Genomic DNA, 140623 nt, shown 5'->3' on the forward strand with positions numbered 1-140623 from the left:
ATGATGTTTGGACTATGTTCATATTGATCTTACTCGTAGGATATATATATTGTGTGGAATTATGAGGTTTGACATAAGGTTCGGAATTATGGGACCTTGTGATGATGGGTTGATTGAGTAAATTGATAGTAGTCGATAACTTGGAATGTCCTAAATGCAAAAGAAACTTTGCTGAATTTTTTTAAAAAAAAAATCACCCTCAAATAAAAAGGATATGTTGTGATCTTTTAACATTGATTGAGTCGTACAGTTGGATTGTTACATAATGTGTTAGGCATAAATAATCATGGTTAATCTTATGAAAACTTGAATAGAAGTTGATAATAGAAGATGAAACGGTTTTAGTAGTTGAATGAGAAAGAGTTCCAATGGAAACCAAAAGGGATAAGTGAATAACGTATAAATACATGTCTGTCTTTTTTAATTGTTGGATATTTGTGTTGCTATACTTATTGTGATATTCATGTTTTAATAATATGTATTTTGTTTCAGGACCATCGCATGCACGACAGGAGTAGATCCTAGCATAAGTTCACTTTTTGTAATATAATTATAGGGAGTTTATCCTTATATTTTGTAACATTACAACTTTTATAAAACATAATTTGTAAAATTGATGTTTAAACTTGAATAGATAATCTTAACTCTGAAATTCATATAAGTATGTTCATGTATGCATGTTTATCTTATTTATTCCTCTAAAAAAATATTTGTTGTTCAATGTGTGTTATAAATATTATGGTTGTGATGACGATGATGTTTGTGGGATTGAGACCCAAGACAATTAAGTCGTGATTGAGTTATGAGATGCGAAATATTAGAAGTGTAAACAGATTATATGTCGATGACTTAGGACCTCTCGGTATAGGAGAGACTCTACTGAAATCAGGGACCTAATTATTAAATGCCAGAAATTCAAGGGTCAAATTAAAAATAGTCATTTTAGATAAAAACGGTGTCGTTTTCAGCACATTGTTTATCATCTCCTCATCCTGAAGACCGATTCAACAGGGAAAAAAATAGCACCAAAATCAAACCACGTCTCCTGTCTCATGCCCACGATCTCGTTTTCCAATTCCATTAACAGTCCTGCAAGAACAGGACTGTTGACAGCTTCATTTACAGAAAAAATAGCACCAAACCCGGACCACGTCTGTTGCACACGATCTTGTTTTCTACATCGATTAACAGTCCTGCTCTGTTAAAGACTTCACTCTCTCTGGCCTTATAAAAAGGCTAGAGAGAGAGAGAGAGAGAGAGAGAAGACAGAGAAGAAGAGAAAAGCAGAGGAGTGATACAAAAACGATCCCTACTATCGTCCTTTCATCTCAAAACCAGAGGAGACAGAACGCAATCAAAAAGAGAAACAAAGGGGAGACAAAAAGGAGAAAAAGAAGAAGAACATAGAGACAGAGAAAATCGGTGACCACAACAAGTGAAGATAAGAAGAAACAGAAGCAGAGGGGAACATGCCTTCACTGTAGAATAAAAAATAAAATATTTTTTTAAATAAAAAAAACTTTAAAAATCAATCGTTATCACACTCTTAATTAAACACTCTCTAAATAGGCTCTCATGTAATGTTAAGGACACATAAAGGGATAATTAAGCAAATTAGGAGTGATCATTTTCGGTTCGGTTTTTATCAAAAAAAGTAATCAAACCGGTTTTTAAAAAAAAATCAAAACCGGTTCAAACCAACTAGTTTTGGTTTGGTTAATTTAGAACAAAAACCGATTTTTTTGGTTTGGATCGTTTTTCGGTTTGGCTCGGTTTTTTTCGGGTTTGGCTTGATTTTTCCAATATTGCACAATTTTTTCTGGTTTTTTTTGTTTGGGTTCGGTTTTTTCAGTTTCAGGCTTATAAAACCAAAACTGAACCAGTTAGTTTTTTAAAAATTCTAATCGGTTTAATCAATTTTTTTTCACGATTCAGTTTTTTTGGTTATTTTTTTTCCGGTTTCCTTGATTTAATGGATTTTTTGGTTTTTTTGTTCAGCAAATCATTGACATACAAGGACATAATTAACTTTGTCAAAAAGAGATTCAATTAAACATTATGTAAGAATATAGGGACTAACAAAGTCATAAGCATGAGAAAGAATAGTCATATAAGAACAAATGCAATAAAAACACGATGATCTCTCCTAAGTTGTGAAAAGCTCATTTCTTTACATATACCAAACTAATATAAAAGCAATATTAAAACTCCTCTTTAAAACCATATGATTTCATAGTTATAAAATCTGGGTAGACTTGAAACCCAATTGATCTGGCCTGAACAAGTTCAAGTTAAAGAAAAAAAAATTGATTGACTAAGTCAAAAATTTGAGTTGATTAGGGTCTAATCCAATAGAAACTTGGTCTTTAATTTGTTGATTTTTTTGAAAAACAAAATTGATCAAAACTCGAAATAAAAAATTGATCGAACCTTATATGGGACCCACTAGAAAAAATAAGAAAAAAAAACTAATTTTTATAATTAAATTTTGGGTATAATTAAATTATACCCGTCCTCAATTACAATCATAACCAAACCAATAAAACAAACACAATAAATAAGGTTACATAATAAAGAAGATGTCCAATAGACTGAGCCCAACCCATATGATAAATCACCACATTGTCTCAAGTAAGAAGGTGTCCATCTTGCAATTATTCATGCCTCCCAGTACAGTTTGAGGCCTTAGGGAATCCAAACTCGAAAATATGAAAAAAAAGGTTAAGTCATAACCAAGTTTGAAACCTACACAACACCATTTGAAAAAGAAAACTCCTATAACCATCTCTATGCAGAAATTTAAACCTGTTGATGATACCCAACTCTTTTGAACTTACTACTGCACCCTCCCAAGTGATTTTATATAATAGAATGTACTTAAATAAAGAAATGAGAGCTTTTAGTGCTGCATTACCATCTTATTCAGGGCTTGAACACAAGACCTAACATATGTGAAGGAATATAAATGAAATGGGAAATGATTCATTCCATGAAAACACTCGAAGTCGCGAATCTTAAGAGAGAGAAAAAAAAAACATATAAAGCACATTGGGAATTTAATCATTTTTTTTATCAGAAATTAAAAGTAGAAGAAAAAAAACCTACTAGATTCTCTTCTATACGCCATCCTTTATTGTTATTGACAAACCATAATTTATGATTACAAAAACTTTAATCCAACTATAGAAATATGATAATAGAATTGAAACTGCTGATGTTTTGATTAAAATAGTGTTTTGGAATGAATTTTAACCTTGTTTTTTGTTTAAAATTTTAATTTTTTTATTCAAAGTAATTTTTAATGTTTTAAAATCGTTTTGATGTGGTGATGTCAAAAATAATTTTTTAAAATAAAAAAAATATTTTGATATTTTTCAAACAAAATACACTTTGAAAAATAACTATTACTATACCCCTAAATACTCCCTGAATAAACTCTCATTTAATGTTAAGGACAAATGAAGGGATAATTAAGCATATCAATAACGTGCAAGGACATAATTAACTTTTTGAAAACGAGATTCAATTAAAAGTTCTGTAAAAATATAAGGGACTAACAGAGTTATAAGCATGAGAAAGAATAGTCATATAAAAACAAATTCAATAAAAACACGATGATCTCGCCTAAGTTGTTGAAAAGCTTATTTCTTTCCATTTACCAAACTAATATAAAAGCAATATTAAAACTCCTCTTTAAAACCATATAAATTATAGTTGTAAAATCGAAATTATAGTTGTATGGAACTCACAAAAAAAACTAGAAAAAACAAGAAAATTTAGTTTTTATAGTTAAGTTTGATGTATAATTAAATTGTACCCAACTTCAATCACAACCATAACCACAACCATTTAAACAAACACCATAAATAAGATTACATAATAAAGAGAATATCCAATAGGCTGAGCGCAGCCCATTACAATAAAATACCACATTGTCTCACAAAGAAGGTCTCAATCACAATCATAACCAAACCACTAAAACAAACACAATAAATAAGATTACATAATAAAGAGGATGTCCAATAGACTGAGCCCAGCCCATATGAAAAACACCACATTGTCTCAAGAAAGAAGGTGTCCATCTTGCAATTATTCATGCCTCTCAGGAGGCCTTAGGGAATCCAAACTCGAAAAATATAAAATAAGGGTTTTAGAAGTTCAAAAATGTTTACCCCTGTTACACATGTCTTGCCGAGTTAGGCCATTTGGGATGCGATCTAGTGGTCAGAGGTGACGAACTAGCTGGTGCCTGAGCAGTGGCAGGTGTCTCCATGGGGTTGTTTCTGTGAACATTTATTGTTCATAGAACAGTTAAATATTGATAGTTATGACAGATGAATAAGAAGAAAAGGAGAATACTAGGATTTTATTAAAAAAATATTGAAAATTTATCTTAATTTTAAAACTTTAACTACTGTGTAAGGCTTAAAAACTAATTTTTATATTGAGTCATAACCAAGTTTTGAAACCTACACAACACCATAGTAAAAAAGAAAACTATAATAAGCATCTCTATGCAGAAATTTAAACCTGTTATGAGACCCAGCTCTTTTGAACTTTCTACTGCATCCCTCAAATGATTTTTATATGATAGAATGTACTTAAATAAAGAAATGAGAGCTTTTAGTGCTGCATTACCATATCTCCGGCGTTCCCAAGCACATTTCCACTTCTGCGCCCCACGGGGCGCACACCTCATGTTCCTCTTTTAAGGCATTAAACTTTCTGTCGCGCTCCAGCAATTCCTGTGCATGTTCGCTTTCAAGGCATTAAACTTTCTGTCGCGCTCCAGCAATTCCTGTGCATGTTTCGCTTTCAAGCATTGAATCTCCTGTGCATGTTCCTCTTTTAAGGCACTCATCTTTTCCCCACCTGAGGCAATCAACTGCAGCCAAAAGTGTGTTGACGAAGTTAATGGATATTATATGAGACAAGATGTAATTAGCCTTCTTTTGAGGAGTGTGTACTAATCATCTACATCTGCTTTCAAAGAGATCATGTACGCAAGTTTTCGAGTTAAAGTTTATATTTGTAAGCATGAGAGTCATAAAATTTTCTCATCAATAAGTATACTGATATAATTTACTATGAAAAGGTTCCCAGATTTAAACCAAATTAATGGAATCGTAACAGCATTTCACGGTGCGGGCACAAGAGACATATATATATATATATATACTCGTCCTAAGTTTTGTGAAAGATCAGTTTATAGTGTATGAAGAGAGAATCCCACCTTCTGTAGTTCAAGTATAGAATCAGTGTGACTCTTTTGCCCGATCAGCACTTCGATATATTTTTCTCTAGTTTCCTTCAGGTCCATTGTCACCTGAGATGCTTGTCCTTCAAGTTGGAAATAGCCTTTCTCAAGATTTTTCATCCTTGCCTTGAATTTTTTCTTCTTTTCCTGCAAATTAGATAGGAAAAGAAATGAATATGAGTTATGTATGAGGGAAATAGAAATAAAGAAAATCACCACAATGGAGTGCTAGAGAGGGGTAATATTTGGCTGGCTACTTACTATCATTTTCGCAAGGCGATCTTTGTTGATATCCTGTGTGCTTTTCCTACGCTGAGGACCTGCAGAGCCTGCGTGTATGAACATGTACGCATGAGCTGCTTTGGGGGCAGGCATGCATGAATACTACTACAGTTGACTTTTTTCCTTCCTTTTCAATTGTATTCCTGATTAAATCACCAACTAAGGTTATCTGTATAAATTGTTTTCCTATAAAAATGGTCCACTAACCTTGTTTTTAGTATCTGTTTTATTAAAAAAAATCAAACGGGCTTCCTGATCCCTTTTTCATCCGGACTTGGATCGATGTGTTATCTAATTGAATCAAGTGGATTAGGCAATTAATCAAGGACTTTGTTAGCTAGGGTTTGAAGATCCAGTCAAAAGGCAACAAATGGGTTTCGCATGAAACGCAGGCATAATAAAAGAACTTAGCTTGAGCTGAAACAGTGAGAGAAATCAAAGATTATTCAACAGATCGGATGCTTAAGACATTTCCTTATCATATATCCATCCATCTAACTAGATCTAACCATGCATCTATGTATTTAGCCAAAAAAAACATGAGAACATATATCATTCAATTCCAAGAGATTTTAAATAGGTGGTCTCAAAATCATGAAAGATTAAATGGTTTCTAAAATGAAAACTACTAAATATAACCACAATTATTTGACTTACCGGCGACAATTGGATCTTGAACATCCTGAACCGAACTGGAATCCCCCCTCACCAAATTCCTTGTCATCTTCGAACCTCCTGAAGACATACAATTTCAGTGTTTTTTTTTCTTTTTTTGGAGAGGGAGGGAGAGGCTACAGCTGATAAATAATCCCTTTTGGGCAAGGCCATGAAACAGCTAATCAAGGGATCAATCGACATCTAAAGTAAATCGTTCAATATCGAAAGATTCAACAAATTAGTGCTTTATGAAGTAGCTGTACTCTTACCCAAGGTTGTCAAAAACCTTTTTTTGACACGACAGATTCAACAAATTAGTGCTTTATGAAGTAGCTGTACTCTTGCGCAAGGTTGTCAAAAACTTTTTAAACTAGACACGAAAGATTCAATTTTAAACTCGACTCTTTTAAACTTAAAATTATAAAATTAAAATTAAAAATTTTTAACTAAAAATCATAAAATCAAAAGTAAAATATTTTAACTAAAATCCTAAGTAAAATATTTTAAACAATACAAAATATCCAAACATATTAAAATACATAATTCAAATAAAAGTAAAATAAACAATACAAATATCCAAACATCTTAAAATACATAATTCAAATAAAATTATAAATAGTTTATACATAATCCAATGGAGGCCATGTTTTGCCCACTTGCAAAGCTAAATTGTATTCCAAATAACATTACCTATACAGCAATGATCGATGGATACTGCAAGTTGGGAGACATGGATGGTGCAGAATCTCTGTTGCGAGAAATGGAGAGGAAATAGGTTGTTCCAAATGTCATCACATATTCTTCTATAATAAATGGCTATACAAAGAAAGGAATGCTTGATGTAGCTGTTCGTATTATGAAAAAGATGATGGACCAAAATATCATGCCAAATGCTTATATATATGCAACATTAATAGATGGCCATTTTAAGGTTGGTAAACAAGATGCTGTTGTTGATCTCCATTTTAAGGCATTCCAAACATGTGCATCAATTACCCTAAAGTTTGCAGTTTTTGGATTTACATAATACCTGCAATCCTGAAAATTGGAATGCTTCGTTGGATCGTTGTCTATGTAGATTGCAGAATTACAGAATCTGCAACACCAAAGCAAGCAAGATCAAACAGAGCATAGGTGAACATTAAAAGAAATCTGGCTTTGCTTGTAATTAAAATCGCCAGTCAAAGTGCCAAGCTCCATTTCCTTCCCTTTGAATGGGATTTTCTTATCAAATCTTTTTTTCTTTTTAATGGATTCCAACGTCATTAGCTGCTTCTTTGAAGTGAAAAAATGACTAGGGGAAAAATGCAGAAATCTACCATTCACTTCAGCCCATTTGCACTTATGGTGATTATGATTTCCTCCGTTAGCTTTTGTCCTTTTTCCATCAGTAAAGTTGCCTATACAAGTCCTCAAACTGTTTAATTTGCTGTAATTGATTACCAATCCTTTAATGTCTGAAAATTGGTCTAATTATGTTATTTTAGCCTAGAAAATAGAATTGGCTGATGGTAAATAGCCTGACAGTGCAGGTACAAGTTAGCATAAATGCTTATCCAAAGCTCAGTAAACCATTGTTAGAATACCCAGAAGCAAACCACTAATTTTTAGAATACCCAGAAGTTAAACAGTGAATTTCACAGCATACCCATATCAATTTTTTTTTATTTCTAATCACCACTATTAGAAAGAAAAAAACAAAGCTTGGGATTGGGAATCAATTCTTACCTTCGTCTCGCCAAGAACGCTCCGGATCAGGGGGGATGATTTCTTGATTTGCTGGGGAAAGGGAAAAGAGGAAGGGAGTCAGGGAGACTGGGAGCAGGGAGAGTGTGAGACAGAGAGGGGATGATTTCTTGATTTCTTGAAGTCACTGGTAAGGTGAGGGTGGTCGCCTGGTCGGGTGGGAATTGGAAAAGAAAAGAGATTGTGAATTTGTGAGAAGGGATAAAGTCAAAATTTTTGCATTTCTAATTTTGCATTCGGTCGGTGACATTTTGGTCAAGAGCTCGTTTGGCTACGAGGTAAAGGTTGCGTTTCACAAACGTATTGTCTCAGTGTTTGGTTAAATAAAAAAAGTTATTTACTATGTATGGGTCTCTCAATTTATTGTATTCTACCCCGCAAGAAAATAAAAAGCAGCAAATTGCTGCTTTTTGCATGGTAGCTACTGTTCAGAGAACAGTGGAGCATGCCTCCACTGTTCGCTGAACATGGTTTTTTTTTTTTAACCAATTTAGTTAATTGATTTCACTCGTACAATTCATGTGAACAACAATTTTTTTTTTTTTTTTTTTTTAAATTAGTTTAAGGTGAATTAAATTTACTCGTAGTGTAATCTTAATTTTATTCTTGATAATATTTTATCTAATTTTGTAGTTCTTGTCGAATGAATTTTGTATGTAATGGAATTGTAAATAGTTTTTTGTTAAAGTAATTTTTTTAAGTGTGATTTTATTTCATGATTTAATAGCAATAGTTAAATCCATAAAATTTAAATTAAAAAACCATCAATATTAATATATATTTTTTTTAAAATTATTTATAACCTCAATTTCAAAAGTATTCTTAACCAAACACATTAAAACTACTTTTTCTTCAACCTCAATTTCAACCACAGTTTTAACCAAACATTCTATTTTTTCAAACCAACCTTAACTAAAAGTACTTTTTATAAAACAACTTTTTTCAAACCACAATCACAACAGCTACCGCAAAACCAAACACACTCTAAGTCGTGAAAACGTAACGTTTTTGCGAGTTTTTACGGTTTTATGCGATTTTAAACTGGTTTTATGTGATTTTAATGCTTTTCGATTTTTGTCTTTGTTTTTACACATTTTATGGGTTTTAACTTGTAAAATCTACCCCTATATAGTTTAATAATTCCTAATATTAATTATCCCTATACTTCTTATAATCCCCCCCCCCCGCGACTCGTACATGCTTCACTATATCTCACAAAAAAACACTTAAAGATCCAAATTAAAACAAGTTTGTCATTTCATGGTTAGAAGCTCCATGGAAAGCTTTTGAAAACTTGAAGGGTAATATTTGAAAATTATGAATTTAAGGATAAAAGTTGAATGTTGATTTTGTAAGGACAAAATTGAATTTTACCACTCGAAGAGGAAAACATTTAGAGAAGTGTGCTAAATATAACATGATGTATGCTTTGCACATGATAAATTATTTATTAGTAAATTTAAGTGTACGTTCTCGATCCATTAATTATAACATGCTTATGAACTAACATAGATATCGTTAAAATAACTTGGGAATTCAGAAGGAAAAAAAAAAAACTATTACATTATCAAAAACCTCAAAAATTAAAAACAATATATATTAAATAACTCAAGGCCATTTTGCCACCAAATTAACACAGCTGTCATCCACACTTTCTACCAATCTTAAAACAAATTATAAGTATAAATATAATATATATTTTTAATTGAAAACATAAACATGTCTACAATAGGACTTAAAAAGTCTCCTTCAAACACCTCTCTTCTTGTTCCTGTAATAAAAGGTCCTTTTCTTATATTATTTTATGTTCAATTAGAACACTATCTATAGCCACATGTTCCCTGGCCGCATCCGCATCAAATTAATTTTACAGCCGGTTGGCCAAGATTTTGGCTTAGAGGCCTAAATGGAAAACGGATGCTCGAACTAAAGCTGAGCTCACTGGCCATCTCTAAGATGGATGACTTAACTCATGGGACGTATAAAAAATGATAATATTTTTTTTTTTTATGTAATCAGTCTCGAACCATAAAATATATATTGATCAGTTAGGGTTTCTAGTGACTATAATACTAGGTGACGACTCTTTAAACAAGACATTTCCCTACCAAAGAACAAGATACTAGAAATCTGTTCTTTTCACATAAATTAATCTTAAGGTCGTTGCGATGTTGGGTGCGACAGAATGGCCACTCTACTAGGAAAGTTTAGGACTAAGCTTTGCTTTTTATCTTATTATTGCTATCTTGTTTGTTGTGCTCATTGGTTTGTTTATTTTATTTTTACTGTTTTAGCATGCATTCTTGTTTATATTGTCATGCATCACGTTAAAGAGCACACACCTTAAAATCTAGAATAGGTGGGGAAGTAACAGTACCCCAATGGCTTTAGCTTAGATAAGATTCGTAAAACCATCAAACTCTTGTTTGATTGTTTACTTGGAAGTGGTTGATATGCCAAACTGATATTACTCAGGGCTTCTATCTTCACACTACTTGTAAGCCTCATATCGACCTTTCAAGGACGATCACTAAGCATACGAGAGACCCTTTGAGACTAGATAGTAACCTACTCCTTGCACTTAACGACTAAAATCTACCTATTAAGTTGTTATCCCATGAAGGGTGAGCCCGCATTGAATCTGTATTTTCCTTGTTGATAATATCATCATTTATGCATGCTTGCATAATTTTCATAAACCAGGTGTAAATATAGTTCCCCATTGAAACCCATCTATAACAATCATTTGAGAAAAAGACAAATGAAAAACGAAGAAAGAGCCAAGTTGGAAGCCCAACACCAAAAAAAGGTGGACAAATTTAGAGAAGAAGTCGCAAGGCTTACTAGTCTACTCGAACAAGCCTTGGGAGACAAATCCGGAAAAGCAACACATATAGCTTAGCCTGAACCTATGCCCGTAAATCCCTTCAATCCACAGAATCTGGGGGTAAATGGGTTGTCATCTGATTTTCAACAAGCCATGCATTTCCAACCAGCATACCCCATGAGAATGTCATTTACCATTGATTCTACAAAGAAGGAATCTCAAAATGGCAAGATGGTAAAAGAAGATGGTTTGAACAATTGGTTGCCCTAGAGCAAATGAGGAGGCCATTTGAGGGAATTCGCCTATATGATCCTATAAAGGTTGTTGAGATATGTTTGGTGCCCAACATGGTCATTCCTAAAAAATTTAGAGTGCCAAAATTTATCAAATATATGGGAACTTAATGCCCTATAACTCATCCTAAAGCATACTGCAACAAAATGGTTGAGGTGGTTGATGATGAGAAAATGTTGATTCACTTCTTTCAAGAAAGGTTAAGTGACGCTGCTCTCACTTGGTATATATGGTTGGACAATACCAAGGTGAAAACGTGGAAAGATTTGGCTGATGCCTTTATTAGACAATAAAAATTCAATATAGACGTGGGCTTTAATAGGTCGAGCTTACAAGCTATGAAGAAGGATAACAAGAAGTCTATAAGAGAGTACACCCAAAGGTGGCGTGAGGCAGTTGCACGGGTTAATCCTCCTTTATTAGAAAAAGAGATGATTAGTTTATTTTCCAACACCTTTAAGGCCTCGTACTTTGAGTATCTAGCTAGAAGCTCTGCATAATATTTTACTGACCTGGTTGTTATAGCTGAGAGGATTGAATAAGCCATTGAGTTAGGTAAGATTGCTGACTCGGCTGAGAAGAATGGTTTCACCAGAAAAGGGAAGGACACTGAAGGTGATTGCCAAGACACCTACCCTTTCTATAGCTAATTCCTTCACACTGATTCCTAGAAATCAATTATCTTGGAGATAAAGCTATTGTGTCATTAGGCTAAGACTGGTTTATGCCTGACCTCAAATGCCTGTTGAAAAGATGCCTCTATCAAGGAGATCAATGATTGAAAGATTTCAGAAATTCCAATCAATGATTGCTAAGTGTTTAGCCCCTTTATGTATTACCTTGCTAGTAATCATAGCTCAAGATGTTGGCATAAGATCTTTGTTGTTGAACCTCTTTTCCAAAGTTTCAATAAAATAATGAGTTTGTCCTTCAATTGTGTTTATGACTAAGCATTATTCATATTTCTGAGAGTCTCTTTATAAGAACTCACAAATACACCTTTGCAGCCTTGCATGATCTCATAGACTCAATTCATTTCTTTTATCAAAATCTTTTCCGCTAGAATGAATTTTGAAAAATTAAACTTGCTTTTGGTTTCAAAAATAATTTGATGCTTATCTAAAAACAACATGAACCAAACAACTCTTTTATCGAGGTGAACAAATTCTAAACTAGAGAATATGAATGAAAAAATGAACCGTCACCCTCACACCATAACTCTTGAGCCAAGTGTTTTAAATGTATGAATAATGATACGTAGTGAATTCATTATTCATGGACTCATGAAATGCATCTTTTTGCAAAATCCAAACCATCACACCGAATAAAATAAAAGTTTATTAATCTTAACTGTCTGCGCTTGAAATGAGAAAAGCCCATCTTTATTATCCCTTTCATGTTTTAAAATGAATATATCCTTTGTGGTCTCTTTTTTAGCCTGAAGAAATTTTCTTTCATGAAAAATCCCGAATAGGACCACACCCTATACTGGGGGCAAGTGAAAATTTCAATGATAAAAAATGATGAAAAAGCCTGAGATAGCCAAAAAGTCAAAAGAGCCCAAGAAATTCAAATGCTAGAGGGCATGCCCAAATCACAAGAAAAAAAGTAATAGCCAAAACAAAGTGAGTATGCCCTAGCCAAAACAAAGAAAAAAGGCAAATAAAAGAAGAGCGGCAAAAGAAAAGATGAAAAACAAAGAGTCGAACTGCTGATAGTGATCATTAGTCTTTGAAACCTTGAAATACTCTTTGAGCCTTATGAATCCATTTTTTTCATAGCCAAGAACCACAACCTACGTTATATGTCTATAGAAGTACTTTCTAATCAAGCAAGCGACTAGAAACAATAAACGGTGCTCTTAAAATGCAAACAGTACTGTTTTTCATAGGAGTCATGACATCGAGAATAAACTATTCATTATTATTCATGCTGATAAAATGAGTGTTCAAAAAGAGACAAAAGTTTTCTCAAACAAAACCTCGAGCTTTTTCTTGAGCCCTCCATTTTGAAACCCGCAAAAGTAGGTCACCTCATGATGTACCTTCACCAATAACAATATCGCAAACACAAGAATAAATCATCTTCTTTCCAAGAAAATAACTAAGAAGTTGCAAGATTTCAAAAGTAAATTATTTTAAAATCACATCAAAACAATTTTTGTTTTCAAAATGCAAGATCAAGATTTCAAGATTTAATCTAGACAAAGATTCTTTCATAAAAAAAAAACAGAGAGAGAAGGGTTACTCAAAACCATCAATTTATGAGTCCCTGTTGGAGTTCACTTAGGGGGCAATGACCTTTACAAGGGGGCAACATTGTGTTTAGAGTAGGATCTGATCTCTTCGGGTAATAAAAGAGGAAATGAATATTTCCTGCAACGAGACAAGGGGGCCTTCTTGCTTACAAAAGGTAGTTTGGTCTTTTCAACAAGTGACACCGAATGTTATTGCTAGTGAGACAAGGAATTAATGAATGATCTTCTCAAATTGATCAACATGACAGAGAATTTCCAATGAGTAAATGGTTCACGATGAGCACCGTAAAGGCTGAGCTGGGTAAAATTGAAAATATTTTGGAAAAGACCTACAAAAGCCAACTCGAGTAGGCTAGAAGCCAAGCAATGAAAATTACTCAAATCAGAGATAACAAAACTCACAAATCAAGCAACAAAGAAGATTAAGAAGAAATGGGGACTTATATTTATAAAGTAAGTATACAAGCATATTAATCATGATGTATTACTTTAATCTTTGGCAGATTAATGTCTTACCATCATCTCCTTCAAGTGCGCCTTCGAGCCATTGACCATTCAAGGTAGTGCGTTTCCTAACCCTACCTCTTTTTGAGTGCATATTCGAGCCCTCGACCATTCAAGGTAGTGTGTTTCCTAACCCTATCTCGTTTCGAGTGCACCTTCAAGCCCTCATCTTTAAGGTAGTGTATTTCCTAACCCTACCTCTTTCGAGTGCGCCTTCAAGCCCTCGACCATTCAAGGTAGTGTGTTTCCTAACCCTACCTCATTTTGAGTGCACCTTCGAGCCCTTGACCATTCAAGGTAGTGCGCTTCCTAACCCTACCTCCTTTTGAGTGCACCTTCAAGCCCTCACCTCCTTTGACTGCGCCTTCGAGCCCCCGACCATCCTTTTGAATGCACATTCGAGCCCTCATTTCCTTTTGAGTGCATCTTCGAGCCCTCATTTCCTTTCGAGTACTCCTTAGAGCCCTTGACTATTAAAGGTAGTGTGTTTCCTAACCCTACCTCCTTTTGAGTGTGCATTCGAGCCCTCGATCATCCTTTTGAATGCACCTTCGAGCCTTTGACCATTCAAGGTAGTGCGTTTCCTAACCCTACCTCTTTTTTAATGCGCCTTTGAGCCCTCACCGTCTTTCGAGTGCGCCTTCAAGCCTTCACCTCCTTCGAGTGAGCCTTCGAACCCTCAACCATTAAAGGTAGTGCGTTTCCTAACCCTACCTCCTTTTGAATGCGCCTTCGAGCCCTCACCACCTTTCAAGTACACCTTCGAGCCCTCGTCCCTAAGGTCATTTTTCAATCTACTGTTTTCGAAGTTTTCAGGACTCTTAGAAAACCAAAAGTTCTTTTGTGTCTACTTTTCTTTATAAATTTACTATGCAAAGCCAAAACAAAATTTTTCCAATGTCTTTGCATCATAAATATTATAAAAAGGAGGCAATTGTTATAACCCAATTTTCAACTCCTTCTATTTTATTAAAAAAACAACAAAAAAATGTAAAATGAAAAAAAAAAGTAAAAAAAATTAGAGATGGAGGAGGCAACCCTGGGTTAATGAGGGGAGTGTCAATAGCTGTATTTTTAGGAGGTAGTCAAGTTTTGGGGATAGTCCCCAAAGCTTTAGCACAAGGGGATATTATTGGAAAAATAATTGGAGAGGAATTACAGGTCCCCACAATGTCTGATCAACTGAATGCAATGTTTAACCATGCTGATGCCTTCATTGCCTTACCAGGTGGTCTGGGTATATTGGAAGAGATCTTTCATATTTCCTCTTGGGCCCAACTACATATTCACCATAAACCCATAGGTTTGTTAAATGTTAATGGTTTTTATAATAAGTTGTTGTCTTTTCTTAATCATGATGTGGAACAGGAATTTCTAACATCTTCAGCACAACAAATTATAATCTTTGCTGCTATTGCTGAACAATTGATTAACCAACTACAATCTTTCATCCCTGTAATTAATCCCTCCATGAGTCGCATAAATTGGTCAATTAAGGAAAGTTGTAAAGAGATTAGATTGGATTTGAGCTTGCGTTTGTAAATATTTGTGTCTTTTGGTTTTATTATTGTGTTTTGTTGTTTCTTATATTTGTTTAAATGTGTTTCAAATTTGTCAGTGTTCGCTATTTCAGGTGATGTCTTCTATACTCTATCTTTCTACCTTAAGACATTGAGGAAAATGTCTCATTTTGGTTGGGGGGAAAGGGTAGTAGTTGATATATTTAAAAAAAAACTGTGTTTTCTATTTCATAAACTATTTGTAAAATTGTTGTTACTAGGATGGCAAAGTAAAAGGAGTTCTTTTGTTAAAGTGACTCTTGAGATGCATCTTAGTAAACATTATTAACAAGGTCTATCAGAATACTTCTTGAAATATTCAGGTTTACAAACTCTCGTATTGTTATCACTTGATTATGCTCATATGCTCATTTAACAAGTATTTTAAATCTTCATTTTCACACACACATACTTTAATATATGATTGTGGGTTGCACATTGGATTATTACATTATTTATGTTCTTTTGTTAAAGGTAACAACTAAGGGAAAGTGATAGTATATAATATGATTTTCAAAAAGAAAAAAAAAAGAAAAAAAACAATGATAATAAAAACATAGATAAGTTTGGTTTCGTAGCCTCCCTAACCTAAGCCATTAAGCCCGAAGGGGTGTTTTAACACCTAATACCCTAAAGTCAACTGACTTGGGAGCCATTGGTCCAAAGCTTGTTACATGGGTTGAGGAGAAAAGCTTAAGGGAATCAAACATTGCAATATCTACGTATCAGTATCTGCAACCCGAGTTACTAAGCTCGTAGGGGTGTCTAAACACCTAATGCCCTAAGACCAACTGGTCTGGGAGTCTTTAGCCGAAAACTCATTACATGGGTTAAAGATGCATTGTGTTGGATGTGTATATAAATTAAAAAAAATGAAAATAAATAAATAAATAATAATCTCAATTCAAGAAAGTTAACCTTAGCATTAGAACATAATATTGTTTTCTTCCAACAAAAGCCCCATCATCTATGTTTTCATACATTGAGCACATAAAAAGAAGGTTTATTAATATCTTGTTTAAGATATATGAAGCAGGAATATAAATTTAATGAGAGTTTGTTTATCTGGATAGATTAATGGAAGTTGAATGATGAATGCCTTGCTTTGTGAAACTTGCAAATTGTTTTTCTATTTTAACGCTTTGATTACTAGGGACTAGTAATAATCTGGTTGGGGGGTGTGATTAGTACTTAAAAGTGCATTTTTATCAAGGTTTTATATCATCATTTTGCACTTGAAGTATCAATAACTCCTTAACTAAAACATGTTTTATAATAACAAGTCTAATACTATAAAATGCCTTAATATATGGTAAATGTTCATCTTAAATGTAAGCCTATCACATAAATCAAAGGATTGATTGATGAGTTCAAGTATGGAAATTGAAAGGATAAAGAGAGGGCCAAACTTAGAAAAGAGATGTTGGTGTAGTCCAAACTGGAACACTATTCGGTAATTGGGTCATATCTCAAATTTTAGATGTCAAAATGATCTCAAATTTTTACACAGATTTAGTAAGACATAGGCCTACAACTTTCATGTGGACACTAAGATCTAAGAAGGCCGTTTGTAAGTCCAAATTATAGCAACAACGGATAAGTCCGAATATGTCCTACAACCTTAATATATGGTAAATGTTCATCTTAAATGTAAGCCTATCACATAAATCAAAGGATTGATTGATGAGTTCAAGTATGGAAATTGAAAGGATAAAGAGAGGGCCAAACTTAGAAAAGAGATGTTGGTGCAGTCCAAACTGGAACACTATTCGGTAATTGGGTCATATCTCAAGTTTTAGATGTCAAAATGATCTCAAAGTTTTACACAGATTTAGTAAGACATAGGCCTACAACTTTCATGTGGACACTAAGATCTAAGAAGGCCGTTTGTAAGTCCAAATTATAGCAACAACGGATAAGTCTGAATATGTCCTACAACCCAAACACTATTCAGTGTTTGGCTCATATCTGGAGTTCTAAAAGTCTAAATGACCTCTATTTTTTTTTTTCTGAAAAGCTGAGACAATTTCCTACAACTTTCATGTTTTCAAGTGGTCGCATTTCTGATGCTAGCAATTTCGTTTTATTCAGACAAGAAGATAAGAATTTTCACCAAGTCAAAAGTTTGTCACCCACTCAACAATTAGTCATCAAATCAATAATTCCGAATTTTGGCCTATAAAAGGAGCATTTTCCATGCATTTAGGGGCTTTATTGTGCAGATCAAGATCATGCTCTTTATTTCTCTCTTTATATTTTTTTGTAATTCTTAAGTTTTGCTTTCATTAATATCTTGTTTATGCTTTTCATTTCCTTTCCTTATCTTAGTTAACTTGTATCTTATTTATGTTCTTGTTTTGTTTATTTATGTTTATCTTCTTCATTATGTTTAGCTAAGTTTATTATGTCAAGGTGAAAAGGTTACACTAATGGTGTAAGAATAAATATAGTGTAAACTCAACATGGACCTTAATGTTTAATATTAACATGTCTTATCTTTTTATCTTACTAATTCTTAATATCTTGCTTGTTAAATGGTTAATCTAGATTTATGTTGTATAACACTTGGTACAACAAATGATTGACACTCTCATAGCTCAACCGTATGGTATTACCTGCACCTGTGCTATGAAAGGAACTTGATTTGTTGTTAACATAAGTTAGCATCATGAATTCCTGATAATATTTAAAAGTTTGGTGTTACGTAAATAAGATAATTAATATGATCATATTAACAATTTATAATGAGCTATTAATGACAAATCATCCTATTAGAACCTCCTTCTTGTGTGATTTTCAAATTGAGTAATAAGAGTTTATACTATACTTATTTGAAATACCATTAGTGGATCCTCTAACCTTGACATTTGTTTTTATCATTGTTTAATCCTTATAGTAATCTTCCATCTCAAAGTTCTCATTAATTTCTTCCTCTTCTTTTTTTTTAATACTACTACTACTACTATTATTATTATTTACATTCTTGTTATATTTTATGTACGTTAAGTATGCTCTGTGTTTGATCAAGGATCCTGATATTATTAGTCTTGCCTTGTTCATTCGCATTAGAAATCTGTTTATATTATATAATATATCTCTTTAATCTTTTCATAAACTCAGTACATAGGCTGGAAACCTGTGACCCGATCTTTTAGATCATTCTCAGGTATAACAACGCCACGTACTGAGTATTATTATTGTTGTTGTTGTTGTTGTTGTTGTTGTTGTCTTATTATTTATAATTTATACAATTAACCTCTCTATGGTTCGACCCTGGTCTTGTTGAGTTATTTATTACTTCGACACTCCTGCACTTGGGAGAAGACATCAATCTTTTGGTCGTGTCACAGGACGTTTAAGGGGTGATAATATCTTCTCTTTTACGTAACCAGTCTCATACCATAGAATCTCTGTTGATCAATTAGGGTTCCTAATGACCATAATACTAGGTGGTGACTCCTTAAATAAGACATTTTCCACCAAAGAACAAGATGCAAGAAATCTGTTCTTTTCACATAAATTAATCTTAAGGCCGCCGCGATGTCGGGTGTGACACCCGTTGTTGTCTTAGAAAAACAAAAATAGGAAAAACTTACAACCTCTACACTTCTCATCTATCAGCTCCACCAGCCATGACAATCCCTCCGACAAACACCTTTAAACCATCACACTGCAGTCACTCCCCCAATGACAACAACAATTAAAACTCATATTCACCTCCTTTCATCCAGCCACACCAACAACAGTAAAAAAGTTTCAATCAACAACTCCATCCACTCATAACCCTCTTTACCGATAGATCTTCTTCCAATCGAGAATCAAAATCAACAACCATCCCTAACCAAAACCAACCCACCATCATCAGAAATCATAGCCTTATCTTTCCTTTTCAATACCAACAATAGCTCAAATTGATGGAAACAAATCAATAAGAAGATTTATTCAGAAAAAACTAAACAGATCTTAAAAAAAGAAACAAATCAAACTGCGTGTATTGATTTTCTCTTTTGTAGGTGACAATGACTCTCATTGCCAACACAAGAAGAAACGAGAGAAGAAGTAGTCTCAGATCCCTACTTTTTTTGTCTTCACCAACGACGATGCGTGTATACACACACCACCATTATTCCTTTGCTTCCCAAAGTTTTACAACATTGTTTTCCTGGTCACAACAGTCTCCCCAATTAATTCTCAGTCCTTGGAAGGTCGATTTATAACCTCAAATCTTTTTTGTTGACAAATTGCTAAAATTGTGGATTTTTTGGACCAAATGCTTATTATTTTGTATAATATTTGTATTATTTGGAAATTATTTAATTTGAATTCTTATGTGTTTTTTATTTGATAATTTGTGTTGGATTGTGCGTTTATTTTTGGGATTGTGATTTCTAATTGAACTTTAATTTTTTATTCATGAATTATGTTTGGGTTTGGTGTTTGCTTGCTATTGAGTTGAGTTTTATTAGTAAATAATTTGTTTATAAATTAATATCTTGTTTAATTTAAAACACATTATTGCATTTTGCCAAATGTGGCTTTAGTCAATTTTACAAATGTTTAAAAGATGATTTTGCAATTGATTTTGAATTCTCTACTTTTTTTCTACCCTTGCATATTTAATATTTGAAATTGTGACCTACACGCGAGATGTTTTTTTGGTATTAAACGAATCAGTTCCCTTTCATAAAAAAAAAACAACAAAAAAATTTCTTTGAAAAAAAAACAATTTTATTTTAATTTGCAAATGGCCAAGGGCTAAGCTTTAACCTGATAAGATAAAGACCTCCTTACGGAAAAAGGCTTTTCTTAAACCTTAGTTAGACCAACAAATAGAAAACACAATAATACCTTAGTTTATATTATACAAACAAACAATACAAATTACATTAAGTAAGGTGCACTAGGGGTGATACTTCATCCTTATACATAATCAATCCCCTTATCCAAATTCTAAGACGGTTAAGATTCTTAATAAATAAAATACTAGGTGGCGACTCCATCTCTTTTTTACTGATAAGAAACAAGAATTCCTTATTCTTCCCCCATCACCACAAAGATCCCGACCCAGGAGGACAATCGTCATGACGTCGCACATGCGTGACAATTCCTCTTTCTTTTGGGGCAACGCATGTTAGTGTTGGGTGGCCGAGTTAGTCATTGGTGATTTGTTTTTCTCATTTTCTCTCTCATTCCCCTAAAATGACAGCTTGGTTCTCTTTGTTATTGATATTTCAAATTTCATGATTATTTTTTTAATTTTTATTCTTGATCCTTTTATAAAAGTTTTATTTGTTTTTAATTTTTTTCATCAACTCCAATTTGAGATATATTGTTTTTTTTCGAGTAGGTCCTTGTACTTTTGATTTTTTTTTCTGAGCTCTTTTGTAAAAATTTTATTGGTTTTTAATTTTTTCCTTCAATCCAAATTTATGGTATTATATTTTTCAATTTGATCCATATTGTTTTGATTTCTAATTTTTTTTCTTAGCTCTTTTGTAAAAAAAAAATTTATTTTTAATTTCATTATTCAATCCAAATTTATGGTATATTTTTTTTTATCAATTTGGTCCTCATTCTTTTTTCTTTTTTGTTAAAGTGATTTTTCCTTTTAATTTCACCCTTCAATAAAAAATTATTTTATTTTTTTTTGTTGATTTTGATCCCCATTCTTTTGATTTTTTTGGTCATTTTGCTAAATTGATTTTTTTTTTCAATTTCATCACTCAATCCAATATAAAATTTATTTTGTATTTCAATTTTGATCATCATTCTTTTAATTACTATTTTATTAATTCTTTTGTATAATTAAAATTATTTTTTAGGAATTGGGCTTCATGTGTCTTTTAGATAAGTTACTTTGAGTCTAATGACTTGGGTCACGAGTTTAAAAAGTTAATACGAGTTAATTTTTTTTTTTAATGTGCTTTATAATTCTTTTTATTTTTTATATTGGGTTATTCTAATCTCATGATTAGGGGTCTGAGTTTGGCGGAATATCTCGGGTTGGCTCGGCCTTGATTACTGGAATTACAGGTTTGTCATACTAGGTTTTTTTATGTCTTTTTTACCCCATTTTGTTCTTTCATGTTTAATGGGTTGTGAATTGAAATGCATCATTTGTTGTCTTTTTAAAAAAAAAGTTTCACCAGGTTATCCTGATCATTTTTAAAAAAGTTTAATTCATCTACTGTAATTTCTTAATTTTTTATCTAATTAAAATAAAGCTAACTTATTCAACACAATTAGATTTATGACTTGAACTATAAATTTTTTGTTTTTAAAAACATGTTTGCTTTTTCTAAACATTATTTTTTATATATAAAAAATAGCTCGACCTCTTAACGAAACACGAACAACAAGCCTAGTAAAACATATTCAATGTATACCTAAAATTTTTAAAAGGATTTGTCTTAACTCAAAAAAGTCAAAGGGTTAAAGGTTAAGTTTTGACTGAGTTAGGTATAGTTTAATCAAGTTATCAAATCAACTTAAATTTATGATTAAGTTATCATGTTTTTTATTTTTATTATTTTTTACTTAAATTGGGTCAAATTTCAAGATATTTTTTAAGTTATCAGGCTAGCATTATGGTTTAAAAAGAGAGAGTCTTGCTAGATAGTGTTTGATATTGTGACAATTGTTATTTTTTAAATTTTTTTTATTATTATTAAAATAATATTAATTCTTAATTCTTAAAATTTTTTAATATCATAGCATTAAAATAATATAAAGCATTAAAAAAATTATTTTAAATCAAATTTAAAAAATTAACGGACACACCGCAAAAACAATCATGCCTTCAGCAGCCGCTAGCCGCTACAAACATCCGACGGTTAACGAAAGTTATTACAAAACATGGGATTCTAAGACGAGCGATCTCTCCTCCACTCCAGAACCCCTTACTCTTACTGCCACTGCTCCTCCTCCTTCCTGCTGCTTCTTTTCTTCTTTCCTCCTCCTCCTCCTCCTCTCTCTTTCTCTGATTTTTTTTTTTTAAGACAGAGCTTTTCTGTCTCTGTCAGATCGGGTTTCTCGGTTTCGGGTCGGCCGCGATCTGTTCTTTCCTTAAGGTCCGTTTCTATTTCGGGAATTTTGAATTTTCAGAGCTCCGTCCTTCTCTTTTCTTGAACTTTGAAGTAGCCCCCCTTTTTTTTCTCTGGAGACAAACAAAGTTTTGAAAAAAAGTCTTAAAAAAATCGAATCTTTCTCTCAAAATATCACTTTTTTTTTCTTCTTCGCGAAAATCACTATCAATCAATCAAGGGTTGGGCTCTTTTGTTTTTTTCCTTTCAATTTTAATATCTTGGTGTCTCAGCTTTTTGTTGTTGGTTTTTTTAGGGCTAATTGGGTTTTGAAGATAGACAATGGCCACCGAAACCAAACTTGGGCAACGTATCCTTCCTTCCTTACTCTCAAGTCTTTCCTTTTTTCTTTTTTTTTCTTGGATTTTTTCTTGATATGTTTGATTAATTATTTATGTTATTTCAAGTGTATAAAGTAACATAGCTGAGAATGTCTTGACAGGATTGGAGTCGAGCCCTGTTGTTGCTAAGCCAGTTGACAACAATGTGGTATGCTACATTTTACCTACCTTAATTCTTTCTTCTTCTTTTTTTGTTAAAACCGGGTTGGTTCGAGTTTACTTTGAGCGGAAAAAAATGGTATAATGGGATGAAAAAGCTTTGGCTTTAAAGGGTTGTTTTTGTTTTTGTTTTTTGTGAATGGTACCTGTCAGGGTTCTGGAATAGATGGACTCCCATCAGATTCGACTCCCACCATTTCGGCTTCTGGGAATGGTGTTTCTGACACCAAAGTTAATGGCAGTGCGGTATCTATCACCAAAAGGGAGGCTGATCAAGAGCCAAATGCTGCTAGTGGTTATAGTTATCAATACCCAGGTTAGATATTGAGATAATTTTTTGTTTTTCGCATTTATGTTGGAAGTTGGGAAAGATGTTCGTTCAATACAAATTTATAATTCCCATTGCAAATATACTATGCTAACACAGGTTCAGCCATGTGAAGTATTGTACTTGGACTCTTTTAGGCATTCAATAGAACTCATTTTTAATGGATTTTTTTTTCTCTATTGTTGATATAGTACTTCATTTCCATAGGGTCAGGATGTGTTGAACAGCACGGTGCAGTTATGTGAAAAAGGGAAATTTCTTCACCTTAGGATGTAGTCAATCATTAGAACATCAAAATACCTTTTGTGTTGTCATATTCGGGATGCTATTTGAAGTCATTGATAAAAAAAAAATCTTCACTGAACTTGCTTTCTTCCAGGAAAATAAGTTTTTCACATTTGAGGAGTAGCATTTGGTACAACTAGAGATCAGTCCTCAGTTTCCATTCTGGGTTGGGTAGCTGGGACAGCAACAGACTTCTGCTTAGCTTAGACTACGATTTAGTGTAGTAGTACTTACAAAGTACTAATTTAATGGGATCAGCTAAGGTTTGGTCAATGAGTATGAACATTTCAGGATTTTTGAGCATAGGTTTGGTCAATGAGTATGAACAGATCAGGATTTTTGAGCATTTGGTGATGGTGAACATGCTACTTCTGCTTAGTCAAAAGTTTTAGTGGATGAGATTCTATTGTTAAGGTGGTAGCAGGTAGCTACTGGGTCGCCTGATCAGTCCTCAGTTTCCTTTCTGAGTTTGGTAGCTGGGACAGCAACAGATTTTTGCTTAGCTTAGACTATGATTTAGTGTAGTAGTACTTATAAAGTACTAATTTAATGGGATCAGGTTAGGTGTGCTCGATGAGCATGAACAGGTCAGGATTTTTGAGCATCTAGTGGCGGTGAACATGCTACTTTTGCTTAATTGAAAGTCTTAGTGGCCAGATCACATTAGTGGTGGATGAGATTCTATTGTTAAGGTGGTAGCAGATTGCTACTGGGTCGCCTGATTGAGACCTGGTCTATGCAGATTTAATGTCAAAAAGTACACTCAACAAGGTCATTGCTGTGGCCAGGATAATAGCTGGGTAAGAAACTGAGATAGCTCCAGGCTTCTTTTGCCTTGTGTGATAGACATCATGGAAGCATCCCCATGCTGGTGCATTGCCTGAAAATAACACTATGGAAAATTCTTATAATCATTTAGTTTCTTCGTTAACAATTGAAGCTGTCTAGTAAAATTTCATTTAGTTTATCCACCTTGCAGTGTGATTTCCAATTTGAATTCATAATTGAGCATTAATATGTTATTGGTACACTTAATTTCAGAAGGATAACTCTGTTTTGCAGGCTACAGTGGGTCCTCCACGCAATTGGATGATCAAGTTTATTACCAAGTAGATGGTTCCCAGACAGTAAGTTCCTTGGAACATTTACATGGAAGCACAAAGGGACTTGCCTTGTAATGGTTTTGCATCCATTCATTTTGAAATTTTAAATCTGCTTGTAAAAACTTTGAGCGTTGTCTGTAGTTCTTCAATATCCATTTCTGCTGCTGCTGCTACATATATTTTACCACAAATTTCTTCACTGTTATTACCTTGTGATGAAGTATTACTTCTTATACTCTGGTTCCCTCTTTAGGGTATGCAATCGGATAATGGTTCAATGGTTTATTATTGGCCTAGCTATCCATATGCTTCAGGAACGGTAGTAGGTGTTGATGGGCAAAGTGTTGCTCAACAGCCATATTTTTCTTCCTCGGGATATCTACAGCATCCTGTGTCCTATGGGTTAGAAGCCATGCCTTGTTATTCATGGGATTCAGCATATGTCAGTGATGTCTCGAATGGAAATGCTGTTTTTGAAAACGGAAAAGGTGACTCAGGTTCCACTGCGTTTGCCCAGTCAAATGGCTTCAACTCTACTAAATCTAATGGCAACATTGGCAGCAAAATTTCCAAGCCTATGTACACACAACTTGTCAGACCTATGACCAAGGTATATACCCTCTTGGAGCATGTTTAATTTTTCCAGAATTTCAGAGCATGTTTAAATTTTCTGGATTCAACTTCAGCATTTTTTTTCTCATTTTTATCGGATCAGTGATTTTGTTGAACGAAAATCGCTTGTGGAGTTTTTATAAGTGCATTTGTTTTATAATTCTTTCCATCTCAAAGCTTAATGGGAGTGTCATATGTTCAATTATTTTTGCTAGATGCTCTTAGTATTCTTTTAACTTCTTTTTTCATTTTATCATAAAAGCTGTTTCAAGAATAATTGAACTTTGTATGTTATACAATGTGTGAATGGATTCTCCTTGGAAGTGTTTTGCTGATGTGAACAATCAAATTACAGGTTTCTCCATCGGGTTCAGATTTTTCAGCAGGCCTTTTTAAGGGATACCAACCCATGGGAAAGTTTCCTCCATTTACTTGCCAAAAACCAGGTCCATTCCCACACAATGGTCCATTGAACTACAGGCAAAATGGAAGAATGTGGACTGGGAATTACAGAAACAAATCAAGAGACAGATTCGATAAAAATTATGATTTTGAAAACCAAACTGAATTAACTCGTGGTCCTAGGGCATCCAACAAAAATGCTCCATTGGATTCGTTGGTCAACAAAAATGCTTCATTGGACTCCTCAGTAAAGGACGAGTTGGGAATTGCAATGCGTAAAGAGCAATATAACTTACCAGATTTTGAAACTGAGCATGCTAATGCCAAGTTTTTTGTTATCAAATCTTATAGTGAAGATGACATTCACAAGAGCATTAAATATGATGTATGGGCAAGTACCCCAAATGGCAATAAGAAGCTAGATGCTGCATTCCACAATGCAGAAGAGGTTTCAAGTGAGACTGGGTCCAAATGTCCAATTTTCCTCTTTTTTTCAGTAAGTTGGAAACAAACTTTTTTTCTTTTTGTGAAATGTTTCTGCAATTTCTCATAATGCTCCTATATACAACTAAAGTTTAAAGGACCAAGTCCTCATTTATTTGTTTGGTTTTCCCATCCTTGATTTATCATAATGTCAGGTAAATGGAAGTGGACAGTTTGTTGGCTTTGCTGAGATGGTTGGTCAGGTTGACTTTAACAAAGACATGGATTTTTGGCAAATTGACAAATGGAACGGTTTCTTCCCTGTGAAGTGGCATGTAATAAAAGACATTCCTAATGGTCAGCTGCGGCATATTGTGCTTGAAAATAATGATGGGCATTCTGTAACTTTCAGCCGGGACACTCAAGAGGTTTCTCCTATTCTTTCATTTAAGTGCATATGGCATCTCTCTGCGGAACTTGGTTTGGTCCTTTAATGAAGTTTACTAAACTCGTCTTTTCACAATGTCTTGTTTTGGAAAGTTTTGATATGGCACTTGAATATACCAAATCATGGTTGTATGCCCTCTATTTGATATATAGGGTGGGAAGAAGAAAATAATGCAGTGACAGCAAAGAGCAGAACTATGGCTATACTTGAATAAAATTTAATCGGGAACAAGAGGATGAAGTTTAGGGCTTGGAGGAAAAAAATTAAAAGTCTACATAGATTATCAGAAAACAGAAGTCTTGTAAAAGTCCTACTTTAGACCAGCTAAAAGCCTTAATCTCAATCCTTGTAGGAGAAGAAATCCTTAATTAAAAGTCATCTGATAAACACATGAAATGGCTCAAGGACTCCTAGTTTTTTTATTTCTTCTATTTTTAAAAAGAGAATTTAAAACCAACAGGGAAACTGAAAAAGAATAGCTGCTTCATCCCTATTGTTGGCGGTTGGCTTGTTTGTTGGGTGGATTTAGTGTTTTGCTCATATAAAGGGTAACGATCAAGAGAAAGAGCAGATGCAAAAGACATTTTTCGTTGTCTACCATGATCTGAGATTTTAAACTTCTGATATCTCTGCAAGAAACCCTACTTGTAAATGGAATCTTGTGTGTAGTCTGGTCAAAGTGAAACCTTCCGCACATTTGTGCTCAATGTTTTCATGGTTGGTCTGACTAGACTGTCATGTAAATGTGCAGATTGTGCTCAAGCAAGGTTTGGAAATGCTTAATATTTTCAAGAGTTATTCTGCAAAAACATCTTTGTTAGATGACTTCAACTTCTATGAAAAGCGAGAGAAATCTCTTAATACCAAAAGGGGCAACAAGCCTGCAACTTTGCAAATGGAAATATTTAAGAACGGTGATTTCGCTGTAAGTTCCATGTCCTCTTTCCTTGTTAATTCCTCATTTATTTTTCTTGATCCTTAACTTTGAACTGCTACCCCAGTTCTTTTCATATTGTGCTCAAACTGAGACAAAGACCATGACAATATGATAGCATACTGATTTTTATTCTCAGGTTCTTGCCAACTAACATTCTTGTTATCCATGTGCCTCCCTTCTCCTGAAATTTGGCTACGAAGTTTTTTGCTTTATTTATCTACTTAATGTAGTAGTTTTGTAACATTTTGTCATTCCTCTGCTGCACAGAAGCATACAACAGCCGAAGAAGGGATATCAGAAGATGACTCAAGGACCAAGAAAACTACTAATCCCTCATCTCTTATCAATTTAACTAAAAATCTCTCACTCAGTGGTCACATCCAGAAGAGTAACCCTATAAAGAAGCCAATAGGAAATTCAGATCCACCTGTTCCTTCACCATAGGCTTTTTTAGGGCATTAGTAGGTTTGTCGCAGTGCTGTAGCTCTTAACAGTTTTAATCCCTTCATTCCGAGCCTTCTATTTCAGGGCTTCCCCCCCTTGAAAATGGGTGTTTATTTTCCAAAAGCGTCTTTTGGACTATCAGTTAGGTGGGTTAGCTGGTGATTGAAGGTGTTGCTTTTTTCTTTTTATCAATAATAGTAATAATAATTTATTCCCAATTTTGTTTTGAACTTGATTCTCCTACCAACTTGGAATGCTGAGAAATTGTCTGGTTTATTGGAGATATGCTAGGAGGTGCCAGCAATCAATGTATGATCCTAGATGACAAAGAAGTTAAAAACCAATTTTCTATGCAAAATGTAATATGTTCATGGATCTGAGCATCCAAGCAATCATCTCCTTGCTATTTATGTTAATAGAAGGTCACTGCCTGGTGCTTCTTCCATGGCAGAAAGAACAGTATACCGCATAGGGAAAATCAATGGCCAAGCTACCAAATTTAGTAAATTTTTGCTTGTTCGATTCCTAATGTACTTGAAAGAAACAAAAGACAGACTCTCATCGTGGGGTTTGTCCCCCGTCGGCCTCCGATCGAACAGTTTCTCCCTCAGTCGACCTTCTTTGCAAGCTCTCCTTCATCTTATCATTCCCATTCGCCCCAGCTACCTTGTTTCCTCGTTTTGCTTTGAAACTATTAAATGCCAAAATTTGCTGCGTTGTAACTCGTAGCAAAATGATCTGAGTCAACTCAATGAATCCTCTTGCTTTAATGTGAATAACTCCTGTTTTATCAGACTTAAAACAGTTTTTAGAAAAAAAATGGATAGAAAAAAATTAGTTTCAAAACATCCTTATCCAATGAAATAAAGGACCATGGTAATTCATTAACCTGTTACAGATTTTTTTTAGTTCTTTATATTTTTTAATCAAGTTCGCAGCGGAGTACTGGGCCATCAAACAAACTATATTTATTGAAACAATCGTGTTTTATTTTTTTACAAAACATTGATTTAATCGGGTTTGGATCGGTAAACCCGGTCATTGAAACCTCACCAATTGGGTTCATCTAAATCAATGTTTTGTTCGACTTAATTAAGAAACTAGTCCAAACCAAGCTCTAAGTTCCTTTTTTTTTTGGATCAATTCACTAAACTAGATTTAATAATTATGTCATTATGGTATTTGAAGTAACAAAATAACCAAAAATAACAAAAGGTGTTAAAAAAAACCAGTCCATTTTGTAATATTTGCATTATCTGACTTAACCTAAACCGTTAAAGTTAAGTAATGTGAATATTATAAATAAAAATAGATTAAAAAAACTAAAAAATAAATGTTAAGGGTCAGGTGACATATCGAGATTTTTAAAACTTTGTCAATTTGACACAATTTATATACCTTCTATTAATCTTATTTGATATTTGTGGATTGTTAAAGTTGATTAATGTGAATATTATAGATAAAAGTAGATAAAAAAAAAACCTAAAAAATAGATATTAAGGGTTTGGTGACAGGTTCGAAATTTTTTAAACTTTGTCAACTTGACTTAACCTGTATACTCTTTACTGAACTTATTTTTATATTTGATAATTTATGGATTGAGTATTTATATTTATATTTTATTTAGAAATGTTTCGGCACAATAGTTCTTGTTAATGAACTTCTTTTTATTATATTTCTTTTAACTTAAAAAAAAATTGTCTTTTTGTTAGAGATAAACAAAGAGGTAACTAGAATTTAATAATAATGCAATATATAAAAATTAAACATAATATTTGGAAGTCCATCCATGTTTTAGGTTCATTTCTAAATATAGATGCATTAAAATTAGCAATAAAAATTCAAGTCGTGAATATCTATAACATCCATAAAATTTTTTAGCTCAAATTACTTAGGATAATTTTTTTTTAAATGAATCAAATTTATATTTTATAAAATATTAAAAATTAAATTAGATATAGTTACAAAAAATAAATTTAACCCAATTATATCCCTGAATAAAAATAATCAAGGACAATATTGTTGTTGTGTCTTGGGTACAGGCTTTAAGCTTGGATCATGGGCTATGCATTTTGAGCCTACTTTATTATCCATTCAAGAGAATCAGAAATAAACCCTTAAACCCTAAAGCATAATTCTATCTTAAAAATCCTTTTTTTTTTGGTGTTGTTTGGACTCCGAGAAAAGAAACTGATTCATCCCGGAAAAAGAACAGATGACAGAAGTAAACCCAAAAGCCTCACCTGAAGAATCTCCGAACGAAAGACCTTCAAAGATCTCTAAAACCCTTCAAGAAGAAGGAGACTCGAGCGAGGAAGAAGAAGAAAAAGAAGAAAAAGAAGCTGTAGATAAATCAATGAAGCCAGGACTTCAACGTTACTTGGTAGCTGTTGAGTACATAGGCACTCGATTCTGTGGCTCCCAGCAACAGCTTAATCATAGAACTGTTGTTGGTGTCCTTCAGGTTCTTTTCTTTCTTCTTCAAATCATCACTCAACTTTGTTTTTTTCTGTGTAATACCTCGAAATTATAACAATAATTGTGTTGAATAATGCAGGAGGCATTTCATAAATTCATTGGGCAGCCTGTAACAATCTGTCTATCCAGTAGGACTGTGAGTTTTTATTTCTAGCTGGCCTGGATTCTTTTTATGGTTTAATTGATGGATGGCAGCATAGATGCTGAGTTTCTGCTAAAAATATAAAATTTAGGATGCAGGAGTACATGCATTGTCTAATGTTTGTCATGTTGATGTGGAACGCATAAGCAAAAGGAAGCCAGGTGAAGTGGTATGTATCTAATCTGCAATTCATGTCGCAGTCGATTTCTGGCTAATTTTGTTTCGCATTTGATGCTGCTAATGTTATGGATTCATAGGAAATCCCGTTTCGTGCTCTTAGTTTTTTCCTTTTTAACTTCATGGAACATTTTGGGTTTGTAAATCTATGAAGAGTAGGGCATTGTTAGGATTTTTATTTGCCATACCTAAGAACTTGATCTTCATATAGAGGTTATTTGAAATCTGTTTGTTGGTATGATGGGTTCTCGTTTCACCTTGAGAGATGTAAATAATGGACAAAATTCATCATCTTGTTCAACAATGCTACCAAGCTTTTTTTCTCGACTGGCTCAGTGATTTTATTCATCCGTCCTACAACACTAGAGTCATTTCATTTATTCTGGTGCATAGTTTATACTTATACAGCTGCCTTTAAAATTTACCTGAGCTTCTGTTACGACTGCACACTTGTTGTTTCTGTTTTTATCAATTTGCAGTTGCCGCCTCACGAACCAGCAGTAGTCAGAAAAGCCGTGAACCATTTCCTGCAGGTATGTTTGTTAACCATTTAAGCCGTGAGCCTCTGCATCATCTTTCCCTTTCACCAATTCTTTAACACTTAGCTATACTTGCATTTATTTACTTTTGGACATGGTACTTTGCTACTTGCATAGTGCGACAAACAGAAAAAAAGATCTGATTGTATTATGTGCATCACCTTCTATGTGGACATGTTTGGATTGCTCTAATAGTGATTTATATGTTGGCATTTTCTTTTATAGAAATTGCATAAAACGTTCATCTTTTATTCATATTGGATCGCATCCTCATGTGCTACTAGATACTAGATAGGCATCAATGACACTTTTTTCATTTGGTTTATGTGAGAAGAAGGAAGGTGATATTATGGTGACTGATGTTCGAAGTGTTCCGGCTCATTTCCATGCGAGATTCAAAGCCCAAGAGCGCACGTAGGTATTGATTAACTTTAGTTTTTTTTGTAAAAATTGCAAGTTTGCAACCACCAATTGAGGCATGTGTATATTAGCTTGATTGAAGTGATGGCGTGTTGAATTTAAAGACTTTTTGCATGGAAGACCACCATCCGCCATAGATGATATGCTTGTGTGTCAGATGACTTTGGCTATAGTTATATAGTTTTGAGGTGATGAAATGAATTTCAAAATAGATGTAAGACATGCTGTCATAACACACCACCTTAACACTTAATCTGTGGTCTGCTGTGCTAGACATACTTAACAACTTGTACTGCAGAGGATAAAGTTCGAAATATGCCATTTATTTTTTTAGGTACTTTTACCGCTTGCTGATTGGACCAGAGCTTTTGTCCACCTTTGAAAAAGACCGGGCATGGCATGTATCAGAGGAGTTAGATCTTGTTTCCATGCAGGTTAGAAACCATTGCCAAACGAATTTGTTACCTTGTTTAGTCAATTGAAACGGCATTAATAATTGATAACAATGCAGGAAGCTTGCAAAGTTCTTGCTGGACATCATGATTTTAGTTCCTTCCGGGCATCTGGTTGTCAGGTTGCTCCCTATCTTCTAGATGCATTGCTTCTGGCTGCTTTGTCCATTTGTTGCTTACTTGATAGCTTTAATATGTAAAGGCAAGCTGTTCTGTTTTGCAAGGACTCCTAAGAGTAGCTTTGAGAGCTTTATGATTATGAGCTATCCAGAGCTAAAGTACTTTTCACTATTTTTATTTCTGTATAATAAACTTTCAAACCCAATCACACGAGTGTTGAAAGTGCTGTATCTTTCTGTGCATTGTTTGAGGGAAAAAACTCTTAACACAATATCTAGCCAATCTGTTCAAATGCTAACATTTATTGAACTGTTTATGATCTTATACAGTTGCTGATTTTTTTCAGGCAAAATCACCATTCAGAACCTTAGAAGAACTTTCTGTTTTGGAGGTGGTTTCAACTCCATATTTTCCATCGATCACAGAAAGAGAACAGAACAGTTCAAATGGGGAAGGTCCTCATTCATTCCATAACAAGTGTAAGACTGGCTTGCCAACTGGATCTATTTCCAATGGTATTATGGCAGGGGGCTTGAATAGTGGAACTGATTTAGGTTTTGGGATAAGGAGAAGACATCGCTGCTATGTCATAACAGCTCGTTCTCGCTCTTTTCTCTACCACCAGGTTGGCACTGTCTGTGTCCTGTGTTCTTTGGTTTGATTCTTTCGTTTCTGTTCCTGAAGTGAATACTGTATTTTGGAGCCGGTAGCCACGTGACACTGTTAAATTTATGATATGCACTAGAAATGAGAACCCAATGTGATTAACCTGGGGTAGCAACAAAATTTGACGGCATCATGTGTTCATGTCGTATCCATGTTTCAAATGGCATCACAAACTTTTCTTGCTGTTTAAGCCTTTGTGATTGGCGAACTTAAAACTTTAGTTGAATATTTTCAGGTTAGACTGCTTGTTGGTGTTCTTAAATCTGTCGGCACTGGAGATCTAACGGTTTCAGATGGTCTGTTCTCTGTTTACATATCCCACAGCTGTACATGCACACACATAATTGCGAGTTTAATAATTTCTTAATTCACCTTTGGCCTGTGCAATTATTTTTTCTTTTCCAGTTGAAAGAATACTGAATGCCAGGTCTATTACTGCTGCAAGTCCTATGGCTCCTGCATGTGGTCTCTACCTCGGACATGTTAAGTATGAGCTGCTGTGAATCCATGGTTACCGAGAAATTTCTCCATATTTCGGAAACATGGTACTATCTCTTATGGAATGCTCCGATTCACGAACTTGGAATTGTGAGGACCATCATCTACGGGATCAGTTGGATCGTGCAGAGAGATGCTGGAACCTCGTGCAAGCTCAACCAACCTGTCAGGGCAGCTTGTTTTTCTTGAAAGCAAATTATGGGGTAATATTTTTCAAATTGTAAACATTGCATGCACATTATGTTCCTCATCTATGGTGCATGAACCATGAAAAATATTGGCATTATCCCGGTTCAGAAACTTGCTTTTCAGCTTAATGTCATTGTGTTTAATTGTGCTACACCTAAATTACCTGCGGTTTAGCTTGTTCAGAGGGTGTTTGCGACATGACAGATGTTGCTTTTTAGAATGTTTTTTATGGAAATACATCAAAATAATATATATTTTTATTTTTTAAAAACTTATTTTTGATATTATACATCAAACTATCTAAAACATTAAAAAAATTTAATATGAAGAAAAAAAAATTTAATTTTTTTCAATCACAAACTAGATAAGAAAAAGAGGCTTAGTCAACGGGAAAAATTTGGAAGAACAAGAATTTCTTCCATTGCTATCCTTCTGTTTTTCTCGTGGGAGTTAAAACTCAAGGATTTGATCATTTTCTTCTCCAGAAAAAAACATTTCCAGAAGGCATAATGATTTTCCTTGGGGGAATTACTCTTAAAAACTTGGAAAGGCATAAGAATAGCAAAGGAACATAAATAAAGAAGGATTAATTTCAAATCACACCAAAATAATTAACATTTGGACGAAGGGACGATCGTGAAGAAAGATGATGAATAATTCAACAGCTACCTAAAAGCAATGATGTCAGATGGGCTGGCTGGGCATGGACTCCATAGCTAGCTAACTTCACGCATACAAATTCAGACTAAAACATGCCTGTTCAAGTTAGGATGCAGTCGTCTAGAAACTCCATGACGAAAGCTTAAAACCTTTGACGACAAGTAATTGATTTATTAAAAATACCTAATCCCCATTTTAATACACGCATAACTAGCTTCAACCTCCTTCAAAATCCTTCAAATCAGCTTCTTGGTCATAAAGCTCGAGAACCCTAAATTATTCATCCTTGATTGATTTTCCTACACCCAAAAACCCAACAGTATGTCTCTCAGACTAAGAACAACACCTTCCTCCAAGAAATCATCCACACCTGCTGAAATATCCACAGAAAGTTCAAGCTCGACTACTAGCAACGATAGCATCAATAAGAACGAGCCTGAAACCCCAAGATCCCCATCAAGACCACCCACTTTCTCTCAAAGGGCAATCTCGCAAACCCTAACAAGTACAGCAAACCTAGCCAACCTCCTTCCCACAGGCACCCTCCTAGCATTCCAGATCCTCACCCCTATATTTACCAACAATGGTGCCTGTGATTCTGCCACAGCCCCCATGACCTCTGTCCTCCTTGCTCTCCTCGCTGTTTCTTGTTTTCTTGGCTCCTTCACGGACAGTGTCAGGTCACCGACAGATGGACAAGTCTACTACGGTTTCGCAACCCTTAAGGGGATGTTTCTGTTTGACTGCCCGGATCCTGTTGGTTCAGGCTTGTCTGATCTGAGCAAGCTCAAGCTAAGGTTCATAGATGTGGTTCATGCAGTTTTATCAGTGCTTGTGTTTGTTGCTGTGGCTTTGAGGGATAAGAACGTTTTGAGTTGCTTTTATCCTATGCCTAAACATGAGACTCAGGAGGTTTTGGATGTCATCCCTGTTGGGATTGGTCTCCTCTGCAGCTTCTTGTTTCTCGCTTTCCCTACCAGAAGGCATGGGATCGGCTACCCCGTTACACCAGGCAAATAATTGCAGCACATTGTGTCATGTGATCTCTCTGACTTGTAATGTTTTTTTATTATTATTATTATTATTTTATTTCTCAAAATAGGGTGTTGAAACATTCATTTCCACTTGATGTACCATGTCTTTACCTTATTAGAAAAGGGAGGAACCAGTAGAAAAGAGAGGAATTAGAAAGTTTGTTTAGTAGTGTAATTGTGATTGTTTTTTAAAATAAATTTTTATGTTAAAATATATGTTAATAATATATTTTTTAAAAAAAATTATTTTTTAATATCAGTACATTAAAATGATTTAAAAATACTAGAAATATATTAATTTGAAATTAATAAAAAATTAAAAAAAAAATCAAATTTTACAAAAACACATATAAAATAGAAAAACAAACAAGCTTATAACTCTCACACATATACTTACATACGTGCGCACGAGAGGACTTTGATATAAGATTTTTTTTTTAATTTTGGTTTAGTTTGTGTATATATTGATTAATTTTATACATTTTAAAATTAATGATAATGTAAATATTTAGTGGTTCTAAAATTTTTTTAACTCATAATTATTAAAAAAACAAACTTAAAATCTCAAGCTAAATTACATTAAAAGTATTTTCTTTAATTAGAAGAGAGATAGTTTTTAATCCAAAAAAAAAAATAAATATTATTGAACCCAACAAGAGCACGCCTGCAACAGCAACTCTTTTGTGGCTCAAATCAGCTTAACAAGATCTTTGTTTCTCATTCCATGTATATATCCATCAACAGCTTCTGATGATCTCATTATTATTTTTTATTGCATAAGAAAGATATATTCTTGTGCAAGCTTATTTATACAGCAACTGCAAGTGAAAATGTTTTAATTAGAGTTTTCCAAAATTTTGTAATTTTTTTTCTTTTAAATTAAAATTTTAGTGTTTTTTTATTGTTTTTATATTCTGATATTAAAAATAATTTTTTTAAAAAAATAAAATATATATTATATTGATATATTTCTAAGTAAAATAATCACTACCGTAATCCCAAACACTCTTGAAAAATAGATATTTCTTATAACAATTTTATATGGTGTATTATGATGTGAAAAAATAAATTCTCTTAAAATTAATTGAAGATATTAAAAATAATTAAAAAAATAAAATATTTTTAAATAACTAAAAATATATATGAGTCATTGAGGTAATATGATAGTGATAGTTTTTTTAAAGTGTTTTTCGTTTTGAATTGCATAAAAAAAAATTTATTTTATTTTTAAAAAAATATTTTTGATATTAATATATTAAAACGAGTTAAAAATACCAAAAAAAATTAATTTCAAGAAAATTTAAAACAAAAATCATGAAACACGATCTTAACTGTAAAAATAAACAACTTCTAATCTCAAAATAATATCCACTTATAGATTTTCACCAATCCAATAATTCATGGATGTAGTTTTTAAGTTTGTTGTTGTAATATTTTTCCTGATATTTAACACCACTCTTTAAAAATAATAATTAAAAAGCATAGTTATTAACCTAGAAATTCAATAATTGAAGAAACTCGAATTAAGTTTGTCGAACCGTACAAGATCTTTATGAGATCTGATTCTGAGCTGAATCTAACAAGTATGCCAAATAGTGGTCTAGCGCCACCTAAAATGAAGATATGAAATTGAATAATAATAATAATAACCATAAAACTATAGAAGGCCATCTAGATCGCTACATGAGAACAATGGCAGTGTGAGTGACTCAGTCCCAGGATCTAACTCATCACGATGTCCCTCTCTCTCCTTCTCACATCAACACGGCCCCCACTCCTTGATAGAACCCACTTCAAGATCACCCACGCTAACCCCAAAAGACTCACCTTTTCTTCACATCCAAGTTTCAGAAACCTGCCCACGTTGATACTCAGCTCTAGCTCTGGCTGTGGCTCTGGCCATGAGGAATCTGGTCACCTACCCGTGTCCCCACCAAAACCCACCTCCCTGGATTGGCAACAGAACGTTTTATCCACTGCAGCAAGCCTGTATCCTCTCTATGTGACTGCTGGTGGGATTATTGCTTGCTTCAACCCATCTGCTTTTTCTTGGTTTGTGAAGAGAGGTCCAGCTTCTTATAGTTTGTCTCTTGGGCTCATCATGTTGGCTATGGGTCTCACTTTGGAGCTTAAGGACTTGATTGCCTTGTTTATGCAGAGGCCTCTCTCTGTCAGTGCTTTTCCTTAATCTTCATCTTTTTTGTTTCACGCTGAATGTGTTTTTTTTTTTTCATGTTTTAAGGTTAACATGTCTGTTGGCTTCTTGAAATGACATCAAGAAATGAATGTTGATAACATTTTGGATTCTTGGTGGTTATTGGGAAGATTTGTAATAGAATCCAGCTAGTTAGTTAGTTGGATGGACGATCATATGGTCTGCAATACCTGAAAAACCCAGGGTCATTTTTTTTGGCATTTGAGATTATGCCGACTTTATTGAATTTTTTTGAGCTAATCATGACCAATGCATTGTGAGTTCAGAAAATTAACTCAACATGCTGAATAGAGGAGCATCTTGGTGCTTATAGTTAGTTAATTTTAAACAAGGTGTCGCAGAAAGTGGTTCTTTACACAGTTATGTATTGGCTCTGGCTGACACTGTGCGTGTGTTCGTATTCGCTAAAGCTGTTTAAGATCGGATTCTTGGGTGCTAATTTCTGTTTTGAATTGGAACATGTGAGGGAATCGCAACTTTAAGTTCATTGGATTGTTTTGTGGAATGATTTAAGTTTTAGTTAAGGAAAGGGATTGATAGGAGCTTCCCCTGAGTATCTCGTTTGCCATTTTTGTTCAGATACTATTTGGATGTGTTGCTCAGTATACAATCATGCCAGCTTTTGGACTGATCGTTAGCAAAGCGTTGGGGCTTTCACCTTCCTTTTCAGTTGGATTGATATTGCTCGGTTGTTGCCCTGGAGGTACCGCCTCGAATGTGGTAAGTGCTCTCTGTCTATCTTTTTTCTCTGGAACCATACTTATCATGAACTCTATGGAAGCATATTTCAAAGGCGATTTATGATTTTTGATATTAGAATGTAACATTCACTAAGAAATTTCTGCCTCTTTCTTTTTCTGGTTGGAAAATTTACATGTGACCTACTGATATGGAGTAGCATTTGTACAAGGAGAGAGAGGTCTACACTACACTTGCATCTTTTCAATGGGAACTCTAATCTGGTGATCTAGTCACGAACAATATGCTTAGTATTCTTGGAAGTTCTTGTCCTCATCTTTCATAGAGTACTTCCTAGACTGAATATTTTGGGCAGTAGAATGTACAATGCTCATGTCCTTCTGTATCCAAGAGTTATTTGCAAGTTATGAGTGAACATGCATTTAGTAGAATGTACATTTCATGTCCTTCTGTGTTTGACTAATCTTTCAAAATTATCATGTTTTGGACCCTGTATCTTGTCAAGATTGATAGTGTTGTGTTCATTACTAATTACGATTCCCCACGTTCTCCCATCCTACAGAAAAGAGAAGGAGAGAAAATGTCAGTCCTGACAAAACTCATTGTTTTCGTGAGCTAGGTTATGTTGTTCTTATGTGTTATAAGTCCTAAACAGTTTATGGATTATTGATCAAAACTGGTGTCTTGCCCTTGAGATAATTGAGAATTCTGTTTCCTTTTTTCTATAGACAATTGAAATGATTGGTATATTGAGGTGTATACAAATGCTGTGCCTCAAAATTTGTGAGATATACATTTATTTTTGCTGAAGTAGTGTTACAGGTGACCTTAATTGCTCAAGGGGATGTTCCACTTTCTATTGTAATGACAGGGTGCACTACTCTTGGTGCAGTACTTCTCACTCCATTTCTGACAAAAATTCTGGCAGGAACTTATGTTCCTGTGGATGCCATTGGTCTTTCCATCAGCACTCTACAGGTAAATTCAAAGTTGTGCTTAACGACAAGTTAGATAGCTTCACATTTCAAAATATTCGTTTACTTATACTGTGGTCATTGTCAATTCTTATCCAGGTGGTTGTTGCTCCTATTCTGCTAGGTTCATATATGCAGAGCAAATTTCCTGCAGCTGTGAAAACTGTCACGCCTTTCGCACCACTGTTTGCTGTTTTAGCTTCATCGCTGCTTGCTTGCAGGTTCATTTGGTGCTGTTTGGTTTATTATGTGAAATTGGTGCTTCTGCATTCAATTTTCTCTGATTTTTGCTCTCTGGTTTTTACTCCAGTGTGTTCTCAGAAAATGTTGTTCGTCTTAAATCCTCAATGGTTGCTGCGTCATTGCCATCTGATGCCTCTCTAATTCTTCGCATTCAGTCAATATTCTCTGGTGAAATGGGAACTATAATACTTGCTGTTTTGCTGTTACATTTTGCTGGCTTCTTTGTTGGGTATGATTATGAATTGCTCTTCATTTCTATCCTTGGCGATGACAATTCTTCAATGCTTGCCTTCAGCTTTGACTATCAATATGCATCTTATCTTTCGTATAATTTTTGTACCATCTCGGCTAATTATGTAAGCTAGATAAACACACTCACACATAGCCTTTGTCCAATCTTGATTGGTGCGTGGGTGGCTTATGGAAATGAGAAATATTTTTTCTTGTAAGTTTATGTGAACAGAAACTCTCTGGTATCAGAGCATTTAAATCTCAATCTATGTTTTACCCAAATCAATAATATTCTCACCACTCCAATCATCTGTAACCCGCATTTGCTTGCTTAATCAACCTGTTCTATTTTGAGACAGTTGAAAAAGAAAAATGAAAGTAAAAACAGTATGATGATTCTGTTGACTAAAGTACTGTCAAGATTCATGTATTTGACCACCCGTTCAATAAGCTAGAGATAACTCGGGCCTACTAGAAACAAATCTTTTTCCGTAGATGATACACTGAAGGGCACTCTGGCTCAAACCTAGGATCTTTGCCGAAAACTGGATGGATATTTCCAGGTTTAATCTTTTATAGGTTAGAAAATTTTGGTGAAGGATGTTTTAGATATATAACCTTTTTGCCTCCATGTTGATTCTGTAGGACATTCAAATGTGTCTGCAGACACTGTTTTTGGTGCGTGCCTGGGAGCAATGCTAAAAAAATTATATGTAGTCAGATAATAACAAATTTTGCCAATTTTACGTTGAGATTTACAGAGCAGACAACTTTCTGGCATTTTCTGTCCTGTAAATTTGACTCATCAAAACTTTTGGTATCTACAGGTATATATCAGCAGCAATCGCTGGGTTTAAAGAGCCGCAACGGCGGGCAATATCGATTGAGGTATGATCATGTCAATCCCTTGCTATCACCTTGAAAGCATCAGAAAAGTTGTAAATGTTTTCTTTTCGTGATTTTTCGGTGTTGATCCATAGGTGAGTATACTTAATCTTTAATCAATTTCCACCTCTTTTTTCTTTTTAATTTTCCTGGGGCAACACATCACAGGTTGGAATGCAAAATTCTTCCCTAGGTGTGGTATTAGCTGCATCACATTTCACTTCACCTATGGTTGCGTTACCCCCAGCCATGTCTGCTGTGATTATGAACATCATGGGCAGTAGTCTAGGCTTCTTCTGGAGATACATCGATCCCTCTGATTCGAAGGACAGCACACAGCCCCAAGATTGATGGAAGTGAAAAATGAAGCCCTCAATGATTATTCACAGAACATTTTAATCTTGTTCTTCTGTCTTCATCAGTGTTCTTGAGAAATTTTCTGTCAAACCTCTTGGTCGTTGACCATAGGATGCAATGTGGCTCTCCCTCTCCCTAACCCTTGTCTCAGAACTTCAGGCTTGAATTCATGTTTCAGAAGAGCACTGGTCTTGAATTCATGGAGTGTGGACATGAGATCTTGATGAATAATGGTTCATGTAAAGTTCTCAGAATTTATGTAATTCCAAATGATGCTATGGTTATAACATTTAAATTGTTTTTGTGTCAATATATTTAAGTTTTAACTAATAAATTCTTGGCATTTATTAAAAGAGATAAAAACGTGTTTTCTTAAAAAAGATTGTGGCAAAAATATAAAAATAAATTCATATCTAAAATAATTTTAGAATGAATTTTTTTTATTTTAAAAATAAAAAATTCAATTTTTTTTTTTTTTTCAAAACAATAACTAAGCAATACCTTCCAAAACTTTTTATGCCAGAGATTAGAATGGGTTTATAATAATAATAATAATAATTTTTTTTTTTGTGAGTGTTTAAGATTGTGATAATTTTTATTTTTTGGTGTATTTTATTTTAAAAAATATTAAATTAATTTTTTTGATGTACCTAATATTAAAAATAAGAAATATAAAAAAAATATTTTAATATGTTTTAAAATAAATAATATTTTTTATTATTTTTATTTGCTATGTTAAAAATTAAAAAAAAGAATAATATATTTTTTAATTAAAAAAAACTTAATAGATATTTTGTACTTTGAAACAAGTGCATTTTTCACTTTTACGTGAAAAACATGAAAATAAACCTGAAAACCTGACGGAAGAGAATCAATCCACGTGCACCTGTGTGTTCACGAGCGAATCAAAATCGGGATTAAGCAAAAAAAAAGAAAGAAAAAGGAAGTGGAGCCACTTTAGATCCCACAGACAATCAGCATACGGCCAAACATTATGTCAATTTGAGTATCTTTAAAAGTGAATTAATTTTAATTCAGTCCCTCTATTTTTTATAATTAATTAGTTAGATGGTTTCTTATCTCATCATTTACTTGCCTTCTTTCTTTTCTAATCTTCTATATATATATATAAACAAATCCAAAAGGAACATAAAATCAATAAAACAATTAAGTTATAGATTGTTCTAAGAATATAAATTAAATAGATAATCTTTTAGATTAGGTCATAATTAACTATCTAAATTAATTTACCAAAATATTTTTTTTTTATTATTGTGAGCCTACTTGGGAGTGTGATTATAGTTATTTTTCAAAATGTTTTTCGTGCCGAAATACATTAAAATGAAATTTTTTTTATTTGTTAAAAAATATTTTTGAGATCAGTGCATCAAAACGATTCAAAAAACATAAAAAAATTAATTTTTAGTAAAATAAATTATTTTTTTTATAAAACACGGTTTGCACCATATTCCAAACATTCTTTTAAATTTATTTGAGTTAAATATGATTTCAATGCCCCCAATATAAACAATGATATCCCTTTTTAATAATCCTTAATTTGTTAAATAAAACTAATTTTAAAGCAACTTGACCAAGGTTGTTAAAATCACGATTTTAACACGAAACGGAAAGCCGTTCACAAACTCGGATCGTAAAAACGGATCGTAAAATCGTAAAAAAATCGTAAAGAATTTTAAAATACATTAAAAAAAATTTATGTTTCAAATAAAAATTTATACATAGTTCAAGCACCTTAAAATACATACTTTAAATAAAAATCTATACATAGTTCAAGTATCTTAAAATACATGGTTCAAATAAAAATTCATATATAATTTAAATAATTAACAAATAATTTAAATTCATACATAAAAATTCATTAGCTAATAATCAATCCAAACATTTTATAACATTTGAGTAAACACTCAATATAGAATTTCTATGGTTTCTAGGGCTTCCGCTTTATAGGATTGAGGCAACTCAAATTCAGAGGCCCCTTTCTGTTCTATTTTTCTTCATATGATTGCTCCATGACAAGAATTCTGCACAGAGGAGGTATAAATGGTTCTATGTAGAGGTTGGAGTTAAAAACTGAACATCCAAACAGTTGTAATTTCTCTTCACCTTCATCTCTGACCAACTACCTGCTGTGCCATCTCCAACACAAAGACAAACACCCTTCCTTGTACCTTCCTTCAATATTACTTGTTTATTAATCCTTGAGCTATTAATCTGTTATCAAGGTTTCTGTAACAAGCAGCAGGACGTACTTGTCTCTGGCTAATTAAGAGGATAGGACTTACATAATTAAGGACTGCAGTTTCGATTGTTGATGGAGTTTTTTACTAAAACAAAGGCAGTTAAGCTCCGGAGCCACCTTGAAAAGTACTTGATCGCAGAGGACGACTTAGAAACTGCTCGTCAAACACGACACGGCTCATCACGCAAAGCAGCCATATGGTTCGTGGAGTTAGTCGATGAAAAAAGCCATGTTATTCGACTCAAAAGCAGCTATGGCAGATACCTCACAGCCTCTGACATGCCCTTTTTATTAGGCATGACAGGGAAGAGAGTGATCCAGACAGAGTTGTCTGGAAATAATTTTGACAACTGGAAGCTGGAGTGGGAGCCTATAAGAGACGGGTTTCGATTAAGAGAAAGAGATTAAGAGACTGAGGATTTCGATTTTAGGGATTTCGATTTTTTGGCTGAGAGAAAGGGATTTTTTTCGATTTCGAATCTGAAGAAAAGAGAGAAGACTGATTGTTTCGGTGAAATGTGAATTGATTGTGATCTGGTAGAGCCAATAGGCAGGCGACACCTGGCAGCTGAATTGCATTTATATTTCTTGCGGGCAAACTCGTTCAATCGGGTGTAAAATCGCGATTTCACGCGATTTCACCCGATTTTAACGATTTTAACTGTTTAAAATCCGATTTTACCTGATTCCGAGTTTTATGAACGATTTAACACGTAAACCCTATATTGACTCGTAAAAACGTACGCTTTTACGAGTTGAATCGCGATTTTAACAACCATGAACTTGACCACCCTTTTTAAATGTTTTTTTAATGTATTAAAATAATTTTTTTATTTTTATTAATATAAATACATTAAAACAATTTAAAAATATAAAAATAATTAATTTAAAATTGAAAAAACAATTAAGAATTTTCAAAAAACATGGTTAATACCAAATAGAATTTAAGAAGTTATAAATTATAATGCTAATGGATAATTATCTCTTCTATAAAATGAAGAGGGAGAAGAAGAAGGAAAAAGCTTTTCGATAGGCAAGATGTAATAAACTTCTAGAAGAACAAGAAAGATGAATCTCTTAGCTCCGAACCTCGTAACTCTCAACTCTAAAAACCTTAACTCCCTTTAACTCCTTAGATCTCACTGCTCTCCTTCTCACTTCTTAGCTTCGAGGAAAGCTTTCAAGAAATCAATGGCAGACATAAAGAAGGACTCCGTCTCACCACCGCCACAACCACCACCGCCAGTGCCACCAACAAGAAATGACGACGTCGACTCCAGGAAGGCATCAGAAAGGCCGCTTCTCAAGAAGACAAAGACCACTTCTTCCTCCATACCAGATGACACTCACTTCCCTGGCCCGCTATTTCCCGCTGTTCGCAGAACTGCTCCTCCACCACTAACACCTTCCACCCACCACCACCTCCGCCCTCCACTGTCCGATCTCCGTCTCTCCACAAACAGCAACAACCACACCACTGTTAATGCTACTAATAGTAGCATCGATATTAGTAGTAGTAGTAACAATTCCAGCTTCTCGGTTGATAGGGACTGGATGTACCCATCTTTTCTTGGGCCACACGTGGCTAGGAGTCGAGTCACGGTGAAGGGACGCCGTGGTAATAATAAGGTGGCGGCGGAGGTGGAGGAGAAGGAGAAGCACAGCACTGGGGCGACGCCCTCTTCTATTACTACTAGTACCGATGCTAGTGCTGCTAATAAGGGGAAAGTGAAAGAGGAGAAGTTATTGAAGGTAGATGATGATATTAAAGAAGTGAAAACGGCTGCTGCCACTCAAGTTTTGGTGACTCGTTCTGGTGTCAGCAGAAGTCGGGGATTCAAATCTTCTTCAATCTTTTTCTTGGTAAAAACAACTGCACTTTTCTTTGTATTTGTCTTTTAAAAGTAGTAGTAATAGTTAAGGTTTCCTGAAACCTGAAAAGGAAGAAAGTGGAAATCTTTTCTTACATTATTGTACAGTTTTTTCAGGCAATTAAAAAGCTAGAGCACTTGTTTTTCCACTTCATTTCTATTTTTGGGTCAAGTATAGAAGCAGTTTCTTAATGGATTTAGTTTGCTTTGTTTTGTTATAGCATTACTGATGATTTCGTTGCTAATCTTCAATTGCAGCTTAATTTCACTTGTATAGTATTTATGTCCTTTTCGATTTACTTGAGCAATAAAGTCGCGAAACTAGAGGTATGTTTTATATACATCTTTTGGCAGGTTCAATTGTTGGTTCTTTCTGTTGAAATCTATTGATGTCTTGAACAATTTGGAACATTCTTACTCAGTTGATGAAATGAGAAAGAAAAGAAAAGGCGAAAATCGAGAAGACCTAAGTATTCTTAATCTCAAAAGGGGATGGTTTAGAAAATGGCAAAAAAGTACACAAATTCTTGTTAAATGTTGATGGCGACTGAAAATAGGTTTATTTGATTTCTGCTCATCTGTTCATGAATATGGCTCTTTTACTTGCAGGAAGAGAATATTAACCTCCGTAAAGCGTGTAGTAATAAAGGCGGTGGTGGTAGTGACGGCATTGAAGTTTTGCAGCCTGAAGATTATAGTTCATTTTATCTTGGAAATGCTGACAGCAGAACTGTTGCTTTGTATACTGTGATGTTCACACTCGTCATACCTTTTTTGTTGTATAAATATCTTGATTATATTCCCCAAATAAAGACTCTCTCAAAAAGAACAATGAATAACAAGGAGGAGGCTCCCCTGAAGAAGAGAATTGCATATATGGTGGATGTTTGCTTCTCTGTTTATCCCTATGCAAAGCTACTTGCACTGCTTTTTGCGACCATCTTTCTCATAGGATTTGGTGGGTTAGCGCTGTATGCTGTCAGTGATGGTAGCTTGGCAGAAGCTCTTTGGCTTTCATGGACATTTGTAGCTGATTCAGGAAATCATGCTGATAGAGTTGGCACTGGGCCAAGAATTGTTTCTGTCTCTATAAGTTCAGGAGGCATGCTGATATTTGCTATGATGCTTGGACTTGTCTCCGATGCTATCTCAGAAAAGGTAGATTCGCTGCGGAAAGGAAAGAGCGAAGTAATCGAAAAGAACCATATACTAATTCTTGGATGGAGTGACAAATTGGTAATTCATACTAGTTACTTTGAACTATCATTCACGTTTCCTTTGCATTTTCATTTTTGTTAACTAGTGTAATGTTTGTATAAATTAGGAGCTTGTCAAAAGCAAATACTCAGCTGTCCAAGGAACAAAAAATGGTTTTTTATGTTTTTTTCAATAGGAACTAAACGTGGGTTTTTTTTTTTTTTTTTTTTAGAGGAAGGAATTACACATGGTTCAGGTTGATCAAGTTAGTACAATAGAATAGGACTGTCATGTTCCTTTTTCTCTATAAAAATCTTGTCTCTTGAAAACCAATTTGGCTGTAATTTAATTAAGTGCTTGATAAGATGTTAAGAGAAGTTTCTATATAAAAATTTCTTGGCTCTTAAAAACCAATTTGGCCATGTAAATCTTGTGGTGACAGAGTAAATGCATTTTAGAATCAAGGTGTTCTTTGAACTCTTCTTTTACTGGTATGAGAGTTTGAGCATGTAAATCGTATGATGACAGTGCAAACTCTTTTTAGGATTAAGACAAGGTGTTAAAGATGATGTTTTGGTTGTAGGGCTCACTTTTGAAGCAGCTAGCAATAGCAAACAAGAGCATTGGTGGCGGTGTTATAGTTGTACTAGCAGAGAGAGACAAGGAAGAAATGGAGATGGATATAGCGAAGCTCGAATTTGACTTCATGGGCACTTCTGTTATATGCAGAAGTGGTAGTCCTCTTATCCTGGCTGACTTAAAGAAAGTATGTTCGAGTATTTTTTGCTATTTTTTTCCAATTTGTAGTTTTTTGGTCTGGATTGATTTTTGTGTTTTCATATTCATAGGTTTCAGTATCAAAGGCACGTGCTATTATTGTATTAGCATCTGATGAGAATGCTGATCAGGTTCTTTTCTTTCTCAGTGTTGCTATCCAACTTCATAACTTGTGTGGTTCTTCTCTGCAAAAATTACAAAAATTTCTGTATTTTTGTTACCAGAGTGATGCACGTGCCTTAAGGGTTGTTCTCAGTCTAACAGGAGTTAAAGAGGGTTTGAGGGGTCATGTGGTTGTGGAGATGAGTGACCTTGACAATGAACCTCTAGTGAAGCTTGTTGGAGGGGAACTCATTGAAACAGTTGTTGCACATGACGTTATTGGACGCTTGATGATTCAGTGTGCTTTGCAACCTGGCCTTGCACAGGTTTACTCAGATGAGCCTTCACTACCCTTTTAAGAAAAGGGATTTATTTTCTTTTCTAAGAAATTTTTATTTTATTATTTTTTTATATATAAAAAGCAAGAGTTTTATTAAAGAAGAATTAGCAAAAAGGTTAGAAGCCAGCCAAAATCTCAACATCATACCAAAGGCTCCAAAATCCCTGAAACAAAACAAGTGAAAACACTAGTAAAGAATTTCAACACCCAGGCTAAGCGAACTAACACACAAAATTCTAATCAAAATGAAACTGTCTGCAGAAACTGAAATTCAGAAAGCAACCAGAATCAAGCCATTACCAGACAAAAAGGAAACAGATATGGAAACTAGCCACCAACCAAGAACAGCAATGAGGAAAGTCCACGATAAACAATCTAAAAAAGAGAACAGAAGACAAAGAACAATATCTTCCCTTTTAGAGGACCAGCTGATAGAGTTGCAAGGAGCCTTAGAATTCTCCAGCTCGGCAAAAGACCCCTAAGAAAAAGAAGTAGAAAAACCTTTAGAGATTCGAAACCACCCTAACCCCAAACAAAACAGCACAAAACTTACTGCATCATGGATGAGAATGAGCATGTTTTTGGTATTTTGAGAAAAAGGAGAATAGGACATAAAAAAATTATGGTGTTTGAATTTCATGGGACTGCTGAAAAAAAATTACTGTTTTGTTTTTTGTGACAGTATCTTCAGTTTTGTTATCTTGTCATGCATGTGCCATGCTCTTTTAAATATCTATGCAATTCTAACTTTTCAGTTAGTATTGTCTGTTTCAACAATTTAGAGCAATTTTTTCCTTTGGGCAGATCTGGGAAGATATACTGGGGTTTGAGAATGCAGAGTTTTACATCAAAAGGTGGCCTCAATTGGATGGTCTGCTTTTTCAAGATGTGCTCATTTCGTTTCCTGAAGCAATTCCCTGTGGAGTTAAGGTTGCAGCTGAAGGTGGAAAGATAAAATTAAATCCTGATGATAACTATGCTCTAAAAGAAGGAGATGAAATCCTTGTTATAGCCGAGGATGATGACACCTACGCTCCAGGTCCTCTTCCAGAGGTTATCCTTCTTTTCAAACTTGATGGAGCAGATAGTTGGATACTTGTTGATGATTTTCAACTTTGGAAGTTACTAAATTAAGCTTTTATCGATTCCTTCGATTTTCTGGCTAAGATTTCATATCCAGCTGAAAAAGAAAAGAACAGACACCACAATAATTTTGTATCATTTATATGGACAAGTTCATCACATCTGCCTGTCAATTTCTTTTCCACTTGTTAAACAGAAAAAACACTTGATACATTCCTAGTGAAAAAAAAGTATTTAAGATGTATTTTCTCATCTTACATGCCATATCTGTTTCCAGGTACGTCGAAGTTCTTGTCCAAAAACAATGGATCCTCCAAAATATCCAGAGAAGATACTGTTCTGTGGCTGGCGACGTGACATTGATGACATGATAATGGTATAATGCAGTCCACACACACACTATCCTTTCCCTCTTGCATTGAGGGGGGTTGAATTGGAGTTACTGACTAATAAACAAAAGGAAAATTAATTACGGAGCTCCAACTTAATTTATGTTTTCTCAGGTTCTGGAAGCTTTACTTGCTCCAGGTTCGGAACTGTGGATGTTCAATGAGGTCCCAGAAAAGGAGAGAGAAAAGAAGCTTACTGATGGTGGACTTGATATTCATGGATTAGAGAACATAACACTTGTCCATCGCGAGGGAAACGCTGTCATCAAACGACATTTGGAGAATCTTCCTCTTGAGACTTTTGATTCTGTAAGTTGCATTACCTTATTTGCTGTCTCTCTCAGTCTCACGGTGATTTCGAAGTTTACTGCGTGTGGATCTTAAATAAGGGTAGGTTTTACAAGTGCTTGTTCAAAGTAGTAAAATGTCTATAATTCATGTAGATATTGAACCCAAAAGCTGAAACTATTAACTGGAGAGGCCAATGTGTATGCAATGCTATAACAGGCTGTGATAGTTATAATATCTCCGGATTAAGAAATGTGGGATTATTCATCATCCATCTAATGTTCAAGGCTAACAGAACACAATATTTATCGCCTAAAATTAGCGGTTGAGATTTTCTGACACCTTATTAACCATACAAAGACTTCATTTTATTTATTTTTGTTTGAGAGATTGTATTTACTCTCCTTACTTGATCAATATGGGATGACACCACAACTATATTTGGCTACTTGTTCACATGTTAAATTTTCTTGTTATCTTACATGTATGACGGGCACAAAAACCTTTTTAACTTTATTCCACAAACTCAATTCCACTACTGATCACTAACTCTAAACGGACAGATATTAATTCTTGCAGATGAGTCATTGGAAGATTCCATTGTGCATTCTGACTCCAGATCTCTTGCTACCCTTCTCCTTATTCGAGATATACAGGTAACTGCTATTGCTGCTTCCTTCCAATATTTCTGATTAAACCCAATATTTTGAGTGCCTCCCCAGCTCTCATCTCTTTTTCCTAGTAATTTGTATTCACCCATGCCTTTAAAGACAGCCATGGTTCTGCTAGTAGGTCCCTGTTTTCCATCTCTCAAGGTCAATGCATCAGTATATATGAAACATTTTGGATCCCTTGAACATAGTTTTATTCAGAAATAACTAGAATAGTTCTTCCATAGCAATTAGTGCAGGTTTAATTTGAACTTGAGTGAAATGGTTTGGCAAATTTATATGGAACTTCTGCTTGTGGAAAATTTTGAGTTCCATGGTGTAGTTGTTACAGTTGATGCCACGTAGCGGAACGAGTAATGTTTGAGTGAAGTAGAAGCCACACTATCCCAAATTCCTTTCTTCTTTACTCTTCGCCTGGTTCAAAGCATATCCTGTTATTCCTTTTCTTTTTATTTATTTATTTGATAACAAGATAAGAGAACACGCATTGGTATATTCAGTATTTTAGAGAACTTGTGATTATTACTTCAGCTGTACGCTAACCATAGGGAAATATCACCAGTTTTTGTATCATCATCTTCCTTTTTCAATCAATTTTCCTTCTTCTTTGAATCATTATACAATGCAGGCTGCATGGATCATTTTTCACTGCCGACACATTTTAGCTTGTTATGATTCAGAGCAGTTGCAACTATACTTTAGCAATGTTTAAGATGAGTGTTTATGCTACTGAATGCTGATGATTGCGTTTTGTTCAGCTCAATATGGATTATTTATATATTTAGTCATTAGCCTTCATATTGTCGCCCATATTGTCTGGGAAGAAAAATGAATTCCATCCCGCAATCTTACTTGTATCACACTTACAGTGGAGAGGTGATTATGTAATGGGAGATGAAGTGTAAAAGGGGTTGGAGGAGATTAGGTTTACACATGTAGGATAGACGAGAGGTGGTCTAAATCCATTGTGTTCTACCATTCTTGTTTTTTGTGCAGAAAACCAAAATTTACTTGTAAAGCCATTTTGCAGCCTGTACATGTTTTGAATAAATGATTGCTAATAAAGCTGCCTCTTCTTTGCCTCATGGAATGCAGTTAAAGCGTCTCCCTTACAGAGATGCAAAGCCAACTTCTTTACGGATTTCTGGGTTCTCTCATAGCTCATGGATCCGTGAAATGCAACAAGCATCGGATAAATCAATAATTATTAGTGAAATCTTAGATTCTAGGACTAGAAACCTTGTCTCAGTGTCCCGAATCAGTGATTATGTGCTATCAAATGAGCTGGTAAGCATGGCACTTGCAATGGTAGCTGAAGACAAGCAAATAAATCGTGTTCTTGAGGAGCTTTTTGCAGAGGAGGTACCTTCCATATCTTATCTGACTTTAACGCTGTTATACTTTGTCATACCTAGTTGTACTCGGAAAATATGTGCATGGATCTGTCCCTGCAATTGTTTTTTCTTCTCCAAAACTTCAAATTTTTGCATGTTTACACCTTGTTCCAATTTTCAGGGCAATGAGATGTGCATTAAACCAGCAGAATTTTACCTATTCGATCAAGAAGAGATTCCTTTTTATGAGATTATGATTAGGGGTCGTCAAAGAAATGAAATTGTGATCGGTTATCGCCTTTCTAACGCAGAGCGTGCCATTATTAACCCTCCTGAAAAGTCAGAACCAAGAAAATGGTCCCTTGATGATGTTTTTGTTGTCGTCTCTTTGGGTGTCTGAAAGGATCCATATTGCTTTCCACTGTCCTTCCGCCAAGCCCTCTCGCCTGTACATTTACACCAATCCCACCACATCTAACTTCGTTGCTGCCCAATGGATGCTGGCTAATTGTAGCTTGGAGGATTCTAACTGACAGAAGCAGGTACTTGTGGTGGAATCACAAAGTAATTGAATTTTGACCACGGAAAACATGTAGTACAATTGTAAGTTGAAAAATGAGTAGACTTTGTTGACATGTAACATTTACTGAGGCAAAGTTCTTCATCAATCCTCCTCATTGTAGGAGTTATCAGGCATTAATGATGCCACAATCGTGCCTGTTTCTGATCCTTGATATAGCTTTGTATCTCTTTTTCACAGATTATTTAAATGAATTGGTGAAAAAACTATATATATATATAGACACACACAAGAACGAGTAAGGCGGCCGTTAGGGTATTTTAAACATAAGATGACACGAAAAAATAGATATGTTTCATGGTTTGGATGATGCAAAAACGGTGATAAACATGATTGGTATTGCCTGAAGCCTGAAGCCATTTGATGGCTAATTCTGCTGTCAAAAGACTCAACTACTGGACTCATGAAAAATGGCTTACAGGTTTAGTATAGTGTTTGTCACTAAGCACATCTAGTTGACATGGTCTGTCTGAGACTCAGAAGTCACAATGTATATGTCTCAAATGAAAAAAAGAAAGAATGCCCGAGTAGTTCTCTTCTTTTTCCATCTGGTGCCCGTACAGCGTCAGAAAATCAGTCTTCGATCTCCCTTCACAATGCAATTGAGAGAAACATTTACACATCTATAGTCGACAGGTAGATATTTAAGGAGCAATGTTTTAATAGAACTTGGGAACTCCTCAGGGCCAAGAACAAGATAGACCCTACTCTTTTTTTCCCATGTTACATCACTTTCGGCCTCTCATCGCATGGTATGCAAATCAATTTCCAAACTACTTCACCAGAACTTAAGTGGATCCCCGTCCTGTCCTGAACTCGGTTTCACAAGGCAAAGCAAGCAAGCACCTCCCAGCTTTATCCCCCTGTTTTTACAGTACAAGTAAGACTTCAGAGTCAGACTTGGTAGACATCATTACAGAAAAAGACAGGTAGTTTCCCATTCCTCTTCATTTTTTACGTCACAGAGGGCTATTGGACAAAGCAACACGCAACAGGGGTGGTAAAGATTCTGTGTATGAAAAATGAGACCAAATATTTTTAATAGAACAATGAATTCAGTGCATGATCTTGAGCCAAACATCTAGTATGAAATATCCAAACCATATGATGATGGTGATAATGCATCTTACCTATAGGCTTTGGGTAGCTTGAGAAGGCATGAAGAGTACGGGTGAAAGAAGTAGGAGATTTTGGAAATTGAACATTGCAACATGAAAGATGAGCTGATCAACTGCGAGTTTGTCAAGCCACCTTCCCATAATTGCTGTCACATGCTTCATCTTGTCCTCGCCTCTAAGTTCCTAGGAAATGTACATGTCTGAAAGATTCATTACAATTAGCCGGTCTGATTCAAGTAAACGGAAGCCAAATACTGATACCATAGTTGAACAGCCTGGAATGCAATCATTTGAATTTCAGTTATACCATCAATTTGTAGAGATAATACAATCCAAATAATAGCAACGATCTCCAAACTAGTGTGAGCCCATGACATCGAGAGAGAGGAAAGAAAAAACCACGAACTTTGAATTTTAGCAAGCATTTCTACTTGAGTCTAGGATTGAACTTCTCGTTTGTTTTTCTTTCATGGACTAAAAACAACAGTGTACTACATTTTTACTATCTTGCAAAAAGAGATGTAGGCATCAATATTAATTAGCGCCTTTGAAGTCTTGAATAACAAGGCACGGTAAGGGTTGGTGCAGACATCAAAAGGCACTGAAACCTGAAAAGCAAGGTACAATAGCTAGCCATTATCACTATAACCCTGGCAATGTGAAAATTTACTTGATAAACCACCAAAATCTAGTACAAAAAAAAAAACACCTAATGTCCTTAGGAAATCCACCCTATTCAGCCAAGTAATCAAACAGCAACATGGTCAAAACACAAAAAGCTACTTGAAAGATATGGAAACTAATGAGTATTTTAAATACAGAAAAAGAAAACATAGGAGAGCTATAAAATAGGCAAAACAAGAGAGGATAACTTATTTTAAGTTCAGTGTCTGCCTAATTCTTGGGAAGACCTAGCCATATACATGTTTCAAACACGAGAACAAAATTTATTTAGACAGTATGATCAATATAAGCATTTGTTAGAAGTGCGCCCAGGGCCCGTGCAAGGCTCTAGGGCAAAAAGGCAAAACCCTAGACAAGGTTTAAAAGATTCCATAGCAAGATTAAAGACATCCTAGTTGTCAAACATGAATTCTAACCTTACAGTGAATTACATTTAATAATGACCGCGGGAGAAAATAATGTGCATACCAATCTCCTTCAAGACATTGGACAATGGCCTTTTGATGAACAGTTGAGCACAAATCCCAAGACAACTTCATAGAATTTCTGGGTCTCTTCCTTCAAGAGCATATCATGCTTTACAGAAAAAACTGTGAAAGATAAACTATGCTTTGTGAAGGCTGCTGACAAGTGAAGTATAGACTCTATCATCAGGTGTAAGGCCTGCCTCTGTCATCTCATCATACAACTTGAATGCTTCTTCAGATCTTCCTTCCTTGGACAAGCCTGAAATTATTGCTGTATAAGTGACTACATTGAGAGGTAAGCCCTTTTGGCGCACTTCATTGAAGAGTTCCACTGCATCATCCAGCTTCCCAAAAATGCATTCTCCATGCAAAAGTGATGTGTAAGTATATATGTCTGGGAATATCCCTTTTGCTCTCATTTCATCTCTTAGCTCATAAGCTTCCTTCATCCTACCTTTCTTGCTGTGCCCATCAATTAGAACATTGTATGTAACAGCATTAGGCTCTGCCCCCGCTTTCTTTATTTCTTGAAACAGTTTCTTTGCTTCCACAAAATTCCCTTCCTTGCAATATATGTCAATTAAAGTGGTATAGCTGACAACATTAGGAGCCATGCCGTTTTCGATCATTGTAAGTAACCACCTCTTTGCTTCTTCAGGCTGGTTCAATTTACGTAACCCATCAGCAATTGTGTTAAGAGTATAGATATCATTCTCAAATCCTTTCTTCTCCATTATGACTTGCACCTTAAAAGCTTCATCTATCAACCCCCTTTTGCAATAACCATCTATAAGCGTATTATATATCAGTTGATTGACATCAAGCCCTCGGGTTTGCATCTCATTCACCAATATCTCAGCTGCCTCCATTTCACCAGCCTTGCAAACACCATCAAGCAATGCTCCATATGTGTGAACATTGGCAACAAGGCCTTTCTCAGTCAACTCATCAAACAAGGCAAATGCCCTTTTCGTATTTCCGATTTTACAGTTCCAATTAATGACCACAGTATAAACATGAATATCTGCTTTAATCCCTTTCTCACACATTTCTTCAAACATCCTCTCAACTTCGTTGATCTTACCAGAACTACCATGCCAGTCAATCAAAAGAGTATATGTAGCCGCATTAAATGCAACTTTATCCACTTCCATCAATCTCAACATCTCATTAACACCATCAAAATCCATTCTCTTAATATATGCATTTATAAGTGTGTTATATGTAACAACATTCGGTTTAATCCCTTTGCTAGCCATTTCAATCATCAAATCCTTAGCCCTTTTAACCCTTCGTCTCTTACACAACCCATCAATCACAATCGTCAAAGAATAAACTGTAACCTCCACATTAAACTCAACCATTCTTTTAAAAAGACCCAAACAAGCCTCCATTTTATCACACCTCTTCAATGCAAGCAAAAACACAATACAAGACCTATCATCAATCTTTAACTCATAACTCACCATATAATCAAAAACCCGAAAACCCTGTTCAAACAAATTACAATCGGCATAAACCCTAAACAGCATATCACACAACTTCTCCACAAAGTTGGGTTCATTATTAAATCCACTCTCTTCAACCAAAGAAACAAGATTTGCAACCGGGCATCTAAGATCACTATCCATAGCAACATAAGTCAAAATTCTTTTCATTTCTGCAAACCTTCTGGCCTTGAACAATCTAAAAACAACGCTTAGATGGGATTGAAGATCAGGTTTATGAGAAACAAAGGATTGATTTTTTCGCAAAAAGTTGAAGAAATTCAAGCAAGAATGAAGTGGGACATTTGGGTTGGAGAAAACAAGGTTGGTTATGTGAGAATCTAGGTTGGAAAGCAAAGATGAGTTGGTTGTTTCGAAGGGTTTTAGGCCAGCTTTGATTAGGGTTTTAGCAATCTTTTGTGCCATTTCTGAATTAGATAATGAAGTGGGGCTTGCAGTAATGGGTGTTTTCTTGAATGTCTGCAACAATTTCTGTGTAGCCATGTCTACTATAATTTCTTAGCAAAAACACAAACACAAGCTAAAAGTTATCAAACATCAACGATGTTGTCCAAGTCTATGTATCTGAAAACCTAGTAACCATCAAACTAACAAAACAAAGAAGCTCACCTGAAACACCGACGCCATCGGTCGGAAAACAAATCGTTAACAATTTGTGGCAAGTCACTTGCACCACCATGTGGTTCCGGGGTGAAGTGGAACCGATAGTATACTGATAGTCATTGGCTGTTGATTAGGCGGTCATGGGCAATAGAATTTCTAAGAGAAAATTATATATTTGGCGTGAATTTTTTTAATTTTTTAATTACTCCTTCTATTTTTTATATGTGATTATGTAATTTCTTTTTTTATAAACGAGGATGTTACCTTGATTAATCTTTATACCTCGAAAGAAAGCTAATTTAAATGTATTTTAATTAAATTTATATATTTTAAAATTAAAAATTATATAAATTTCTAGTAATTCTAAGATTTATAAAATTTAAAAATTAATAATCTCTAGAAAATAAACTTATAATCTGACTGGTTGAGTTATATTCATTAAAATTATAATTATGTAAAATTTTAATTTGTGTGCATGAAAATTTTATTTTATTTTTAATTGAGTGGGTGTGTATTTATTTTTTTATTTAAAAATATTTAAATAAATGTGCTTTCAAAAATATTAATTTTAAAATCTACCAACTCACAATCTTATGTTAGCTATATATAATTATATATTGAATTTAATTAATAGCTTATTTGGTTAAAAACATCAAATTATTTGTTATAAAGAATTATACTGTGTTGTTAATAAAATAATTTAAATTAAAAATACTATTAAAAACATAACTTAAATTAAACCATTTCTTTTTTTAACAAAATGTTTTTGGTGCTTTGCCTTGATTTAAAATCCCAACGAACCTTTTTTTTTCATACTTTGCTTTAAATCAAAAGAATAATAGCTAAAAAAGGAAGACGTCAAATAGACTTTAATTAAAATTAAGATAGTAAAAGAGTTCAATAATTTATTTAAATAAAAAGAACATGATAACAAAAGTGTCTAAAAACATTTTGATTTTGACACACCACCTGGATAAGAAAATAATAATAAAAAAAGAAATAAAAGAATAATAATTAGAAAAAGGTTTTAGATTGATGAAGCTTTATATGCGTGTGTGTAAGTGCCATTGTAAACGAGATCGAAGATTTTATTGAGAAATTAAAACATATATAAAAAAAAACAAAAAACAAAAAACAAATCACAGATCACGGCTGGGTGACCCTCCAGAAAAAAAATTCTTTTATCTTTGAAAAAAGAAAAAGATAAAAACAACTTTCTTTTTGATAAAATTTATTTTTCAAAAAAGTAGTTAATGGGTTGAGGTTTGGATTGATTGGGTCAAGATTAAGAGCCTGTTTGTTTACGTGGTTGTGATTGCGGCTACAATAATATTTAAAGTAAATCATAAATTTAAGTTGTTTGGTAACGATAGAACCCAATTTATTTGTCGTATGGGACCCATGTAAATTTTTCTAAAATTGCAGGTTTGGGGAAAGTAGCTCTCATTTACTTTCTGCAAACCTGTGTATAGATGCAAGTTACTTTTCTTCTAATTAGAGTGGAGAATGAACTTCATTGTTCCAGCGACCCATTCTAAAGTTAAATGCATTAAACGAGGTCCAATCTAGTTAAAATAAAATCCAATTTTTATATTTATATTTATTTTTAATTGTGTTTTATTTAAAAAATTAGAAGGAGATCGCTTGATGACGTAGCATTTACAGAATTCGATTGCAATCCAAATTTTATGCCTAATGATATTTTATTTGATGTTGTTGTGCGTTTAAGAAATTAAGAAAACTGTAGTCTTTGTCAAATGGATTTTATACGTGATAAAATTATAGATAGTTTGATGGAATAATAAAAAATATTTAATATAAGTATTATTTATTTCATGATATAATAGCAGTAGTTAAATTTATAATATTTAAATTAAAAATCATTAATATATATATATATATATTAATTATTTTATAACCTCAATTTGAAAAATATTCTTTTAATTAAACACATTAATTTACTTTTTTTCAACCTCAATTTCAACAACAGTTTTAATCAAATATATATAAATATCAAACCAACCTCAACTAAAAATATTTTTTATAAAATAATTTTTTCAAATCATAACCATTAAAATTACCACAATATCAAACAGTATCAACTAATTTTTTATTTTTTTCAATTCGGGTAGCTCCAAATGCCAGATCAAGCGAGTCGCGAGCCTTTCAAGGTTTTACAACAATAATGGCGATGATAGTTCAATGAGCCTTGTTGCTTAGAGCTATTTGGTAGTTTTTGATATTATAGTACATAATATTTTTTAAAATATTATTTACTTAAATTTATATTAAAATAATATTTTTTTAATATCAATATATTAAAGAATGCTATTTGGTAAGACTTAGACAGCCCCTTCATCTAGTGAAAGACACCGACAAGGATTTTTTTTATACAATGGAATCTCTAAACTGGGTTATCTCTGAATTATGTGTGCTGCTTTTATATATATATATATATATATATATATATATATATATATATATATTGACTGGGAAAAAAAACATGGAGACACACAGGCACAGAGAGCATATGGATAGTGGATTTTTAATTTTAATTTCTTGAACATGGACAGCAGATCAAACCGAGCACTGTATAATAATTAATTATATAGTGGAAATTGAAAATCTCCCTCGATCCTACTGGTTTTTCATACATTACAGAGCTGCTCTCAACATCTCTTTACAAAACTTAATATAAAACAATTCTGCAAGCTGCACAAAACCTGGCGCTCCCATGGATGAATTCTTCATATTGAAATGTCCATCATGTCCACCACCAAGTTGTCCATCATCACAGAGGCAACTTCTGCAAAGCATCGCAGCTCCCAACTCTGCTTCCCTGCAATTTGATTTTCCTGTAAATGTTAGGATCCAGCTCGGGAGATACATAGACATGCATGCGAGGAATCAACAGGCCTAAGCAGCAGGAAAGAAAGAACCCTACCATACAGAGACGGTGACGATGCGAGGCTCGCACTTGGTTTAGGTGCCTTGATCAGAGGGCATGAAGGAAGTGGAAGAACCGGGAGATTTTGACAGTTGCAGATCTCGACCATGTAGCCGTCAGGGTCATGGAAGAAGAGCTGATCGACGGTGATGCCACCCTCTTCGACAACCGCAGTCACATACTCGATGTTCTTCTCCTCTAGTTTCTTTATGACAAGATTCATGTCTGAACATTGAAATGAAATATGGTTGTCTTTTGGATTGATCTTACTTTTCTTCGTCGGTGCCTTGTCTGATTCAAGCAAATGGATGCCTAAACCATAGTTGAACAGCCTGAAAAGTACCTCCTTTATAATTAGTTTTTTATATAATTTTTGAGTTTTCGAAACCTAAACATATATTTTTTTAATCCCATTATATATCTCTGCTTTTTTTATAAAAAAAATAATAAAAATAAGCAAATGCAAGGTCATGAGAGGTGATGGGAGTACTGGGGGGGCATGAATGATGGATCAACCACACCTGCAAATGCATTAATGATCATGCTACGTACTAATGGGCTCCATTACATGGAGAGTTCAAGGTGGGGAGGTCATTTCAACAGGCAATTGCATCCATTTATTCTTTTTCTTCTTTTTTTTTTTGAAATTTGATTTAGAAAATCGAATGTCTAAACCCTAGTTATATCATGTTAGTTCAAATCCATATCAATATGATCCCTTGAAAAACTTGTAAGATTTTTTTGTTCTTTTAGATTTCAATTTTGTAAGAATATATATATAGAAAATCAGCATTAAATATATCCGGATACACCAAATCTTTATATAGAATGTGACCTCAATATCATCAGGGAAACAAAAAAAACTCAGGATCATTCAGGACGTATATTCTCTCAAGAAAACATTTTTTTCCCCTTAAAAATCAGAGAACAAATTAAGAGGAGAGGCGAGAGAGAGGAGATGATATATATATATGTGTGTGTGTGTGTGTGTGTGTGTGTGTGTGTGTGGAGGTATATGCATATATACGTACCAAGCTCCTTCAAACTTGAAGGAAGAAGGTCTTTTGATGAGAACAAAACCCAGAACATCCTCATAGAACTTGACAGATTCAGGAACAGACTTGCAAACAAATGAGACGTGGTTCAGAGACAGAGGCATGGATGTTCTTCCTGGTGAAGGTACTGAAGGAGAAACCCACCTCTCTATTTCTTCCTGAATCTCTCCTGTATTCCCCATGATCTCTCTCTCTAAAGTCTTCTTTAACTTCTAGGTGAAGCAGTAACAACGTGTAATGCTGCTGGAAGAAGAATGGGATGTAGAAGATGACCAAAGTTCGAAGGTATTTATAAACAGACAAATTGGTTTAGAAAACACACAGGGGCTCTCTAGGGTTGCTATGGGGTCTAGACTCGTCTGAATTTAAAAAAACAAAAAAAAATTGACGCGGTTACCTGATCATCTTAAATTTAAAGCTTATTTGGTGGTGCAGTAGCGGTTATTTTTTAAATAATTTTTATGTTAAAATATATGTTAATAATATTTTTTTTATTTTTTAAAAATTACTTTTGACATCAGCACATTAAAATGATTCAAAAAATACAAACCATATTAAATTTTAACAAAAATAAAAAACTTTTGAATTTTTTGGGAACACAATTTCAACCGCGTTCCCAAACACTATCTTAAAATCTCATCAAAATTTTGTTATGTATTAACCTATTAATTATTTTAAAAATAATTAAAATAGAATCATTTTAATTCTTTTATACTTTTAATAATCGGGTTGTAAAAACTATAACCATGATTATTCATTGAAATAAATAAATTGTATCAAAAAAACTATCTCATATTATTATTTAACACATTTTTTAAAAAAATTTAAGCTTAAAATTTATATAAATTTATATTATCTTGTATTTAATTTTATTAAATAACTAGAAATAGTAAGATTTGAACAAATAATCATTTAGTTATTAATATTATGATATTATATTAAAATATTATTTTAATTTAATAATTTAAATTATTAAATAAAAACTTAAAATATAATTTTTATTATTCTCTAATTAATAAAATATATCCATGAGTCTCGTCGTGCTTCCCATTTTAGTGTTTTTCTTTTCTTTCTTTCTTTAAGAATACTCGTAGGCATGGAAACGATCTTATCCATGCCCACCACACCGACAACTCATTTAGAAAGAAATGAGTTTGATGTTTTAATTTTATGAGCAAATGGTTTGCATTTTATTATGTCACTTGAGTCGGTGCCTATGGTACGAATGTACCTTTGTACATTGTAAGAAATACTATAGTTTTAAAACTCATTCTGCCCCACAAATTGAATGGGTATAGTTTTTTTTTATTATTAATTTTTTCTCTTTTTTTTTTACATTTCAAAATTATTTTTTAAAAAATTTTAAATTTTTATTATTATTTTCTTCACTTTAAATTAATTTTTTTTGGTTTTTTCAGATGATTTTAATATGCTGATATCAAAAATAATTTTTTAAAAATAAAAAAATACCATTTTAATGCATTTTTTAGTAAAAAATATTTTGAAAAAACAATCACAACCATACTCCCAAACCTGTAAACAAGTGAAATTATGTTAATTTTTTAAAAATAATATCGTTTTAATTTCTTTCTTTCATAATGATATTATTTTGAATAAAAATTTTAAAAAAACCAGTTAAATTAATTTACTTATCTATGAATTGATCTATTCAATTTATAATTGGGGTTTTAAATCAAGTTGTGGATTAATCTAGTTTCGTTTGAGAAGTATGGATTAAACTATAGATAGTTAAGCTTTATTTTCTTAAAGATGCTGAAATGGATCCGAGTCATCACATGTATATTTGAGGAGAAGATCAGCTTACCAATTTTATTTTTTTTTTTTATTTATGTGGGTGTCCGGGTCAGCTTGCGTGCACCACGACTAATTTCACGGCTCACTGAACATCCTGCAAACCCAGTGAGCATGTAAGGCACCGCAAGGGTGACAGGCATGCATGGTGAGATTTGAACCCAAGATGCAAAGAAAAAAAACAAGTCTTTTCAACCGCTGGGCTAAAGACCATTCTTATTATACACACACACACAACTCGATAGTGTTGCTATCTACTTTGCTTCTACTCATTAGTTATCTGGCCTGGCTCCATGCATGCTAGTTTGTGGTCATTAATATTTTTCTCCTGCGTGAGGTTATAGTCTCTTGAAATCAAAGACCGACAACCACCATGCACCAAATTGAAGATAAAAATAATAAAATAAAATAAAAAATAGGAAAATGGGTCATCTAATTATTAAATTCCTGGCCATATCCTCTTGACGTCATGATAGTTGATGAGAGATGGTTCCAGAGACTAGGAGCATAACTTATAAACTATTCCATATAGTTTTTCAAAATGAATCAAATAATCCTTCTAGGTTTAATAATAATTAATTTACCCTGGCCATGCTTAATTTAATGAGATAATTGCAATCTTAGTATACCAACTCTACATTTTTTCTCAATTGAGAACATAAACTTTATTTTTTTTCACTTGAGTATACTGATTTCTTAAATTTCTCAATCAATTACTTTGATCCACCTTCCATCAATTTATTTTTTGATTTATTTCATCTATTCCATGATTGAAACGAAAAGATACATGTGACACCATGATTTAAAAACAATTCTTGAATTAAATATTTAATTTTAGGGATGATCAATGAGACCCAGAAATAATACATTGAAAGAATCATTTGGGTATTTTAGTATTAATAAGTCAAATGTTTCATTCTTAACATGGCCTCTCTATTGCGACTTTTTATTTATATTGCAATTATATAATATATATTCTTTTATCAATAGTTTATTTGTTAGTTTTAATTAATTGTAAATTATTTTTCAATGATGACTTACCATTAATATTAATAAAAAGAGTTTACATCTTAAAATAATTTATTTCTAGAGGGTGCTTTTACTTCTTCTTTTTTTATAAAAAAAACCCACATTAAAAAATAAAAAATTGATTAAACTACTTGATAATAATAATAGACTGGCTGAAGAAAAAACAAAAATCCCTTAATTACAGCTCAACGTAGGCCCTCGGGGGGCCCTCTAAGTGTCTATGTAATTAATTATAAAGATCGATGGAACATATCACATGCTTAGACCACGTTTTTCTCATTCCTTTGTTTTTTCTTTGACTACTTCCTTTGCACAATCACTATAGTTTGAAAAGGCTTTGTCTGTTTAGAATAATTTAATTAACTCTTCTAAATATTAATTTTAATGATCTTTTATGATGAGTGATGAATGATCTTTAACTTCATAATTATTTTTATATTATTTATTTATTTCTTATGAAATTGTGTTTATAAATGAGCATGATGATTAGAGGGGTTGGTTTTTTTTTTCAAATAAAATAAAAATGATACACTTGCAAAATCATAATATTTTTGTAATTATGACACCATAATAATTTGAAGTTTTTAAACAAGCAAGCAAAGAAATTCTAGTTTCATATCCTATTAATTATATTCCCATGTGCCATGCATTGCACCGACCATATAGGATAGTGATAGTTTTAAAAACTAAGTTAATATATATATATATATATATATATATATAAATTATAACTTTTTTATAATCTAGGTTTCAATAACTTTTTCAATAAGATTAATGTAAATCTAAAAAGTGTATTAATTAGCCAAATATTTTTAAAATTATAATTAAAACAAAACACTACTAAGTAGCAGTTTGGAAACACATTTAAAACGATATTTCTAAAAAAATTAAAATTGATTTTGCTTAAAGTTAATTTTTTAAAATTTTTAATTGTTTTGATGTATTTATATTAAAAATACATTATTTTAATATATTTTCAAATACAAAATAATTTAAAAAACTATCAATATCACATCCATAATATCTTTTAAAAATATGTTTGTTCACAAATGAGTAATCACCTAATAAACAAACATGCTATAAATGGACAAGCAAAAAAACTCTTAGCCATGAAATTTGAGATGGGTCCTGCAAAGCTTAGAGAGAGAGAGAGAGAGAGAGAGATGATCGAGCATGAATGGTAGACTTGTGAACATATCCAAGTAGTTGAGCTGTAAGATCTTACGCCTGCACATGGTGGGGTTCTAACCTATGTGGACCAGAGTCACCATGAAAGCACTACACCGCCATGTGAAACGTTTTTAATTATTTAGGGTACTTATGACAAAAGTTAAATAATATTTATTATAAATTAAATGTATTTTTTTAAAAATATTAAATTAATATAATAACGAAGCTGAAGGAAAAAAAAAAAGAGATTGGTTGTTATATGACAAAAAAATAAAATGCACATGCATCATCACTTTCTAATGTTATATTCATGATTATTTGGTGAAGATATTTATAATTCATTGAGAAATACTCGTGTTTCTTCTTGAAATGAGTTGTATGAGCCGTGTCTGGTTCATAACACATTAATATCACCACATTATTGTTTATTGGATTTGTCGGGATTGACGGGGCTCGAACCTGCAGCTTCTGTCTTGATAGGTCGGTGCTCTGACCAATTGAAATACAATTCTAGAAAAACAAAATAAGCATATATATTTTTCTGATTTCATTCAAACACTTTCTATTTAGATTTTAAATTGGAATTGCCTTGTTGTAACAAAGTGCAAGTGGTGGGTAATATTGATATCCACGCGCATATATATATTTTAGTGAGAGTAGCACAAATTATTAGTTATCCTTTTCGTTATTTTAAATAAAAATCTCAAAATCAATTGATAATCAACCTTTCAATGAAAAAAAATTAATTAAATTAATATAATAACGAAGTTGAAGGAAAAAAAAAAGAGATCGGTTGTTATATGACAAAAAAAAATAAAAAAACGCACATTCATCATATTTTTTAATATCATGTTGATGATTAGTTGACGAAACTATTTATAATTCATCTAGAGTTATTTATATTTTTTGATGAGATACACCGTATTTTGTTCATAACATGTTTATAATTGATTGTAGTTTTTGGTGATATGGACCGTGTATTGCTGTAAAATCATAATCTCCTCAAATTAAATGCTCAATATTAATTGAAAGCTTCTAATCGATTGAGAGAGTACGGTTGGCTCTCTAGTTATTTTTTGAGATATTTATAAGAGAGAGCTCTATTCCTGCTGCTGTTCTTGTCGATGTATTTATTGTTTCTACATGTTTTGAAGAGAGCAGCTGTCTTCCTTTCTTATTTGCTTATCAAAATGTGAATCGTTCGTCGACTTTTCTCCTCCTCTTTTCTTTTCTTGATAAGTAACTGAGATCCATACATTTATAATTGTTGACATTTGATAACCAAGTTGTGGGAATCTTTATATATATAATTCATAGAGTTTGTGTTATAAGAAATTGTTTATTGCAAGTAAAGATTCTGCAAAAGGGCAATTAAAGTGAGAAAAAAAAGAGTCAAATTTAATGGTATTTTTTGAGGTGATTTTTTATGATTTCACTTCAATATATTTAAGGAATTTCTTTTAAAAAATAATCAATATATATGATGTATTCCGGTTAAATGTTAAATAATAATATAAATAATATTTTAAGACCTTACTTAACAGTTTAAAGTTATTGAATTACAATGAATTTTTTAACAAAAATAGCTTAAGAAATTGTTGAGATAATTATTTGACAGAAAACACACTTTAAAAACACTTTTAAATTAAAACTAAATATATTACATTTAGTTACTATCTTAAAATAGAATAGATTAGTAATAAACAATAAAGACAGAAACAAGTTTGGTTAAAAAGAAAAGATAACACATATAAATTAATTCTGATAATTATTTTGAATTAAAATTTTTATATTTTTAAAATAAAAAATACAAAAAAACATGTTTTTTTTTTTATTTTTAATATCTATCTCTTTATTTATTTATCCTGAAATAATAAACAAACAAGCTAGAAGCCACTATATTAGAGTTTATTTGGGATTATGATAATGATAACAGTTAAAAGTGTTTTTGTTTAAAAATAATAAAATATTTTTTTTAAAATTAACTTTTGTTATTAGTATAAAAAAAATTAAAAAAAAAATAAAAAATTTAAAATTTTTAAAAACATACGTTCCCAAGCACTATCTTGTTTTTGTGTAATATCAATTTTTTAACCATTTTCCAGACGCGTTTTCTACGGACCCGATCTTTCCATGAGCTGTCGTGAACACAACAAAGGGTCACTCGGTTTCCCATTTCTCTACCCCAACGACTGCCGTAATTAATGTCTGTACTGCTGAACTTCTGTGATGCTCAGAACCTCAAAAATTCTAAAGAAATTAATAATTAATGTCACGAAACTAAAGACAGGCACAACGCCACGTCATCTCTCTTATCTACTCCGATACCCCATCAGGGCACTCGATCCATCCCGCCGGCCACAAATATATACAGCAAGGCACAATGCAGAGTTAGCTGTCCATAAATATTTCCACGCCAGCAGATTTGATTATATATATATTAATGATCCCACCGGGCCTACGTCCAGCGCAGAGAGAACGACGAAGGGCTTTTCTGCTCCTCCGGTGGCACCACAGGAGCTTGATGATGATGATGATGCCACCTGGAAAAGACGACAGTACTGTTTTTTCACTTGACCATCCTGAAACTCTATCCGCACTGGCTAGGGTTCAGGCGGATAAGGGAGCCATGCGAGCACAGAAGCTCACCTGATTCACATGTAACAACTACTCTGTTAGACTAACTTAGCCACCGTCCAGGTGAAATCCATTAATGGTTTGCCCATGAACTTGACCCTTTTGTCTGTTGTGGCTAGACATGATGACATGCCATAACACACCTTCTTAATTAGAAGTCCGCATCTTAATTCTAAAGGTTATAAAGCCAGCTTCTTGGACAAAAAGAATCTTGCTTTTCAATCTTCCTTTTCTTTTCAAAAACCACGTTAAAAAAGCTCAGCAACAGGTTTAAAGTAGAATAATGTTTGGAAATGTGCTTGATACAAACTATGTTTTTTTAATTTTTTAAAAAAAAATTGTTAAAATGAGTATGGTTTTATTTTTTATATTTTTTAAACTGATATCAAAATTATTTTTTAAAAATAAAAAAATATCATTGGCATACATTTCGAAAAGTTATTTGAAAAAAACCATTCACACTTTTAACAAAACATAAGTTGAAAAAAAATTAACTTCTGAACATTCATAATGATATTATTTTAAAAATATTTTTTAAAAAATTAAAATAATTCACAAATTTATACCAAATCAATCTATAAAATCAAGTTTATCAAGTTATGAGTTTACTCGTCAAATTACTCCAGTTTTTAAAATTTAAATTTAATTTTTAAAAAATTCATTTAGTTGAATTTTAAATCAATCAAGTAGTATTAGATCGATGTCAAGCAATCAAATTTAATATAATCAATTAATAATTACTTAACATAATCAACATTACCCACAGTGGAGAACACAAAAAAGGCCATAGAACTAAATATTCTTATATGTTTAGAAAACAATGTACCATGTTTAAAATGATTAATGAGATGGGAGTAGCTTTTCATAAAACTTCCAGTTTCCTAAGTCTGCTTGAAGATGTATGACACGTGTACAAAGAAAACTAAATTGGTTATTTTCCTAAATAATGTTATGAGCTTCATGGTTGTTTGATGAATTGGATATTTTTTTTTAATTAATGTGGTTGCCTGATCAGCTTATGTGTATATTAACTAATTATATGAATCTTAAAATAAATAATTATATAAACCTTTAGTGATTATGAGGTGACTCAAACTCGTTACTATTGAAGAACAAATCTAAAATCTGACTGGTTGAGTTACTCTATGAATTTATAAATTGAAATTTTATGGATGAAGATATTGAGTTGCGAATTTGATTTTCCTAAATTATTTCTCTTAAAACCTTTTTTTTAGTGGGTAAAAAATACTCACCCAAAAGAAATTTTTTGATTTTTTATTATTACCGTGTTTTCAAGTTTGTATTTTTAAAAATAAATCTAAAATAATATCATTTAAAAATGATTTAAAATAATATCATCTAATAAACAAGAGAGGAGTACCTTGTTGACACCCAACATTTAGTTTGTGAATCATGAATATTAACATCTTTCAACTCAAATTATTATTATTTTTAAATATTTAGAATGATATTAATTTTTTTAAAATCAAAATAAAGTTATTTTGACATAAAATATTACATCAAGAAAAGCACAAAATGATATTTAAAATATTGTTGATATTTTAAAAAATATTCAAAATGATACTATTTTAAAAAAATAAAGTTATTTTGAACTTAAAAAAAACATTATGAAAAAAATAAAATTTATATATTAACCGAATTAAATCAAACCTCAAGTCAATCAATTAACAGGTTAAAATAATGCTCATAGCTCCATGTGTGAATAAAACGCACACAGGTCAAATTTAATAATTGCTGTCATTAATAAAGCTTGCAGGGGGGCTTACTTTATGAAAAGAGTTTTCCTTCTTTTCAGCTTTCTCATTTTATCTGTCTCACGTTTTTCTATGCATTACTTTAATTAGTACGAAGACAGAGTTTGCAGAAAAAGAAAAAGAAAAAAAAGGAGGGGTAGATGAGGTTTCTATCAATAATTATCATATATATATATATATATATATATATATATATATTTCCTAATCCATTTTTAAAACAATATTGTTGTCATAGAAACGAAACAAATATTACCAATAATCAACAAAAAGAGAGGGTTTTATTGTACCTTGAGTTTTTTTTTTTTAATTTTATTATTCAACATTAAATTAATTAAGAATAGTTTTCATATTGATTAGAGTGGAGTAACTCAAGTTTATAGGATTCTTTTTTATATATTTTTTTAATTGATTTTTTTTATTTTAATTCTATTTTTTAATATTTGGTTTATTGATAATTGACCTACATAATTTTTTTAATTTATTTTTTATGAGGTTATCCAAATTTGATCACCCATATCATGGGTTAGACGAGTTAACTTGGTTGACTAATTTTTTTTCTTTTCATTTTTCTAATTTACCTTTTTCCTTGATTTTATCTTCAATATTTGATTGATTGAAAATTAAGCTTTGTAATTGTTTTGGAGTGCTTTCTCCTATATTTTTCTCGTCTTATAACTCGAGCCATAAGTTTAGCAGATTAAACTGAGTTGACTCGAGTCATTTTTTTGTGTCTATTTTTAATAATGTTTTTTTTCAATTTCATATTTCAACTTTAAGTTGATTGGAAATTAGACTTCATAATTTATTTTAATTTTTTTTTCTGTGGGGTTATCTCGACTAGCTAGGGTAATTTTTTTTTTTTTTAATTAATTTTTTTATTCAATTTTATCATTTAACATTGAGTTTATTAAAAACTAAACTTTATAATTTATTTTGATTTACTTTTTATTGGATTATCATAGTCTTGTGATCTATCACGCAGTCTGTAAATTAACATAAGTTGACCTGAATTGATCCAATATATTACCGTCGCCTCAATATTTATATATATAAAAAATAACATCTTGAATATTTATTTTGAGCCAAAATATGTTTTTATTGGTCATCTGAGTTACATTTGAACTTGGCAAGTCGACCAAATCACATCAAATCAATTCTTATATAATTTAATTTTTTTTATTAGAAAAACATTAAAAATGCTTAAATATTTTTTTTTTACATAAAAATATTTTTGATCTGACCCACTCTGTAATGCAAGCTAATGATAAAGATAAGTCTATACATTTTGTATTAGGCAACTTATCTGCGCCATGGAAAAGATTAAAAATTAATTTTTAAACCAAAAAGATGATGAAGAAGAAGAAAGAATGTGCAAACGCTACAAATGTGTTTTCTAGCATTATAAAAGAAATTTTGAGATGGAAATTTGATATGTGTATTTAATAAAATAAATAAATAATTATATACTTTAATAAATAATAAAAAATATTAATACTAACTAAAGCTAAATCAAGAAGTAGAAAATCAATGAAAATTAAGATATTAATCTCATGTCAAGGGGAGTAATTTAAGAAGTTTTTATTTAATTCTATGAGGATGAAACTGAATTTTTTGAAAGAAAATTAATAATTTAAAATTCTAATAAAAAAGTAATTTTCTAGTATAATCCCTCATGTCCTTATTAATTTATTTGTTTGATAAAAAATATAACTTTTTTAGATTTATGTTGTTTATTGGATAAAAACTCAAAGCAACTAAAATACATATCCAAAAAACGTTTTTAGCAAATTAAAAAAAAAAAGTATTTTTTAATTAAACTTTATCTCTATCATGTTAATTCAATCTTTTTTTTTTGACATTTTTTTTTTATCATAATCATTGTTGTTTTTAAAAAACAACTTATCATAATCATAAAAGTAAGTTGTTATAAATAAAAAATAAATAATATTGTCTTAATCTTAATTAGTGTTGTTATATATTTATCATGGTTATTTTTATGTCGTTTTTAACCCATTCATACATAAATATTATTTTTGTAAAAAAATAATAATTCAGCCTCGCGATGAAGCATAAGCATCAACACTAGTATATGGAAATGACAAGAACACCCTTATATGCAACCCTTGTTTTTCTTGAAACCCAAGGATAATTTTATATTTGAATTATTTCAATAAAAAAAAAAGGACGAATAAGCTCATCAATACATGCATATTGTTCACCCCTTCAAGGAGATGATTGTATTTTCACTGTTGATTTGTTTTTGAAGAGACAAAAAAAACCCTCCAATCAAAAGTTAAAATTTTGTACCCATTAATTTGTTGTGTAAACTTTATGTTACCCATCTCTAATCCTCCTACTTGGATCTATCGTAGTTGCTAGATCCAAGTAGTTTGGATTTGTTGTGGTTCTTATATTTAAATTGCTTGAGCCTAAATGGTTGTCAAATTAAAGTATCATTTCTCTTATCCGATTCACTTTCATTCTTTTCAAGATCGGAGTTGTAAAATGTTAAAAGAAAATGAGAGGGAAGAAGCAATGAATGAGAAGAAAAAGAAAGTCAAATAAATGTTTATCCGCATGCAAAAAAAATAAAAAATTGAAAATGAAACTACTATTATAATCTATAGTAAAAGGTTTACTTAATTTACAATGATTTTTCCACATCATTTAGCTTGTGTTATAATAAATATTCTAATAATTTAGATTCTAGGAAAAATATATATTTCTTTAACCAAAAATTTATTTTAGTTATTCATTTCTTTTTAATTTTGATGAAAACATTTTTTATCAAAAAAATAGTTTTTAAAATAAAAAATTATCATAATCTGTGCTGCAATCTTAAACCAGAAACAAAAAAAATATCATTTCAATTGTTTTTATATGATTATATGAGAAAGTAAAAGAATAATTAATTCATGGAAATAATATAAAAATAATAGATATCAATCAATGAGATATAGGTGTTTGGGATTGCGTCTGTAAATGTTTTTGGGTATTTTTTGAAAGTATTTTTGGCTTGAAAAAACATTAAGTTGATATAGTTTTGATGCGATGATATAAAAAAATATAAAAAATTATTTTAATATATTTTCAAGCAAACAAATATTTTGAAAAGCACTCACATTACAGTCAACAGAAAGTTACCTCCCTAGAATAACTGACATAAAACGACATGGATAAAATAATTGTTTTTTGCCTTGCACGTTTCGACCACTATAATCTTTGTTTGGCAATTGCACAACAACTTCAGGGGTGTTCGAAAGCAAAGTAGTGATTGCTTTTCAAAATATTTTTTGTTTGTAAATGCATTAAAATTAAATAATATTTTTTTTTAATTTTTAAAAAATTATTTTTGACATTAGGATATCAAAACAATTCAAAAACATAAAATAACTAATTTTAAACAAAAACAAAATTCAAATTTTGATAACTTCCGTTTAGAAGCACTATGAAACATGAGCTCAAAGCCAGAACCCTTGGACCCAAAGATCAGTAACCTAACACTAGACATAAATTATCTGATTGGAAAAGGGATTTACGAGAACAAAATGTCAAAGTCTAGTAGGGGTGTTCATGGTCCGGTTTTAACCCAAAAATTCAATCGAACTAGAAAAATAATATTCCTTATTAATATAACTGGATCGAACCAAGAACCGGTTCAAACCAAACTAATTTTGCTCAATTTGGGTCATTTTTTAACATTAAAAACAAGAAAAACCAGAAACCAATTAAGTGAGCTTGTTTTTATTGTTGTCGTTGTACCAAAACCCTCTAACTCCATTTCTCACATAGCTTGTGCATATCAGTAAGTGGATGATGAAATAAATTGAGATCTTGAATTATTATCTCTAACATTAGATGATAGGATGAACTAAAGTTTAGAGATGAATCAAAATTAAGAGAAATATCTAAATTTACAAATGTACATGGAGCCATTACAACCACCATTGTCGGTGGTTGATGATAAGAGTGAAGTAAAGGTTGTGAAAATCACTTATATATGAGAGACTAGAGAGTGATTGTAGAAGAAGGTGGGGAGATGTGGTGTCAAACCTAAAAAGAAGATTTAATTTTAGGTTAACACTTAATATAAGAGAAAATGAGAGAGAAGAGCATAGAAGAGAAAGGGGTGGTCGGAAAGGCATAAAATGATTTAGAGTTAGGGTTTTTAGAGATGTTTCTTTTTATATCTTTTTTAAAGTCATTTAGATTCAATTGAATTGATCTGGTTTGGTCCGGTTCAATCAATTGAAGCTTTTTGAAACTGAAATCAAACTAAATTGAGTGGGTTTTTTTATTTTTTATTAGTTTATTCAGTTTTTTCTATTGATTCGGTTTTTTAAGTTAATTTTTTTTCAGTTTTTTCGGTTTAATCAATTGATCGTTTTCTTAAACACCCCTAAAATCTAGCGGAGTAACTATACCATACCAGACAGTGCAGCAGCTTCTATTTTTGAGATTACAGCAGAATTTAATCTGGCTTGCTATATCTCCATGCAGCTATAGCCTCAGCTATTTGCTTTGTGAACGACGAAGGAAAGCATCCTGACAAGGCCCCCTGTCCTCTATAACCATATCAATCACAGGTTCAACGTAAAAAACTATCAAAACACAAGGCATAAATACTTCACTACCAGAATGCTCAAAATCATGTCAAAGCAAGAAGCTAAAGAATAGAAAAGAAAGTTAAGGCAAACTCCAACCTGCTCAAGCACAGCTGCTTTAGTTCTGATCAAATCCCCAGAAACCTCCTTAGACTGATCAGAAACAGCAGCCGTCTCCTCAGCCACCCATTTCCTCCCTCTAGGCGGCTGCGCGACACTCCCCGCAAACCTCTGCAAACCTCTCAGTTCCTTCTGCATTCCTTTAGCCATCTTCTTCCTCGCCCGTGCAAAAACTTCAGGATCCATCGCATCATCACTCATGTAAACTTCAAAACTAATCTCAATATCCTTACATGGCACCACCATATTATAATATATCCTCGACAGCAAATCCTCTCTGCTCTTCCAACTCCATTGTCGCCAACAGCCCTCGACAATACCTCCGGCCACTCGCGTAGAGTTTAAACACGGCCTGCCCTTCTCTCAACAACAAAGGCGAATCTTCGCCTTCCCCGATACCTAAAAGACTAAAATTCTGATACATTTTAGTTAAAAATAAAAAAAATGTTTGGCTTTATTAAAAATCTGGGTTGAACTCAACCAGCCCGACCAAGTGAAGATATAGTTGACCTTTAAATCATTTTTATATTAATCAAATAATTATGAACAAAGAATACCAAATAAATAAAATAATATCTTTAAATTATTTATTACCGATTATGAAAAAAAAATCTATTAGAGCACTAGAACGACACAGATTTATCTCTAAGAATACAAATGCATAATCTTATTTTATTCATAGCCATAGTATAAAAAATTAATTCCTTTTGACATCTCAACATGTTTCTAATGAGCAATACATGTTTCATTAAAAAAAAAAATTAATAAGAAAAAAAGGGTTTTCATGAAAGAAATACATTTTTCTTGTGAATTTAAATGATCAGAATTACTGTAAATGTTTATTTTTATCGGTATTAATATTTTATTGTAAAAAAACTATGTTGTTAATAAAAAAAATTAATGTTTCATTAAAACATAGAAAAATATATATAGATAAGAAGTTAGAGTTTTGATTAAAGAAATAAATATATTTTTTTTAAAATTAAATCTTTAAAATCTTTTTTTTTATTTTTCCCCCTCTATTGTACGTGTACTTACTTGCATGTTAACTTATTTATTAATTTTTATTAATTTTTTTTTTAATTAAGATGGACATTCGGTCAATTTCCTCGCAGCTTTCATAAAACTATTACAATTTATTAATTCATGTTGAATTCATTATACTAAGCACATAATAATTTTTCCACTTCTCGACTGATAAATTTCAACATATCATAAAAAGGCATCCATAACTATAACACTTTATTTTCTTGCATTGAAATTAACCTGAAATAATATCTACAATGGGATATAGAAAAAAAAATAATAAGTGTATTATTAGTCTTGAGGGGTGTAGTTTAACTAATTAAATTTTAAATTTTTTTTTTAAAATTACTCATCTGAGTTTTTACAAAACTTAAGGTCACTAGAGATTTATATTATTATTAACTTTAAGGTCCATGAAATTAGTTGAGGTGCATATATAAATTGATTTAAATATTTATATTAATAAAAAATAAACTTGATTTCTATGTAAAAAATTCTTGATTCAAAACGTAATCAGTTTTAAATCAAATAAAAAAAAATATTGATACAACTAAAGTTAATTAAACAGATAAATTAACCTAGCTAAAACCCAGGCAGTCAACTCTAAGATATTTTTTAAAAAATGAATATGAAAATTGAAAAATAGAAGAAATGGGAAGCAAAGGCACGTTTGTCATCTACTACTACTAAATAATTCTTGTTATGCTCTCCTGGCAGCATCGGCGCCCCAGCTTCTTTCATTTACCAGACAAACAGACAAAGCTCTCTCCTCTCCTCGCTTCCTTCTCTCCCATCTCCACAGACAACTCTCCTCTCTCTCTCTCGTTTTGCCGATTCCGAAACCCATCTGCTGTTTTCTTTTTCTCATCAAGGAAGAGAGAAAGAGATATGCAATCGGTGGTGTTGAACCCAACCTGCTACTGCAGGGCTCAACAAGGCCTAGACACCTCCTGCAGCTCTCCTCCCCCGCCTGCTATTCCTTACAAGGTTTCCTCCTTCTCTCCCTGTCTCAACTATTTTTTTTCTTTTTCTTTGTGCTGACGTTGAATAACTGAATCCCATATTCACAGAGTCGTTCGAGCTTTTTTGGTACCCATTCGAGGAGCCCCAGTCACCTGCGGCGAGGCATACCTTGCCGTTCCTTTCGAATTCGATCGCTTTCTTTCACACGGAGGAGGCCAGGTTTTTTTCCTCTCTTTTCTCTCTTATATTAATCGTGAATATATATTATTCATCATGCCCTTTTTGTAATCTTTTAATTTCGTAGAAATTAGCTAGGTACGCAGTTTCGAGTGGAATAATTGATGGGTTTAGGTTATATTGTTAGAAAATAGCTAAGTTAATTTTTTAGAGTGAAATAATTAATGGGTTTGATTTATTTTATTGAGTGATGTTGCTGAATAAGTCATTTTTTACGCTGTGTAGTTGTTAAGGCTGTTGCTACTCCAGATTCAGCGGTAGAATTGCCGTTAACTGCAGACAATGTTGAGAGTGTATTGGATGAGGTTAGACCTTACCTGATTTCAGATGGTGGTAATGTGGCATTACATGAGATCGATGGAAATGTTGTTCGATTGAAATTACAAGGAGCATGTAGTTCTTGTTCTGCTTCGGTTATGACGATGAAGATGGGTATTGAGCGTCGCTTAATGGAAAAGATTCCTGAGATAGTTGCAGTAGAAGCTGTTGCGGATGAAGAAACCGGGCTTGAGCTGAACGGAGAGAATATAGAGAAGGTAATCAAATTGAAGCCTTTATTTTCAGTGCTTACATATATTGCTTTGGAATGGAATTGAACAGTTTTTAAATTATGAACCACCTCTCGAAAGGATCCACGTTGTAATGGTAAAAGGAGAAAAAAAAAATATTCAAAGATGCTAAATTGCAGGATAAAACGAAAAGAACAGAGTGTATAGGTCTCTACTCCATTCGGCTTATTACTCAGAGGAGCTTCATGCAGTTTTATAATCATGGATGGTGCCTCCTGAGAATAGTAAATTTTTTGTGTGCATGTGTATTTGCTTTCTGAGATTATTGTTCTAATTCTGTTAGATTACAGAGTAAACAGCAGTCTTATGTCAGCAAGTGGCACTCTTGGTGCTTGTAAATAATTTCGATGGCCCTCTACTTGCTTCTGGAACATTTTCCTCCTTTTACAATTTATTCTTCCCAAGTGTAGTTTTGCATCAACTCTTATTTTAGCTCTTGGTATTTACTTAGGGTCTAGAGTGCTGTGTTTTCTATGAGTCGTCTTAAAGTTCTCTAAACTAGGATGCACTTTGAGAGTCCCTTCTTCCGTGTTCCACCACCTGCTTCTACTGGCTGCGCAGTTTCAACCCCCTTTTGTAATTTTTTGCTCCTCTTGGAGAACTTAAATTATGAGTGGTTACTGCACAAGTGCACATTACCATCATGGAATTTTGAGGATGTTTAAACCTATGAAATCAACAAATGAACAGTGAATGGTCCTCTACTTGCTCATTCAAGCCTACATGACTCTAATACCAAGGCTTACCTCCCTTCTATGAGACTTTTGCCTATGCAGGACATGGAATTGGAATTACAGGCTAGGTTCTTTCCTCAATGGCCTATTGTCAGATAATTAGCTTATGTGGCTCACAAACTGCCATCAAGGCGAACAGACAAGTAGTAGCTTAAACTGTCAATAAGATTCTACTTGACTTTTTTATATGGTGCATTTTCTGTGATGCAGTAATAACACATGATAGGTAACCATTATGTAACAACTTTGGCTGTGACGTCTATCAGTAATAGCCTCAATTGATTTTATACTTTGGGATAGGGTTTTCAAAGTATCTGGATATTCTTGAGTGTTCTATACCTTATAAGAGCTGCTTTTAACAAAGGTTTGAGGGTGTTGGGAATTTATAAGGAGGAAGTCTTGTGGTACTGTGCTTTGTCATTGATTTGGAATCTTTGGCAGGAGGGTAACTTTAGAATTTTTCAGGTAGGAAGCTTTGTTTTTTTTTTTTTTTTTTTTTTTTGTCATGCTTTAGGATAAGCTAGTTCTACTAGCTTAAAATTGATGCTGTCACTCTCTAGAGATTTTCTTCAGCAGGTTTGCAGTGAAAGTGGAGAGTTTTGATGTCTTTCTTCTGTTGTTTTTGGTTGGTTCTTTTCAGCTTTTGTTTCTTGGTCAAGTCTCTTTTCTCCTGTATTGTGCATCCTTCCCCTGTTCTCTGATACTATAGGGTACTTTTCTATCAATATACATATTTGCTTCTGTCAAGTCTAAGATGGTCAGAAGCACAACGGTCTTGTTTTTTGCTGGTGTATTTCATTTTATTGAGGCCCCTGAAGTTACCGCCTTTGAGATGCAATGCCTGATGAGAGATGTTGAGCTGTTTTTGATTGGCAATGTTCTGCTTTTCATTAGGGCCCGTAACCTCATAGCCTTATGGCTGGGGCCGCATTTTTGTATCTTCCTTTTCTTCTGCATATAAACACCCTTGCTCCCCAATCCCATAATAAGCCCAAATTGGAAGTATATGATGGCCATTTCCTTGTCAGACTTCAATGTTGTTAGCTGGTTATATACTTGTTGTTTTTGTGCCAGGTACTGGAAGAAATAAGGCCATACCTTGTTGGGGCAGCAGGAGGATCTCTTGAACTGGTGGCAATTGAGGAACCAATAGTTAAAGTCCGATTAACAGGGCCGGCAGCTGGGGTCATGACTGTACGAGTGGCTGTCACCCAGAAATTACGCGAGAAAATTCCAGCCATAGCTGCAGTTCAACTCCTATGATACACTCTCAGATTTCGAGTCCGGAGCACGAGATTATCAAATAAAAGGAGTCATTGAACTCTTAATACCTGTATAAATACCACATTAGATTGTGTACAGTGTAGAAGGATGCAGTCGTTGGATACTGATATTTTGAAAATCCAATTTGCGGAAATTGAGATTGCAAATCATTTTGTATTCACACAACCATCTTCACCATGTTCTTTGAAACTTAGCTGCTGATACTAACTAATTTAGTGTAGATCCTCGTTATACTTTCTTATCTGTTGAGCATTGTTTTTGCCTAGCTCCAAGAAGATTGAATATCAGAGAGTCCTCTGAATAAGATATCGGAAATGGACTGCATGGGAGAAGGTTTGCTAGTCCCTCTTGGATAACAGTAAAAACAAAAGGCGAGATGCACAGCTCATCCATCCTTTGTCACATGACAGCAGATTTTGCCAAAAATCGATGCATTTGATTGTTTAATGAGTCTAGAAGTTCATTTGTTATTGATTTTCAATAAATATATCTTAGTAGTTTTATTTGAAAAACAAAATTTGATTATTATTATTATTATTATTATTATTATCATTTTTTGAAAAAGGACTATATATAAAAAAATGGATGAAAAATAGAAGGATCCATGTTGTAGTGGTAGTTTTCTAGTCTCTGTCTTCCTTGTACAAACTTTCTACATTGTCTTAACCTTGAAACAACAGCCTCCATCTCCAATAGCTTCTCCTCTTTGTACTCTCTGTAATACTTTGAAGTAAAAGCAAAGAAAACCAGGACCAAAGCAACCCCGTCATCAAATATTCCCTCTCACCCCTCCAAAACACCACCAATGTCTAGTCATTCTTCAACAATATGGAAACCTCTACTCTTTCTCCAAAACCAGCAAAAGACTACAGCTCCTCGGTTGACACTTCTCGCCCATTTCGATCAGTCAAAGAAGCTGTTGCCATCTTCGGCAAGCAGATTCTCGTGGGAGAAATATACTCTTCGAAGCCTTATTATAATCCTTCTGGAGAAGAAAATATTTCATGGAGGTTCTTATCACCAAGTCCTAGCTACAGAAGCCCTAAAGAAGATCATCATTATGAACAAAATGAGGTCTTTGGTGCTCTAATGAAACTTGAGGCTGAACTTAAGGAAACAAAGACTGAACTGAAGTTGCTAAAGGAGAGAGAGTCCGAGACTGAAATTGCACTGGCTTCTTTGAATGCTGAATTTCACAAGAATATGTCTAAGTTGGCTATGGCAGAGGCAGCTGCAGCTAAAGAGGTGGTAGAGATGAGAGCGGTGAGTTTTGAGAGGGAAAAGAAGGAAGATCTTCTTCTTAAAGAGGAAGAAAGGATGAGAGAACTGATGACAAGAATGGAGAATTCTCCAACCTTGGCTCAAATATTGAGTCTTAGGGAGGAGAATGGGTGCTTCCGAGGAAAGGAGGAGAGAAAGGCAATGAAAAAGAAGCCTATTGTCCCTCTCGTGGGAGACTTGTTTTTCAAGAAAAAAGGATCATCTAATACTCTTAATAACCCTTTATATGCACCTCCTGAAGTGTGTTTTAATTGAGAAAACTGGGTTTGGTTTTTATTTAGCTTTTTGTATTGAAAGTTCAAAAAAACATTGACAACGTAGAAAAGTCTCTGCATGAAGTGTTGCTAGGTGAGTTGAATTTCTGTATGGTGATGCAATGTAATGTGTTGTTTTGTGTCTATGCTATTTAAATGTTTTCCTTTGCTTGTTCAGAGTTTTGTAGCCCTGCAAATTCTCAATATCAGGGCAGAGAGAGAAATATTTTGAATTGAATTGACACTCTTTCATCAATTTTTTTGACGCATTTCTAGTGCTGGTTCAGGCTGTTTTAGGAGAGGCATAAACTTATAAATGATCAACTGAGAGCAGGCCAGTCCCCCAGAGAGAGAGTTCAGAATCTGTCCCTTCTCATCAAGGTTCATTACTGGATATCAATTCAAACTATATGGACAGAATTTAGAATCTCAACCAAGAATTACAATTAAAAATCAAGATTGTTTTTTGGAGATAAGCCCTAACAGTTGTTTACACATACCTAAACAGCTAACCTGATTATTGGCATGGTAAGGGAAGAAATACTAATAAAAACCCAACATAAAATCAAGCCAAGTAGCATTTACTGAACCAAGAAACCACATCCTATAAATCTATATGCATTTTGTCCATGTGACATGTACACATTAAGTTGTGCACACCTATAGAATAATTATTAGAGCGTTTCGACACATTCAACTTGCATAAATCTCATTTAATTGCAGCAACATAATCCCAACTTGTTCAAATTCCAAGTCTCCATTTGTCAACAGGAATATAAACATTATTCTATCACGAAAGAGACAGCATCACCAGCAAAAGATTTTCACAACTAAATCTGCTCTATTTGAAAAATTCATAAAAATCCATCAGGTTTGCATTCTACAAGTTTGGACTTCAAGCCAACCCCTAAATCATCCACAAAGGTTTCCAAGAAAAACAAATCCAAGGAAAACAAGAGAACGCATATGAATCACGTAGAGGGAGAGAGAGCACTTCATGAGGCTGTTGTCACCTGTGCTGAATCACCACTTGCTTTTGTGTAAATAGGATGAAGCTCATATCCATACTTAGGCTCCACATGCACCCATTTGCGGCCTGTAAGCTTGTTTGTTTCAAACTTCACATTTCCTTCCTTCAAGGCAAAAAGTGTGTGATCTTTCCCCATCCCAACATAGTCTCCAGGATGAAAACGAGTGCCTCGTTGCCGAACTATGATATTTCCAGGTATAACCCTCTGTACAACATATTAAAGCCATCAAAATGAGAATTCAACATTCTCTAGTAGATATCAGTTATCAGAGGAGAAATAAAACAAGAAAAATTAGTGTCAAGTACTAACCTCTCCACCAAATTTCTTGACCCCTAGGTTCTTAGGTTTCGAGTCCCGTCCATTCTTTGTGGACCCAGCTTGTTTTTTGGTAGCCCAACGTCTAAACATCAAGCTTAATCCACCAGAAGACCCATCTAAACCATAATCACAACGACACCATCACACTCAAATTCAAAGAAAGATGATACAAAAAAAACAATGTTCTGGAAGGGAACATGCATTACCAGTAATGCTTTCATAATCACAAAGACACCATCCCACGCAAATTCAAAGAAAGTGGATACAAATAAAACAATGTTCTGGAAGGAAATAGGCATTACCAACAATGCTTTCATAGACGGGGACATTGGTGACCAATTCCTTTACACTCAAACGTTTGCACAATATCGTTGTAAAATTCATCACGTTCAATTACCAAATAGTTAAAAAAAACCTGCAAAAGGAAAAAAAAATCGCATCAAAACCCACAAGCCACACTTATCAAGAAAATCGAAATTCTCCTCAAATCAGCCTATATACTGATTTTACAGAAGAAATTATCATAAGCAAAATTGGTCTCATTTCACGAGTTTGATTACCAAACTTTGTTTTTACTGTAATAACACCTAACCAAGCAGTAATAATGTACTACATTTTGCTCCAACAAGAGTTCAAACATCCTGACAGCCTAAGCAATTATATAGACCGACCTCTAGCTATGAGAATATTCAAGAAATTGGTAAAAGCTAAACAAACAGCTGAAATACTCTTCTGATTTGGGGTTTCAATCTATAATCAGTGTTGTCTTTAGGGTTTTTGCTTTCCAGCCAGGAAGCTAAAGCTAAGCTTACCATACATGAGGGCAAAGTAATAGTATTTTTACCAAACAGACCGTGAATCACAAGAATTTCGATTAAAAAAACAAAATCCAAAGTTAAGATGTCAATTAAGGAGATGAGATTATTGCGATTACCTCGAGATTTGAATAGGTTCAATAGAATCGATGGTGTAAATCGCGCGGACGGATCGAAGGATAGGGGTTTTTGAGGGGTTTTGGAAGCACCGGCGGAGAGAGGGATGAAAAAGAGGAGGCGAAGAGTGAGAGGAAATAGGGAGGCGAAAAAACGAAGAGAGTGCAGTTAACGAGTGGAGGAAAGAGGGTGAAGTGGTGGTGATGCTGCACGTGTTAAAGTGAATACAGCGCACGTGTCGCTTTCTTTTTAGTTTTTTTTTTTTTTTTTCTCAGTTAATGCCATCAAAAATTAATCATTTTCCCTTTGTTTTTTATAAAAAGAAGAGGAAACTACCCGGAAAAAAAACCAAGACTATCACCGGCCACTTTCTCGCCAATTTGCACCCGAAAGGTGTTTGTTTAATTGTAAATGCAAAAGGTAGCCAAGGATGTTAAATCCAGTTATTTCTCTGCGTTGAATCTAATGCAGGGATTCTTTTTAGGAAGGCTAAAATATAAAGACCCCTTGTACATTGTGGAAGGCAGAGCTCCTAACATTCTCAAGCTCCAGTTCTTCATAAAAACAGTTTCTATGGGTGCCTGTTGCTAGACGCAGGCTTTTACGAGAACATTCTCTACGGTTTTGTAGAATCAAAGGTGATCAAAAGGCTACCTTTCAAGTTTCAGATCTAGCTCCCTCTGTATTTTTCCGTTCCTTTTTGGCTGACAAACATGAATAATTTCTTGTTCTTGACGCATTGCAAATTCAACTGGCCTTGATGCAAATACAAGTAAATCCTAAACAAACACTCTGGGCAGAGTCTTGAAAATTGCAGGGGCAAGAAAGATTTAAATCACAGCATTCATGGTTCTTACCTTGGCTTGAGTTGAAAATCCCGTTAATTCTCTGCTTGAAGAAGCTAGATGAGACCAGACGCAGGCATCTCTCATCTACTGATTCACCACCGAACAGCTGTGGCTGTTAGTGAAGTTTATATATATATGCCGGTTCTCGTCCGGGTTCGACCGGGTCGACCGGGTTTTACCGGTTTATACATTTTCCGGTCTTTCGCCTAACTCGGACTGGTCCAGCCACCGGGTCGGTCCGGGTTAATAACTACTAGTCTACGACTAAAACCCTGAAACCCTAAACTTAGAAATCCGTTTTCTCGCTTCAGGCAGCCATCTCTCCGCTTGTAAGGTTCCAGCTTTAGCTCCTGGGGAGAGAAAAGAGAGAGGTTTTGGAGAGTTAGACGGTAGAGGCAATGGGGGCGAGCAAGAAAGAATCAGTTGAAGTGGAAAAAAGGGAGGAGAAGAAGAAAAGCAAAAAAACCCAACCCACCAAGAAAGAGAAGCTCGGTACAGAAGAATCCTTGCTTCATAAAAAACAAGAAGACACAGCAACTGATTACAAGGTATGCACCGTTTCATTTTTCGCTGCTCTTTCTCTTCTGGGTCTTGCTGGAAAGCATGAAATATTTCTACTTTCTGCAGAAACAAAACAAGCACAGTTCCTGCTCATGAAATTTTTTGGTTTTTATGCTATCACAGTTGTTACTTCTATGCTGCAGTGACTATTTTGTGATAAAAACTCGATGGGCTATGGCTTTTTTGGTTGTCTGAATTGTTATTTGCTAGTGTTGTGTTTGTTGGAATATATGTTTTTTTCTATGCCCTTATGCATGTTCTGGATAACGTTAATGAGGTTTGTGTTACTTTTTTATGGTAGGAATTTTCAGAGGATTATAAATCAGCAGAGGAGTCAGAAGCTGGTGACAGCGAATCCTCTGGAGATGAGGTACATGGTAATTGCCTGAATTTGCTTTATTTATTAGCATACACTGTAAAGAAAAATGTGGTAATAAATTTTGGTGTTATCTAGCATTCGCTGTTTCAGAACAAAGCAAGTAGCTGAGAAGGCTCGTTGTGTGTAAAAGCTAGTCTATTCATCATGATTGGTTTAGTGGTGGTTGTAATCTGACTGTTGTCCAATCAAAATTAGGGTTCAAGATTTGTTTTTAGTGAAATTCTTTTTTCTAAATTTTTGGCTATTAAACAAGGGAAATATCTGTCTTTCCCTCTCCTTTGATATTATTAAATTTCATGTTTCACCTGGAAACTTTTCCTTGCTATTGTGATCATTTGTACTTTAATATCCTAATAATGGCCATTGCAGGGCTTTCACGACACTGGTAGTAATGAGGGCTTGGCCAATGAAGGTCAGAGTGAAGACTCTGAACCTGATCTGGGAGGTGAAGAAAGCGACTCTTCTGAGGATGAGGTACATTTCTTTTTTCTCCTTCCTTTGATGCTTGAAAAATAAATTTAATTTACTCTGGTTTTTACTTAATTCCTTGTCAAATGGGATTTATTTGTTTGGTTATTTTCATTCAAAAGGTGGCTCCTAGAAATACGGTCGGTGATGTTCCATTGGAGTGGTATAGGGATGAAAAGCATATTGGGTATGGCATTGCTGGAAAGAAGCTAAAAAAGAAAGAAACAAGATAAACTTGATTCATTTCTTGCGAATGTTGATGACTCAAAAAATTGGTGAGTTTTCCTATTGTATTTATGCTTTTCTCATGTCAATACTTATCAATGGCAGCAAAATACTCGGTCCTTATTCTTTTGTTATTAAGGTTTTTCCCCTGAACCATGCTTTAGTTGCTGCGTTATTCTATTTTCCTATCTATGGAGTTATCTTAAATTTTGCAATATTCTGTGCTTCTTTGTACAAAAACTAGGTAGTTGCTGTCATTTCCACATCAAAATCATGGTTTTTTTCTCTCTTTCTGCGATTATGACTAGTAAAATCCATTGCATCACTTTGAAGAAAAGGTGTCGCACGTCAGAAAATCCGCGCGGCATCGGCTGTTGATTTTTTTCTCGTTATTGCGTTTGCTTTGATTGGTTTGTTGGAGTCGCCACCTAGTAATTTATTGAAGGCTACTAGAAAATCGGATATACTGGTCTTGTCAGAGATTCGCGGGTAAGGGACTGGTTGTGGTTAGGGAAGGTATTAGCACTCCTAACGCATCCTACCTGAGGTAAGTTACTTCGCGAATTTGATGTGTTAAAAAAGTTTTAATAATTATCTTTTCATCGGATATTAGAAATACAACTTACGTATAAGTTAATAATTCTTAACTGTGATCCAATCAAAATATTAAATTCTTTTTAATCCTTGCAATTTTATCATAAAAAAAATATATATAAAAAAATAAAACAAATACAAACACACATTCACTTTTACTATATTTTTGTTTCTCTTCTTTTCTTTTCTTTTTCCTTTTTTTTTTCTATATTTACAAAATACAAATAAAAATTCAATACTAAACAAAAAAATTACATCAACCAACTCAAAATTACAAAACAACCCCTAAAACATCCTAAGGCTTCTGGAATCCGCAAGAACAGTGCACAGAAACAGTGGCGGCGCATGGGCTGGCGGTGCGTGGGCCCACGCGCCGCCTCTGGAAATGGTGGCAGAACCGGTGGATTGGGCAGTCTTCCTCTTCTCTGTCTTCCTACGCCGGCGGTGAAGGTCACCATCACCTGCAACAAAGGAAACAACGCACAACAATAATTGATTCTAATTTTTTTTTCTTTGTTTTCAATCTGTTCTCTCTCTCTCTCTCTCTCTCTCTCTCTCTTTCTCCATTTTGGGCAGATCTGTTATGTTCTTTTTCCTTCTCAATCTTCCCTGCTTCAGGTGGCGGCAAGACCAAGGGGGGGCGCCGACTGCTAGGCTTTTGTCGGGTCTGGCCGGAGGAGATGGAGAAGAGATCTGCTGTTGCCCGCGGCCACTGGAGCTGCTGTGGAGGTGGGAGAAGAAATGAGCTGCTGTGGGGTTGGTCTTCTGTGTCAGTGGGTGGTGGCTAGTCTGTCAGTGCTGCTTCTCCGTTGCTGTTGGCAGTCGGCCGAGGGAGAAGAAGGCGCTGTTGATGGTCGTGGGTAGGCTGAAAGGGAGAGGAGATGTGTGTGAGGGTTGTTCGGGTGTGTTGGGAAAAATGAGGGATCAACTGAGAGAGGTGACAGTGAGGGTCTGTGGCTTAGCTTTTTGGTGAAAGGAGAGACGAAAATTTTCCAACCGGGAAGGGGGGTGGCTGAAAAGGAAAGAGGGAAAAAGTGGCCAAGAGGGAGAGAGGGGGTTGTCTTGGCCGGCTGGTTTGGGTAAGAAAAAATATGAAACCGGGGAGGGGGGTAGCTTTGTGTTGTTGGCTGGAAAAGCAAAAAGAAGATGGGGGAACAGTGTGGCGATGGAGTGGAGAAAATGCTGAGGAGCCCCAATGGCAGGGGCTGTGGGAGCAAAAAAAATTCAAGCCGGGGAAGGGGGCGGCCGGTTTGGTAGAGATAGATTTTAGGGTTTTGTTGTTGTGTTGTCTCTCCCCTCAAATATCAAAATTGCCCCCCCTTTTTGTGTGAGTTGAAGACCAGTATTTATAGGCAAAAATATTGCTAGGTTTCCAAACTTGGTATCTCAACTTCTTTCCTTTTTGTAAATTTGATTTTTCTTGATTTTTTTTGTATTTTTGAAAAAGAGCAATATCAACGTCGACTCGATGAGAAAAATCAATGATTTAAAAATTAACGCGTGAAAAGTCGAACGCGTTCGAACAAACCTTAAAAATTTAAATTCTTTTTAGACGACGCTGAAAATGCTAAAAACAACGCAAATATATTAAAAAAGTATTTTTTTTTGATTTTCGATGTTTTTCTCTATTTTTGGATTTTTCTGAAAATTTATCAAAACATATGTCAAAAATTGGGTAGCAACAGATGCCCCCTCTTTACAATGCTTACGAAGCAAAACTCTTCAATGTTTTGCATAGTAAGCTTTGTAAAGAAAAACTTGTATTCTTATCTTCCTAACTTGCTCAAATTCCACTCATTTAAAGACCTTACCTTTTTCTTTTTCTATTTCTTTTTCTTGTCTTTCTTTCTTTCTGTCTCTTTTTTTTTTTTCGTTAACCTGAGATCCCATCTGGCGACCTCCTTTACCAAAACCAAAGAATGTTGTAGCTCGGTCAACCTGAAATCTCATATGGAGATTCCCTTTAACCAAAGCTACATGAGATCCCATTTGACAATCTCATTCAATTTGAACTAAAAACTATGTGTAGCTCGGTCAACCTGAAATCCCATCTGGTGATTCGCTTTAACTAAAGCCACTTGAGATCCCATCTAGCGACCTCATTCAACTGCAAACTAAAAAATGTGTGAAGCTCGGTCAACCTGAAATTCTATCTGGCGATTCCCTTTAACCAAAGTCACCTGAGGCCTCATCTGGCGACCCCATCAACTGTAAGTAAAAAAATGTGTGTAGCTCGGTCAACTTGAAATCCCATCTGGCGATTCCCTTTAACCAAAGCCACCTGAGATCCCATCTGGCGACCTCATTAAACCAAAACAAAAAAATATGTAAAAAGTGGTCTTATTGTGATGGGTGACCTACCCAGGTGGAAAGAATGTGAAAAATGATCTTATTATGATGAGTGACCTACCCAGATGGAAAGAATCTGAAGTGCGGTCTCATTGTAATAGGTGACCTGCCAGAGGAAAAATGTGAAGTGCGGTCTCATTGTAAGGGTGACCTGCCCAGAGGAAAAATGTGAAGTGTGGTCTCATTATAATGAGTGACTTACCCATGTGGAAAGAATATGAAAAGCGGTCTCATTGTGATGGGTGACCAAATGGAAAAAATGTGAAGTGCGGTCTCATTGTAATGGGTGACCTACCCAAGTGGAAGAATGACCTCATTGTAATGGGTGACCTACCCAGGTAAAAAAAACAGGAGAATTGGTCACGTTGTAATGGGTGACCTACCCATAAAAATATTGGTCTCATTGTAATGGGCGACCTATCTAGAAAAAAGAAAAGAGCATTGTAATGGGTGACCTCATTGTAATGGTGCACCGAGATGATGGCTCAAAGGCGCACACAAAAAGAGGTGAGGGCTCAAAGGCGCACTTGAAATGAGATAGTGTTAGAAATGATGTGCCGTGAATGATTTGAAAAATCAGCAACAATGATTCGAATGAAAATGGATGAAGGATGGGTCTGGTTGTGTTGTCTTTCTTTTGGTATTTAGGCTGGATTGTAGTGATTTAAGGTAAATAAGATGGAGGATAGACTAGAATGATACTTTGATAAGTCGATCTGGACGCCACAAAGATCAATCTAGGATTTTGACGCCACACTCTTTGTGATTGAAGAGTGATAAGTCAGGTAGGGTTCTTCACAAAACGAATTTGGAAGAACAACTCTTAATTCTCTGAATTAAGTTTTCAAAAACATCCCTCCAGAGTTAGGTGAATTCAACATGACAGAAGTCAAGCCTAAAAACTAGACTTTTAATAAAGCAAGTAGACAAATTTAACTAACACACGTTTTTTGTTGACATTTCTAAAACATATGCAGACGAAATTTAAAACAGCCATAACTTTTGAGTCCAATGCACTCATGGTTGGACAATATAGAAAGATCACGTTCTGAACTTGAATTTTACCTACATAAATCTTGTTTTCACATGCATTGGATGACTTCAAATTCGGGTTCAAATCCATCTACTGTTCTGACCGTAAACAGCATCAATTCCTTCACTTGCATTAAGCCATCTCCAAGTTCCAATTGTAGGCAAATAAGCACCCTTGAACCAATTTCAAACTGATTGCTAATTTTTAACTCCGACGCAGCTTCAATCATTGCAATTTGATTCGTCAAGGCCCGTTGTAGTTGTTTCGCTCTCGCTCTTGTCATTGGACCATATGAATCCTCTTGCATATTAGATTCAGCTTTACGAGATGGATTATAATTCCCATGATGCACATCAAGAAAACACACTACCTAAAAGATGATGAAACACCGATCTGACAATGTTGAAAGCAATGCATTATGGTCAATATGCATGTATACTTACCTGAGAAAAAATAGGTCCCCCTTTCTTCATGGTGTCTTTCCTTTCTCAAAAGTTGGAGTGTTGGCAGTGAACTTCGATGGCTTTTTCGCTCTTGCTTACTCGAGTCATCTCTTGTGATTTTGACCTCTAGGAAAGACTTGATATCATCATACTTCTTTGTCCTCCGCCCCTTTATCTCAAGGGTTGCCAATTTTACTTGACATTTTCTTAGAATGGGAATCATGGAGCCAGCCCTATCATACATTTTTTTTTCTTATTGCCCCCTAGCTTGATCATGCCCCCAAATGTTCAATTCGAATTTAGGGATGAGGCTATGTGAAGGAAGGTTTAACAAGGAGTTGTTTTCATGCAAAATTTTTGGAATTCCAAAGCTATTCCAGACACAAAAGTTATTTTGACATCGATTCAAAGCACACTCATTCTGAAAAAATTCAAGTGATTTCTATGGAGAGGTTATCAGAAGTGATGAAAAATTTTTTTTTTTGGTGAAAAATATGAAGTGACATTTGGCTGGTCGAAATGGTTCAAGATTTAATATGAAAGTTTCAAAGATCTAGTCTTGAAAGCATTCATTTTATTTGCAAGAATAATGATTTGGTTCGCATGAGAAAGCATTGTCTATTGATTCAGATTGCTTGCCTTTGATAAAAAAGGGCTTGATTAAGCACGTAATGTAGGCTTGGGCTCTTGGTTATGAAGAAAATGATATTTGTAGGCTCAAAAGGTGTTTAAGGGATTTCAAAACTAAGGATCACTTGTGCTTGTTTCTTGATCTTTTATCATACTCACCTCACATCTGCTCTCCATGGGTTCAATTCTCAATTGTTCCATTCTCAACATTTTTGCAATCTTTTCGCAAAACTCGACGCAATCCTCAATATGGTGTTTATCTCTTCATGGAACTCACACTAGTCACCTCCCTCCAAATGGCTTTCCACATTTGCCTCTAGAAATCATGATCGTACTAACATGTCGTACAACTTTTTCATAGGCACCTTCAACACCTTGCATTGATTTCCAACTTTTATCATGCCTACTCCACTACTATTTGGGGCATGTTTAGGCAATGAGTTTGAATTAACATTGGGCTTGTCTTCAAAGGATACCCATTCCATCTTAATCTCCAACAACCTCTTCTTGAAAGCGTAACAGGTTTCAATCCCATGCTTGTTCAAGTTTGAACATTTATTCTTGATGCTAAATGTATGTGATGTTGTAGGAGATCCGCTTTCAGGATTCCTGAAAGCGGGAAGTGCTTGGTGTAAATGTATAAAAAACAATTTTGAAAAGTGCATGATCTCATCATTTATTTATAGAAAAGGTGGGCTCCGTGACAAACATAAAATCTAGCTGACATCATGAGCCTTGATTGTCAACTAGAGGAAATAAAAGCAATGACAAAAGCATGTTAAGGCAAACAAAGTTGGTTTACATTTTGAAAACCACTGGACCTTCTTAGGTCACCCAGTTCAGAAACTTCTCGTCCTGAGCCAACTTGCGCACAAAGGTCTTGGCGGAGACTTCTTCTAGTGTATGGACCGTCAGTTGTGGCAGCGCTTCATCTCATTTTCCCGCTACTGCTTTCATGTCATCTCCTTCCTTCTTATTTTCCTCCAAGGTGTTTATGCTCATATTTGTCAGTTCTAGACCAAGGCTTTCAGCTCTTTTATCATGTTGCATTATGTATGCAGCTCTTGGGAACGATACGCTAAAGGGAGGGATTTCTAGCTTTTCTTCTTCAGGATCTCTTCCTTTAATTCTAGCCATCCTTCTTGCCCTTCTCCGACCAGCAACCCACCGATAATCCTCTTGGTTAGGTTGATACCCTAGCCCAAATCTTTGATCAACTATTTTCATCCTTGTCGGATTAACCCCTTCTCGTATCCCGACAATAAGGTTATATTGAAATGGGATCCCGCGATCCAAGAAGCATAGACTTGCCATCCTTGCTGCTTTTGAGATCCTTGGCCTTCTCAGTACTGTGTTTTCTGGCACCCAGTCGGTGTTCACAATCTCAAAAGCATGGATATTGTTATCCTTGCAATCATCTGCTTCGATAAAAGGCACAACCACATTCTTTATCATGGATATTGTCTCCTCGGCCTTGACAGTTACCAACATCCCGTTCATGATATACTTCAGGCATTGGTGCAATGATGAAGCTACCGCCCCCGCTGCATGAATCTAAGGTCTTCCCAACAACATACTATAGGAAGGATGGATATCCATAACTTGAAGTGTCACTAGGAACATTTGTGGTCCCACATATAGCTCCACTTCTAAAGACCCAATTATTGGCCTAGGTGAGCCATCATACGCTCTGGCCATCGTAGTACTCGACTTCATATGAGATTCATCGATCGGCATTTCCTCCAGAATGTGCTTTGGCAACATGTTAAGGGCCGATCCATTATCAATGAGTACTTTCCCTATGAGGCAGTCCTTGCACCTAACCGTAATGTATAGGGGCTTGTTATGTCCGGTACCTTCAGCATCAAGCTCATCAGCCGTGAAGTACATGTAATTAGTTGCATGGATCCTCCCCACTAGATGTTCCATGGTTTTATGTTCAATGTCTTGGGGTACATATGCCTCATTCAACACCTTTTGCAAGGCGTTTCGATGCGGCTCAGAGCTGAGTATCAAGGACATAAGGGAGATCCTAGCTGGAGTCTTTTTTAGTTGATCTACTATGCAATATTCGCTATGTTTGATCAACTTCAAGAATTCATTCGACTCCTCTTCCGTTACCGGCTTATTAACTTCTAGTGCTTTGTCTAGATCTACCACTTCTTTACCCTTTTCCTTCCTCAACTCCTCAGGCGTAAAGCAACGACCACTCCTGGTCAAACCACTTATCTCAGTCTGGAACAAAGGAAGAGGAGCTCGAATGTTGGAGGCATACCCATAATTATAAGGCATGGCATTGTGATTCCCTTTCGTGCAGGACGGTTTAACCAAGATCAGTCGTGGGGGCTCATTAGCTGTTTGTTGGACCTTGCATACTCCTGTCATCTCATCTTGACCTTCCATCATACTCACCTCACCCCTGCTCTCCATGGGTTCAATTCTCAATTGTCACATTCTCAACATTTTTGTAATCTTTTCGCAAAACTCGACGCAATCCTCAATATGGTGTCCATCTGTTCCATGGAACTCACAGTAGTCACCTCCCTCCAAATGGCTTTCCACATTTGCCTCTAGAAATCCTGATCGTACTAACATGTCGTACAACTTTTTCATAGGCACCTTGTATTGATTTCCAACTTCTATCATGCCTACTCCACTACTATTTGGGGCATGTTTAGGCAATGAGCTTGAATTAACATTGGGCTTGTCTTCAAAGGAGACCCATCCCATCTTAATAAGCTCCAACAACCTCTTCTTGAAAGCGAAACAGGTTTCAATCCCATGCCCGGGATTACCCGCATGGTACTCGCAAGTCAACTCGGGCTTGTACCAAATTGGGAATGATGGTTGTAGTGGTAGTGTAGGGATATGAGCTATGTGTCCAATGCTCAATAGTTTGGCGTACATGTCCTTCAAAGGCATGGGTAACGTCGATAGTTGTTCTGAAGTGTATCTTGTATGGGGTCTTTGGTAGTGATTTTGGTTGTTTGACTGGTTATTTGTTCGATTAGGGAAAAAAAGGTTCGGTTAAAGTTTATGTGTGAGAATTGAGAGGTAGGTACTTGTGGATTATGGGAATCTACTCTTTTGCCCTTATACCCACCTTCCAAGTTGTTAATATCGCCTTCTCTCTTTCTTCCAATAAAACCCTTCTTTTCCAACGGCGTCGCTATACGCCCAGCTTTAATCCCTTGCTCTATCCTTTCAGCTATGCGCACCGCATCATAGAAATGTTGAGAAGAACTACCCATTAGGTGCTCATAATAAGGTGCCTAGAAGGTATTGACAAACAAGCATACCATCTCTGTTTCTATCAAAGGGGGTTGGACATGCATTGCCTCATCCCTCCACCTTTGTGCATAAGCCCTTACTGACTCTTGGCTCCTTTTCTCCATTGACATTAGACTTGTTCGATCAGGAGCGATTTCCATGTTAAACTTGTACTGCTTAAGGAAAGCCTCCACCAAGTCTCTCCAGCTCCTGATCCTGATACTATCTAACCTCATGTACCAGCTCAAAGCGGACCCTGCGAGGCTATCTTGAAAGAAATAGATTAGCAGTTTATCATCGCGGATTACTTCCGCCATTTTATTGCAGTAGGATCGAATGTGAGTGTTTGGGCATTCCAAACCAGTGTACTTAATGAACTCTGGTATCCTAAAATCTTTTGGCAACACGATGTTTGGTACCAAACACACCTCAGCTGCTCACATGGGGTCAAACCAGTCATTACCCTCAATTGCCCTTAATCTTTCTTCCAAGGCAAACAACTTGTCCTGGTCCATCAAATTGGGAGACCTATTATCCGGGATTCCCTCCGTTGTTAAGTCAACAGTGATTGGAGCCTGAGTTGGTTGGATAGGGGTAATAGGCACAAAATGTTGTTCATTGGCCGAGTTTGCCCCCTAGTTTTGAGATGCTTGAGGGACGTGAGCTGATGGCGCTCCTTCAGGTGGTTGTGCTGACGTTCCCTCCCCGTTCTTAGCTCTCAAAAGTTGCTCGAGTAGGTCGATCAGCCTAGCAACTTCATTTTTTACGGATTCTAACTCGGTCTGATAGTGTGACTCTAAGTGAGCTCTTTCTTCGTTCTCCATCCTTGATCTGGACCGGGTTTGGTGGATTCTGGACGTGGGACCTATGTTTCACGATCTGGAGATGCGTGCATAGATGTATGAGAAAAATGCATGATTATGATAAGAATGCTTTGTTCATTGGGTATGGATGCAGCCTTCTTGTGAACGAATAACAACCATCACATTATAAGCATAGTTTCTCTTGTCACATTGCTTTGATAGGAGTTCTGCCTTTCGAGTCGTTTGCTTGAATCATATTCACCAAGAGACAGATTTTGCATAAGAAGATGGGTCAACGCCCTTTTCATTAATGCTTGATAAATTTATTACATTTAGAAATAAAAAGAAATACAACATGTTAATCCCTTTCCTCCATAAACTCTTTAGCAAAAGGTAACAAGGCAAAGCCGCGGTTCTCAATCTTCCCTAGAAAGGCATCGGTTTCAGCGATAGTGAATGATGTCTCCTCCCACATTCCGCGCATTGATTCTAATAATTCGAGCATGTGCAGCAGCTTCGTCCATTTGCTCATCTGTCTTGATCATTTTTTCTGTGAGCAACATGTGGGTTCTGTTCAAAGCAGTGTTGTTGGCGTCGATTTGATCCTTGTGTTTTTCCATTGTTACTAGCTTCTCGTCTAAATACTTCACCTTTTCACGTTCTTTGTCAAGTTTTATCCTCGTAACTTTTATCTCATTCTTCTTAACCGCTAACTCTGCTTCAACATCCTCGAAACCTCTCCTTTTACTTTCTTCTTTTACAATCCTCGTAGAACGGCTTTCCCACTCCATATATTTCTTATTCACATCCTCATGCTTCCCAATCCTATCCATTTTTCGCCTCGCAAATAAACCCGTGCGGCAGCCTAGTCCCACTAGACTCAGCCTTGCCTCACCCTTTCACTCGTGTTTTCCTACGACTAAGTGTTTCGCTCACACAAAGAGGTTCTCCCAAGTACCCTCGTCGTAGACAAAGAATAAACACAAGCAAGCAAACACACCAAGCTTTTACAAGAATCCCTCTCAACCTTTATTTATCTCATCAACAAAGGAAATACACAAAAATGGTGTGTGCTATGCACAAATTCGCATGCTACACAGCAGAGGCTTGGCAGCCTATTTATAGCCAAATGTGAGCTTCCATTCTCACCTAACACCCCCTAATTTCGGGGCATAGGGGAGCACTACCTCCCCCATGATTTCCATTCACATGGCCTAGTGGAGCACTACCTTCCCCTATGATTCCCATTCACATGGCCTAATGGAGTATCATCCCCACCATTATCTTTAGTGGGTTGGTGAAGCACTTTCTTCACCAACTTTCGGCCCCTCCACCCATGTTCTGCCTGCCCTCATGGCAGTCCCATTTGTCTGCCTTGCTATGTCAGCTGCTGACTTAGAATGTCCATCATCTAAGCCCCACGTCCATGCCAAGTCGCCAGCTCAAAGACTTGCACAGACCCTTGCACGCTGCCTGCCGAATTCGTTTCTGCCGCAGTCCACCGCTGCCGAATTCCTAGGCAATGTGCCTTCGTTGGCGCGCCCCACGCCTAGACCTCTAACAAACCACCCCCACTAGAAGAGTCTGACGTCCTCGTCGGAATAGACGTGAGGTAGTCTTGTATTTGATCCTCAAATTGCCACAAGTCAGTATCTTTCTCCCACGAAACCTCCTCATTTTTCCTCCATTTTACCAAGAATTCTGTCCGCCGATTCTTTCTATGTTGGCCAAGTCGACGATGATCCATGATTTTGACAATCCCATCATCAAATTGCTTGTGAATGGTAGGAGGAGCTCGGTGTGACTTGCTTCTCTTTGGATCTTCGTTGTCTTCATAAAAGGGCCGTAAGTAACTTACGTGAAACGTAGGATGAAGTTTCAGCCGTTCGGGCAGCTTCAACCTATAGGCAACAGCGCCTACCTTTTCGATGACTTCGAAAGGTCCATCATACCTTGGCACCAACCCTCGGTGCTTCGTTGTTCCCACGATTTTCTTCCAAATCTGCGGAGTTAACTTGAGCAACACCTTGTCACCCACACTGAATTCCAGCAATCTCCGCTTTTGGTTGGCATATTTGAGCATTCTTTTCCTTGCCTTACGCAAGCTATCTTGTGCTTGCTCAAATAGCTCCTGCCGCTCCATCGCAAACCTGTATGCTGCTGGACTCTTCCCACCCGTTATCTGCACTGTAATCTCAGCAGGAGTTTGGGGTTGGGCTCCCAAAACTAGCTCAAACAGACTTGCTTCCGTTGCCGAGGATTTTTGAAGATTGTAGCAAAACTGCGCACTATCAAGCAACTCCAACCAGTTTCGTTGCATCGTCGTCACGTAGTGTCTCAAATATTCCTCCAGCAAAGCATTTATCCTTTCCGTCTGCCCATCAGTTTGCGGATGGTTGGCAGTTGAAAACTTCAGCCTTGTTCCCATCATGTTGAACAATGTTGTCCAGAATCGGCCTGTGAATCGCACATCGCGATCGCTTACAATGTCTGAAGGCACTCCAAAGTACTTCACCACGTTGCGGTAGAATAATTCTGTGGCCACTTCAGCTGTACACACCGTCGGGGCAGCGACAAACACCGCATACTTGGTGAATCTGTCCACAACAACCATGATCGTGTTCATGCCATCCACCTTTGGAAAACCAACAATAAAATCCATTGAAACTGACACCCAAGGCTTCTCTGGAATCGGCAGCGGCTGTAACAAGCCTGCCTCTCGCTGCCGCAAAGTCTTGTCTTGTTGACACACTAGACAAGTCCTTACGTAGAGTTCTACATCATCTTCCATCTTCGGCCAATAATAAGTCTGCGACAAGAGAGCAACCATCCTTTCCCTTCCCGGATGTCCAGCCCACTGCGGATCATGAGTCTCCGTCATTAAGTATTTTCGCAGCTCTCCCTTAGGCACAAAGATTCGACCCCCCTTTGCATAGAGTAGGTCCTGCTCCAACCAATACCTCCGTATTGTTCCTTCTCGTACAAGCTCAATCATTTTCTTGTACGCTGCATCCTCCGTAGCAGCTTTGCGAAGTCGATCCAGCATGTCCGACTCCACCTGAACAATAGCAAGAACAGTAGCAATTACCTCGCGTCTGCTGAGTGCATCCGCAACCTGATTGTGGCTCCCCGTTTGTGCTCCCATACGAAATCATATTCGGCAAGAATTCCTGCCACCGAGCTTGTCGTTGCGACAATTTCTTTTGCGTCTTGAAGAATGTATTGGCAACATTGTCGGTCTTGACAATAAATTTCGGCCCAGCAGATATACTCTCCATATGCCAGGCAGTGCACCACTGCCGTCATTTCCTTCTCGGAATTACTCGACACACGAGAAGGAAATGACGGCAGTGGTGCACTGCCTTGGCATATGGAGAGTATATCTGCTGGGGCCGAAATTTATTGTCAAGACCGACAATGTTGCCAATACATTCTTCAAGACGCAAAAGAAATTGTCGCAACGACAAGCTCGGTGGCAGGAATTCTTGGCCGAATATGATTTCGTATGGGAGCACAAACCGGGGAGCCACAATCAGGTTGCGGATGCACTCAGCAGACGCGAGGTAATTGCTACTGTTCTTGCTATTGTTCAGGTGGAGTCGGACATGCTGGATCGACTTCGCAAAGCTGCTACGGAGGATGCAGCGTACAAGAAAATGATTGAGCTTGTACGAGAAGGAACAATACGGAGGTATTGGTTGGAGCAGGACCTACTCTATGCAAAGGGGGGTCGAATCTTTGTGCCTAAGGGAGAGCTGCGAAAATACTTAATGACGGAGACTCATGATCCGCAGTGGGCTGGACATCCGGGAAGGGAAAGGATGGTTGCTCTCTTGTCGCAGACTTATTATTGGCCGAAGATGGAAGAAGATGTAGAACTCTACGTAAGGACTTGTCTAGTGTGTCAACAAGACAAGACTTTGCGGCAGCGAGAGGCAGGCTTGTTACAGCCGCTGCCGATTCCAGAGAAGCCTTGGGTGTCAGTTTCAATGGATTTTATTGTTGGTTTTCCAAAGGTGGATGGCATGAACACGATCATGGTTGTTGTGGACAGATTCACCAAGTATGCGGTGTTTGTCGCTGCCCCGACGGTGTGTACAGCTGAAGTGGCCACAGAATTATTCTACCGCAACGTGGTGAAGTACTTTGGAGTGCCTTCAGACATTGTAAGCAATCGCGATGTGCGATTCACAGGCCGATTCTGGACAACATTGTTCAACATGATGTGAACAAGGCTGAAGTTTTCAACTGCCAACCATCCGCAAACTGATGGGCAGACGGAAAGGATAAATGCTTTGCTGGAGGAATATTTGAGACACTACGTGACGGCGATGCAACGAAACTGGTTGGAGTTGCTTGATAGTGCGCAGTTTTGCTACAATCTTCAAAAATCCTCGGCAACGGAAGCAAGTCTGTTTGAGCTAGTTTTGGGAGCCCAACCCCAAACTCCTGCTGAGATTGCAGTGCAGATAACGGGTGGGAAGAGTCCAGCAGCATACAGGTTTGCGATGGAGCGGCAGGAGCTATTTGAGCAAGCACAAGATAGCTTGCGTAAGGCAAGGAAAAGAATGCTCAAATATGCCAACCAAAAGCGGAGATTGCTGGAATTCAGTGTGGGTGACAAGGTTGCTCAAGTTAACTCCGCAGATTTGGAAGAAAATCGTCGAGGGTTGGTGCCAAGGTATGATGGACCTTTCGAAGTCATCGAAAAGGTAGGCGTTGTTGCCTATAGGTTGAAGCTGCCCCGAACGGCTGAAACTTCATCCTACGTTTCACGTAAGTTACTTACGGCCCTTTTATGAAGACAACGAAGATCCAAAGAGAAGCAAGTCACACCGAGCTCCTCCTACCATTCACAAGCAATTTGATGATATTGTCAAAATCATGGATCATCGTCGACGCATAGAAAGAATCGCGGACAGAATTCTTGGTAAAACGATGATACTGACTGGCAATTTGAGGATCAAATACAAGACTACCTCACGTCTATTCCGACGAGGACGTCAGACTCTTCGGTCTAGGCACATTGCCTAGGAATTCGGCAGGCGGTGGACTACGAATTCGGCAGCAGCGTGCAAGGGTCTGTGCAAGTCTTTGAGCTGGCGACTTGGCATGGACGTGGGGCTTAGATGATGGACATTCTAAGTCAGCAGCTGACATAGCAAGGCAGACAAATGGGACTGCCATGAGGGCAGGCAGAACATGGGTGGAGGGGCCGAAAGTTGGTGAAGAAAGTGCTTCACCAACCCACTAAAGATAATGGTGGGGATGATACTCATGGGAATCATGGGGGAAGGTATTAGGCCATGTGAATGGGAATCATGGGGGAAGGTAGTGCTCCACTAGGCCATGTGAATGGGAATCATGGGGGAGGTAGTGCTCCACTATGCCCCGAAATTAGGGGGTGTTAGGTGAGAATGGAAGCTCACATTTGGCTATAAATAGGCTGCCAAGCCTCTGCTGTGTAGCATGCGAATTTGTGCATAGCACACACCATTTTTGTGTATTTCCTTTGTTGATGAGATAAATAAAGGTTGAGAGGGATTCTTGTAAAAGCTTGGTGTGTTTGCTTGTGCTTGCTTGTGTTTATTCTTTGTCTACGACGAGGGTACTTGGGAGAACCTCTTTGTGTGAGCGAAACACTTAGTCGTAGGAAAACACGAGTGAAAGGGTGAGGCAAGGCTGAGTCTAGCGGGACTAGGCTGCCGCACGGGTTTATTTGCGAGGCGAAAAATGGATAGGATTGGGAAGCATGAGGATGTGAATAAGAAATATATGGAGTGGGAAAGCCGTTCTACGAGGATTGTAAAAGAAGAAAGTAAAAGGAGAGGTTTCGAGGATGTTGAAGCAGAGTTAGCGGTTAAGAAGAATGAGATAAAAGTTACGAGGATAAAACTTGACAAAGAACGTGAAAAGGTGAAGTATTTAGACGAGAAGCTAGTAACAATGGAAAAACAAAAGGATCAAATCGACGCCAACAACACTGCTTTGAACAGAACCCACATGTTGCTCATAGAAAAAATGACCAAGACAGATGAGCAAATGGACGAAGCTGCTGCACATGCTCGAATTATTAGAATCAATGCGCGGAATGTGGGAGGAGACATCATTCGTTATCGCTAAAACCGATGCCTTTCTAGGGAAGATTGAGAACCGCGGCTTTGCCTTGTTACCTTTTGCTAAAGAGTTTATGGAGGAAAGGGATTAACATGTTGTATTTCTTTTTATTTCTAAATGTAATAAATTTATCAAGCATTAATGAAAAGGGCGTTGACCCATCTTCTTATGCAAAATCTGTCTCTTGGTGAATATGATTCAAGCAAACGACTCGAAAGGCAGAACTCCTATCAAAGCAATGTGACAAGAGAAACTATGCTTATAATGTGATGGCTGTTATTCGTTCACAAGAAGGCTGCATCCATACCCAATGAACAAAGCATTCTTATCACAATCATGCATTTTTCTCATACATCTATGCACGCATCTCCAGATCGTGAAACATAGGTCCCACGTCCAGAATCCACCAAACCCGGTCTAGATCAAGAATGGAGAACGAAGAAAGAGCTCACTTAGAGTCACATTATCAGACCGAGTTAGAATCCGTAAAAAATGAAGTTGCTAGGCTGATCGACCTACTCGAGCAACTTTTGAGAGCTAAGAACGGGGAGGGAACGTCAGCACAACCACCTGAAGGAGCGCCAGCAGCTCACGTCCCTCAAGCATCTCAAAACTAGGGGGCAAACTCGGCCAATGAACAACATTTTGTGCCTATTACCCCTATCCAACCAACTCAGGCTCCAATCACTGTTGACTTAACAACGGAGGGAATCCCGGATAATAGGTCTCCCAATTTGATGGACCAGGACAAGTTGTTTGCCTTGGAAGAAAGATTAAGGGCATTGAGGGTAATGACTAGTTTTGACCCCATGTGAGCAGCTGATGTGTGTTTGGTACCAAAACATCGTGTGCCAAAAGATTTTAGGATACCAGAGTTCATTAAGTACACTGGTTTGGAATGCCCAAACACTCACATTCGATCCTACTGCAATAAAATGGCGGAAGTAATCCGCGATGATAAACTGCTAATCTATTTCTTTCAAGATAGCCTCGCAGGGTCCGCTTTGAGCTGGTACATGAGGTTAGATAGTATCAGGATCAGGAGCTGGAGAGACTTGGTGGAGGCTTTCCTTAAGCAGTACAAGTTTAACATGGAAATCGCTCCTGATCGAACAAGTCTAATGTCAATGGAGAAAAGGAGCCAAGAGTCAGTAAGGGCTTATGCACAAAGGTGGAGGGATGAGGCAATGCATGTCCAACCCCCTTTGATAGAAACAGAGATGGTGTGCTTGTTTGCCAATACCTTCTAGGCACCTTATTATGAGCACCTAATGGGTAGTTCTTCTCAACATTTCTATGATGCGGTACGCATAGCTGAAAGGATAGAGCAAGGGATTAAAGCTGGGCGTATAGCGATGCCGTTGGAAAAGAAGGGTTTTATTGGAAGAAAGAGAGAAGGCGATATTAACAACTTGGAAGGTGGGTATAAGGGCAAAAGAGTAGATTCCCATAATCCACAAGTACCTACCTCTCAATTCTCACACATAAACTTTAACCAACCTTTTTTCCCTAATCGAACAAATAACCAGTCAAACAACCAAAATCACTACCAAAGACCCCATACAAGATACACTTCAGAACAACTATCGCCGTTACCCATGCCTTTGAAGGACATGTACGCCAAACTGTTGAGCATTGGACACATAGCTCATATCCCTACACTACCACTACAACCATCATTCCCAATTTGGTACAAGCCCGAGTTGACTTGCGAGTACCATGCGGGTAATCCCGGGCATGGGATTGAAACCTGTTTCGCTTTCAAGAAGAGGTTGTTGGAGCTTATTAAGATGGGATGGGTCTCCTTTGAAGACAAGCCCAATGTTAATTCAAGCTCATTGCCTAAACATGCCTCAAATAGTAGTGGAGTAGGCATGATAGAAGTTGGAAATCAATACAAGGTGCCTATGAAAAAGTTGTACGACATGTTAGTACGATCAGGATTTCTAGAGGCAAATGTGGAAAGCCATTTGGAGGGAGGTGACTACTGTGAGTTCCATGGAAGAGATGGACACCATATTGAGGATTGCGTCGAGTTTTGCGAAAAGATTACAAAAATGTTAAGAATGTGAATTGAGAATTGAACCCATGGAGAGCAGGGGTGAGGTGAGTATGATGGAAGGTCAAGATGAGATGACAGGAGTATGCAGGGTCCAACAAACAGCTAATGAGCCCCCACGACTGATCTTGGTTAAACCGTCCTGCACGAAAGGGAATCACAATGCCATGCCTTATAATTATGGGTATGCCTCCAACATTCGAGCTCCTCTTCCTTTGTTCCAGACTGAGATAAGTGGTTTGACCATGAGTGGTCGTTGCTTTACGCCTGAGGAGTTGAGGAAGGAAAAGGGTAAAGAAGTGGTAGATCTAGACAAAGCACTAGAAGTTAATAAGCCGGTAACGGAAGAGGAGTCGAATGAATTCTTGAAGTTGATCAAACATAGCGAATATTGCATATTAGATCAACTAAAAAAGACTCCAGCTAGGATCTCCCTTATGTCCTTGATACTCAGCTCTGAGCCGCATCGAAACGTCTTGCAAAAGGTGTTGAATGAGGCATATGTACCCCAAGACATTGAACATAAAACCATGGAACATCTAGTGGGGAGGATCCATGCAACTAATTACCTGTACTTCACGGCTGATGAGCTTGATGCTGAAGGTACCGGACATAACAAGCCCCTATACATTACGGTTAGGTGCAAGGACTGCCTCATAGGGAAAGTACTCATTGATAATGGATCGGCCCTTAACGTGTTGCCAAAGCACATTCTGGAGGAAATGCCGATAGATGAATCTCATATGAAGTCGAGTACTATGATGGCCAGAGCGTATGATGGCTCACCTAGGCCAATAATTGGGTCTTTAGAAGTGGAGTTATATGTGGGACCACAAATGTTCCTAGTGACACTTCAAGTTATGGATATCCATCCTTCCTATAGTATGTTGTTGGGAAGACCTTGGATTCATGCAGCGGGGGCGGTAGCTTCATCATTGCACCAATGCCTGAAGTATATCATGAACGGGATGTTGGTAACTGTCAAGGCCGAGGAGACAATATCCATGATAAAGAATGTGGTTGTGCCTTTTATCGAAGCAGATGATTGCAAGGATAACAATATCCATGCTTTTGAGATTGTGAACACCGACTGGGTGCCACAAAACACAGTACTGAGAAGGCCAAGGATCTCAGAAGCAGCAAGGATGGCAAGTCTATGCTTCTTGGATCGCGGGATCCCATTTCAATATAACCTTATTGTTGGGATACGAGAAGGGGTTAATCCGACAAGGATGAAAATAGCTGATCAAAGATTTGGGCTAGGGTATCAACCTAACCAAGAGGATTATCGGTGGGTTGCTGGTCGGAGAATGGCAAGAAGGATGGCTAGAATTAAAGGAAGAGATCCTGAAGAAGAAAAGCTAGAAATCCCTCCCCTTAGCGTATCGTTCCCAAGAGCTGCATACATAATGCAACATGATAAAAGAGCTGAAAGCCTTGGTCTAGAACTGACAAATATGAGCATAAACACCTTGGAGGAAAATAAGAAGGAAGGAGATGACATGAAAGCAGTAGCGGGAAAAGGAGATGAAGCGCTGCCACAACTGACGGTCCATACACTAGAAGAAGTCTCCGCCAAGACCTTTGTGCGCAAGTTGGCTCAGGACGAGAAGTTTCAGAACTAGGTGACCTAAGAAGGTCCAGTGGTTTTCAAAATGTAAACCAACTTTGTTTGCCTTAACATGCTTTTGTCATTGCTTATGTTTGCTTTTATTTCCTCTAGTTGACAATCAAGGCTCATGATGTCAGCTAGATTTTATGTTTGTCACGGAGCCCACCTTTTCTTTAAATAAATGATGAGATCATGCACTTTTCAAAATTGTTTTTTTATACATTTACACATGTTTGTCATGGAGCCCACCTTTTCTTTAAATAAATGATGAGATCATGCACTTTTCAAAATTGTTTTTTATACATTTACACCAAGCACTTCCCGCTTTTAGGAATCCTGAAAGCAGATCTCCTACAACATCACATACATTTAGCATCAAGAATAATTGGCCAAACTTGAACGAGCATGTGATAGCTATGGAAGAAGAGTGGGATGAAAGCAATATCAGTGAATTCACCAGGTTAGTAGAACAACAGGAACAGACTTGGAAGCTTGCCACCGAGGAACTCGAAACCATCAATGTGGGCAGTGATCAGCTTAAGAAAGAGTTGAAAATAGGTACCTTAATTACTTCTGAACAAAGGATAAAAATGATCACCCTATTACAAGAATATTCAGATGTCTTTGCTTGGTCCTATAAAGATATGCCCGGTTTGGATACAAATATTGTAGTACACAAGATACCGTTGGAAGAAGGTTGTAATCCAGTCAAGCAGAAGCTGAGGAGGGCCCACCTGGATGTCTGGATCAAGGTCAAGGCAGAACTCGAGAAGCAATGGGATGCTGGCTTTCTAGAAGTAGTTAAATATCCACAATGAGTATCTAACATTGTTGTGGTGCCTAAGAAGGAAGGGAAGATTAGCGTTTGTGTGGATTTTTAGAATTTGAATAGAGCTAGCTCCAAGGATGATTTTTCTCTACCACACATAGATGTTTTAGTGGATAACGCTGCCCGAAGTTCCACTTATTCCTTTATGGATGGTTTTTCAGGATACAACCAGATAAAAATAGCTCCAGAGGATAATGCGAAAACAACTTTTGTCACACCTTGGGGGACTTACTGCTACAAGGTCATGCCATTTGGTTTGAAAAACGCAGGTGCAACATATCAAAGACCAATGTTGATTCTATTCCATGACATGATGCATAAGGAAATTGAGGTGTATGTAGATGATATGATTGCCAAGTCTAAAAAGGGACAGGATCATGTTGAAGTTTTGATGAAGTTATTCGAGAGGTTGAGGAAGTATGAACTAAGGCTTAATCCCACAAAATGTTTATTTGGAGTTAAATCGGGCAAGCTGTTAGGATTTGTGGTAAGTGATAGAGGTATAGAGGTGGATCCAGATAAAGTAAGGGTCATCCAAGCTATGACATCCCCTAAGACGGAGAAAGAAGTAAGAGGATTTCTTGGGAAGGTTAAACTACATTGCTCGGTTTATAGTTCAGCTAACAACAACATGCGATTCTATATTCCGACTACTAAGGAAAAAGAAACCTGGAACCTGGAATGAGGAGTGTGAGGAGGCATTCAATAAAATCAGGCATTATTTGCAAAATCCACCTTTACTGGTTCCTCCGGTATCAGGAAAACCTGTAGTATTATACCTAATAGTAACTGAAGCAGCCATGGAATGTGTATTGGGTCAGCATGATGAAACCGAAAGGAAGGAAAGAGCTATTTATTACTTAAATAAGAAATTCACTGAATGTGAGTCTAGATACACGGAGATAGAAAGACTTTGTTGTGTGTTGGTGTGGGCGGCAAAGAGGTTGCGACATTATATGTTATACTATACCACTTGGTTGATTTCAAAAGTGGATCCTCTGAGGTATATTTGTAACAAGCCCTTTCTCTCAAGTCAAATTGCAAGGTGGCAAGTATTATTAGCAGAATATGACATAGTGTATATGACAAGGAAAGTCGTAAAAGGAAGTGCAATCGCTGATCATCTGGTCGATAACGCTGTTGAAGATTACGAACCTTTGGATTTTGATTTCCCCGATAAGGATATATTATCAATAGAAAAAGAAGAAGAGAAGACAGATTGGTGGACCATGTTTTTTGACGGGGCAATGAATGTATATGGTAATGGGGCCGGTGCGGTAATAATCTCTCCTAATAAGAAACAGTATCCAGTTTCGGTTAAACTGCATTTCGAGTGCACCAACAATACAGCTGAGTATAAAGCTTGTATCCTCGGTTTAGAAGCGACATTGGAGCTGAAGATAAAGAAGATAGATGTATATGGGGATTCAATGTTGATTATCTGACAGGTTAAAGGGGAATGGCAGACCAAAGAGGAAAAGTTGAGGCTGTACCAGGAATACTTATCCACGCTAGCAAAGGAATTTGAAGAAATTAGATTCACCCATCTAGGAAGGGAGGGGAAACATTTTGCGGACGCTTTGGCCACGCTAGCTGCTATGACTACCATTGATCTCAAGTGCAAGGTACAACCGGTACACATTGACATTAGAAATGACCTAGCTCACTGTTGTTTAGTTGAAGGAGAGATAGACGGACAACCTTGGTATTACGATATCAAGAATCTTGTACAAAATCATGAATATCCGATAGGAGCTTTTAAAACGGATAAGAAAACCTTAAGAAGGTTGGCTATAGACTTCTATTTAGATAGAGAGATTTTATATAAAAGATCATTTGATGGAACCCTGCTAAGGTGTTTGAATGAGGCAGATGCTAGAAAGGCATTACGAGAGGTCCATGAGGGGATTCGCTCAACCCATGCTAGCGGGCATATGATGGCAAGGAAAATCCAAATGACTGGTTATTTTTGGATGACACTAGAAAAAGACTGTATCAACTATGTCAGAAAATGTCACAAATGTCAAATTTACAGTGACAAGGTCAATATGCCACCAGCTCCACTATTTAATCTAATATCTCCTTGGCCATTTGCAATGTGGGGAATTGACGTGATCGAGCATGTTAACCCAAAAGCTAGCAATGGTCATAGATTCATCCTCGTAGCTATTGACTACTTCACAAAATGGGTGGAAGCTAATTCATATGCCCACGTAACACAGAAGGTAGTGAAGAAGTTTGTAGAAAAGGACTTAATTTGCCGATATGGTCCTCCAGAAAGGATAGTGACAGATAATGCACAGAATTTCAATGGCAAAATGATAATGGAGCTGTGTACTAAAAGGAAAATCAAGCATTCAAATTCCTCACCATACCGACCAAAAATGAATGGCGCAGTAGAAGCTGCCAACAAGAACATCAAAAAGATTTTTCAGAAAAAGGTAGTCACATATAGAGATTGGCATGAGATGTTGTCGTTTGCTCTTCATGCATACCGCACTACAGTCAGGTCCTCGACAGGGACTACCCCATATTCTCTGGTGTACGGTATGGAGGCAGTGATGCCTTTGGAACTGGAAATTCCGTCGTTAAGAGTGTTGATGGATTCCGAATTAGAAGAAGCTGAGTGAGCCAAAATGAGACACGAGCAACTGAACCTGATCAGTGAAAAGAGGATGGCTGCAATATGTCATCACAAACTTTACCAGAAACGAATGCCAAGGCATATGATAAAAAGGTTAGACCGCGGTTGTTTTAAGAAGGGGATCTAGTATTGAAGAAAATATTGTCGTTACCCGGAAACGATCAGAGCAAATGGGCACCAAATTACGAGGGTCCTTACGTAGTAAAGAAAGCATTCTTAGGAGGAGCGTTGAAGTTGGCTAGAATGGATGGAGAAGACCTAGCTCGACCTGTGAATTTTGACTCTGTAAAAAGATATTATGCTTGATGTAGGCTCCTAAATCAATAAAGCAAAGTTTGGCCATCCTGCACGAAAGGGAATCATAATGCCATGCCTAGTAATTATTGTCTTTTCATCGGCTGGTGATTTTTCTCGTTGTTGCATATAACGCGTGAAAAGTCGAACGCGTTCGAAAGACCCTTAAAAATTTAAATTCTTTTTTAGACGACGTTGAAAATGCTAAAATGATGAAAATATATTAAAAAAACATATTTTTTGGATTTTCGTTGTTTTTCTCTATTTTTGGATTTTTCTGAAAATTTATTAAAACATGGGTCAAAAATTGGGTAGCAACAGATGCCCCCTCTTTACAATGCTTATGAAGCAAAACTTCCTCAATGTTTTGCATAGTAAGCTTTATAAAGAAAAACTTGTCTTTCTGTCTGCTTAACTTGCTCAATATCCACTCATTTAAAGACATTACTCTTTTTTTTTTTCGTTAACCTGAGATCCCATCTGGCGACCTCCTTTACCAAAACCAAAGAATGTGTGTAGCTCGGTCAACCTGAAATCCCATATGGAGATTCCCTTCAACCAAAGCTACATGAGATTCCATCTGGCGACCTCATTCAAATGGAACTAAAAATATGTGTAGCTTGATTAACCTGAAATCCCATCTGGTGATTCCCTTTAACCAAAGCTACATGAGATCCCATCTGGCGACCTCATTCAACTGAAACTAAAAATATGTGTAGCTCGATTAACCTGAAATCCCATCTAGCGATTCCCCTTAACCCTTTAGCTACATGAGATCCCATCTGGCGACCTCATTCAACTTGAACTAAAAAATGTGTGTAACTCGGTTAACCTGAAATCCCATCTGTTGAAATCAACTGTTGTTGTGTGTTGTTTCCTTTGTTGCAGGTGACGGTAACCTTCATCGCTAGCGTAGGAAGACAGAGAAGAGGAAGACAGCCCCGATCCACCGGTTTTGCCACCATTTCTAGTGGCGGCGCGTGGGCCCACGCACCGCCACTGTTTCCGTGCACTGTTCCTGCGGATTCCAGAAGCCTTAGGATGTTTCAGGGGTTGTTTTGTAATTTTGAGTTGGTTGATGTAATTTTTTTGTTTAGTATTGATCTGTTCTCTCTCTCTTTCTCCGTTTTGGGCAGATCTGTTATGTTCTTTTTCCTTCTCATTCTTCCCTACTTCAGGTGGCGGCAAGACCAGGGGGGGCGCCGGCTGCTAGGCTTTTGTCGGGTCTGGCCGAAGGAGATGGAGAAGAGATCTGTTGTTGCCCGCGGCCACTAGAGCTGCTGTGGAGGTGGGAGAAGAAATGAGTCGCTGTGGGGTTGGTCTTTTGTGTCGGTGGGTGGTGGCTGGTCTGTTGGTGCTGCTTGTCCGTTGCTGTTGGCAGTCGGCCGAGGGAGAAGAAGGCGTTGTTGATGGTCGTGGGTAGGCTGAAAGGGAGAGGAGATGTGTGTGAGGGTTGTTCGGGTGTGTTAGGAAAAAATGAGGGATCAGCTGAGAGAGGTGACAGTGAGGGTCTGTGGCTTAGTTTTCTGGTGAAGGGAGAGACGAAAATTTTCCAACCAGGAAAGGGGGTGGTTGAAAAGGAAAGAGGGAAAAAATGGCCAAGAGGGAGAGAAGGGGTTGTCTTGGCCGGCTGGTTTGGGTCAGAAAAAATATGAAACCGGGAAGGGGGGTAGTTGTGTGTTGTTGGCTGGAAAAGCAAAAAGAAGATGGGGGAACAGTGTGGCGGCGGAGTGGAGAAAATGCTGAGGAGCCCCAATGATTTATAACAAATAGTTGCATATACTAGGCAAAGAGGGAAAAAGGAATTGTCTTTAAGCTGGATTTTTAGAGGCTTGTTGGATGGGAAGGGATTTAAAGATGGGTGGAGGTTGTGAGTTAGAGATAGCTCTTCCTCCACCATGTTTTTTTTTTTGTTATGAGGAGCTTAAAGCATGGGTTAATGGGCTTTCTTATTCAATGTTGTTGTCAATGTTCGTGATAGATTTGACTTAGGAGGGCAGTGGGGTCTTGTGAGAGGGATACATGTAGATGTTCTAGATTTCATTTTGTTAGATTTTCAGATGTGGAGTGATGTATTTTGAACTCATCCCCTGTGGAAAGATTCTATGTCTTATAGCATTTTGGGATCCTATAGTTAAGAGAGTTATAATCTGTCTTGAAAAGTGACAGAGCGTTGTTTCTGTTAGGGTTTGCAACTTTGCATTTCCATTATTCAAGCGTGCTAGTTTTCCTATTTAGTGTGTGAGGTATAGATGCTTTTGTAGAAGTGCATTTGAGCTAAAACATCATTTTGGTGCTTTCCCATGTGCTTTTCAATAGTTTTGACACATCTTTATTTCAAAATCATCCAGAAGCACCGGTAAAAGCATCAGTTTTATGCTTTCTCAGCCCAAAAGCACTTTTAAACGCAACTCAAACGTGTTAACAAACTCAACCTTAGCATATATCTTTGTTTCAGAGTTATGTAGGGGATGCTGAATAAAAGAGAGTGGTAAGGGATTTCCTTCAGTGACAATGAGGAAAGGAAAGGAGACCAGTTGGTTTGTTGGAAGGTTTGACCTTAAATTGTAGAGTTTAGGACATGTTAATAACTGTCTAGGAAAATCCTTTCATGTAAAAGATCACATCTGAAAACAAGAGAAAAGGTAAGAAAGAATAAAAGAAAAAAGCACCAACCAACCTGTATACAGCTTAATGAGGAAGAAAAGTTGAGTGCTATTTTTCTTATCTGATACTTGTTTTATGATTAATGAGGATGGTGAATTTCTTTTAGAATTCTTTTATTAGTAATTTTTCATAGATATGTTGATGGTAGAGTTTTTTTTGAATCATTCACATCATTACAATATGTATATATTATGTAAGGGTAAGAGAATAGAATGCAGTATTATGTCTTAGTGTTCAATAATTGGTAATTACTTTGCAGATTACTAGATAGAAATTTGGAAGCATTTAAATAGCTTGGGCATAACTTGGCCCTAAAAACCTTTGTGCAATAGATAGTACAACATTCTTACCATTTCTCATTTTGGCAAACAAGTTATTCATGTTATAATTTTCTTAGAACTATTTTGTGTCATAAGATAATTTGCTCTGTTCTAGTAGAAAGGTGTGTGGCAGGCATATGCATGTGCTTCATTTCTGGTGTATAGGCTCGTAATCAAGGTTGTTAAAATCACGTTTTGAGTCAAAACATGCATTACGGGTTGAATCGCTTGAAAAAATCAAAAATGGGTAAAATCGGGTTGAAATCGAGTGAAATCGCAAAAATCGGATGAAATCGCGCAAAATTGCAATTTCAGGATCGATTTTGCGATTTTGACAAAATGAGGCCTTGAAATAAAATCCCACCTCCTGGACAGTTGTCAGATGCCTATTGGATTATTCTTGCACAGTCACGGACTATTACCCCTCATTTTACACCCAAAAAAGAAAGAAAGAAAAAGACAAAGAGAGACTGGCAGAAAGAGAGCTTGATGAATTTACCGAGATCGGAGGATTTGAGGACTGAAGGTTTAAGATGAGAGTGGAACCAGCAGAGAGAGAATTTGGAGCATCGGGCTCTCATTGATTAGAGTAAAAACAAAAAAACTCCAAGATGATCAGACAGTGAGGAGACAATGTGAGGTGAAATAATCAAATGGTTAGGATGACACTAATCCTTATTCTAAAAGTTGTTTGCATGCGTTGTTGCATCACAAGAAGGGTTTGGAAAGGAAAGAGAAAGAGTGGGTTGTGGACAGTGGAGGATCCTTCATTCCTAATCAGTTTTATTGAAGCTTGCAAGCAAGAAAGCAACTTCGCTTGATGTTGTGCTGTGTTTGCGCAACAAAGTGCAGAGGGCCTTTTTACTCTCCTTTCTGGTTTCAACTTTCTGGTTTCAGAATTAATTGGACTGAATTAATGGGGTGAAAATTGGACTGAAAATTGTTGAATTTGACTGAATTTAATGCCATTTCAGTATTATATGACTGATTTAATTGGACGAATTGTTATGTATGAATTTTTATTTAAAGCATGAATTTTTTTTTAATGTATTTTAAAATTCCTTACGATTTTACGATCAGAGTTTATGAACGGCTTTCCATGCCATGTTAAAATTGGCAGTAATGCATTACTGCTTTACTGTCCTGAGCTTTCTCTTCAACACTGGGTGTGAAATATTAAGGTTGCTTAGAATTATGCTATAGTTGTTGTGATTTTTAGTTTTTGGATTGAGATGAAAAACTGATCAATGTATGTGGGATATTGAGTCTTTATGGACTAATTGGCACTCATTTTATGAAGTGAAATGGTTGATTTCAACAGGAAAAAAAAAAGAACTCGGACTTTTTAATGATTCTCAAGATTGTTTTCAGCATGATTAGACCACATTCATTCTTCAATATTTTGCACTTCCTTTTGTAGGAGGATGAATTGTTTTCTTCTCCTTTCTCTCTTAAAAGAATTAATCTTTGAAGTGCACATGCTTGCAGAATTAATGATTAGACTTTTTAATGATTCCCTAGATTACATTCATTCTTCAATATTTTGCACTTCCTTTTCGGGAGGTTGAATCATTTTCTTCTCTTTTGAAGTGTCATCGTGCCCCCCCGCGAGAAAATTTCAAAGTATCAACTTTAATCAAGTGTAATCTTCGCTAACTTGTGTTTGCTAATGTTGATTTTTCTTTCAAGGCGAAAGATTAATGATGAGTACAACGATGAGGAGGTAGAGTTGACAAAAGAAGAAACCAAACTTATTCGTAGAGTGCTCAAAGGAAAGGCTCCACATGGTGACTTTGATCCATATGCGGTCTGTAGTTCTCATTCAATTTCATGTTCAAATATTTTCATACAAATATAGTTTTTATTAACTTTTTTCATTCATATCATGCTTAATGTTATATGCTTAAAATTGATCTCCTTATGTTTTCATTCAGCCTTACGTTGATTGGTTTAAATGGGAAGATTCAAAGCATCCATTGTCAAATGCACCAGAGCCTAAGGCTCCGTTTGTTTACTGGAAAGTAGTTTCCTTTTGGAAAGTGAATTCCGGGGAAAGTGAATTCCAAGAAAGTATTTTCCGATGTTTGGTAGTGTAATGGAAAATGAGTTGGAAAACACTTTCCAGTGTTTGGTTATGTCATGGAAAATGAGCTGGAAAATAACTTATTAATATTTTTTTTTCTCAAGTTTATTAAAATAATGAAGAACAAATCTTACAAATTAAAAAGTTGAATAAGAATGAAATTGAAAAAAAAATATATAATTTCATAAATTATCTCAAATAAAATAATTAATAATCAAAATAATAGAGATCAAATCTAAAAAATTTAAAAAAAAAAATGAAAGATGAAGAAATTAAAATAATAATAATCAACATTTCATAAATTATTTCAAATAAAATAAGTAACAATCAAAAGAATGACCCCCATGTATTCTCGATACTTTGAAGCATCATTTCCAACTTGGGTGGCTTGTTGTTGCAACCTTTCCGCATAACGGGCTACTTGCCCAACCTGTTTTGACATATGTCTTATTCTGTCATGGAATACGGTGTTATCTGCGATTATTGCTTCGTTACTGGCTCCTAAGGCTTCGTTACTTCTTTCCAACACTCGAACCATATCCTCTAACCGTGCCAGCTTATCTCTTATCCTCTGCAGTTCTTCCTTTTTGATATCCAGCTCGGCTATTTTGGAATTAATTTGAACTGCAAAGTTGTACATATAGTCTTGGCATTCTCGACGCTCTTGCTTAGCCTTACTCAGCTCCTCTTCCATCTCGAAGTAATGGCTTCTCAACTCGTCTTCTCGCATCTCGATCTCCGATTGTAAAGCCATCATCCTTCCTTTCGAAGACTCGGCTCTCTTCTGGTAATCCCTCATGTCAGACTCAGCGGCCCTTCTCGCACTTCTCTCTTTCTCCAGTTGCAACATGTATTGAGCTCTGACCTTCCTTTCTTCTTCTATGTCGAGGTTGGCTAGCCGATTCTTCTCCTTTTCAACTTCTACTTTCTTTAAAAGAAGGTTCCTTCCCTTCTTCAAAGAATCCATCATCTCCTTATCAACATTCATCTTGCCTTTTGTTGATCTCTTAACCTTAGTCAACTCTTTTTCTGTGAGCCCATTCTTCTTAACCAGCTCATCATATTCAGCTATTTGATTCCTTAACTTAGCCTGGACCCCTGTTGTTATCTCTTCAGCTATCTCGGCCCTTTTCTGTCATTCATTTAGAGACGTTAACTGCTTATCCTATTTTTCTAACCGCTGATTCAAGAAAACCCTCATCGTATTTTCTTCCTCTAACTGGTTTTCTAATAGTTGTTATTGCCCCTTACTTTTGCTGTGATCAATTCTACACTGCTCTAGCTGCTTTCTTAAATCTTCCTCATCATCCATTCTTTTTCTTTTCTGTTGTTCTGTCGTTGATTCCGACTGTTCTTGTGTAGAGAAACCCTTCACTTCAGAAAGCTCTTCATTCCTCCAAACTGCATAATTCTGGCTGAATGAGGTTTCAAAATTGCTTCCTTCTTCCCTTTTCACCTTCAAGGGTCTTTCTCAATCTTGCCGGATAAGCTTCATTTCTTTGAGGAATGGTTGGTGCTTGAATAAACCGATGAAATCAACTAAACCCAAGGTTCTTGGTGTATACTGCATTCCGTCTAACTGTCTTGTTACAAGGGCGGGCGCATAACTGATGTAACTGGTTACACAAATCAAAGGAACTCATATCTTGCTTCCACAGCTCATTGTGCAGATGGCGTTGTTCATCCACGGCGCTTTCCACTTGAAGTTGCTCCTTGGCAAGGTTGCATACTTATCCATCCATGTTTTCTCATCCCAATTCTTCCAAGTCTCATCTATGGTAATCTTTAACGGTCGCAGGTCAAACCACCAAAAGTTGTTGAAGATGTCCCTTGGTGTTTCGATATGACTGATTATCCATAAACACAACATAGGGATGCAGCATCTCATAGCTCCTTTTCCATGCGTTCTACAATGATTGAGGGATAACATGGTTTCTCCCAAGATGGTTGAGGAGGGATTGATCCGGTCATGCTCGTATTCGACGAAGACATTTGCTGCTTCCAAACTAATGACCCCAATTTCAAAAGGGAATAATACTAGTCCAAAGATGACGAAGGCCACCAACCTATATCGTTCATCTCCCAACTTGCCTTCTTCAGCATTTTTCTTCATTCGGGCTTCAATGACCTTCCATTTAAAAACCCCTTCAGCGACTCTACATTGGCTGATCTTTCCTAAGCCTAATAAACTGACTACCTCCAAAGTTGTGTCCTTAAATCTTCGCCGGTGGTATATTATGTGGCTGTTATTTTGAAAATCTAGAATCCTCTCATATTCCTCCAAGGTTGGTGTCATATCGATGTTCCCAAAGGTAAAACACCGATAACTAGGATTCTAAAAATTCAGAAGGGCTTTGATCGCTGCAGCTTGTACGGGCAACCTCGTTATTTGTGCAACTCTCCCATATTGTCTTTCAAAAAAAGTCTCATCAATATATTCCATGATAGACAATAACTTCCCTAAGTCATTTACCATGTGATTTATCTTGGTAATGCATGGTAACCCACTAGCATCAATTCTTGGACATTTTCCTTCAGCTATCTGAGCCAGCTCAGATTCTTGTCCGAATTCTTGGAAAAAAAGGAACTTAGTCATGATTTCAGCTCAAAACCTGGATTGATGAATTTAACCATATTAATCATGATGCAAATGGAAATACATAACCTAAGGACAAGCTCTATTTATTAAGTGAGAGTGGGTAGTTTTTCTATCTGGTCTTGAAGGGTCTCATATCTGCCCAGTAACGTTCTTCGTAAAGATAGTATGGGGGCGTTGCTAGGAACAGTTAAGACACGTATGCCCACCATTACCAAGCAGGCACTCAGATATGAGTTGGGTGTTTCATGCATTTAAACCTTGACCAATAGTCTTAGGGTAAATCGCTAATTCCCCACTTAACTTAAAGCTTGTGTGTGCTTCTCAAAATAAAAGCAAGTGATGCATGAGACAATTTTATACAATGCATGAATAATACGCGTAAAATAAAAAACAAATATGCAAATAAATAAAAGGAAAGGCATATTAATAATAAGCACAGGAAAACACAAACAAATTAGACAAAAACAAAGCTTAGTCTACAAGGTCCCCATTGAACAGTGTCGTTTTGACACTGTTCCTCTTTCTGCACGCCCCCTTAAAACAAGGAACAGTGTCGGAGCCTAAAGCCTCACGCCCCCGTTGAAGACCTCACCCGGTGTCCCCTGCTCCCCACGCGCAACAACTTCCCTGCTCACCATTTGCCTATAAATGCTGCCCTTAGTAGTTGCAGAGGAGGGGGTTTTTGGTTTTTGGTGGGAGAAAAAATGGACAGAGAGGTTGGATAAAAGAAAAAAAAAAGACAGGGAGAGGGGAATGCAAGAAAAATAAACCGAGAGGAGCTGGGAATAACATAGAAAAACTAAAAAAAACAGAGAAAACAGAGAGGGAGAACGTAAGTAACAGAGGAGGAGATAACATAGTGGGAATACAGGAGATTGAAACGCAAGGGAAGGCGACACGAAGCAACAAAAACAGAAGAGCAAGGAGAAACCGAGTGCCGGAGCAAAGCTCACAGACACCTCCGATCCTGCGCAGCAGTTTCATCGTCATCGTCTTCAACATCATTTCAACCAGGTATGTCTCCCTTCTCGTCGTTGTTCCCAGCACTTCACTGTCAAATATAATTCACATGAGCGTTCACATCCAATATAATGTTATCAAATATAATTCACGCGAACAGTGAATGCTAATTCACGCGAAATATAATTTCACTGTTCACATCAAATATACATGGCCCACATAGAAAAAGCTCGTGCACAGGCCTGCCAGTTTAGGCCTCCGTGTGCGGGCCTGTAATTATTTTTCATGTCATCTGCACTATGCTTTTTTTATTTTTATTTTTTAAAAGACAAATCGTCATCTGAAATTCTAGAATCTGATCACTGCAGTGGTCGTAAAAATAGGGTTAATAGTTTTTTTCCTTTCAAAAACTCATTTTCAACTCGTTTTTACCCAAAACAATTAGGAAACACTCTAGAAATCTTGTTAAATCAAACCATAGCCTCCAAAAACATAAAAAAACTAGCCCACAACCCGAAATCAAGTTGAAACCAAAAATTTTCTTAAGCTCGGATTTGTTTCTTAGGCGTTTCAAGATTTAAAAAAAAAACATAATCTTAACTCCTCTTCTTACATGAAATCTTTTGAACATAAAAAACATTCGTTTCCGTGGCCTAAAAGCTTTCCCCAACAATAACTTTCTCTCTCTAAATAAGGATCTAGCGACCCCCTCTCTCTCCTCCACCCAAAACGACTAAAAAAAAAAGGAAAATGAAATTTGTTGTCAAAATATATTTTTTGAAAATTATCGGAACTGGATACTTGATTGCTTAAAAATATGGTGGACAAAAATGAAATTCTCAAATAAATAACATACTTGTTACTAATTTTACTAGTTTTTGTAACTTCAATCCCATGTTTTTCAATTCAACCATCACCCCTAAGAAAACATGCAATTGGCTATAATTTGGGTTCAAAATGGCTTAATTATGCAAAAGAAAAGCTCAAACAATCAAATTGAAAATTTTTAAAAAATTCAATATTGTAATCCATAGTGAAATGTAAGAGAATGAATAGTAATTGGTCATTTTCTTTTCATGGGATCTTGTCGAGGAAGGCATAACCACTTTGCATATGGCAACATTAAATTGACATGTTGAAAGTGTGCAGTTACTCTTGGACTTGGGAGCTTCTGTTGTGGCAAGGGCACTGTCAAATTTCAAATCCAAAGATAAAGGCAACACATTCAAGAAATGGTAATCTTAACAAAATAGCTAGCCCTAGTTAGTTGTATGATGCTAGTCTTGCAATCATGAAGTGCTTCTTCTTGGACATCACTCGTGAAAATATTAATTTAAATGCTTTAAATGTATTTTGTATTTCAATGTTAATCTAAAAACTTACATTACTTGTATATTTTTTGTATTTTCAATATTTTTTTGTGAGAGCTTGTGAAGCTCTTTGTAGATGAGCAGAAAAGAATAAATACGAACAATTATGTAAACCCCTAAAAATTTAAAAATAAAATAAATAACAAGTGAATAAATTATTATTATCAATATGTAAGATAAGTCATAATAACTAAAAAATATTGGTGTAAACCCTGTTGTAACCAAATTTTGACCCAATTATTGTTAAAATAATTTTTAAGGAGGGTAAATCTTGAAAATTAAAAAGACCAGGGGTTCGAATGCAAGGATTTAGAAACTTCAAGGACTAGATTGGAAATAACCATTCTCAGCCCAAAACAGCATCGTTTCAATCAGGTGTTGTCCGTCATCTTCGTCTTCAAAACACCGAACGTCCGCCTGCAAAGAAGGAAACAAAAGCGTGAAACACCAGTATCCTAACCCATTCAAAATACAAAAAGCAATAATTATCTTCATGATAATTACAACCCGGCGAGATAAAAATTGCACTTTGAATTCGAGTCCTAGCAGGAACCGTCTCCCTCAGTCGTGCTTATCAAGAGGAGAGACGTGAGGCTGAGGGGGAGGAAAATTGATCCCTATAAATACCCAACAATTGACAACGCCAAAAAAAAAAACAAAAAGAAACCCAGAATTTACCCAGAAAAACAGAGATAAGAACAGGAAACCGAACCAAAAAAGAACCCAAAAACAGAGCAATTAACCAAAAAAAACAGAGCAAACAAAACACAAAAAAAAGAGAGAAGAGACAGAGAAGAACAGATCACCGGCCAAATTTCATCCCTTCTAGAAATCGGTTTTCGTCCGAACTGCTTTCACCCCTACAGAAACCCAATTGACCACCGAACCATAGATCATTGACATAGAGCAGTCGAGCCACACCGTCGCTTCAACCTGCCTCAGCATCGCCAGAAACAGAAAGCAGTCGACTCAAAGCAGCCAGACCAGCGTTGCAATCTTCTTCAATCTCCAGAAACAGGTTCGCTTCCTTTTTCATTTTTTCTTTGCTCTTCGTGTTCAAATAATTGTTTGAACAGTGCGAAGGTAATTTAATTACCTTTGCACTGTTGATGCACGCGTGATCTGTTTCACGCGTGCATCTTGTGTAGCCGAGTCACTGGCTTGGGCCAGTGACCCGGGCCGGGCTGGCTGGGTTCAGCCCAGCCCTTGTGGGGCTGAGCTGAGCCCAGCCACCAACATGTATACCTGCTGGGTTGGATTTAGCCCAGCCCAGCCCAGCCCAAAATAAAAAAAAAAAAAATATAAAATATAAAAAAATATATAATAAAAATTGTGTATGTAAAAATATATACATAAATGAATTTATTGTTTTTTTTTATTCATTGACAAAAAAAACACATAAAATAAAATAGGATAAATTTAGTTAGTATATTCACGACGCCAGAGTCGGGAATAAAAAATACTAGGGTAAATTTATTTTAATTTATTTTGTTTCGCATGTATAAAAAAATAATTTGATAAAAAAAAATAATAAATTGATTTCTACTTGTTTATTCACTGACGCCAGAGTCAGGAATATAATAAAATGATGATATGAATTTACTTATTTTGATACCTACGTAATATTTACCAACGCCAGAGTTGGAAATATTCGTAGTTGAATATTCACTGGCGCCAGAGTCAGGAATATTGTACACAAGAACTCATAGTATAAACCAATAAAAATTTTAGTAATTAATAACAAAGACCAGCAATGCAGCCTACCTTAGGTAGGACGTTTAAGGGGTGATAATATCTTCCCTTTTTCGTAACCAGTCTCGGATCATAGAATCTATGTTGACCAGTTAGGGTTCCTAGTGACCATAATACTAGGTGGCGACTCCTTAAACAAAGACATTTTCCCCTAAAAGAACACGACGCCAGAAATCTGTTCTTTTTCCATAATCCGAGAATTAATTTTTAAGGCCGCCGCGATGTCGGGTGCGACAGAATGGTGACTCCACTGGGGACACGAAGACTAAGCTTTGTCTTTATTTGTTAAAATTTCTATAAATGTTTGTTGTGTTGTTTTTTATTTTTTTTTTATTTTATTTAGTTTATTTTATTTATTTATTTATTTATTTATTTATTGCCTTAGCATCCATATTTATTCATGTCATCATATACATTGAATATAGATTTGTGCCTTCACACACCACGCATTTCATAATAAATATATGTTATACAAACTTTATGTTAAGTGGGAGAGTAGCGGTACCCCAATGGCTTTGGCCTGGGTAAGACTCGTGAAACCATCCAACTTTCGCCTGATTGTTTACTCGATAGTGGTTGGTATGCCTAAACTGATATTATTCAGGGCCTCTATCTTCACGCTACTTGTAAGCCTCACATCAACCTTTCGAGGAAGATCACTGAGCATGCGAAAGACCTTTCAAAGACTAGATAGCAACCTACCCTAAGCATGTAATGACCAGAACTTACCCTTTAGGTTGTTCCCTATGTAAGTTTCACTAAAGTAAAGCTTAACATGTATTATTTCATAACAGGATTATTATTTCGGGTGACATAATGGCTGTTAATCGAGAAGTCAACACTATTAAGTATGGGCTTGAATCTGAATCATTGCATATGACCGAGGGAGATTGCCCTAGACTGGATGACAGTGGGATACCGCTGCTAAAAGAGGTGAGATGTGTAATAAATGATGCCATTCGTTTGATTCCACTCACCAAATACTTGGATGATGAGACAGAATTTACTAAGATATATGGGAGAGTTTTGCATCTTTTAAATGTGTCGGTACTGCCATTGGCCATAAGAGCTCTGATTCATTTTTGGGATCCTGATTATCGATGTTTTACATTTGGGGATGTCGATATGGTTCCTACCATTGAAGAATATGGTGTTTTGACAGAATTTCCTGAGGATATACATAAGGTTTACTTTCATCAAAAGACTGAGGATACTATAGAGGAGCTTGCTAAGCTATTGGGAATCCAGCAAATGAGTTTGTATAGAGAAAAAAATAATTCCGGGGGTTTGAGATGGAAACGGCTAGAAGAGTTGTTGATTGCTAAAAAGTCTAATCCATGTGCTAAAGTAGAAGTATACAGAATATTGGCTTTGGGAATATTTGGGTTGATTTTGTGCCCTTCATCTGCTGGAATTGTTAGTTTAGAGGCAGCCAATTTGTTTGTTGAGTATGAGAAGACTAAAATTAATCCTTCTGCTGCGATTTTGGCTGAAACTTTTTTGTCCCTCAATCATTGAAAAAAGACTAGAAAAGGTTCTATAAGATGTTGTGTGCCATTATTGTTCATTTGGATGGTAAGTCATATAGAATCTGAGACACCAATATTCCGGAATTTTTGGTGGTTTGGTCAAAGGCCACTAGAGTTATTGGTATCAAGTGAATGGAAAATTTTTTCTGAAGATGATTGGGGGGTAAAATTACAAGGAATTCCACGAAGCAAGGTTAATTGGAGAGCTCCTTGGATGAGAAATGTAACGTACTTAATGAGTTGCGGGAAGAAGCCTTGGGTAACTTTGATTGGAGTGACTGGATATATTAGCTATGCGTCTGCTTTAGTTGCAAGACAGTTTGGGGGCATACAAAGCATTCCAAGAACGGTTGGTTTATCTCAATTTACTGGAGTGTACAAAGGAGCTACCATGGAGATGTTGGAGAGCATTAAACAAGATTGGAAGTCTTTGGTACTTGTGAAAAAGGAGACTGGATTAAGGAATCCTACAATTAGTGAAAAGTATTCTGAATGGCGTAATGGAGGAATCTCTTATATGGCAGAAGTTTCTGAGTCTGTGGGCATTCGAAGAAAAAGAGTAAATTGTGAAGAAGAATTAAGAAAACAAGTAAAAGCGTTACAAGTTGAGCTTAAAGCAAATGAGGAACATAGAGTGTCTTTAGAGCGGCAGCTAGCCAAAGAAAAGGATTTAAGGAAAATAGCTGAAGAAGAAAGGGACTCTGGTGGTCAAGACTTGATAAAGGCAAAGACTGACTTGGAAACACAAAAGACAATTAATCAGGACATGACATATTACATGGAAAAAGCTAAGCATTGGGAAGAGTCAGCCATCAAGACACAAGCTATATTGAAAATGCGTCGGGTAGACATTGTTAAGTTGAAAGACCAATTGGGAAGAGCGGAGGCTTTAACTAAAATGCACGAAAGAGCAGAAAGCAGAGTTTGAACAGTCATAAGGCGAAGCAGAAGCGTTGAGATCTAAGTTGGACAAAGAAAAATTAAAGACCGTACAACTTATGGGAAACCAAAAAATGATAAAGCAACATAATCAAACATTGGATGATGCCAATAACTTTTTGTCTAGAAACAACTTGATTCATACTGAGAGGATAAAGGAACTACAAGATCAGATTAATCGAGCAGCTGCAGAAGCCCATTTATTACGAGTGGAAGCTCGTCAGGTGGGAGGAGATATAATGAAATATCGAAGAAGCATGGATAACACCGATCTTTTTTTGAAAGCAATAGCTACTAGAGGCAGTGTTTTTTCTCCTGTAATAGATTAGATTAATTTTTCACTGTAAGTTTCTGAATAAGTAATAAGAGGGCTGAGACCCACATTTTTCAATGCAAAGATATGTGTATATAGCTGAAAGTCCAAATGTCAAAAAGCTAAGCAGATTTCTTCTCGGCATCGCAACAATGATATCAAGTTCAAGCTCAACCCATATATCCAAAGAATGACGGCCATATGTCACCAACAAAAAGCGAATCTATATCAAATATGTGGCATTCACATTCATGCATCACATACATTTGCTTATAGATTGTCATATTCTGCATATAACAGGTGAAATATAGGTCCCCAACCTAAACGTATTCATAATACTCGTTCACGAAAGAAAATGGAAAATGAAGAGAGAAATCAGCTAGAAATTCAACACCAAAAAGAGCTGGTTCAACACCAAAGAGAGCTGGAAAGCCTGAAAGAGGATGTAGCAAGGCTTACCAGCTTGCTTGAACAAGCTTTGAGGCCTAGAGTTGGAGAAGGGACATCTTCTCAACAAACATTTACACCTCCGCCTCCTGTTGTTCCGCCATTTGAGCCTCAACATGCTGCTCATTTCGCACCTACTCAATCAGCACATCCAATGAGGTCCCCCATGACTGTGTTGATAGAAGAAGAACCTCAAAGGAACAAGATCATAGAGGAAAATGGTCAGGAAAAACTAGCTGCTTAGAAGAAAGAATGAAGGCAATAGAGGGAATAGTTTGTATGATCCGGTAAAGGCTGCTGAAATGTGTTTAGTGCCTAATGTGGTTATTCCCAGAAAATTCAGAGTTCCAGAATTTGTTAAATATACTGGAACTCAATGCCCAATCACCCATCTTAAAGCATACTGTAATAAGATGGCTGAAGTAGTCCATGATGAGAAGTTATTGATCCATTTCTTTCAAGATAGTTTAAGTGATGCTGCTCTTGCTTGGTATATGCGTTTGGATAATACCAAGATTAAAGGATGGAAGGATTTAGCTGAAGCTTTTATTAGACAGTATAAGTTCAACATGGACATTACCCCAGATAGAACAAGTCTGCAAGCCATGGAAAAAGGCAATAAGGAGTCTGTAAGAGAATATGCCCAAAGGTGGCGTGAATCAGCCGCGCAAGTAAATCCTTCATTGTCGGAAAGGGATATGACTGGTTTATTTTCCAACACTTTCAAAGCCCCGTACTTTGAATACTTGGTAGGTAGTGCTGCACAAAATTTCTCTGATTTGGTTGTTATAGCTGAAAGGATCGAACAAGCTGTTCGGACGGGTAGGATCGTGGATCCTACTGAAAAAAGAGGTTTTATTGGAAAAAGAAAAGAAACGGAAGTTCACAATGTTGAAAGGGAAAGTAGAGGGAAAACACTTTACCAAGATAATTACAAGCTCCAAACAGTATTACACCTACCCCCTCTATATCCAATATAAAATTCTCTTCACCTACAAACACCCAAAATAACCCAATAAACAACCAAACCAATAATGCCTACCGTCCGAGAAGAAATTTTCCAATAGATCAAGTGCAGCTTCCACCATTACCCATGTCTCTTACTGAAATGCACCAAAGATTGCTTAGTATTGGTCAGGTAGCACCAGTTCCCTTAGAACCTTTACAACCACCATTTCCTTTTTGGTATAAACCCGATCAAAAATGTGAATACCATGCTGGTGCTGTTGGTCATCATATTGATGGATGTGTTGCATTCAAAAGAAAAATCCTTCAGCTCATCAAAGCTGGGTGGATTTCTTTTGATGAGTCTCCAAATGTGAGCTTAACCCTCTACCAAATCACGCTTCTGGAAGTGGGGGAGTTAATAGCTTGGAGATAGGAAAGGGAGGTACAATCAACTTTAAAGGTGACTATGGATAGATTGTATGGGATGTTAAGGACAAACAGATTATCTAAAGACACCAGTCAAAATACAAACTGTAAGGAATGCGAATGAGTATTGTAAATATCATCAACGGCTTGGGCATGATATTGACTCGTGCGAGGAGTTTTCTTTTGGAGGTAGAAAATATGATGACGTTGGGAATGTTAAGATTTGATGAAACCCAAAGAAGATGAGTTAGTAGGAACAATGAATGGTTGTAACAAAAAAGTGGAAGTTTGTAGATACATGTACCAACCTGAAAAGGGTCCACCAAAAAATGATGATCCTAACAAAGCCTATGAACATATGCTAACGGAAGCTATAATGCCCAACCCTATAATTATGGTTATTCTTTCACAGCACAAATCCTGCCCCTGTTTTTCCATGCTGAAGTAGGAGGACTCACTCGGAGTGGGAGATGTTTTACTCCTGAAGAGTTGGAAAAACCATAGAAAAGCCAAAGGAAAGGGACATGGTGGAATTGATAAAGACAGATGAGGTTAATAAGCCAGTAAGTGATGAAGAGGCTAATGAATTTCTGAAAAATTGATGAAGCACAGCGAATATAGTGTGGTTGATCAGCTAAAGAAAACACCCGCTAGGATTTCTTTGTTATCATTAATATTGAGTTCAGAATTGCATAGGGAACGCACTTCAGAAGGTTCTTAAATGAAGCATATGTTCCTCAGGATATCACACAAGACTCCATAGACATTTGGTGGGTCGGGATTCAAGCCTAGCAATTACCTCTATTTTACCGATGATGAGCTAGATCATGAAGGAACCGGTCATAATAAACCATTTGCATATCACGGTAAAATGCAAGGATTGTGTGATTGCTAAGGTGCTTATAGATAATGGTTCTTCTCATGTATTGCCAAGACATGTACTTGATAAAATGCCAGTTGATGCCTCTCACATGAAGCCAAGTACCATGACTGCTAGGGCATATGATGGGTCACCTAGACCAATCACTGGGAGTATTGATGTTGAACTAATCATTGGCCCACAACCATTTCAAGGTCACATTACAAGTAATGGACATTCATCCATCATATATAGCATGTTACTTGGAAGACCTTGGATCCATGCAGCCCGAGCTGTCGCATCTTCTTTACATCAACGGAGTCAAGTTTAGTCATCAATGGGAAATTTGGTGACTGTGAGAGCTGAGGAAACTTTGTCAATGATAAAAAAAATGTGTCTCGATCCCTTACATAGAAACTGAAGAAAGTAAGGATGGAAATCTGCATGCATTTGAAGTTGTAAATGCTGAATGGGTACCGAAAATACGGTACGAAGAAAGCCAGAAATTTCCGAAGCAGCAAAAATGGCTGCTAAATACTTCTTAAAGCATGGACTGCCATTTCAATATGACCATACTACCGGAATGCCTGAGAGGATTAATGTGATAAAAATGAAGTGTGCGGATCAAAGGTTTGGCTTAGGGTTTAAGCCTGGGAAAGCAGATTTCAAAAAGAGCAGCTGAAATTAGAAGAGAAAAGAGAATAGCCCGGATTGAGAGAAGAGAACCAGATGAAGACCGAATAGAGATCCCACCAATCCATGTAACATTTCCAAGATCCGCATATGTGATAAAAACAGAGGATTATGAGGGGGGACTAAGAAAAGAATTCAATGGTGCTACTATTAATTATCTTGAATACGTCGGTGAACAGATTTAAAGGAAGAGGATAATGCTCTATGAACAGTTGCCCCAGCTGACTATTGGTGTTTTGGAAAGACGACTCATTGGAATTCGTGAGGAAACTGGCCGAGGGAGAAGATTTAGCAAATTGGGAAATTCAAGAAGTCCCAATTGTTTTCAAAAAGTAATGTTTTGATTGCTTATTCGTTGTTTTTCATTATTTGTATTGTTTGAATAATTGTGCCTTGCCAAATCATCATGGCTCAAGAGATTGGCAATAAGGTTTTGTGGTTGAGCCCTTCTATCCTTTAAGTTTCAATGAGATCATGCATATTTTCTTTCAATCGTGTTGTTTTTTTTCTCTGTTCATTTATTTACTTTCCCAGAACTATACACTCATAACCAAAAACACTTTCCGCTTTCAGGAAATCTGAAAAGCGGATCGTCGTACACCCCACAAACTCATTGCACTATGGATAATTGGCCTAACTTTGATTGAAACTATAATTGCCATGGATGAGGAAGAATTTGGTGAGGAGGATATTCATGAATTCGCAAAGTTAGCGGAACAATCTGATCGCACATGGAAGCCTGCAAAAGAAGAACTAGAACTGATAAATGTGGCACAGTACATGATAAAAGAGAGTTGAAAATAGGGAAGCTAATCTCTGCTGACGTTAGAAGTGAATTGATTGCTCTTTTACAAGAATACATTGATGTTTTTGCCTGGTCATTACGCTGATATGCCTGGTCTGGATACTGATATTGTGGTACATAAACTACCTTTGATAGAAGGTTGTAAGCCGGTTAAGCAAAAGTTGAGGAGGACAAGGCCAGATATACTAATCAAAGTGAAAGAAGAGATAACAAAAACAGTGGGATGCTGGATTCTTGGAAGTAGTTGATTATTCTCAATGGGTGTCCCAATATCGTAGTAGTACCCAAGAAAGACAACAAAATCAGGGTATGTGTGGATTTCCGAGATTTGAATAAGGCAAAGCCCGAAGGATAATTTTCCTTTACCCCACATAGATGTATTAGTAGATAATGCTGCTAAGAGTTCTACTTACTCTTTTATGGATGGTTTCTCTAGGTATAATCAGATTAAAATGGCCGAGCAAGACAAGAAGAAAACAACATTTGTTACTCCGTGGGGAACATATTGCTATAAAGTTATGCCATTTGGACTGAAAAATGCTGGGGCAACTTATCAAAGAGCAATGGTGACACTATTTCATGATATGATGCATAAAAGAAATTGAGGTCTATGTGGATGATATGATTGCTAAGTTCTAAGGATGAGGAAAACCATATCCCAGCTCTGAAAGAAATTATTTGAAAGGCTGAGAAAATATCAATTAAAGCTGAACCCTGCAAAAATGCACATTTGGGGTGAAGTCTGGGAAGTTATTGGGATTTGTGGTGAGCATAATGGCAATAGAAGTAGATCCTGATAAAGTGAAAGCCATACAAGCTATGTCAGCTCCTAAAACTGAGCAAAGAGGTTCGAGGCTTTTTGGGGCGTTTAAATTATATTGCTCGATTTTATTTCACAACTTACAGTCACTTGTGAACCAATCTTTCGATTACTTCGAAAAGAGAAACCCCGGAGTATGGGATGAGGACTGTCAAGAAGCCTTTGATAAGATTAAACAATTATTTGCAGAACCCACCTCTATTGGTGCCACCGGTGCGGGAAAGCCTCTCATTTTGTATTTAACAGTGACTGAATCAGCAATGGGCTGTGTGCTTGGCCAACATGATGAGTCTGGGAGAAAGGAGCAAGCCATCTACTACCTGAGTAAGAAATTCACTGAGTGTGAATCTCGTTACAGCATGATTGAGAAGTTGTGTTGTGGTTTGGTTTGGAGTGCGAAAAGGCTCCGACAGTATATGCTATACTATACCACTTGGTTAATTTCAAAGGTAGATCCTATCAAATATATCTTTGAAAAACCATACATGTCAAATAGGCTCGCCAGATGGCAAGTGTTGTTGGCTGAATATGATATCATTTACAAAACAAGAAAATCCGTGAAAGGAAGTGCAATCGCAGATCATTTAGCTGATAATGCTATTGAAGACTATGAGCCATTAAATTTTGACTTCCCTGATGAGGATGTGGTTGTAATAGAAGGTGATTGGTGGACCATGTACTTTGATGGTGCGGTGAATATATCTGGTAATGGAGCTGGTGCTGTAATAATTTCTCCAGAAGGAAAACAATATCCCATATCCATTAAGTTGCAGTTCAATTGCACAAACAACACAGCTGAATATGAGGCTTGTATTCATGGATTGGAAGCTGCATTGGAGTTGAAGATAAGGAAATTAGAGGTGTATGGAGACTCTATGTTAATAATCTGCCAGACAAAGGGGGAGTGGCAGACGAAAGATGAGAAATTGAAACCATATCAAGAATATCTCTCCAAATTGGCTGAAGAATTTGAAGAGATAGAGTTCAATCATTTAGGAAGGGATAAGAATCAGTTTGCAGATGCTTTAGCAACCTTAGCCTCCATGGCCACAATTGATTGCGGTATCAGAGTACATCCTATAGGCATTGATATCAGAAGTTCTCCTGCTCATTGTTGTTTAGTAGAAGAAGAAGTGGATGGAAGTCCTTGGTATGCAGATATAAAAAGATTCATCCAATATCGGGAATATCCTTTTGAAGCTTCAAAAACAGATAAGAAGACTCTGAGAAGAATGGCAATGGAATACTTTATAGATGGAGAAATCTTATACAAAAGGTCATTTGATGGGACTCTACTAAGATGTTTAGACAGATCAGAAGCCAATAAAGCCTTGTATGAAGTGCATGGAGGAATTTGCACCACCCATGCAAATGGACACATGATGGCGAGACAAATGCAAAGAGCTGGGTATTTTTGGTTGACCATGGAGAAGGATTGTATAGAATTTGTCCGAAAATGTCATAAATGTCAGGTGTATAGCGACAAAATCAATGCACCACCAGTGCCCTTTATTCAATTATGGTGTCACCTTTGGCCATTCGCGATGTGGGGAATAGATGTGATTGGGCCTATTAATCCAAAAGCCAGCAATGGGCATCGGTTTATCTTGGTCGCAATTGATTACTTTACAAAGTGGGTAGAGGCCTGCTCATATGCTAATGTGACTCAGAAGGTGGTCAAGCGATTCATTGAGAGAGACTTAATTTGTAGGTATGGTCTGCCAGAAAGGATAGTAACCGATAACGCCAAGAACTTCAATGGGAAGATGATTGTGGAATTATGCACTAAATGGAAAGTCAAGCATTCCAATTCATCACCTTACAGACCAAAGATGAATGGTGCTGTTGAAGCTGCTAACAAGAACATAAAGAAGATTGTCCAGAAAATGGTGGTTACTTACAAAGATTGGCAGGAATGGCTTCCTTATGCTCTACATGCATATCGAACAGCAGTAAGGACGTCAACTGGGGCTACACCTTATTCACTAGTTTACGGAATGGAGGCAGTGATGCCCTTGGAAGTAGAGATTCCTTCTCTAAGGGTCCTAATGGAGTCTGAGCTAGAAGAGGCTAAATGGGCTGAGATACGATATGAACAGTTAAATATGATCAGTGAGAAGAGATTAGCGGCGATTTGTCACCACCAACTGTATCAAAGCAGGATAGCAAGAGCATATGATAGAAAAGTTCGATCAAGAGAGTTTAAAGAAGGAGATCTTGTATTGAGAAAAATCTTATTACTACCTAGTGAGAACCACAACAAATGGGCACCCAATTATGAAGGTCCTTATGTAGTAAAGAAGGCATTTTCTGGAGGAGCATTGATACTAACAGGAATGGATGGAGAAGATTTGAGTAGGCCAGTGAATTCTGATTCTGTAAAGAAATATTATCCATGATTGCTGAGTCATTGATGACTGTATAAGTTCTCATCAAATCAATAAAAGTTTGGCCAAGAAATTCACTTTGCATATCTTTTCTCTCTCTCATAAATGTTATTGATTTCAAAGAATCAATAAATACACCCTTGAAGCCTCGCATGATCTCATAGATTCAATTCATTACTTTTACCAAAATCAGTTTCACTATTGGAATGTTGAAAAAATTGATCTGGCATTTTGATTTCGAAAAATGGTTTGATGTTTATTCAAAAAAACCGATATTTTTTGACATTCTACTTGTAGAATGACAAGTGAATCAAGCAACTCCTTCATAGAGGTGACCAAACTAAAAAAAAAAAAGGAAAAAAATACCCTTACCCCATGACTCTTGAATAATGTGTTTTTAAATGTATGAATAATGGTATGTAGTGAACTGGTTGCTCATAACTCATGAAAGGCATCTTTGCAAAGAATAAACCATCACATTATACGAGGTCAAAGTTTATTGATCATAGCTGCTTGCGCTGGAAATGAGGAAAGGCCATCTTTGTTATTCCTTTCACATTCTAAAATAAATACATCCCTTGCAAACCCTTTTTGAGCCTGAATAATTTCATAAGAAAAATCCCGACTAAGATCACACCCTACACTGGGGGCAAGTGAAATTTCAATGATCAAGAAAGAGGATAAAGCCGTGAGAAAGCCAAAAGGCAAAAGAGCCCAAGAAACTCCAATACTAGGGGGCATGCCCAAATCACAAGAAAAAGTGATAACCAAGATAAAATGAGTATGCTCTAGCGAAGCAAGGGGCAAGTGAAATTTCGACGATCAAGAAGGAGGATAAAGCCGTGAGAAAGCCAAAAGGCAAAAGAGCCCAAGAAACTCCAATACTAGGGGCATGCCTAAATCACAAGAAAAAGTAATAACCAAGATAAAATGAGTATGCTCTAGCGAAAGTAATGAAAAAAGAAGAAAAAGGGGGGCAAATCAAAGAAGAGCGGCAAAGGAAAATATGAATGAAGTCAAAAGTCAAACTATTGATCGTGATCTTCAGTCTTTGAAACCCTGAAACACTCTTTGAGCCTTATGAATCCTTTTCTTTCATAGCCAAAAACCGAGGCCTACGTTACGTACCTGGAGAAGTCCTTTCTAATCAAGCAAGCAAGCAATCTAGAACAATAAACAATGCTCTCAAAATGCAAAGAATACTTTTTCATAAGATTCATGACATCACGAATAAACTACTCATTATTATTCATGCTGATAAAAATAAAGGTTCAAAAAGAGACAAGTTTTTTCTCTTACCAAACCTCGAGTTTTTTCTCGAGTCCTTCACTTCGAAACAAAAGGGTCATCTCATGATATATTTTCACCAAAGACCTCGGTACCAAACACAAGAGCAAATAATCTCTTTTCCCATAAAGGAAATAACCAAGGAGTTGCAAGATTTCAAAAGCAAATCGTTATTTGACTCACATCGAAATAATTTTTGTTTTCAAAATGCAAGATCAAGATTTCAAGATTCATTCTAGACCCATATTCCTCCACCAAACTGAAAAGAAGAGAAATGAGAGAATGGCCTCTTAAAACCTTTATTTATCTAAGTCGCTGATAGAAGCACACTTAGGGGCAATAACCAATACAAGGGGGCAACATTGTGTTTAGAAGGAAAGATTCTAGAAAAAGAGATGGTAATTTCCTTCAACCATACAAGGGGGCATTTTGGTTTACAAAAGACAACTCGATCCTTTCAGTAAGTGATACCGAATGTTTTTAGCAGTAAGACGAGGGGTAATGAATAATCCTCTCAAATTATTTGATGAAACGGGCAAGCAAATGGGTCACGATGGGCACCGTAAAAGCTGAGTTATGTAAACAAATCTGGAAATAAATTTACATGGGCCAACTCGAGTGGGCTAGAAAGCCAAACGACAAAGATGACTCAAATCAGATAGCAAGATCTCACCAACCAAGCAACAAGAAGACTAAGAAGAAATGGGGGGCCTATATTTCAAATCAGGTAAAGATGCATGCATATCATTTAAACTTTGAGACATTGGACAATGAGTTTTGCAAATTTTATTAGAGAATATTCTAATGGAATCCATCGAGCAGAAAGCCAACTAGAAATAGTGAACATTGAAATTGCTTTTGAAAAATTTTCACTTTTGAGAATTTTTCAACCTGGGCAGGCCGCCCATGAGAATTAGGCTACTTGAAAAATCTCTCTATTATTCCACCACCTTTCAGTTTCCACTCCTGAGGTAGTGCATTTCCTACACTACCTCCATTCGAGCTCGCCTTCGAGCCCTCGACCACCTAAGGTAGTGCATTTTTCATCCTACCTCCATTCGAGCGCGCCCTTCGAGCCCGCGTCTTACATTCGAGCGCGCCTTTGAGCCCTCGTCTTATTTAATTTCGAGCGCGCCTTCGAGCCCTCGACCATCAAAGGTAATGCATTTCCTATTCTACCTCCTCTTGAGTGTGCTCTCGAGCCCTCATTTCCTTTGAGCTTCCACCTATTGAATAGGGTGCCTTCGAGCCCTATCATGTCTTCAAAAAAAAAAAAAAAAAAAAAATTCCTCGTATTTTTCCTACTGGGCAGGTAACCCATTACAATATACCAACTGGGCAGGTAACCCATTACAATGTGACCAACTGGGCAGGTAACCCATTACAATGTGACCACCTGGGCAGGTAACCCATTATAATATACCAACTGGGCCGGTAACCCATTACAATGTGACCACCTGGGTCGGTAACCCATTACAATATACCAACTGGGCAGGTAACCCATTACAATGTGACCACCTGGGTCGGTAACCCATTACAATATACCAACTGGGCAGGTAACCCATTACAATGTGACCACCTGGGCTGGTAACCCGTTACAATATACCAACTGGGCAGGTAACCCATTACAATGTGACCACTTGGGTCGGTAACCCATTACAATATACCATCATATACTGGGCAGGTAACCCATTACAATGTGACCACTTGGGTCGGTAACCCATTACAATATACCATCTTATACTGGGCAGGTAACCCATTACAATGTGACCATCTGGGCCGGTAACCCATTACAATATACCATCAAAAAAAAAAAAAAACAAAAAACAAAAAAACAAAAAAAACAAAAAAAAAAGAAAAAAAATCAATAAAAAGGGGGAAGGGTTTTCACAATTATTCTTCTTTACAAAACTTACTATACCAAGTCAAAAGAAAATAAATTTTCTAATGCATTTGCACCGTAAGCATTGTAAAGAGGGGGCAACTGTTGTAACCAAATTTTGACCCACTTATTGTTAAATTAATTTTAAGAAGGGTAAATCTTGAAAATTAAAAGACCAGGGGGTTCGAATGCAAGGATTTAGAAACTTCAAGGACTAGATTGGAAATGACCATTCTCAGCCCAAAACAGCACCGTTTCAATCAGGTGCTGTCCGTCATCTTCGTCTCACCGAACGTCCGCCTGCAAAGAAGGAAACAAAAGCGTGAAACACCAGTATCCTAACCCATTCAAAATACAGAAAAGCAATAATTATCTTCATGATAATTACAACCCGACGAGATAAAGATTGCACTTTGAATTCGAGTCCTAGCAGGAACCGTCTCCCTCAGTCGTGCTTATCAAGAGGAGAGACGTGAGGCTGAGGGGGAGGAAAATTGATCCCTATAAATACCCAACAATTAACAACGCCAAGGAGGAGGAAAAACCCAGAATTTACCCAGAAAAACAGAGATAAGAACAGGAAACCGAGCAAAAAAAAAAAACCCAAAAACAGAGCAATTAACAAAAAAAAAAAACAGAGAAAACAAAACACAAAAAAAAAGAGACAGAGAAGAACAGTATCACCAGCCAGATTTCATCCCTTCTAGAAATCAGTTTTCATCCGAACTGTTTTCACCCCTACAGAAACCCAATTGATCACCGAACCGTAGATCATTGACATAAAGCAGTCGAGCCACACCGTCGCCTCAACCTGCCTCAGCATCGCCAGAAACAGAAAGCAGTCGACTCAAAGGAACCAGACCAGCGTTGCAATCTTTTTCAATCTCCAAAAACAGGTTCGCTTCCTTTTTCATTTTTTCTCTGCTCTTCGTGTTCAAATAATTGTTTGAACAGTGCGAAGGTAATTTAATTACCTTCGCACTGTTGATGCACGCGTGATCTGTTTCACGCGTGCATCTTGTGTAGCCGGGTCACTGGCTTGGGCCAGTGACCCGGGCCGGGCTGGCTGGGTTCAGCCCAGCCCTTGTGGGGCTGAGCTGAGCCCAGCCACAAATATATATACTTGCTGGGTTGGATTTAGCCCAGCCCAGCCCCAAAAAAAAAAAAAAAACAAGTAAAAAAATATAAAATATTAAAAATATATAATAAAAATTGTGTATGTAAAAAATATATACATAAATGATTTTTTTTTTATTCATTGAAAAAAAAACACACAAAATAAAATAGGATAAATTTATTTAGTATATTCACCGACGCCAGAGTCGGGAATAAAACAATACTAGGGTAAAATTTATTTTATTTTATTTTGTTTCGCATGCATAAAAAATAATTTGATAAAGAAATGAATTGATTTTTATTTGTTTATTCACATAAGATAAAATAGGATAAATTTATTTAGTATATTCATCGACGCCAGAGTCGGGAATAAAAAAATACTAGGATAAAGTTATTTTATTTTGTTTCGCATGCATAAAAAATAATTTGATAAAAAAATAAATTGATTTCTACTTGTTTATTCACTGACGCCAGAGTCAGGAATATAATAAAATGATGATATGAGTTATTTATTTTGATACCTACGTAATATTTACCAACGCCAGAGTTGGAAATATACGTAGTTGAATATTCACTTGGCGCCAGAGTCAGGAATATCGTACACAAGAAATCATAGTATAAACCAATAAAGATGTTAGCAATTAATAACAAAGACCAGCAATGCAGCCTACCTTAGGTAGGACGTTTAAGGGGTGATAATATCTTCCCTTTTACGTAACCAGTCTCGGATCATAGAATCTCTGTTGACCAGTTAGGGTTCCTAGTGACCATAATACTAGGTGGCGACTCCTTAAACAAAGACCTTTTCCCCTAAAAGAACACGATGCCTGTAATCGGTTCTTTTTCCATAATTCAAGAATTAATTTTTAAGGCGGCCGCGATGTCGGGTGCGACAGTGAGTTTTATAGAAGTGATGATATAATTTCGGAGAGAAATGGTGTTTTTGTTATTTTTTTTTTTTATAAGCATTGTTAGTTCATGTGCTATTTTGTCGTGATCAACGCAATGACAGGTCCAAAATGGATTTTCTTTGATAGAAGAATCTCGATTGTAAAGATTTTGTGACTAAAAATTAAATAACAAAGGAATGAGTTAAATGAAAAATAAATAATAACATAAAATATTTTTCAACTTAGTTTTTATTATACAGCTAAATATATTAATAAACTTTACTTAAAAAAATATTTGACAAGGTTTAAAATGAAAAAAAATATTAATATATTTCACTCAAAAATATTTAATAAGGATATATGTTTATACTATCATATTTAAAATATTTATAGTATATATATAATTATATTTTATAAAATAAACTATTGTATATGTTATGACCTACTTTTATTTAACCCATTCCTTTATTATTTTTAGTGATATTAAGGAACCATCTTTCATATCTGTTTTTGTCATTGAAAGAATATTGAACTTGAAGGAATGTTTTGATGGTTTTTTAGGACGAGGGAATTTAAGAGAGGTTAACTCGAGGAGGAAGGGGTAAGGAATTTCAAGAATTTTTTGTTTCGTGACATTCCTTTTTTTTTTTTAATTCAAAATTATTTTACTCTTGTTTATCCATCCATTTCAATGTTAAATCACAAATGTATGTTGTTTAAATTCTTTATAATCTTATTTAATTTAAAATTAAGTGTAGTTCAAAATTCTTTTTGATTGATTAGGCTGTAATTTGATCATACATACATAAATAACTGAAATTAATTAACAATACATCATCACCATATCATCTTCAAAACGTCATGATCATCTCAGATTCGGAGAGAGAGATCACTTGCTTTTCTACAAAGGTTGTTTATGATATTGTGCTTACTGCTTAGGAAGGTCCAAGTAAGGGATAGATTCTAATTAGGAAGATTGTTTCCAAAGTAAGAGATAAATGAAAGAATAAGGGAATGTCAGGAACAAAAATTACAGGCGTTTGTGTTGCCTTTACATGCATGCTCGTAGCTAGAAATCAAGAGTTTTGCCATTCTGAAAACATAACTTCACTCTCATCTCAATCATTTTTCCTATCAACAAATTCTCCTCTCTCCACTCAAAAAGAAAATGTCAGGAACTTTTGCAACCACCATTGCACAATCCCTTATAGGGAAGTTAGGCACTTTTGCTGGTCAAGAATTTTGTTTGGCATGGGGACTTGAAGCTGACATTGCTCGTCTTGAAAAGAGATTGAAAGCCATCAACGCAGTGCTGTCCGATGCTGAGCAGAAACAATCAAGGAATGACAGGATTCGGATCTGGCTCAACGATCTCAGAGAAGTCTTGTATGATGCAGAGGACGTGCTGGACGAAATCGAGTGCGAAACTTTGCGAAGAGAGGTGGTGAAAACAACAGGGAGCACCTGCAGAAAGGTACGGCGCTTCTTTTCAAGCTCTAACAAGATTGCATTCCGTTTAAGAATGGGTCATCAGATAAAGAGCATCATAGAAAGACTAGCTGAGATTTCATCTCTTAAGTCTGACTTCAACCTCAGCGAGCAGACTACTGATTGTAGTCATGTCTTGCATGAGGAAACAGAGATGAACCAATCCTTTGAGAGCTTTTCCGGTCTTGTCGGAAGAGATCAAGACAAAGAACGCATCATCAACCTTTTAGCAGAACCTTTTAAGGTTGGTGATGCACATCCCTTCGTCCTTCCGATTGTAGGAATGGGAGGCTTGGGGAAGACATCTCTTGCCAATCGGTGTGTGATGATGAGATTGTAAATACTCATCATTTTGATCTGAAGATGGAGGCATGTGTTTCAGATGATTTTTCCTTGAAACAAGTGGTATAAAAATTATTAAATCTGCAACTGGGGAAAGATGTACGGATTTGGATGGGGGTGAACTTAATAAAAAACTTGAAGAAATTTTGAATGGTAAGAAATACTTGCTTCTTTTGGATGATGTTTGGAATGAAGATGCTGAAAAATGGTTGTTGTTGAAGCCTTTGTTATCAAAAGGTGCTGGTGGAAGTAAGATTATAGTTACTACCCGTAGTCAACGTGTTGCTGAGATTATGGGTACTGTTGCTGCGGACAACCTAAGTCTTCTTGGTCAGGAGGACTGTCTGTCGTTGTTTTACAAGTGTGCATTCAAGGAAGGACAAATGGAGTTGTATCCAAATTTGGTTGGAATTGGGAAAGAAATAGTGGAGAAATGCAAGCAAGTTCCTCTGGCAGTGATTAACTTGGGGACGCAACTGTATGGTAAGACTGATGAAACAGAGTGGAAATCGGTGAGAGACAGTGAGAAGTGGGGAGAAGAGGGAGATGGTATTTTACCTGCCTTGAAAATAAGCTATCAAAGACTGCCGACTCACTTGAAAAGATGCTTTCTTTATTGTTCCGTTTTTCCAAAAGATTACCTATGTTGTGCGGAATTCGAGGACCGGTGATGTACTTATTTTTGCTCATAGAAGGGGTAAGCACACTGAGACACAATATTTTACATGGTTCGGCAAAACCGCCTACATCCACGGGAGAGAGTCATTTTATTATAGATAGAGAAAGGATACAATAAATACATGGAGGAGGATCACATCCACTCAACTCTCATCTCTCGTTGCTGCCCTTGCAGCTGCTGCAATGGCTGCTGCCATCGCAACTCTCTATTTCTCTCTATTCTCTTACGTTTCTCATCTCTCACACTTTGCTCTCAATTAATTATGCCTCTTTTATAGGCATTTCATGGTCAACATGGAGGGGCCAATAATGCCTTAAAACATGCCACCATTAGTGGCACTAATGGTGCTACCACTTGCTTGGTGGTGGTGGCCACTTGCTTGGTGGTGGGGTATTGTCAATAAATGGCAATATCCTAACAATCACCCCCTTTGCCATTTATGTGGACAATTGTCATATTGCTTCTTCAGCACAAGCTTGCATCCTACAGCTTTTCCAAGCTTACCATTCCGAGAGCGTATGTGGCCAAGTTTACAGGTACTCGCCAAACCTTTCAATCACCAGAGTGACCAAAGCACACCTTTTCTCACACAAAAGGATCACTACAACCAGATGGTCTGCCACATCACATCTGAAGAGTGTTAACGCTTGTCTCTAGGAACATTCCCCTTCGAGCGTATCAACCATGCTCGGTCCGGAATGATTTATCAAGCCTCACACCAAGGCTTACAACACCCCCTCAAACGGATATTCCAAGTGACAGTCATTATCTGAGTATCTCAATATGATCACAAGCCCACCACTCTTCTAAGAGTCTACTCATCCAGGAGTTGCGCCTGCCCTCTGTTCCACCTTAGGAACCACGCCTTACTTCTCCGTGAGTTTCTCGCTTTTAGTCTCAAGAATCCAGGTAGCTCTCCACCTTTAACCATGGGGGTAGCCCATTAAAGGTTGATCCATATATGTCTTCATACTCTGAGTATTACAATGCCTTCACCGAGCTCACCACCTTGACAAGAGTCAACTTGTTCCCGGAACTTGCGCATGCCCTCTGCTCCTTCATAGCAGTCGCGTCTTAATGCTCCACAAGTCATCCACTTATTGTCCAAGGCAAATGTCTTCTAGCTCATTGATCTTTAGCATGGGGCAATATCCATGAAAGTCAATCCTGCATTTGTCTTCATACTTATCATAACCACTTCATTAACTATACACCTATCCACTTATATCTAGCCATCACATTGGCTCTGGGGCGTTCTGAACTGGGGCTCCTATCATGGCCCTCACACCTTCTCCTGAGGTGTCCCCGCTCGTCGTCATGCAACGGTCTGAATCTGGGCTCACATCGTGGCCCTCACACCTTCTCTAAGGTATCTCTGCCTTTCATAGGCAGTCGCATCCTCCTTCAGCTGGGATGCCTCAGTGGCTCCAAGATTCTCTACCACCATGTGGACTTGGGAGAGATCACTACCACTAACTACATAGAAAGAGAAAGTTGCGGTATACTCCTCGCAATCCTCCACCTCGATTTCTATGTTTGGAGCTTCTATGCCTTTCTGCTTGACAGCTCCAGCTACACCACCTCTCTTTGGTGTCTTCGCCTTTCATCACAAGCGGTCGCCTTTTATCACAGGCGTTTGCACCCCCTCAATTAGGTGCCTCTGCAACAGCTCATCTTTCCATCCTTGCATGCATTGGAAAGGTCCTCGCTTGTTGTCTTCATCAAGAGCACAAGAGACTTCCTGTTATACAACTTCTACATAGTCTCTGCTCTGAGCTTCATCTGGGAACTCTTCTTCTCTTTGCACCTGTTGTCTCAGTACAGTACCTCGTTAGATCCCTCGGGTACTCCTACATAATCTCCGTGTGCTCTTGTGCAATTTCTGTTCTCCAGATTTCTCCCTATTCCTTGCTTATGTTTGACAGCAGCTCATCCCGTCACAACATTTATCCAAGTCAAAATAGGGTGCCAATCTTTATCCTCTTGCTGTATTTCTCTTCCATTATTAGGGTCTTCATCAATTCTCCCTTTGAGAAATCACAGTTACCGAATCTAACTTCTTTGGAGAAATCACCACTCCATCAAATCCTTATTCATATGGAACCCAACTGTTCCCTTTGTGTCGGCATCCTGCTAGTCTTCATCAGTTTCATTACAAACTGTTACATATACGAAAATAGTACCGTATGGATAATCCTTCCACTAAGCAAGTTCCCAGGAAAGATTGGAGGGGTCACACTAGTCCCTCTTAAAACCCAATCTCCTAGACAGAACTTCTTAGGCCATATCTATCCATCGTACTGTCTCTCCGTATATACAACCATTTACTAGCTTTGTTGTGGCTTTCCTTTACAAGTGATCTGGGTATCCTGGTTTCATACCTGATTTCTCAACATCTGGCGAGACTACCAGTGCTTAGATTCATCAAGATTGGTCTTCATCAATTTTCACTCTACACCTCTAATTGTCCACATAACCGGGTGTCTAGAATGTCCCAATTTTGCCTTTCATCAAGGCAATTAAATTTCCCATTTAACAGCTCAGCACATGTAATTGGGTAAACATGTGCACCTTCTTCTTCTTCATCTCCATCAACCTCAATCCAGACCCTCAGATGCCTCCTGATCGGGCAATCTCTCTTCAATAATTCACCACCGCCATTTTTGGTCTCGAAACTCAATGATCGGACCATACCATTGCATCCGGAATGATCAAATTAGTTGGAAACATGTCTTGAATCGTCCAAATCGCACTTCAGACGGCTAATATTTGATCAAAACAATTCTGGCCTGATTCACGCTCAGATCCAGTTGCATGTAGACTCTGCTGCACAGAATCATTTCCCTCGGCTCGCGGCTCGGCTTGGCTCGGATCGCGGCTGATGACATGGCATATGGGTCCCACGGTGCTGACGTGTTTGCTGACTGGGAGCTGACATGGCATGCCAACTCTGTATATTGACGCCATACTGACGTCATGATGACATCATCTCTATCCGGGTCTGGCACGTGGGTCGGGTCGCTTGATATTCGGGTCGGGTCAGCCCATCCGGGCGAAGAAGACGCGTGTGACGCGTGGCACGCGTCTGCGCGCGTGGCCAGCCTCCTCGACGGCACGTGTGGCCATGTCCGGTGTCTGATTTGACGCGGTTTTCACCAGTGGCTTCGTCACTTCCTCCTTTACACGGTGGTATGGTCAAAACACAATTTTGACAACTTTCATTTTTGAGCAAAAATCAAAAACCACTTAAACCATGTGCTCTGATACCAATTGTTGTGCGGAATCCGGGGACCAGTGATGTACTGATCTTTGCTCATAGGAGGGGTAAGCATATTGAGACACAATGTTTAACATGGTTCGGCAAAACCGCCTACATCCACGGGAGAGAGTCATTTTATTATAGATAGAGAAAGGACACAATAAATACATGGAGGAGGATCACATCCACTCAACTCGCAACTGCTTGCTGCCCTTACAGCTGCTGCAATAGCTGCTGCCATTGCAACTCTCTCTTTCTCTCTATTCTCTTACGTTTCTCATCTCTCACACTTTGCTCTCAATTAATTATGCCTCTTTTATAGGCATTTCATGGTCAACATGGAGGGGCCAATAATCCCTTAAAACATGCCATCATTAGTGGCACTAATGGTGTTACCACTTGCTTGGTGGTGGGGTATTGCCAATAAATAGCAATATCCTAACAACCTATTCTTGGATCTCTTTTTGGTGCAATTTTGGATGAGACATGGGCTCATTCTTCAACCATCAAATCCAAATGAGAACTTGGAAGATGTTGGCTTGCGTTATCTGCGCGAGTTGATCTCAAGATGTTTCTTCCAAGATTATGTGGATGGGATGGTTGGAGCTACCTTTAAGATGCATGATTTA

The 140623-nt window shown here is 36.2% G+C and overlaps 13 protein-coding genes across 27 annotated transcripts; 9 read left to right on the forward strand and 4 right to left on the reverse strand.

Moving 5' to 3' along the window:
• Positions 1–4662: 4662 nt before the first annotated feature.
• On the reverse strand, positions 4663–6502 carry LOC118037225 (uncharacterized). The gene is made up of 4 exons (XM_035043138.2): positions 6197–6502; positions 5519–5586; positions 5234–5404; positions 4663–4885 (listed from the first exon to the last, which is right to left on the reverse strand). The coding sequence occupies exons 1-4, from the start codon at positions 6282–6284 to the stop codon at positions 4709–4711; spliced, it is 504 nt and encodes a 167-aa protein (XP_034899029.1). The 5' UTR covers positions 6285–6502; the 3' UTR covers positions 4663–4708.
• Positions 6503–22210: 15708 nt separating this feature from the next.
• LOC118037194 (YTH domain-containing protein ECT4) lies at positions 22211–28165 on the forward strand. Its single transcript, XM_035043115.2, has 10 exons — positions 22211–22453; positions 22722–22775; positions 22908–22954; positions 23119–23281; positions 24641–24705; positions 24935–25291; positions 25649–26191; positions 26334–26546; positions 27318–27491; positions 27771–28165. Exons 2-10 carry the CDS (start codon positions 22748–22750, stop codon positions 27945–27947), a joined length of 1767 nt encoding a protein of 588 aa, XP_034899006.1. The 5' UTR covers positions 22211–22453; positions 22722–22747; the 3' UTR covers positions 27948–28165.
• A 1887-nt stretch (positions 28166–30052) lies between these two features.
• Positions 30053–33779, forward strand: LOC118037193 (uncharacterized). 2 transcript variants are annotated; one of them, XM_035043114.2, is made up of 10 exons: positions 30053–30411; positions 30505–30561; positions 30659–30736; positions 31224–31277; positions 31621–31697; positions 32038–32137; positions 32215–32277; positions 32622–32900; positions 33177–33237; positions 33347–33779. In XM_035043114.2, exons 1-10 carry the CDS (start codon positions 30163–30165, stop codon positions 33442–33444), a joined length of 1116 nt encoding a protein of 371 aa, XP_034899005.1. In that variant the 5' UTR covers positions 30053–30162; the 3' UTR covers positions 33445–33779. The 2 variants fall into 2 exon arrangements, with proteins under 2 accessions (XP_034899005.1, XP_034899004.1); XM_035043113.2 differs by having other exon boundaries at positions 30054–30411; positions 31618–31697.
• Positions 33780–34422: 643 nt separating this feature from the next.
• LOC118037192 (protein DMP3) lies at positions 34423–35384 on the forward strand. The gene has a single exon (XM_035043112.2). It carries the CDS (start codon positions 34610–34612, stop codon positions 35306–35308), a length of 699 nt encoding a protein of 232 aa, XP_034899003.1. The 5' UTR covers positions 34423–34609; the 3' UTR covers positions 35309–35384.
• Positions 35385–36864: 1480 nt separating this feature from the next.
• On the forward strand, positions 36865–41236 carry LOC118037191 (probable sodium/metabolite cotransporter BASS1, chloroplastic). Of its 2 annotated transcripts, none has more exons than XM_035043110.2 (7): positions 36865–37492; positions 38117–38257; positions 39059–39214; positions 39310–39431; positions 39521–39682; positions 40512–40572; positions 40738–41236. In XM_035043110.2, the coding sequence occupies exons 1-7, from the start codon at positions 37058–37060 to the stop codon at positions 40918–40920; spliced, it is 1260 nt and encodes a 419-aa protein (XP_034899001.1). In that variant the 5' UTR covers positions 36865–37057; the 3' UTR covers positions 40921–41236. The 2 variants fall into 2 exon arrangements, with proteins under 2 accessions (XP_034899001.1, XP_034899002.1); XM_035043111.2 differs by lacking the exon at positions 36865–37492 and adding an exon at positions 37544–37998.
• A 2957-nt stretch (positions 41237–44193) lies between these two features.
• On the forward strand, positions 44194–51949 carry LOC118037189 (probable ion channel SYM8). Of its 5 annotated transcripts, XM_035043105.2 has the most exons (12): positions 44194–45049; positions 45316–45384; positions 45667–46293; positions 46838–47020; positions 47103–47162; positions 47256–47459; positions 48278–48526; positions 48834–48932; positions 49060–49254; positions 49797–49889; positions 51000–51266; positions 51420–51949. In XM_035043105.2, exons 1-12 carry the CDS (start codon positions 44378–44380, stop codon positions 51636–51638), a joined length of 2937 nt encoding a protein of 978 aa, XP_034898996.1. In that variant the 5' UTR covers positions 44194–44377; the 3' UTR covers positions 51639–51949. The 5 variants fall into 5 exon arrangements, with proteins under 5 accessions (XP_034898996.1, XP_073261599.1, XP_073261602.1 ...); XM_073405498.1 differs by lacking the exon at positions 45316–45384; XM_073405501.1 differs by lacking the exon at positions 51420–51949 and having other exon boundaries at positions 49813–49889; positions 51000–51139.
• A 220-nt stretch (positions 51950–52169) lies between these two features.
• On the reverse strand, positions 52170–56349 carry LOC118037190 (uncharacterized). Of its 5 annotated transcripts, none has more exons than XM_035043109.2 (4): positions 56205–56349; positions 54089–56092; positions 52949–53136; positions 52170–52681 (listed from the first exon to the last, which is right to left on the reverse strand). In XM_035043109.2, exons 1-2 carry the CDS (start codon positions 56272–56274, stop codon positions 54225–54227), a joined length of 1938 nt encoding a protein of 645 aa, XP_034899000.1. In that variant the 5' UTR covers positions 56275–56349; the 3' UTR covers positions 52170–52681; positions 52949–53136; positions 54089–54224. The 5 variants fall into 5 exon arrangements, with proteins under 5 accessions (XP_034899000.1, XP_034898997.1, XP_073261603.1 ...); XM_035043106.2 differs by having other exon boundaries at positions 52949–53211; XM_073405502.1 differs by having other exon boundaries at positions 52170–52787; positions 52949–53211.
• A 2378-nt stretch (positions 56350–58727) lies between these two features.
• On the reverse strand, positions 58728–60428 carry LOC118037188 (glyoxylase I 4). Its single transcript, XM_035043104.2, has 3 exons — positions 60177–60428; positions 59143–59477; positions 58728–59037 (listed from the first exon to the last, which is right to left on the reverse strand). The coding sequence occupies exons 1-3, from the start codon at positions 60380–60382 to the stop codon at positions 58946–58948; spliced, it is 633 nt and encodes a 210-aa protein (XP_034898995.1). The 5' UTR covers positions 60383–60428; the 3' UTR covers positions 58728–58945.
• A 14649-nt stretch (positions 60429–75077) lies between these two features.
• LOC118037184 (nifU-like protein 2, chloroplastic) lies at positions 75078–78325 on the forward strand. The gene is made up of 4 exons (XM_035043096.2): positions 75078–75360; positions 75444–75555; positions 75799–76109; positions 77951–78325. The coding sequence occupies exons 1-4, from the start codon at positions 75262–75264 to the stop codon at positions 78137–78139; spliced, it is 711 nt and encodes a 236-aa protein (XP_034898987.1). The 5' UTR covers positions 75078–75261; the 3' UTR covers positions 78140–78325.
• A 399-nt stretch (positions 78326–78724) lies between these two features.
• Positions 78725–79951, forward strand: LOC118037185 (WEB family protein At3g51220). Its single transcript, XM_035043097.2, has one exon. The coding sequence runs from the start codon at positions 78989–78991 to the stop codon at positions 79694–79696; it is 708 nt and encodes a 235-aa protein (XP_034898988.1). The 5' UTR covers positions 78725–78988; the 3' UTR covers positions 79697–79951.
• A 565-nt stretch (positions 79952–80516) lies between these two features.
• LOC118037186 (uncharacterized) lies at positions 80517–82958 on the reverse strand. Of its 2 annotated transcripts, none has more exons than XM_035043099.2 (4): positions 82834–82958; positions 81347–81459; positions 81036–81160; positions 80517–80930 (listed from the first exon to the last, which is right to left on the reverse strand). In XM_035043099.2, the coding sequence occupies exons 2-4, from the start codon at positions 81426–81428 to the stop codon at positions 80691–80693; spliced, it is 447 nt and encodes a 148-aa protein (XP_034898990.1). In that variant the 5' UTR covers positions 81429–81459; positions 82834–82958; the 3' UTR covers positions 80517–80690. The 2 variants fall into 2 exon arrangements, with proteins under 2 accessions (XP_034898990.1, XP_034898989.1); XM_035043098.2 differs by lacking the exon at positions 82834–82958 and adding an exon at positions 81979–82161.
• A 135-nt stretch (positions 82959–83093) lies between these two features.
• On the forward strand, positions 83094–112090 carry LOC118037187 (uncharacterized). Of its 4 annotated transcripts, XR_012168343.1 has the most exons (6): positions 83094–83372; positions 83687–83755; positions 84134–84238; positions 84355–84507; positions 84702–85004; positions 85670–86480. XR_012168343.1 is itself a non-coding variant. In XM_073405649.1 (5 exons), the coding sequence occupies exons 1-4, from the start codon at positions 83223–83225 to the stop codon at positions 84463–84465; spliced, it is 435 nt and encodes a 144-aa protein (XP_073261750.1). In that variant the 5' UTR covers positions 83094–83222; the 3' UTR covers positions 84466–84507; positions 111811–112090. The 4 variants fall into 4 exon arrangements, 3 of the variants coding, with proteins under 3 accessions (XP_073261750.1, XP_034898992.1, XP_034898991.1); XM_073405649.1 differs by lacking the exons at positions 84702–85004; positions 85670–86480 and adding an exon at positions 111811–112090; XM_035043101.2 differs by lacking the exons at positions 84702–85004; positions 85670–86480 and adding an exon at positions 108023–108235.
• A 23304-nt stretch (positions 112091–135394) lies between these two features.
• On the forward strand, positions 135395–139696 carry LOC118037215 (putative disease resistance protein RGA4). Its single transcript, XM_035043132.1, has 3 exons — positions 135395–136032; positions 136154–136568; positions 139556–139696. The coding sequence occupies exons 1-3, from the start codon at positions 135395–135397 to the stop codon at positions 139694–139696; spliced, it is 1194 nt and encodes a 397-aa protein (XP_034899023.1).
• Positions 139697–140623: the final 927 nt, after the last annotated feature.

The sequence above is a fragment of the Populus alba genome, chromosome 17 (assembly GCF_005239225.2).
Source record: "Populus alba chromosome 17, ASM523922v2, whole genome shotgun sequence".
Taxonomy (NCBI): Eukaryota; Viridiplantae; Streptophyta; class Magnoliopsida; order Malpighiales; family Salicaceae; genus Populus; species Populus alba.

What these genes read in the sequence shown, in the direction of transcription:
- LOC118037225 (XM_035043138.2), bottom strand. Translation starts at nt 6,284, where the DNA reads ATGTCTTCAGGAGGTTCGAAGATGACAAGGAATTTGGTGAGGGGGGAT. An exon ending in TCAAGATCCAATTGTCGCCG is followed by an intron (nt 5,587 to 6,196) that starts GTAAGTCAAATA and finishes TCATACACGCAG; the next exon opens with GCTCTGCAGGTCCTCAGCGT. An exon ending in ATCGCCTTGCGAAAATGATA is followed by an intron (nt 5,405 to 5,518) that starts GTAAGTAGCCAG and finishes TCTAATTTGCAG; the next exon opens with GAAAAGAAGAAAAAATTCAA.
- LOC118037194 (XM_035043115.2), top strand. Translation starts at nt 22,748, where the DNA reads ATGGCCACCGAAACCAAACTTGGGCAAC. An exon ending in TCAGCCGGGACACTCAAGAG is followed by an intron (nt 26,547 to 27,317) that starts GTTTCTCCTATT and finishes GTAAATGTGCAG; the next exon opens with ATTGTGCTCAAGCAAGGTTT. An exon ending in TTAAGAACGGTGATTTCGCT is followed by an intron (nt 27,492 to 27,770) that starts GTAAGTTCCATG and finishes TCTGCTGCACAG; the next exon opens with AAGCATACAACAGCCGAAGA.
- LOC118037193 (XM_035043113.2), top strand. Translation starts at nt 30,163, where the DNA reads ATGACAGAAGTAAACCCAAAAGCCTCACCTGAAGAATCTCCGAACGAA. An exon ending in CCGTGAACCATTTCCTGCAG is followed by an intron (nt 31,278 to 31,617) that starts GTATGTTTGTTA and finishes TTATGTGAGAAG; the next exon opens with AAGGAAGGTGATATTATGGT. An exon ending in GCTCTTTTCTCTACCACCAG is followed by an intron (nt 32,901 to 33,176) that starts GTTGGCACTGTC and finishes GAATATTTTCAG; the next exon opens with GTTAGACTGCTTGTTGGTGT.
- LOC118037192 (XM_035043112.2), top strand. Translation starts at nt 34,610, where the DNA reads ATGTCTCTCAGACTAAGAACAACACCTTCCTCCAAGAAATCATCCACA.
- LOC118037191 (XM_035043110.2), top strand. Translation starts at nt 37,058, where the DNA reads ATGTCCCTCTCTCTCCTTCTCACATCAACACGGCCCCCACTCCTTGAT. An exon ending in TTATGCAGAGGCCTCTCTCT is followed by an intron (nt 37,493 to 38,116) that starts GTCAGTGCTTTT and finishes ATTTTTGTTCAG; the next exon opens with ATACTATTTGGATGTGTTGC. An exon ending in TTTCCATCAGCACTCTACAG is followed by an intron (nt 39,215 to 39,309) that starts GTAAATTCAAAG and finishes ATTCTTATCCAG; the next exon opens with GTGGTTGTTGCTCCTATTCT.
- LOC118037189 (XM_035043105.2), top strand. Translation starts at nt 44,378, where the DNA reads ATGGCAGACATAAAGAAGGACTCCGTCTCACCACCGCCACAACCACCA. An exon ending in CTTCTTCAATCTTTTTCTTG is followed by an intron (nt 45,050 to 45,315) that starts GTAAAAACAACT and finishes CTTCAATTGCAG; the next exon opens with CTTAATTTCACTTGTATAGT. An exon ending in CTGATGAGAATGCTGATCAG is followed by an intron (nt 47,163 to 47,255) that starts GTTCTTTTCTTT and finishes TTTTGTTACCAG; the next exon opens with AGTGATGCACGTGCCTTAAG.
- LOC118037190 (XM_035043109.2), bottom strand. Translation starts at nt 56,274, where the DNA reads ATGGTGGTGCAAGTGACTTGCCACAAATTGTTAACGATTTGTTTTCCG. An exon ending in CGATGGCGTCGGTGTTTCAG is followed by an intron (nt 56,093 to 56,204) that starts GTGAGCTTCTTT and finishes GTTTTTGCTAAG; the next exon opens with AAATTATAGTAGACATGGCT.
- LOC118037188 (XM_035043104.2), bottom strand. Translation starts at nt 60,382, where the DNA reads ATGGGGAATACAGGAGAGATTCAGGAAGAAATAGAGAGGTGGGTTTCT. An exon ending in TTCAAGTTTGAAGGAGCTTG is followed by an intron (nt 59,478 to 60,176) that starts GTACGTATATAT and finishes GGTACTTTTCAG; the next exon opens with GCTGTTCAACTATGGTTTAG. An exon ending in ATCGTCACCGTCTCTGTATG is followed by an intron (nt 59,038 to 59,142) that starts GTAGGGTTCTTT and finishes ATCAAATTGCAG; the next exon opens with GGAAGCAGAGTTGGGAGCTG.
- LOC118037184 (XM_035043096.2), top strand. Translation starts at nt 75,262, where the DNA reads ATGCAATCGGTGGTGTTGAACCCAACCTGCTACTGCAGGGCTCAACAA. An exon ending in CGCCTGCTATTCCTTACAAG is followed by an intron (nt 75,361 to 75,443) that starts GTTTCCTCCTTC and finishes CCATATTCACAG; the next exon opens with AGTCGTTCGAGCTTTTTTGG. An exon ending in ACGGAGAGAATATAGAGAAG is followed by an intron (nt 76,110 to 77,950) that starts GTAATCAAATTG and finishes TTTTTGTGCCAG; the next exon opens with GTACTGGAAGAAATAAGGCC.
- LOC118037185 (XM_035043097.2), top strand. Translation starts at nt 78,989, where the DNA reads ATGGAAACCTCTACTCTTTCTCCAAAACCAGCAAAAGACTACAGCTCC.
- LOC118037186 (XM_035043099.2), bottom strand. Translation starts at nt 81,428, where the DNA reads ATGAATTTTACAACGATATTGTGCAAACGTTTGAGTGTAAAGGAATTG. An exon ending in CGTCTATGAAAGCATTGTTG is followed by an intron (nt 81,161 to 81,346) that starts GTAATGCCTATT and finishes ATTATGGTTTAG; the next exon opens with ATGGGTCTTCTGGTGGATTA. An exon ending in TCAAGAAATTTGGTGGAGAG is followed by an intron (nt 80,931 to 81,035) that starts GTTAGTACTTGA and finishes TATGTTGTACAG; the next exon opens with AGGGTTATACCTGGAAATAT.
- LOC118037187 (XM_073405649.1), top strand. Translation starts at nt 83,223, where the DNA reads ATGGGGGCGAGCAAGAAAGAATCAGTTGAAGTGGAAAAAAGGGAGGAG. An exon ending in ACACAGCAACTGATTACAAG is followed by an intron (nt 83,373 to 83,686) that starts GTATGCACCGTT and finishes TTTTTATGGTAG; the next exon opens with GAATTTTCAGAGGATTATAA. An exon ending in GCGACTCTTCTGAGGATGAG is followed by an intron (nt 84,239 to 84,354) that starts GTACATTTCTTT and finishes TTCATTCAAAAG; the next exon opens with GTGGCTCCTAGAAATACGGT.
- LOC118037215 (XM_035043132.1), top strand. Translation starts at nt 135,395, where the DNA reads ATGTCAGGAACTTTTGCAACCACCATTGCACAATCCCTTATAGGGAAG. An exon ending in AAGACATCTCTTGCCAATCG is followed by an intron (nt 136,033 to 136,153) that starts GTGTGTGATGAT and finishes AACTGGGGAAAG; the next exon opens with ATGTACGGATTTGGATGGGG. An exon ending in ATGAAACAGAGTGGAAATCG is followed by an intron (nt 136,569 to 139,555) that starts GTGAGAGACAGT and finishes AGTTGCATGTAG; the next exon opens with ACTCTGCTGCACAGAATCAT.